The sequence below is a fragment of the Cavia porcellus genome, unplaced genomic scaffold (genome assembly GCF_034190915.1).
Source record: "Cavia porcellus strain 051 isolate PalLab524CR breed Dunkin Hartley unplaced genomic scaffold, mCavPor4.1 scaffold_12, whole genome shotgun sequence".
NCBI classification, from domain to species: Eukaryota; Metazoa; Chordata; class Mammalia; order Rodentia; family Caviidae; genus Cavia; species Cavia porcellus.
Genome location: NW_026947495.1, coordinates 3,129,786 through 3,273,964, shown reverse-complemented (window position 1 = coordinate 3,273,964; position 144,179 = coordinate 3,129,786). Strand labels below are relative to the sequence as shown.

The 144,179-nt window shown below is 43.0% G+C and overlaps 1 protein-coding gene and 1 long non-coding RNA gene across 2 annotated transcripts; one reads left to right on the top strand and one right to left on the bottom strand.

Annotated features, from left to right (window-relative positions):
- Nucleotides 1–49,228: 49,228 nt before the first annotated feature.
- Nucleotides 49,229–134,543, bottom strand: LOC111754126 (uncharacterized). The gene is made up of 5 exons (XR_002788830.2): nucleotides 134,511–134,543; nucleotides 54,777–54,995; nucleotides 53,279–53,458; nucleotides 52,697–52,780; nucleotides 49,229–50,786 (listed from the first exon to the last, which is right to left on the bottom strand). It is a non-coding gene; the product is annotated as an uncharacterized LOC111754126 (long non-coding RNA).
- A 212-nt stretch (nucleotides 134,544–134,755) lies between these two features.
- On the top strand, nucleotides 134,756–140,122 carry Sox9 (SRY-box transcription factor 9). The gene is made up of 3 exons (XM_063258752.1): nucleotides 134,756–135,586; nucleotides 136,336–136,589; nucleotides 137,154–140,122. The coding sequence occupies exons 1-3, from the start codon at nucleotides 135,156–135,158 to the stop codon at nucleotides 137,996–137,998; spliced, it is 1,530 nt and encodes a 509-aa protein (XP_063114822.1). The 5' UTR covers nucleotides 134,756–135,155; the 3' UTR covers nucleotides 137,999–140,122.
- Nucleotides 140,123–144,179: the final 4,057 nt, after the last annotated feature.

The following is a 144,179-nucleotide window of genomic DNA, read 5'->3' as shown; positions in this document are numbered from 1 at the left end:
TCCAGAAGACAAGGGCATTGCCTTCTGGAGGTACAGGTGGTTCCTTCAAGATTGTCCTCTTTCCTCTGAAAGGAAGGACCCAGATTGGAGAGACCCTCAAAAAATGTCTCCAGTGGAACAGAAACAGACTGTTGTGATTTGAGTATGGTTTACTCTTTCTGAAACTCGTGGTGAAATTTAAAGCTGCCTTTGTGGCAATGCTGAGAGGTCAAGTCTGTATTAATCAGCTTTTTGTGTCTATGACAAAATAGATGGGAAGGGGGGCGGTTATTTTGGCCCATGGTTGAAGAGATTGCAGTCCATGTCCTGCTGGCTCCACTGCCTTGGGCTGTGGTAAGGCAGAATCATTATGGCATGGTAGGGGAAAGATTTTTATCTCATAGCAGTAAACACAAAGCGGTGGAGGAGAAAGAGGGAGAGGAAAAAGAGAGATTGAAAGAAGGGGGGGGACAGAGACAGACAGACAGTGAGACAGAGAGAGATAGAAAGAGCAAGCCAGAAAGAAAGAGGATGACACCCAGATGTGGTCATACCACCAAGATTGTCTCCTACCTTCTGTTTCCATCCACTCCCAATAAAGCCATCGTATTCTGAACTCATCAGTAGATTAACTCACTGATGAAGTTGGGGATCCTCATGTACCAATCACTTCCCCAAATCCCATCAACTCTGATCATTGTTACATTAGAAACCAAGCCCCAAACACACGTTCTTGTGAGATGAGACATATCATTTCCAAAGGTCATTCAGAGGGATGGGATTCACACCCCTCACCATGGCCTGGTTTCATGATGAAGGCTGTGAGTTCCCGATCTCCTGGACTGGACTAGATATCACAAGAGTGAGATGTGATGGAGCAAGAGAGCCACTCCTGGTTTACCCCTTTACGTGCCCACCTGCCCTTTGGCAGTCTCACAGGAGTTGGTGCAGAATGAAGCCTTGATCAGAAGCACAATAGATGCCACAATAGATGCTCAGAATTCCCAGTCACTAGGATTATAAAGCCAAGTAAATCCCTATTTTTCATGAACCACCCAGGCTGGGATTTGCTGTTTTAGCCTTTGAAGACAGATTCAGACATGGAACTCACTAAACATTCAGTGAGTGACAACTGTTGTCCGCCTTCCCGCACAGAGTTACTTGGTATTAAATATGTAAACCAAATGTGTGCCAAACAAGTTCTATAACAGCAGAGAAACCCGCAGCCTAGGAAAAGGAGTAAGTGGGGTGGGTTGTGGATGTTGCTTGGTGAGTGGGCACGGGCTGCTCTTCTACCTATCATAGTGAAGTCACAGAAACTGCTTGAATAAACAACAACATCCTTTTAAAAACTCTTTCCTATTATCTCATTTTCAGTCTCAATTGTCCTGGAAGACCGGAGCAGGGGAATTGTTCTCATTAATAAAGGTGCATAAACTATGACCTGTAGCTTACTTGCCTTTTTATATTCAAAGATGTAGTTATCAATAGAAAAAGAACTTTAGGATTTAGAGTTACCATTCAATGATTCCAGCCATTACACCAGGCAGGTATCTATAGTTCCAGAAAAGAATGCTTATTTTTCTTCCTCTAATGAAAAATGAGTTCAGTGGGTGGATTCTATGAAGTCCATATCTTAACGTTGCCTGCATTAAAAGCCAGAAAGATGAGAAAAACAGGCTGGCTCACTGTTGAAGGTTTTAAAGCAAGATGCAGCTTCATGGGCGCATAAATACAGCCAGCTCCAGAATGTGGGAAAATGCCCCAAAACAGATTCTCCTCAGAGCATCTAAAAAGGAACACAGACTCACCAACATCTTGATTTTAGCCTAGAGAGATCTGTAGCATATGTTTGATTTCCAGAACTGTAAGACAATAAAATTGTTTTTCTAAACCTTTAAATTTGTTACAACATCCATGTAAAATTAATACAAATGGGTAGTCTTCAGTCTCCGTAACCTGGCTAAGCTGGCCACTGGACACCTCCCCTTCAGGTAGATTTCTGGGTTTTTGCTTTGTGTATGTGAATCCCCATATAAGAAAAAGCATACAAGAGCTTTGAGACTTTTTCACCCCAGCTAATTTCCTAAGGCCACTTATAGGTTCTCCCTTAATCAAGACCATAGCACCATCAGTGAATAGTGGCTTCTAAGGAGATCAATGAGTTTAGAGGGGTCACCTGTGAGGTGCATAGCATGAGAGCTGTACAGCTCCAATTGACCTTATGGCTTGTGTTCATAGAGGAAAGGCAGGTTTAACCACTCACTGCAAGTAAAAGATACACAGAGCCCTGCATTCCTCAAGGAGATCAGGACAGGGACAAGCATAGGAAAATTCAGGTGGACCTGCACAACCACCTTATGCCCACGTGTCTTTGTGGATGTAGAAAATGTCAGGGTTCTCACCTGGTAGATCACTGAAGCACCCATGAGACAGAACCATGGAAATGCACCTGTGCTTGGCAGAGAAACCATAAACTAGAAGATGCCCATGTGGTTACTTTTTTCCCTTCAGGAGAATGTATAATCTGTGACACAATTTCACTGAGTAAACATTTGAGAGGCATAATTCTCATATAAGGAAAGAGTTCAAAGTCTCAAGTCAACATGCCTTCTTTCCCTCTCCCATTCCTCAGTTGGTCCCCTTAGCTTCCTGGGTCCCAGCTTCTTCCTTTGAAAAGGGAAGCTACTAAGAGAAAATGCATGGGGTGTTTAGAAGATGAAATAAATCAATGATTGGAAAATGGTTATGCAGTCAATAAATATTAATGTCCTTGTTTCATCCCTTTCTATCTGAATTATAGTAAGATAAACTTTCCATAATGGTCCTGATGCCTTATCTGGGGATCTAGTCCTCTGCCTTCGAAAATGACCATAATTAGTTACTCAAATGGCAGAAACTAATATGTTTTTAAAATCTACACAGATGTTCAAAGAGCTTCTATGGCCTCCCTTGGCCCCCTCTTTCCTCCTGAGCTTCTCAAGCCCACTTGTTTTTGTTCTGTTCCCAACAACACTGATACAAACACATTCTCACCTCCTGCTCAAGCATAATGTGACTCTTTGTACTGCCTTGAGACTGCTCCCTCTGTGTCACATTGATGGCATTTTAGAAGCAGTCTATTGAAGATACGTGTTTACTAAAATGTTGTGAGCGTTCAGGCATTCAGATCCTCATGTCCAACATCATGGGCTAAAAAGAGTCATTCATGGAGTTCCGGTAACACATTCCTTCTCTCTCCACTTAACAGTCAGAAAGATACTATGGTGGTTTAATCAGGGAAGTATGTCCCAGAGACCTTCACTTCGGGCTGCTGGTTCTCAACTGTGGCCCAGAGTTGGGATGACTCATTAACCTTCCCCAGTTGAAAACTGGTGTGTTAGTTTAGAAGGGAGAAAACCCCAGCTCCTTGGCCAGGCCTTCAGCAAGGTTCCCCTTCTGTTGTGTTTACTTGGCCTTTAAACCTTGTGATGAGGGGTAGAGATGACCCTTGCTGGATCCTGTATCTCCAGAACAGGAAGTGAATCCTCTTTAACGATATCTTCTGTAAATTTCTCAGATGGAGAGACTTCCTCCAGGCTCCTAATCTGCATCAGCTTTTGGGGTCACCGTCATATGAGCTGGGCTTAGAAACTATCTCTGCTCAACTATCTGCAGAGCCTGTTCCGAGCCTCAGTTTCTTCTGTGAAGTGACATGAGCAGGATCAAATAATTTCTGGGTTCACTCTAGCTGTTTGGACTTTCTATTTGCCAGTTCTCCCATTTTCATTATTATGGTGAAGCCTTTTTATCTACAGCCAAGAATAGTACCTCAGAAGTTTCTGGAAGAACATTACTAATGTGCTATTGCGTGTGTTTATTTTCTGGCTGTTATCCTGTGTGTATGGAAGTACTTTATGGTGAGGTGAACAGCAATAATCACTACTCAGAAGTCAGCCAGTGACCATCTAAATGGTACCCTGGGGTGGGTCCTGGGACACAGGAAAAAGACAGATAGAGCCTCTTCTTCCAGGGCTTGCATTCTAATGAGAGGAGACAGGAAATAAACCAGGAAAGTAGAGCATGATGGATGCTCTGGGGAAGAGAACAATTCATGAAGAGAGAACTTGAGTGGGGTGGAGAGGACCAGGGTAAGTGCCCCTAAAGGAGAGCCATATGCAAATAGAGAAAAGGAACAAGTGATCCAAGTACTAGGGATGAAAATGCACAGGGTGGTTATGTTTAAAAGGCCAAAGGCAAACCAGAAAGACAAGCAAGGGCCAGAGCACCAAAGCCTTACTGGCCATACTTAAGAAATTCATTTTAACTTGACCAATTCTATGACCAGACCTCTGTGGAGTAAACTGAGCTCAGCATAGGTAAAGTAAAACACTTTATCATCACAAAAGCTGTCATTCATGGAGGGAGTGTAGCTGGCAATGTCCCAGAGAGCAGCCTTATTCTCAGTTAATTTGGCAAGTTTGATTTGGAGGGGCTGAGAGCTGAGGAGACCCTAATGATGGAAGAGGGGGAGGCTGGTGAGCCAGAGAAGAGGACGCACTGTCCCAAAACGTGCTTGGGAGAAGGAGTGGGATAAAGGAGCACAGTTTACTTTGGGAGGATCCTGGAAGAATGGTGAGGCTGGGGTGGAGACCAAGAGGGGAAAGTCTAAGTGTATATGGATAAAGCATGAGGAATTTGTAACATAAGAATACTGATGCAGAGCCAGGCGTGGTGGCTCACGCCTATAATCCCAGCACTCGGGAGGCTGAGGCAGGAGGAACCATCCTGGGCTACAAAAGAGAGCTCAAGGCCAGTCTGAATGGCATAGCGAGACCCTATCTCAAAAGGACAGAAAAAAAAAAAAAAAAGAATTCTGATGCCCTCGGACCTTCCAAACCCCACCCCATCCTCTTCACTCCTCATGCAGAATTTACACTTAGGAGACTGATCTTAAGGTAGACAAGAGATAAATTTCCTCTAATGGGCCCAACCTTGCTTCTCCCACTAACCTGCTTCTAGTTAAGATAGTCAACATATACTTGAATCCTTTTCTTGTCTCAATATTTTTAATTTGGTAGTTATTTCCTACTCATTAAATTAGTGAAAAAAATTTTAGGTTTTTTATTGTTGTTGATTATGAAATTTACTATATAGGATTATTTAAAAATACAAGCAAAAAAGAAAGCCAAACTTAGTTTTGCCAGTCAAAATGATTCCTAATATTTTGATATATTTATTTCCATTACTTTTACATGGATAGACATGCACTTACAGATTTTCTATTCACCATTGAAATAATATCAGTTTTATAGCCAGATTTATTTATGCTTCGGATAGTTTCCACATCATTACCATGCTTTCAACACATTAATTTAGTAACTGACAATACTTCTTTATAAGGAGATTCTGGGATTTACTGATTTCCTTATTATTTCATTATTTAAGAGTGATGGCACTTAACATTATTTGCTGTTATGTGTATTAGTCACTTTTCTGTTAAAGTACTGAGATACCTGAAGCTGGTATGAGGAAAAGAGGTTTACCAACCTCAGAGATCTTCAGGTTCCAAGGTATCAGCTTGGCTCTGCAGAAGGCTTCAGGGCTGAGGGCATCCCAGCAATGGGGCACATAGGGAGGGAGAGATCACAGCAAGACAGCAGGAAGCCAGAGGGGGATCCAGGGATCGGAGTCCCCCTTTCATATCAAGGTGATCTCACACAAATAACTCAGGGCCTCCTGAGAACTAACTTGACCTCTTCCAAAGGGACCCGCAGGACCCAACCTGCTCCAATAGACCCCATCTCACACTCCACCAGCTCTCAACACTGCCATGCTGAGGACAAGGCTACTGACCTTTAAGCCTCTGGGGAACAAGCTTCATCCAGACTACAATACTACATAACAGATTTCCTTCAGAAAAGGCTGTGCCTGCCACCATACTTTACATGCACACTGACCAGACAATGAAGCTTTATTTTTAATTCTCATTTAACAAAAGAGTGAACCAAGGCTTGGTGAGGTTTGGTAACTTCCCCAAAGGCATGTAACCCAGGAAGAGATGGATCCAGGACTACCATTACTTCAGGGAGAAGCCTCACCTTTATATATTTCTATCTCTGTAAGTATTTTCTCAAGACAGCTTCTTAGAACAGACATTTCCAGATCAAAGCTTACAACCATGCTTTTACCTTGCAAAGTTCTGATGTGTGTAGCCAAATAGCTTTGGTGCCTCATGCCTGCCAGCAGGACAGCGAGCTGTCTATGTCATCCCAGTGCCACCAAACCTGCCCTGCTACTGCGGCGTCTTTCGCTGTTCCTTCACTGCCAACTAACGCAGCTGAACGGCTGCTTGCTCAGAGGTGGACACCTCTGTCCCATCTTCTTTCTGCCCCTTGTCAACCAGGAGTTATTCAATATTTTTGTAAGTGTGGTTTATGTAACTAGAATACTATTCTCTCTGCCTTGGTATCTTTGGGTCAAACATCTTATTTTGTTTCTGAGTTTACTGTTTGCTTCTAAATTATCTTATGACCTTTTTCTTTAATGAAGAGTTAAAGTTAGTAATATGTTTTGTTTTGTATTTTGTTTTTAGATAGTATGTAACTATGTAGTTCAGGCTGGTTTTGAACTCCCTATGTAACCCAGGCTGGCCTTGAACTTGCAGGGATCCTCCTACCTCAACATCCTGAGTACTGGGGTTACAGGCTTGTGCCACCACACCCAGCACAGACTTTTTTATACACAAAGAATCAGATGCTAAATATTTCAGACTTCTGTATGCTCTCTCTTGCAACTACTCAACACTACTATTACAGCCAAGGAGTAGGAACAGATAATACATGAACCATAAGACACCCAGATTTAACCCACCAGTTGTAGTTTGAAGACTCCCAATATAAAATATTTCTAATTCTTATATATGAAAATTCACAAATTGCTCCCCTTTGACATTTTCTCAGCTGACTTTATACTCCTGTAACTCGGGTACTTGATAACCACTTCTACCCCCAGAGGTAGATTCAGTCCACTCCAAACTCTAGTGTGGTAGTTGATGACGTTGGAGTCACTTCCTCCTCCTGGTCATTTCTTCCACTTCTCCTTTTCACACCTTGCTTTCAAATGCCTTTATTTTACTTCCTTTTGCTTCTTCTTCTTTTTCTTCCCCTCTCTATAGGAATAACAGCACATTCTTTTCTTTCTCTTCAGCAGGACAATATTTACTGCTGGGCATTCTTCAGGAACTTTCTCTGACAAATGAGTTCCATTCTCCAGTGGGAATGGAACTGTGGTGAGTAAAGTTTGCCCATCTCATTACATCCAGGCAAACTAATCCAAGCTAAGTCCAGAGATGTCTCCATCTCTATTTTGGTTTTCTTTTGTGCACTGCAGTATTTGGTCCTTTCAGTCTTTATATTGTGGTGTATGCTTTGAGAAAAGATGCCAACTTTATTTCAATAGTTAACCACTTATCCCAAAAATAGATTTTAGTGTATGTAAAAGAATGAGTTTGTGATTAAATTTGGCATTCAAAATTAGAGGAGAAGGAATTGTGAAATAATGCCCGGACATCTTCTCCACGCATTTCTCTGTCTATCGTTTGTCCCATACCACCATACTGTTTTGATTAAACTCTATCATTATAGCTCTAAAAAATGTCTTGGCTACTCTCACTGCTTCTGTTTCCTGATAAACATTAGATTCACTTTTTAAAAGTCCTCTCTGGCTTATGTCACTAGTGTTTGTATTAAAATTAGTTAGATCTTAGCAAAATAGAGGAAATACATATATATTTACACTGCCTCATCTTCAGATCTAGCAATAGCTATGTCAACTTGCTTCACTTTTAATAAAACTGCTTGGTATACAGCATAATTTTCTCAAAAAAAATTTTAATTTCCTATTTGAATTGAGAACGTCAAAATTTATTAGTGGCTGCTGCTTTGAGCCATAATTTTCTGGCCTTATTATGTGTGACTTTTGCATCAATGCTCATTAACGAAAGAACTTTCAGGCTTCTAAAAATTATCCATAGCTCTTTCAGTGTATGTGTGTTTTTTTTCCTTTCATTGTGTCTTATTTTGTCTCCTCCACATTGGCCATTTTCTTTTTCTGTTTTTCTCATTCCAACATTTCTCTGCACTTCAAGAGTTTCCTGACTTTGCTCAGTGTCACGGACTCCATTTTCTATGGCTGCAGTTGTATTCTTTACATTTCCAAGGTAGAAGTGATTTCTCACACTGCAAGCTCTGTTTCTTCCCAGTTATTCTGTTTCTCTTCAATCTCAGGATGCAAGAAGGACTTAGGCTCTATGAAAAAAAAAAAAAAGAAAGAAAGAAAACAATAAAAGGAGGGGACAAGTTAAACTGTGATGATTGAGGAACAAAGAAGTTTTTGGTGCTTGTATACCCTTTTGTTTGGCAAGGGACAGGCCTGGGGATTAAACTCCATGTTTCTCATATGCTAAGCGAGCACTGGACCTCTGAACCATATCGCCAGTCTTTAAATTATGATACTTCCTAGAGGAAATCATTTTCAAAAGTAAGCGCTTTTTTATTTTTCAGGACAACTCTGTTTACTTTGTGTTGGACCTTTCTCCTCGTGGATGCCTTGTGGATCTCCCTCTTCACCTCCCTCTCTCCATTAGTAGTATTTACACACAGTTCCTGTGTTTGAACTTCCCTTTCTTGTCTTATTTTCATTTATGTATTTTATCTGAAGGGTAATTTGAAAAAGTAAGAAATACATGAACACATTAACAAACAGATTCCCCAACTTCCCTTTCCCAAAACATAATGGAGATTCCTGGCGAGAAACTCATAGCTGAGACTTCCACCATAAAGACTGACATACCCCCTCACCTATGGATTGTAACATTTGTTCAGCCCTGCTCTGAGATGTGACAGATATGCTCCATACAGCTCGATGCACAGAGCCATGAGAATCTGCCAGAAGTGTAGGAGGCAGAGACACTCTGCCCTACAAATCTCTTTTCCAGGCACAAAAGATGCAAGTAGCAACTCAGCCTGTGACTCAGTGATTCCCAGCTGTGTGGGTGTTGATCACATGAGTCTCAGAGGTTAAACATGGGCCACAGGGCACTGAGTGTTGGTCTGGGATACAGAGGAGCTAGCTGGAACCCAGAAGAACCCTGGAGAACAGATGCCAGCTGTGCCTCAATGGCACCCAGGAGAAGTATTGTAGCATTAAGCTAGATGGAGGAGAAAGAATTGTGAAGCTTCACATAGCCCTTTTGGACTTCTAATCCAGCAACAAATCATTCTTCAAGGCAGTATTCCACAGGAGGGAGCCGCTCAGAGCTGACCTCTGATGAAGTCACTTCCACTTGTTAGCCATTTCCTTAAGGTGAAGGAGGAGGAGCAGCTCACCAGCCTGATGTTAGCTGACTAGTTTGGGTCTGGATACTGCAAAGAAGCAGCGGTGTCATTGCCAGAGTTGAACCGCAAGGGAGAGACTGTAGCAATCGCTTTCCCACCATGGCAAGCAGGAGGCTGTGCTCACAGTGCGTGAAAAATGAGTATGATTCTGTTGCTTTAAACCATAGAATTTTAAGGTTATTGGTGGTCTTCACTGTCCATAGTATAAATTTGTTTATTCACAGAAATACAATGTCTGATTACAGTAACTTTCTAAATGCTGAAATTTGGCTTCTTCACTGGAAAAAGGGAAAAAATTGTACCATTTGCTCCACAAAAGGAATAAAACATACATGACTTGGAGAGTACTTACCAGTGGGTCTAGCTCATAGTATGCCTTGCAAACTCTACTCATGAGCCTTACTGGAGTATCCAGGAGATGGAAAGCAAAGTGAGAGTTTCCCTGCTAAATGATATCAACTTATGCCTAAAAACAGAATGGACCAGGAGAGAGACAGAAAAAGACTGACCTATAAGAATACATCTCTATTACCGAGCAATGAATAGAGTCTCATCAAATCTACCAACTCTTGGGGCATGGGTATAACTCAGTGGCTTAAGTGCCTGCCTGGCAAGTGCAAGGTCCTCAGTTTGATTCCCCGTACAAAAAAAGAAACATATATTCAACACATTATTGCCTAAGAATAAATGCCAATGTTTTCAAGATCCATAAGGTCTGAACACAGCTAGCAGTTTTTATTTTCAAGTAACTACTGAGGACAAACATGTGCTCCAACTCCCAGAGCAGCACTCCCACACGGCACACTTACTCTCTTTAATAAGTCACAGAATGCTGATGGCAAACTGGGAAGCCAAGGTTGGTTTCTGGAAGCTTTTCCTATTTTCTCACAGCAGGGAGGGAAGCAGATTCAGGGTGTGGTATCACTGCTGGCTGTGCTCACACACACACACATTCTCCTCAGGCTGTCTCTGCATACCAGAGGTGTGGCTGAGTATCACTCCACCCATGGGTTGTCTTCTGGCCAAGCTTTATGTGACCCAGACTTCTGGGAGGAGCAACAGCAGCAGAACTCACGGAGATAGAATTAGTGTCTTCCACTGCCCTCCCAGTAGGTCATCAGCTGTGTCCTCCAAGAACAATCTGCCCTTCATAAAACCACCTTTCTCTAAATAGTTCCTTGAAACTCTCATGTTTAAGTAGGCCTGATACTACCACAGCCCAGATGTGGTGATGAAGGACCACAGTAGTCCAGCACAGATATAGCAAGGCCTAGAGCATATAATTACCAGTATTTCAGTAGAGCACACAACTGGCTTCTTGATAGTGTTGCTCAAACTTGTCAGTCAGTGGAGTCACCAACGTTCCAGGGAATTAGGCAGTCCCAAGTCAATAGTGATGAAGAGTTTAGCTCAGAACCCAAGATCCTTTTCTGGTGGAAATAGTATCATAAGACAAGTATTGCCCCAAAGTCTTATGCAGTCTTCTGAAATAATAGGTGAGTTTCCAGTTTATATCCACGTTAGATTTCTACCCCCCCCCCAATCCTACATCCAAGAAGGATTCACATCAAAGGTCAAAGATGATAGAGCCTACCTGGGAAGCTGGTAGCAGAGTGATTTATTGAGATGTGGTACAAATCCTGTCCTTATGGCCAAAAATGGGATAGTTAGACCCCAAACCAAGTATATTTCAATCTTATTTCAAAAGAAGCAACATCAATTTTATGCTTTCATTAGAATGTAATAAGTGGGCCTATCATCCTGATTCTCTAAATGTTGATATTAGAGGATAACATGTACACATTGTTCCCTACTGCACTTCATCTTTGATTCTTTGATTCTTGCAGATTTGTGGCCATCTACTTCCATCTCCATTAGCAAGGGTCAAGAGAAGATGATGACCTTTCCTAGTAATTGTAGACCAAGTCAGAAAAGTTCATCAGACATAGTAGGAATCTCCGGTCATGGGGCCCTCTAAATTCACAAGCCCACTCCATTTGTACATTAGACTGAGTGGCACTGAAGCAAAAGACAGGAGGATTCATTGAATACTTGTGAGTTGTTAATGCTCTCTGTGCCTCGTAGTTGTTTTTCTTCCTCCACTGGAAGAAGAATTAATCCTACATTAATGCTGCAACATCTAAAAAGGCAAACTCTGCTCAACTAGCCTCACAAAAAAGTCCAGGGGAAAAGAGACATGAGGAAAATCTTCTTCCCTACCCTGCCCAATCTCCACTTTCTTTTCTGACCTCTAATGCTTCCAAGAAGCTATGTAATTTATAATATTGGAGAGGCTGTGATTTATTTTCCAGTTCTAAAATTCCATAAGCCAAATCTATTTGAGCTATATTAAGATGAACTGAAACAAATCAGCAAACTAGTGATTAGTCAGTTGGCATTTGTTAGTGACCCTCTGTTTTATGGCTCAAAGACAAACAGAGCATCATTCTTCCTTGTTAGTATTGTTGATCCAGAGTAAATCCAAGATACAACTTGCAGAACTTGCAGAACTTTATAGAACTCACTGGAAACTACCAAGTAACTAGCCTCAATTGACCCAAATCTTTCCGCAATAGGCTGCCCCTATTGTCTGATGGAGCAATAATTGAATTCCATTGCTTTCCTGAACTCTCTTGATCTTGTTCATAGATGCATTCCCATTGTGCCATTTAAAGCTAAGAAGTGGCAGTTTCCCACCGCAAACTTTTAACTACATGAAACTCTATGACAAATTGCAAACTTAAGAGGAACATGCACTCATTCTAATTATTCTCATTCATATTCAAATCCCCATCATATAAATAATGAACATTGAGTCCCCATTATTTACAAAAAATTATTTGCATGTTCTTCCCACTATTTTTTCCTGCCTGTCTTTTATCCCAAAAAGCCATTATCCTGAAACTGTTTTAAAGCCAGCCAGAGGTAAGCTTCCTACTCTTCACACACACCTAAAGGTTGCTGGGAGTTGTTTCACCACCACCACCACCATTTCCAAGAGATGATAAATCTTTTATTTCTACACTGAAACTGAAATTGGCAACAAATGAGAGTATCTGCCAGAGGGTGTGTCTTAGCCAAAGGCAGTTAGAGTCCCTACAGGAATACAGTTGTCTGACGAGGACCTGAGATGCCACTGGAATTTGCCCAAATGCCAGAATCAATAACAGCCCTTCCTCCACCCTGCTTCCTTAAGCTGCTGTATAACACATGCTTCTTAGAGAAAGGTACTTCTTAGAGAAAGGTGCTTCTTAGAGAAAGATATGCGCCTGTAACTCAAGAGCCATGAGAAAAGCTCTATCTGCCACCAGCCAGGATCTGCCACTACCCACAAAGGCAGTATGCTTCTATTATTTCTCTCACTTTTTTAAGATGGGAAAAATCCATACTCTTCATTCATAATATGCTATTGTGAAATAGTTGCTTTTCGTATATATCTGCCTTTATTAAAGGCCATTATTTGTTGACATCATGCTTTATTTTACTTGGTATTCTAACTTCAAGAAAATACATGGAAACCCAAAATAACATCATTGCCAGTTTTTTGCAAGGAAAGCTTGATTTTAGTTGGTGTGTTACATCAATTTAGTGAATGAGAAGCATGTTCTTTAGATAGAATGACATCAATTAGAGAATTGATGGAAAAACCAGATTGCTTTCAGGTTTTTTCCAAGTGGTGCAGTCAGAATGTGGCTTTGTTGTTTACTTAGACAAACTCCTACTGTATCAGCAGAAAGCTATATGACAGGATGGTCGGTACTAAATAGAACTTTTTGTTTGCTTGCATGTGCACACGCACACGTTCATGCGTGTGTATATGTGTGTGTGTGTTTCCTTGTATTGGGGAATCAAACTCACTACCTTGCTCTTGCCAGGCAGGTGCTGTACCACTGAACTATATCCCTGATTCTTAAATAGAACATTTTAATAATGTATAATTGTTTTATGATATAAAAATTTTAGGGGCTGGGGATTTAGCTCAGCGGCATAAGTGCCTGCCTTGCAAGCAGGCAGTCGTGAGTTCGATCCCTGGTACCGATAAAAATGAAAATGAAAAAGACAAAAAAAAAAAAAAAATTTTAATTACCTAATTTGGAAGAATTTTGATAATTTGTATGGATATATACAAGAAGAGCCATATCATGGTACAAACAAGGCATCAGTATTCCAGAGACATGAAATATTGGAGATAAATAAAATGGCTTTCCTGAAGTTGATTAACTTTGCGAAAGTCTTAAAAGAGGAGAAACATTTGTAATTGAACTAAATTCTCAGTACTGAATGCCCAAGAACTCTTCCTGCAGCTTTCATGTTCATACATTGGCCACCTTCCTTGCTCACCGTATGATAGTAGATTTGACAAGGTAAGATAAAGTAACCAATGCCAATTATTTTAGTAAAACAGTACAACACAATAGATTCTGGAGTCTATGGGCATCTTAGTTGTTCCCGTTATAGTTATCTTGCTTATCCTGAGGAGTCTAAAACATTTTCTTCAAGATCTCATTTTCAATCTTTCTCTCTTCCTCAGCACTAAACTGGCTACAGAGGAGTACATATTTCTTTTTACTGTAGAGAGCAACTAGTAAAACTAAAGTTGCCAACCAAGGAGAATATACCAGCTTGCAATGCCTTTAGCACTAAAATGTGCCTGCCTTCACAGTGTACAGAGGAGGCAGCTAGCTTGACACTCTGCTACTCCACATTTATACCAGGAAAACGTGTCCACGCTCTCAACTTGAACTTTCAGCTCTATTCTGTTGGCAGATAACTATCAAACTCATTCTTTTAGTTTTGGATCTCTGCAGCATTCCAGAATTACATTTGACCACCTGGTGCCATCTCCGCTTAGGTGCCTGACAAACACCTCAAACTCGGTTATCTCTAAAGCCAGAATGAGGGCTGCTCTGCAACAAGAAGAATGCAGGCACTGGGACACGCATGTTAAGGAAGAGTCTAGAATTCACGTAACTCTTAAACCTCAGGCTCTCATAGTGTACCCTGCCAAATCCATGTTCATCTTCTACCCTGCCTCACACATTCTGCCTGGGGCCCAGGGGACTGTCACTATTTTGAATTAACTCAGTTCATTGCAACCACAAGGACTTTGCATATGCTGCTCACTTTTTTCAAAATGCTTCTATAATTTTTGCATAACTCAGTGAAAATGGAAGAAACTACAAGAGGATTCTGCTGTCCTGAAGGGCTGCTCCGAGCCTTCCTGGAATTCTCTATTGTCCACCGTGGCCTGCGTTGTTACCTCCGCATCTAAAATTCTTATGCACTGACAAAGATTTTTATTGCCCCGATGCATGCAGCAGCTTTGTCTGTCTTAGTCACCACTTTCCTAGTGCAACATTTGGCACCTTGTAGGCATTCCCTGGATTTTTGTTGAATAAATGAATGAATGACTAACGGATTCTATAAATCATCGCTCCTGATAGAACTGTTCTCATCTTTTCCCTTACTTAGCTAATGTCTCTGCCACTCACTCGAGCACTCAAACCCAGGAGCAGTGTTCATTCTAGATAATTGTTTTCTATCTAAACTTCACAGAAAATCAACCCCTCCTCCCACAAATTACTTCCTGAAATGTTTCTCAAGTCTCACTCTTGGTCACAATCTCAGACATGTTGCTCTAGGGGGAAGGTCCCTCTTTTCATACCACCACTTTACTCCTTTTGATTAAAATTCCCTGCCGACCCAACTGACCCTTCCTGAGATCTTTCTGAAATCAAGGTTATTTCACTGCTGTTCTCAACAGTGCTCAGCGGTTTCTCACTGAGGAAAGATCCCACATATGAAGCCCCTGTGGTGGCCAGTCTGCTCTTTCCTGGGTCGGGTCTTATGTGTCAGTTTTACCTCTTTTCTACCAAGTTTTGCTCATTAGCTTTGAGCACACAACACACACATTCTCCTTTCACCACCTAACTGTGCCTGCTCCAGTGCTCGGCTCTGACTGAAGTGCCCATACACACCCAGGGACCTGCGATGCAAGAAATTGCTCCTAGTTGATAAAGGCTTAGCATGGTCTTCTCCAGTGTGTCTGGCTATATCCAGGTGCACATCACTGAATCCCACCCTACTGTAGAATTTTTTCATGATATCGTAACACTTACTTTACATGTCTGGTTTTTCTTCTTAGACTATGTGACGTTCAAGGGTCTGTGTCTTCTTTGCCTTACTATTTGTAGCATCCAGCATGGGAACCAGAACCTACAGTGTGCCTGAAATTTTATTCTTATGCAACTAGTGGGCAGAGAGGGGCCATTACATATAGAACAGATAAGGTTTGTGGTGAGTATTAATCAAGTCTAATCCTCTGGAATTTCTTGTTGACGTACTGGCTTCTGACTAGGAGCCATCATCCAAATGCTGAAAAGATTACAACTCCCAGAAGAACATCTGTGTTTGGCTAGAGATGGACAAAGGGCTCCAGTAATCACTGCAGAATGTGACAGAAAGACCACACCCAAGCTCTGCTGGCTCCAAGCCTGTCTCCCTTTAACCATTTAAAACACCACTGAAGTGTATTTAGTCTGTCTAAGACTTCACAGTCATCTGCTTTTCACTGCCAAACAACCAGAGGAGATCTCTGCTTCAAGGTCTGATGGATCCTTGGTATTGAAAACACTCTTCTCTGGAAAAGATTGTAGGATTGGACGAAGCATAAAAGATACCTGTATTTAGGAATTACAGACATCCCTGGATTGAGACGTGGGTGAGGTAAACCCATGATCATGTGACTCTTTCTGGGGACACTTCCCTGGATATGGCTCTGGTAAGTGGAACTCAAAGAGCATGGCAGTCCTACTGAACTAAGAGAGTACAGATTATGTTACATTAATATCAACACAAAATAAAATTTCAGAGTAAGATACTAGAAAAAGAGGCAGTGCAGTGTTCAGAAGAAATGAAGAGTAGTGTGAAACGTTTTCTGTAAGACCTCTGCCAAGGACTGGGCTGTAAATGTGCTGGCCCAGCCCTCTAATCCCATGTAGAGAGGCACTGCTTCACATTGGAGAATGAAATGGAGACTTCAAAGACCGCGGAGTCCTGGGAGGTGCTGATCTTTGTCTCATCCAAAGAGGGATATTGCTACTCTCTGAGGCCTGCAGCTGAACACCAGAGAAACCATTCTAAGGAATACGATCCATGACCCAGCACAAGGATCAGCCAACTATGGACTATAATCTGACCATCTGTTTCTGTAAATAAAATTTTACTGGAACACAAGCATGCCTATTTGCTTACACATTTTATGGCTGCCTTCAAGTTACAATGGTAGAGTTGATAGTTGCAACATAGACAATATCATCCATGAACCTAAAATATTTATCATCGTGCCATCAAAGAACAGTTTGCAACCCCTGAACTAGAGTGAGAAGTGCCCCAGACCATCTGACCAAGCCTCAAGCCATGCTACAATAGGCACAAGAAGAACTTCTAGGATGTTTTTTTCCTACAATATAATTTAACACCGTTTGAGGGGAGACAATACACTCTAGCCTCCTTGGAATGTGTTATTCACAATATCAATCAGATAACCAAAATAGTAAACATGCAAAGAAGTTGGGAGAAGGAAGAAAGCTGTAATCACAGCATTCTGGGAGGCTGCGGCAGGAAGATCGAAGTTTGAACCCAGTCTGGGGAACTTAGCAAGATCTGTCTGTAAATAAACAATAAAAAGTCTTTTTAAAATATAAGAGAAAGAGGTGGGAATGTAGCTCGCTGTAAAGGCCCTGAGTTCAATCCTGAGAGAGAGAAGAAGGGAGAGAGAGAAAGGGAAAAAAGAAAAGGAAGAGGGGGAAACGGAGAAAGGAGACGCTGGAGGAGAAAGAAGAAATGAACGAATGAAGGAAGGATAAGTACATGGGACAGAGAAACAACTGAAAATTTTTTTTCTGATTTGATGAAAAACACCAGTCTTCATATTGAAGAAGGTGAGTGAACTCCAAGCAAATTGAATACTAAAAAAATCACACCCAGGTTCATTTTCAAGTTAGAATTTTAAATGAGCAGAAAAGCAAGACCCAGGTATCTTGCTAGGCAGACTGTTAAAAATCAAAACGTGAAAATTATGAAAGCGTCCAGAGGAAAATGGCACCTCACATAGAGGTGACCAACAGAAGTTTGCTAATATGTCATCAAAACAGTAGAGACCAGAAGACAATGGACTGACATTAAGATGATGCAAGAGATAAAGAGGACTTTCCATAACTCTCTCCCTAAAAAATACTCTTCAAAATTCAGGGTGAAACACCAGAACATAACTCCGTGGCACAGCACCTGCCTGGCAAGCACAAGATTCTGAGTTTGATTCCTGATACAAAGAACACAAAAAGAGAGGGTGAAATAGAGATGCCATCAATCAAATTTCTTCAAGCTACAGTGAAATGATAAAAAATAGAAATGTGTGTCTACAGGAAAATAAGAAATACACAAAAATGGTGAATATACAGATGTATAGCAAAATATTAAGAATTTTTTATCTTCCTTTGATTTCATAAAAAACCAAAATAATGTACACACTCTAAAGTTTATAGTCCATGTTCAGATAAAATATGTGACAAGAGAGTGGTGTGGCAAACGAATCATTCTGCTACAAGTTTCGCAGTTTTACAATGTGTAAGAAGTGAAGCGAGGCATTACTTCTAAGTAGATAAAATTTAAGGTAAGATATTGTAATCCCCCACCACTGAAAGAGTCATGCGTGCAGCCAAAATGCCTACAGAGGAAATAAAATAAAAATGAGTAAAAGGCTCCATTAATCACCACAATTAGAAGGCACAGAAAGCAACAGCAGATGGGACAAATAACAATACGGCTGTCTTTTAAATAATCAGACAAATCATGATGTTAAACATAAATGCGCTGAACACACAAATTAAAATTTTAAGTTGCACAGAAAAGCAAGACCCGGCTGTCTGCCAACAGTTTCCCATCCACAAAGGTTCCCTAAATACAGCTTGCATTTTAAATAAAAACAGCATTAGTGAACAATGACAATAAATATATTCCACATTTTTATTCCATATACAGAATATAAATAAATATATTCCTCATTTATATCCCTTGTATTCTGTAAACATTTATTTAACAACTAACGTATTTGGCTTATTTATGACTTATTAATAGAAATAAAGTGTGCTACCTCAATAATCAGATAGATAGATCAGCAGACAGATGACAGATAAACAGACCTACAGAAACTATTTTCCAAAACATGAACCAGCATGAAGTTTGAAGCTCTCTTGATCAATTGGAAGCATGTTGTTTGTTTGCTTGTTTGCACGTCTTAATCTTCTTCCCAGGCCAGGGCTCAAACACTGACTAAATGTTTACGAAGTACTTATTACTCAATAAACACATCAGGCACTGACAATTCCACTGGGCTAAGTTTCACCAAAAGGCTACAAACTAGTGAAGGACCAAACAAGTTAGCAGGTAAGTATAATAAAATGATTATAGATAAGATAAATATTTGGCAGACTCATAGAGGAGAGCAATGCGTCCATTCAGTATTTCAGTGATTTTAACCTCTCAGTGCAAACCCACCCTGCATGCTCCCAAGGCATCTCCGCGCAGTGGCAGGTAGTAGAGAAGAAAACCAAACATGAGACAGGAACTAAAAGCCCTGCATCGGATCTGCCCCGGAAACCTGGCGTCTCATAAAGCAACAAAGCCCAGGCATTCTGTACTCTATTCCAGGCAAGCACAAACAGTATCTTTCAAATGCACCACATGAACGATAAGGTCTTTGTCATTCTTTAGCTTTAATTTAATTGTAAAAAAAATGTGAAATTGTGTTTTATTCCACAAAGAGAAAAATAATCCATGTATCATTCCATCCAATAAAAACAACTCAATATGAGGCCTAAACCGAGTATCTGCATTTCCTCATTTCTACTTTTTTTCTTTTAGGAGCAGCCTTGGCATTCAGTCAAATTTGAATCCTTTTGCAAGTTTTATGCATTATGGTTGCTTCTGTTAGAGACAGGTCTCCAGCAAAAACTTGCAAAAGCCTTTAGCCACACCACTACCAGTTTGGCCTTGGTCAAAGTGGAACAATTCAGTATCATCTCCTGCAGCCCTGCCTGAAAAGCCAGGGTTATAGAGTTAGAAGGAGAAACAGTTGCAAACAAAAATATGGAATTTGGAGCATTTGTCTAAATACCAAGTGCCGAGTGTTTCAGGAATCACACTTTGCTGGCTTTTCAGTAGGCAACCTCTGTCATTTTTTACTTCTTTGGTTCCGTTGCTCCTTCCCACACCCACCGACCTGTATGCAGGCACTGTCCTTGTTCATTGGCTGCACTGCCACCTCTCCCTAGGCTGGCCCGCCCTTGTTTTCTTCAGCTATGTCTTCCTATATGTGACCCCGAAGTAATAGATAATATGGAGGTGAACTCAATCATATTAATCCTTCACTCTTAGAAATGGAATGGTTGTATAAAAGACATGCAACCACTTCCTACCGATGAAAGATAAGGGAGTCTGAAGAGGAAAAGTTTCAAGGACAGCTCTTCTTCCTATCAGAAAAAGCCAGAAAGGAAAGACCCTTTTCTGTTACACAGTCTGTCCATGTTCTGAACCTGCAGTGCTGTCTTGCAACATCAAGACAATGGCATAAAGGCAGAATCATTATGTTAACAATAACAAAGTGGTCAGAAGGAACCTGAATCATCTCTGAGTCGAATTGAACAAAATGGCATTTCCCTGACTCAGGATTTTCCTTATGCAATTTAATAAATCCTTCTTACCAAGACAGTTGTGCCAGGGATTTCTGGTTCCCAATCCTAAGAGAATCCTGATACAATTCTCTTCCCTGGGGCATTTCTAAGGTGATTCAAGATGACAGAGGATGGGGCTGGGGATTCAGCTCAGTGGCATAGCCTGGCAAGCATGAGGTCATGAGTTTGATCCCCAGTACCACAAAAAAGAAAAAAAAAAAAAAAAAGATGACAGAGGACTTCAATAAGGAGCAGTATGCAGAAGGAAAATGAGCTTAACAAAGTCAAATGAAATCCACATGGAAAATCACTCCAAAAATGTTTAGCTCTAGTAGAGACACTCTATCAGATTAACACCATCCCAATTAGCATAACACCCTGTAGACTACTAGGCAATAATACAGCACAAGAATTACTCCTAAAGCTTCTTTATTACTCTGAAAATTAGTAGACCAGAAGCCAAGCAGAAAAGGTACCAGATACAGCTTCTTCAAGAAGCCAAACTCCAGGTCAAAAGCAAGTCAATCGAGAACTAACACCTTGCTGAGCTTCATATATAACAATAGCAACTTATAACCAATGTGATCTTTGCAATCTTGTAGTCTACTAAAGTAAGCAATGAAACTAGAAAACATATGAGGAACTCAACCCAGATTAGCTAATCTCTGTCCCCCACCTTCTAATAAATGTTTCCTGTCCAGATAGAGTTGTAATAATTCAGTTCTTTGAATGACTGTACAAAAATATATTGAAATAACCTCAGAAGACACCCAATCCCAGAAAACTGAATGCACAATTAAGACAAAATCACAGAGAAGCCTCTCATCGAAAGGATTTGTTTTGCTGGAGTAAAGACATATGATGGAACAAACTGGGGTCATATAAGAGTGGAGATATATGTTTTCTATCAAATTTTGTATTTTTTAAATTTATTTTTCTTTGGGAGCAGAGCTTCCTTGGTCTAATGCACAGGGTGGTCTGGAATTCCTGAACTCAAATGATTGTCCGGCCTCAGCCTCTGATACTGGGACTGCAAGTACTACACGTGTGGGAGTCCTTATGCCTGGTTACCCTATACTTTCAATAGTTTTCAATTTCACTCTCAGCGAACCCTCTACAGAGTATGGCTGCCCCCATTTTATAGTTGCAAAAATAAGTGTCAGAGAGTATGTAAGTACCAATTATTTATGCCAGGTCGGTAACCTAAATTGATCTAATCTCTAAGACCTCAAAGCATCAAGGAAAGCACCTTCTAGAGTAAGTAAATATTTAGAAGATACTTTTCCTTCCTATTGCATTTCCTAGAAGAATTAGTATCTGAATTCACCAAAGTACTCTTTAAAATATGATACTGCATCACAATAGAATGTTATCTTCACTTTCATCTTCTTTAAGATCTATTATTTTTTGGTTTGGAGCTGAAAATGGGGCTCAGAAAACACCAGAGATATCTAGTCAGTCATTCCCTCCAAACTGGTTGAACCAACCGTATAGTAAAATGAAAAAGAGAGGGTTTGAGATTTTGAGGAATAAGACCTCTGAATCCATTGCAAAGGCGACAAAACCAATATTTTCATACAGTTATCATCAAAGGGATAAATGGCACAAAGTAGCAACGTGCTTTGAGTACTGTGAGTAGAACACACAGTTCTGCTCTACGGTTGCATCAATTTACCATGCATAGACCTAAGAAAACCTTTTCCAGAAAGCTGCAAATTTCAAATCAAACTCCAGAAGCAATCAGGAAGACAGCAAAAGGAAGCATTCACTTTGCAGGAAGCAGTTTCTGATTCGTCCCATTTGCAAATGCAGAGAACTGATGGGGACAGGGCAGGGAGGGGGGCAGTCTGGGTATGAGACCCCCTGCAGTTGGTCAGATTCGATTGCAAAGTCTCAGGAAACCCTGAACTATTTCCCCTGGAAATTAAACTGAGATTCGAAACTAATGAGGGGCTGAAGTAAAGAAGAGTGTTGGATACCATGTGCAGCTAATTATTTCATGCACAGGGGCCAAAGAGACCTTGGGACATTTCCATACAGCCTGTAAAGGAGGAAAACTAATCCAAAAAGCTTGGAGGGAAAAAAAAAATTTGGATACTGTTATAAAAGTGCAGAAATTAAATCTGCTGATAATTTCTCCTCACCTCCCCATGAGGCTGTATTAAGGCCAGGTAGGAATATTCAGTGTTAATTAATGTCAATCTGCCTCTTTTATAAAAATTTAGCTGGGGACAAAGGATTGCTGTAACCTGAGCCAGTCCCAGACTGCTTTAAATGTTTTCATCTAAGAATTCAGTGCTCTATGGGTACAACTGGGTTTTTTTGTTTTGTTTTGTTTTGTTTCTTTGTGCCGGGGATCGAACTCATGCCCTCAAGCTTATGCCACTGAGCTAAATCCCCAGCCCCTATAATTTTATTTTCATAGGAAAATTATTCTGTAAGGAGAGCAATTACATCAGCACATGCTGTCAGATAGGGTGCTAGCTAGTGGGTCACATAACCCGACGATGACACCGTCTATGTGCAAAGCCCTATTCTGCTGCTTTGATATGAGGTGAGGGTGGGGAACTTCGGGGGTTAGAAGGTTACATACAGATTAAAACAAAGTAAGGAAACCAGTTTCACTCTGAAGGAGCGCCATGAGAGGCAGTATCTACAGTCCACATCTCCCTGACAGGTGTAAATCAGTACAGTTACCTTAGCCAGCTGCTACCAAATCATACTGATTCTGGGCACCACTGGTGGAACTTAAAATCCAAACACACAAAACTTCTAAGTTCCATCTTCAGACTGATTTGTTGTACTCGAAGATATTTCAAGTTCCTTTGACAATAATGGTGATCAATCAGACTCATGAAATATTTATCTAATGTATAAGGCATCAATTATCTAAGAATGTGGAAAAATTTGAATGAATCTGTACAATTCCCTCCCCAATAACCATCTACAAGTAGAAAAGCCTACAATAGAAAAAAAGTAAGTGAAAAATCCCATATACATTTGGCATATACAGTTTTTTGGGTAAAAATTAATATGCTACAGGCCTCATGCAATAGTAAATATGCACACATGTGGTATAAAAATAACAATGATTGCTACCTATTATTATCAATATCATGGTCCCCACGGGTGTCATTGCAAATGGGCTGTCAAGAACAGAGGCTGGAAACTCTTTCAGTAAAAAGTCACATCATGAAAATTTTAGTCCTTGTGGCCCAATAGTCACAGTCAAAACTATTCAATTCTGCCAGTGTAGTACAAGAGTCTCATAGTCAAATGAGCATAGCTGAGTTCTAATGGAACAATTCTGTGTAACTTTTACCTGCCACGAAACACCTTTTTTCTCCAATCACTGAAAATATATTCACTTGCAACGATCCACAATCAGGTTTGGGTCCTGAACTGACCCAAAGACTGTAGTTTAGCAGCAGCTGGTCTAGAGCTGAACTGAACCTTCACCAAGCAATCCACAGTGAAGTGTCCCATCTTGACTGGAACTGGAAGATTTCTGTCCACTGCACTTTTTTGGACATCGGCCTTTTGGACTGCAGACCCGTGGGCCTTTTAACACACAAATGTGAACCCGATCTGTGGGTGGCTGATCCCTTGAGCACCAAGAGTGTGCACTCCAGTCTGCACCTGCTACTGAGCAGGAAAACCTAGACATCTTTAAGGGTTTCCCCAGTCCCTGCTGTAAAGAACATGAGATTTCCAGAAAAATGTAAATCCCAGCTTTCTCTGCCAGTAATTTCATGTACATGATGGTAACATCAGGTTTGTATTAAACATTTACATTAAGGATTGGACTGGAAGATTAAATTGTTTGCATACGTTGCTGCCACAGAAGGAATGGCCCTAGTACTCTTCCTGCTGATAGCACCAGGCGCTGGCAAAATGTTGATCAGAACTGATCAACCAAAAATGGAGGAGATATCCTAATGCATAGTGCACATGGCAGCTGGCAGGTCCAGACCATTCTGCCACAGTCAGACAAGTGTTGAGCTGTACTGCTAGTCCTCGTGAGAGGGGTGTATGCAACTCATGACACCAAAGATAATGTATGCTTCCAGCTCAATACTTAGGATTGGGTTTTTCCCTCCAACCACTAGTATTTTCCTACCAATACAGTCCTTTAGTTTTTTGCTCCGTTGACTCAAATCAGTCATTGCAATGTTAGATGTTCACGGAGTTAGCAGCGACACCTCGTTATGTAGATTAATATTCTGCAGGACATTAGGTGTGACTGGTTCTATGTCAGGTCCCCATAGAGACCTGCTGTCCCATCCCCATAGAGATTCAGATCCAGAGAGAGACTGAAAGGAACTCAGGTCAGCAGGCTTCCCCGGACGGGTGTTCCCTGCCACGAATCTGAAGAATTGCCCAGGACACTGTTAACAAGCAAATGGTCTGCAGAACAAATGTTTTTGTGGGGGAGAAAAAAACTCACCAAGAACGCCAAGTGAAGTGGCTGGAGAAGAGTGATGCTGTTCAAGTGCGTGATTCATTAAGTCTTGTCTGAGTGTCAGATGTTCAGCATTTGGTGCCATTGCCTCCAATTTAAATCATTTTTTAAAGAAGTGGCAGAAAAGGTGCTGAAAGGCACTGCGCTCTGTTCCCTCACTTAAAAACAGTGTCTGCTTGTGCGCTGTGGTGAAACTTTGCATTTTGGCGAGACACCCTGCACGGAGCCGTGTGGCAGCTGGGGCTCCTTTTTTTAAAGTTTGTACAGTCACCCAAAGGCAGGAAGAGAAAATAGGATTTCCACAAGCCAAGGAATGCTTCCTGATGGCACTTGAGAGAGACATGGAGAGACAGAGACGTGGAGACAGAAACAGAGACAGAGCCACAGAGCTGCTGTGATGAGGAGCCCCAACACAGCACAGCTGCTGAGTCTCCACGGAAGGGCAGCCTCCTCCTAAAGCCGAGGGTGTGTCCTCTTCTGATGGAGGTCCTGGAATCAAACAGTTCATTTAGAACCTGGAGCTGCTGGCTGTGGTTTATTGTCACCTGTAGGCAAGAGAGACTGATGGTGCTATCACACCTTGGGTTGTTCCCAGGGTCCAGTGACCTTGCAGACTCCAAACACCTTGGTCTCCCAGCAGTGTCCCGAGGGGCAAATTGGCTATTCCTTCCTCACACAAAAAGAGACGGTGTGTGCCCCAAGGATGAAACTTGAGGACATGGTACTAACTGAAAAGACCTGGTCACAAGAGAAATAGTCTGTGATCCTACTTCTTTCTGTGAGGTCCCCACTGAGGAAGCCTTCATACAAAGAATGATCAGAAATGTGGTGTTAGTTTAAATTTTTTAAAAAAACTATATAATGAAAGGCACATTTGTATGAATCCTTGTCAAAATACCCTAACACACTTATCCTGCTATCTGTGTCACTTTCTGAAGCAGTAGTGGAAGTCCTCTTTCCCAAGTGTCTTAACAAGGTGCACTAAGAAGGTGGCGAGTGTGCTGCCTAACGCCACCCCGCAGTGAGCCAGGCCTGTGAAAACACTGAACAGTCCTCGTGTTCCTTAGTTGGCATATCTGGCACTACGAAACTTCGGGCTCTTCACCAAAATCAAAATAACCGTGAAAGGTAAATGTTTTAAACCGAATCAAGACAACAAAACAACCATGAACCTGCAACTAAAGACAACAAGGTATCTTTTCCCGTAATAATTGTTACACTAAGCATCCACCATATTCTTTGATCACACCTCATAGAAACAATGGTGGTTACCAAGGGTTGGAGGAAGAGAAAACAGGAGGAGTTACTCTTTGGTAGGTACTAAGTTTTGGTTTTGTAAGTTCTGGAGATGGAAAGTGATGGTGGCAGGACAATTTAAATGTATTTTATGTGACTGAACTCCATACTCCAAAAAGATTAGGTGCTCAATGTACCACAACTAAAACAACAGAGACAAAAAATGATGCAGGCCATGAAGCAGGAAAGTCCCAGCTAAGACAGTAAGGACGTCGCCAGGTGAATGTGAACAGCATCCACAGAGGAAAGGTGGTTTTCACAGTATGGAGCTAGGATCTGGAACTACAGACTCTCACATATGCCTTGACAAGGATATTAAGAGTTTTAGTAGAAGCACAATTTATTGCTGATAGAAATTCCTCCAGTGCCTTGAGTTTTTGTTGACCTAGGCCTTAGCAGTGGAGTAGAAGATGTTTAGCTCAGGAAAGGGAATGTAGCACCATGGTAGAGCGCTTGCCTGTGTGAGGCCCTGGGTTCCATCCCCAGCACCGTGAAACACACACACACACACACACACACACACACACACACACGCGCGATCAGATCAAGATGGAGTCCTACAATTAAAGCATTCATCGTGTTAAATGCTAAGACTTTCTTTTTAGTTTAATTTTATCTTTTTTTTTTTCTTTTTATGGTACTGAAAATTGAACCCAGGGCTTTTGCCCTGGGCTGTGTCTTCAGCTATTTTTACTTTTGTTTTGAAACAGAGTCTCACTAAGTTACTAAGTTGCTTGGACCATGCTCACACTATCTATTCTGGCGTCTCAGCTTCCCAGAGTGATAGGATGACAGGCGTGAGCTCTCATGACCTGCCACACTTTTTTTCAGAACAATATACATCTTAAGGAGAAATAAATACAATTAAAAACCAAACAAAACACCAATTATTCTTGCTCCTGATGGCCAGTTACTGTGATGATTAACTCTTTAGGTCAATTGTTGTCTGCCATCATCTGATATGCAAATTTCTAGTTACAGATCAGATACAAAGTGTCCCCCAGAGGCCAATTGATGGGCCTACGTGTTACAGGCAGCTGAGTTAGTTAGAAATATTATAGGCAGTCAGACAGGGCCGGCCCTCAAAGGAGCCAGAGCAGAAGTTCAGATACAGTAGAGTTTTGGAAGAGAAAATCACCTCCTGCTGTGGGCCAGATCTCAAGACAAAAGGCAAAGCAAATACAAGGACATCCTAAGGATCCACAGTTCAAATAGTTCTCTGTCACCCTGAGGAAGTCAGGAGTCAGAATTCCACCCCCCTACAGGAAGAGTCACTGCTGTTAAGCATGGCCACTTACTATGTGACTCGCTCCCCGATTTGCTCCTAATTTAATCAGTTTTACCTGAGCAATTAATCTTATTGGTTGACCACAGTTCTGTCCTGCAGTACGCCCACCTTTCAAATTCCCATTTTCCCCCACCTTTGACCCATTTAACCTCATGATTTTATTCTATATAAGTCCCTAGAAAAGACAGAGTCCCTGGCAACCCACTTGGGACCCCCTTCTGTCTTTCTCACACAAAAGCTTTCTTTCTCTCAATAAACAGATTCTGCTCTTAACCTCCATTGTTCCTAAAATTCATTCTTCAATTTTAGAGAACACAAACTTGTACTGGACATCTAGTAGGTTGGGAGTTTCATTCTCCTATATCCTTTGGAAAGTAATCAGCTTATGAGGGCCCTTACCTCATTAATGATCAAGCCACTGATGAATTCATAGAGTGAATGGCTATTAGATTTGGGGCCTAGTTGAAAGGAGTAGGCTACAAAGGGTTTGAGCATGGCCTTGGGGATGACATCTGGTCCCTGGATCCTTCTCTCTGGCTCTATTCCCCTCTCTTTCTGCTTCCTGACTGCCATGAGAAGAGCAGTTTTCCTCTGCCATGACCTTTGGCAATGGTTCTGCCTCACTGAAAATCTAAAGGCAACGGAGCCAGGTTACTATGGACTCACACATCTGAAATCATGAACCAAAATAAAATATTCCTCCCTTAAATTATTCTGAAATATTTGGTCACAGCAAGAAAAGTCTAGTGTACTTCTTAACACACAGTACCTCCTCTTCTACCCTCAGTACAGATGGCCCCTATTTCTTTCTTACAGTAGCAGCAAGCAGATATCCCTAAATCATAGACTAACTAAGCAAGTGAGCCTGCAGGTATTCTCTTAATCCTTTCCAGACAAATGAGATACGATTTCAGGAGATCTTCAGGAAATGTGAATCTCTCCCTCCTTTGGTGACCTGGTTTGGCGCTTACTTATGCGATCAGAAAACCCTTCACTACATCCCTCTTGAGCTCACTGTACCACAATTTCACCTCCTTAAAAACAAGTAGTGTGTCCAATTGTATGAAAACCCCTGAAGGAAAACAAACAAGAAAAAGGGAAAAAGAAGAAGTATGAAAACTCTTTTAACAATATGTCATCCTAATACACTTAAAATATAATTCTGCATAGGAAAATCTGCGGTACAGAAAACTTTACTATGATAAAATTCCTGAGGAAGATTAAAGACTGTGGCACATCTGAATTTATTTAGACAATTTCATATCAGTTTTGTCTACCCCTTTTCCCACCTACCGGTGTCAGCAAATGAAATTTTCTAGGTAGATCCACGTTTGTGAAAGTTTGTGGTATATACGCATTCACATCTTGTCATTAACGAGTCAATTCCAAGCACTCTGTGTCCGACCATAGGTAGAAAGATATACTTAGGAACTGTGTGATTTGTTCCTGCTTAGGCATAAGGTACTAATCTCCTGATTAAAACCAGACTTGTACGAATTAGGAGGTGACATTGAAACAGTCACTGCTGTGTCCAGGATGTAAAGTGAATAAAATGAATGGGGCATTAACCTTCAACCACTGAATATTAATCAGTTTTTCATAAGAAAGAAAACACAGAGCTTGCCACACTAAATATTTTCAGCGCTTACTGACAGGATATGATTTCTTTTCTCTTTCGGCCCTGTTTCTTCCAGTCAAGGGCATGAACACTGGACAATGGTCAACTTGACACACACCAATGTGTGATTTGAGAAGCCCCAGGTACCAAAGGTGGGTGGGACTCTCTGAAGTGTCAGGCCTGATGAAATGATACACCATTATCAAAAGTAAAGCAGTCTTCCAGTCACTCCTGCAAACACGGGCCAAACTAAGCCCAAAGGGGTTTCACAGAAAGACCGTGGACAGGAAACCTTGATGACCACAAAATGAACATGTAAAGGAATACATTTCCTATTGCTCTGGAAAGGGCTTGCACAAGTGATTCCACATGAATATTTGGATGAGAATACATCCACCCCAGGGGCATAAAAAATTTCAATAACACTTTTTTCTTCAAGAATGAAAAATCCTGTTTATTTATGTCAATAATCATAAGATAGCATCTGTCACACCAATGTTTCCATCCATCCATGTCTATGCATCTGTATCTGTATCAATACCTACACAGTCAGCCTTTCACACCCAAGGGTTACACAGCCATAAATTCAACCAGTGGCCAAAAATAATTGAGAAAAATTATGTTTATAATGAACATGGATAGATTTATTAATTGTAGTTATTTCTTAAGCAATACAGTATAACAACAATCTACATTGTACTTCTGTTGATTAGGTATTAGAACTACTATAGAGATTAAAGAAGGTGTGTAGATTATAAGCAAATCTACATCATTTTGTATAAAAGTCTTGGGCATCTCTGGACTTTGGTATCTACATGGGGTCCCAGAACCAATCTGCCAGGCTATCAAGATATAGATAGAGAGATCGATTGATCGATAGATAGATCTATATATGTAAAATATATATATTATATATATTCATAGCTATATATATGGAAAAATATAAATACACATATAATAATGTACATGTTATGGCACCAAATAAGGAAATAGGTGGTCATTCCCTGAAGATATTTTGAAACAACTTGTAAATATGTAAATATTATTTATCTGTGTCTGTGAAACTACCTCCATAATACTACAAAGACTTCGTCTCATGCGTCTAGGCTTAGTGGCAACTGCATTCAATTTTAAGAACTAAGGAGAGAGTAGAGAGGAAGGTAAGAATTGCTTCCACGCCAAATTCAAGCATATCTCTTCAAATAGTTCCCTCTGTAATTTTGAAAATATTCTAAAGTTGTTTCATTGTATAAAAGCTATACTTCATATCAAAATAATGTGTATTTCTAAGACAGCCTATTATTTATGGGCCAACCTCAAACCTAAACCAGCTGAGTGTTAATTTAAGTAATACCTCCTCCCTCAGGAAGAATCTCTCTTCTAGTTCTGTCTTTTTTGCATTATCTTCCAATTGTGGCCTTTTGTCCTCTATACCACCTTGCCTAGATCCCTTTTGTCCTCATGTGCTCTCTGCCAAAAATGTCTAACCCCCGCTCCCAAAAAGAAGTAACCTCCCACGTTGTAGCATTAAAAAATAACCTACACCCATGATACTGGAAATCCACATTATCCACAGAAATATTAATGATTAATAATATCCTGATGCAAAGAATTGTAAAGGTATCTTTTCCCCATCTATATATTACCTCATCAAATACTAACCTAGGTACCATTAAGGTTACTGATCAGCTGACCTTAACAGGGAGAGCACGCGGACCTACCCGGATAGGCCCAATATAATCATATGCGAAGAAGGAGGCAGCTGGCATGGTAGCACATACCTGTCATTCCAGCACTCTGCAAGGCTGAGGCAGGAGGATCAAAATTTTGAGCCATCCTGGACAGCATTAATTTAGCAAGATCCTGTGTCAAATTTTTTCAAAAACACAAAAGGCTAGAGATGTAGCTTGAGGTGAAGGTCCTGAGTTCAACTCCCCAGTAATGAAAGGAGGAGGAGGAAGAGCAGGGGGAGACAAGACAAGTGATACAGTTCAGCAACAGATTCCTTGCCTTGCATTGGGGAGACAGGGATTCAAGCCCTAGTAATGAAAATAAAAAGGGGAGAAAGCAAAAAAGCCAAAGTCAAGGTCAAAATATGAATTGTGACTTGATTTGCTAACTTTGAAGAAAAAAGAGAGCCCTGAGCCAAGGAATGAAGGTGACCTGCCTGACAGCTAGCCCAGAATGAGGTCGCCATCCTGCAGCTGGAAGGAACTGAATTTGACAAAAGCCCAAATGAACACGAAAACTGACTCTTCCTCCGAGTCCCTAGGAGAAACACAGCCCTGCTCTCACCTTGATTTTAGCTTGGTGAGACGCATGTTTGACATTTTTTCTACAGAAATGATGAGGTCATAATTCACACTGTTGTAACTCACTAGATTTATACTAATTTGTTACAGTAGCACCGGAAGGTAATACAGGCAACCCAAAGACTTTTAAGGAAAAGCTTTATTAATCCAAATGACCAAATCTCCAAGGACACCCAAGAAGCCTGATGCAAGGGTGACACAAAGGTAACAAAAGCCAGTGCATGCTCCCAGGTATTTATTCATGGTTTCTTAGTTAGTCCAACTTTCACGAAACATCTCCAACATTCAGAGCAGTTGGGTGACATTGCCAAGAAGGGCACACAGTTGGCCAGTGGTGAATCGGCAACAGGAGTGTAAACCCCTAAATGCCTTACCCTATTCTTTTTGGATCATTACTTTTATCCCTACTTATCATAAATACTGACTGGAATTCAGAGGTGATGCATTTAACAAATAAAACACAAGAAAGCATGTTGTGATAGTACAGGTAAAAGGAATAGACACATTTATCTGAATCATTTATTGGCCAAATCATGTCATCAACAGGCAATGCTGGTTGCCTGACTCACTGATAATGCAGGGGGAAAAAAGAAATCACCAAAGATAGCCAGAGACTTGAGACAAGGAGGAGTTTGCTTTTTATTACCCAAATGGCTCCTTCAGTAATTCTCAATGCATTTTTCTCAAGGTCTCACAGCCACTCTTCAATGAGGAACCTTGGTATCAACAAGCCTGAGTCTGCCTTTGCAGATAAAATCAATGCATAACCCTGGAAGGCAAATTGAAAAGCCCTGGGAAAAAAATGGGGTGAGTCAGCATGCGTGTTGAGAATGGAATCTAGAAACTCAAGACAGGCAAATGCCCAGTTACATGAACCAAGCTTTATTTGGAGGATGTCGGTTTTACCCCTTCCCCACCTATCTGAATTCCATCAGCATTGCCAGCATCCTGTCTTCAGTGTTTTGGGTTTCCTCTCTCTGTCATTTTCAACCAAAAGTCAAACACCTCAAACCCCAGAATCCCAAGCAACTAACTCATAGACTCTGCTAGGTCACAGGATCAGACTGGATCCATTCCTGTTTCAAGTCACTTCATCAGAATACCCACTCTTTGGAGTTGAAGTAAGACTCAGGGCATTTCTTCTGGAGCAGCTTATGAACATCTGACCATCATGCAAGCAGAAGCCTGAAAGAAAGCCGAATATCTTGGTTTACACAGTATCTTGGTTGACATTATTAAAGAGTGAAATAAAACCCCTCCACTTTTTGAATGAGACCCATTAAAAAATAGGGGAAATGATCTGGAAAGCATTGCCAAAATACATTGAATGCAAAATGCCCACATTCTTCTGCCCATACTTTTTCTGAGCTTAAGATAAATCTTTCAAGGACAATTGAGACTTGTACATATATACACATACAGATCCATTTCTCAAATGCGAGTGGAAACAAATACATTGAAATAATTGAAGTAATTGTAATTCATGAATTTTTAAGAAGGAGTCACTGAAAATATAACATTTAAAAAATCTGATAAAACTTTCACCTTTGTTGTAAAAAATATGAATAAAATGAGACCTCTTTAGGTCTCCCAATTTTACCATAGAAGTCTGGCTAGAACAACTAACGTGTACCTGGAGCCCTACAACCTAACTGGCATCAAATCCTGAGTACTGATTGTGTACTTACCTCACAGTGAGGTCCCCAGGAGTGAGTGATGGGGTGAACTAAGAAGCCGAGAGGACAGCACTAATGTATAGGATCTCATTTACCAGAATAGAGTGTTATTTTACCAATTCTTGAGGACATCTAAACTCTGCTCTTGGGAACTCTGACAATAGATTCCCTCCTTTTGCAGACATTGGCTTTGGTTGATTTCTGGCGAACATTTCCAAAAGTCCTAAATACTGCGCAAAACTAGTGCTGGTAGGTTGGCCTCCTGTTGAGGCCTACACTAAATACGTTATTTATGCAACGCCCACACACTAAAATATGATTAACTTCAGTAGTAGCATAGTAGTAGTCAAGAAAGAATCAAGACCCAACTTTGACTCCAGTAGTAGGTTTAAGTTGTATTGCAAGAAAGTCATTTAACCTCCTTGAACCCTAGTTTACAAAATAATACTTTTTTTTCTTGGTAATGGGAATCGGACTCACAACCTCAGAATTGCCAGGCAGGGGCTGTGTCACTATAACGCCAGCCCCATAATCCTCTTTTATGACTAATCTGGAGAGTAGAGAAGATGTATTCCTTGCTTAGAAGTAGGTGTAACTTCATGAATACCAGACTGGAATGAGAGGACCTGAGATGTCAATGAAGAAAGATAACTCATAAAGAAAAGGCAGCGCTTTTTCCTCCAGCAATTAATCCGTAAAGAAGAGAAATGCTCTTAGTCCAAGAGATAATGGAATGGCTTTGGACACATCTCCAGCTTCCCCCTGCACCTTCCAGTTCCCATCACGTCCCCCATTTTCTATCAGTTGGAAGAGCTGTTAGTGATGAATTAGAAAAGAAGAGAGTATCTTGATATTTACTTATTTGGGGCAGCACCAAGTCTCTGGAGCACCGTAGGAAGCCATCCCTTCATCAGCCTCTTGCTCCTGTCTGCCTTATGGTGTGACAGCCTTTGGAAGCCAATGCTAAGAACAAATCTTCCAGAGATGACACTTGCGAACCTACTTCTTCAACTCTCGCTCTCCACCATACACCACACAAAAGTTATCTCGGGAGCACTGTGACAATTCTTCTCATCGCAAAGATACATGGCTACCCAACTGACACCACTGAACACCTAAGCATAGCCTCTTGTTCCTGTTACTAACTTGTGTGTCACTTTAAGTGTAAAAATATTCAACGATTCTATACGAGTAAAGGGAACTCTTGGCTATGGAAGATACATATTTCATCAAAATGAGAATTTTCTTCCAAATCCAGAAAGAGAATGGCAGTGAGCAGGTTCTATTCTTGGAAACACAAAGCCTTAAGAAGGAGAGGCATCTCATCATCTGCAGTACTGCTTCTTCAAGGGATGGTTAAAATACTGTTTTTGCAGCTGTCACACAAATGCTATTTAAAATTCCCATTCCCTGTCCCAGCACTTAATGCAAATTATCCACATGGTAGAGGGTCAGAATGACAATTTACATGCAATTAGCCAGATGTGTTGGAATGAAATCTCTCTTACCCAGTCCCCCCCAAATTACCTGAATAATTTAAATGCACATAATCACCTTATTCCGATGGGAACATTGTATGCCCTTGTTTATTTCTTCCAAATACCTAGATTTTCCAGTAGTGCTAAGTCAAGAAAATGCTCCATCCAGGGAAGCAAATGAGATAACTCTGAGGTGAAGCTGACCCTTCTTAAAATGCAGACAGAATTAATTTGTTTTCATTACCTCCTTATCGAGTTACCTGACTTTGATTCTCAGCATTAAATGTATTTTAAGAAGGAGTCAGAGGGAGGGAGAGTGCAGGGTTTTCAGGAAATAGCAAGTTCTTTTTCTACTGAGATAAAAATCATTTGGCAATCCAGGATGAAATACTTCTAACTGCAGTAGAAAGAGAGAGAGGGAAAGAAAAAAATTAGAAGACGATAATGAACCACAAAAGGAAAAGAAGGAAGTACTTTTTTAAAAAAAATTTAAATCAGACTTAACTTTTGAAAACATCTCAACTTGCCTTGCAATTTTTGAAGAAATGTCAACATTATCCCTCTGGGAGCAATTTGAGATGAGTACAATAAAGAAGTGAGCAGTTCAGGTGACTGTTGTTAAAGGATTTAAGTCATCCAAACTGCCCTTTCATATCCTGCCTTTTATCTCCCAAAGGGATGAGGCTGGGAAAAGCCAGTGATACGGGCAGAGGGAGGGGACTCCTACAGTGCTAGCCTGTCTCATGGGTAACTGTGACGGCCTGATAGCTAACCCTCCTTGGGGAAGGAGCTTGTTTTGAAAAAAAGAATGATGTCCCCAGGATAGGAGGAAAGAATGGAACCCACAAAAGACTCCAAAGTATCACCTGACCTGAACTGAGAGCCTTTGGAACCTCTTGGTCTTCTAAGATAGCCATGCTCACCCTTTCCTCCAGGATTCAGATGCTAATGTGGAAAAGGATGGTCCACAGGGAGACTGCACTGAGCAGGAACATTCAGACCTATGCTCAGCTCTATGCTTGGAGCCACATTTATTACCAAGAGCAGTGAGCCCCTCGCTCCACTCTGTTCTGAAATGAAAACAATCATATGTTCAAGATAAAACCTTCATGAAGACAGCAGCACTGAATCTTTCAGTGGAACAAGACCGTGAGTCCAGTTTCAGGCAGTGAGAAAAGAAAGCCTCAGTGGCTAGAAGAGAGGCAAGAGGCAGAAGGGGAGGAGCAAGGTCTGAAGGAAGAGGGAAAATTGTAAAATTGAATTGCCCATACTTAGCAGATCTGGGGAGAGGCTACTTGCCTTTTTTCTTCCCTTTCTGGAAAGTATTGAAACATTTGAGAGTCTTGAACCCTGAAAAAAATTGCTTTCCTCATTGCCCCCAGCCTGTCTACCTACCTGCAAAATGATTACTGTCAGGCCGTGCCCCAAAATGCTTTCTCCTTGCATATGCATGGTGATAATTCCGTTTCCAGCCAGTGTCTTTGGTGCTGTAAGATCTGCATTAGCCAATAGAATGTGAGAATACAGGAGATGAGACACAGGCAAATTTTAAGAGCCAATACATTATTCCCCATGTTGCCTCTTCAATGCTACTGAGACCAAGGATGTTTCAACCGGTGGAAGATCTATCATCTTGCTTACCTCTGGGAAGGCAAAGTGGTTCAGAGCCATCCTATCCAGTGGCTCCTACCTGCTCCCACTGGGTGATCCCTAGAGGATATGTAGGAAAATAAAGACTGCTCTTTGTAATGTTTACCTCATGAGATTCTGATGTTGTTTAGTGGAGACACAAAACCATAAAACAGTGAAGAAGTCAAAAAGATTTCTGGGTGCTCTCTTAATAACTACATTGATCATTTACCATTTCCATGAAATAACCAAATTCTTTCAAAAATATCTCTCTTTCTTCTGACGTTAATGCCCATTTGTGGTGCATGAAGCATCCACCTTGTCTGCTTAACAGGAAACCTAGCTCTTTTCAATAAAGAAACTCTACCCTGTTAGGAAAGCAAGGCAGACTACAGAAACTTAAATATTTTATTAATATTCTGCTCTCAGTGACTTACCACATGTCCTTGAAAAATTTACTGAAATTCTACAGCTCTACTTTCTAGGCTATAAAGTTAGCATCATAGCTCTTCTTTCTAAGTTACTGTGCCATGGAGGGAAAAGAAAATATACAGAGCAGAGTCATCCTCCCACTCCGATGCTCTCTACCCTCAGACATATCTGTAAAGCCTCTTTAGGAAGTGTTTCTGGGAAAAAACAATACCAATCTCCCATCTTGGGATCCAGATTCAACAAATCAGTCAATACAGGACTCTTAGTAAATACATGTATGATGTATGCAGAGGTTGATAAAATCACCTTGATCATCATAACATTATTAAATTCCATTGTTCTTTATATACATGCAGCAAATTTCAGTTACCTCTCTCGCCCTTGGAGAAATAGTCCTTCCTGTTAACAAATGGAGTCACTTGGGATAGCATGATCAACAGTTAATCATCAGGGTGGCCAGAAACCAACCCAAAAAGCAAAGTCTTCTAAAATATAGTCTCTCTTGTAAGGTGTGATGTGATGGGGCTACAAGAAGCCAGGTTTTTCCCATTCTGTGAACACATGGCTTCTATTAGCTTACTGGTAGTGACACACTAGAGCCTTCCAAAGTACTCTGGGACTCTGATGAGTGAAAGTTTGCATGCCCAACAGAGAAAAGACAGGTCAACAGGCATAGAAGTGCTTCCAGGGGTGGCGCAGCCGAGGTGCTAATTCTAGGTAGGAGACCAGATTGGGCTCCGTTTCCACTGAGCGTCCTGTCCACACGTGAAAATAAACTAGTCACACCTGGAAAAGTTTCTAATGCCTGTGATGCTCCAACACAGGTGTCAGTGTGCATATATAACCTCCATTAATCACAGCGAGGGCTGTTTGGATGCATGCTGGATAAGGGAAAGTGTATAATTCCCACAGTGGGCACATACCGTCTCTGCTGAGCTTTCTATTCCAAAGCAAACCCAAGCTAGAAGGTTCAGTTCCTTTTATTCATGTTCTAAGGGTATTATTGTTTGGCTGGCTTCTTAAAAATAGGCCTGAATTCTAATTAGTTTGCAGTGGGAGGCTGCATAATGGTAACTCAATTGTTGCATAACCTTGATCATCTATTTCCCAGCTTCTGAGCTGTATGCTCCACTTAGGCTCAAGACCTCATTAGAAGAGGGAGACAAGGAAGGACCATCACTGAACTGAGAAGTTTGGGACAATTCTTTGCTCTAAATTTCATTCCCGAAGGGATAACTTCAGGGCAATATGGCCTTGTGTTCTTGATTACAAAGAGGACCTACTTACTCAGGGCAAACCTATTACCTCTCCAAATGGCTGTAGTTTCAGCCAGTGGGAGCACATCATTGTGATTAAAAGAAGACAAGCTACTCAAAAGCTAACTGTACTTCACATAGCCTCCCCTGGTGGGCAGTGGCTTTAGCCAAATATACCAGTGAGGAAGGCAAGACAAAAACAGATCATCCCACCTTCATCTGTGTGAGGACCACGGCCAATTGACTCTTAAACTATGGGCAAGACTCTTCCAACTTTGAGTCTCACTGTCTGCATCTGTAAGATGCAAAAATGATAGTTGCTACACCACAGTTGCTATTAGGTCTCATATATTAGCACGTGTAAAAGTGCCAATGTACTGAAAATCATTTGTAAGGGGCGAAGTATCACATAGGTGTGGCACATTGTGATAAAGAAAGGTGCAAACTTGAAGGTTTAGAACTTGTGAGCTTTGGGATGGAAAATATTCATAGGAAGAACGGCTGGGCTGAAATGGAATTCCTTTCATCAGAGAACCACAAAATGCCCTCAATCATGGGGCTGATCAATTTCCATCCCATCTACACTCCAAATTCTACCCTAGAATATACTCAGAGGGTCCATTACACAGTGCCCCAAGGCCCTCAGGTTATCAGGAATGTTGTGACCCAGTGTGACAGTAGGTCATGGAAACTGGTGCTTATTCTTTTTTTTCAAAGGCAAATTCAACACCTGTTTGGGGGGTTAGGGCAGACATCCAGTTTCATCACTCCTAATCCATTTTTAAAATGGCTGCAATTAACTGAGCTTTTCATAGGTGCCAGGAACCAGGTCATGTGCATGTCACACATTTTCTCCTATGTTTCTCTTCAGTATTGTCACCAACTGCCTTTATTGGTTTGCTCAGGAAAGTGGGATTACCCTGAGAATGGGGCTTTTAACGCTAAACTACTGGAGTCCCGGACAAGTTGGGATAGCTGGTTACCATCCATAAGCTAGGTATTTTATCCCATTTTGCAGGTGAAAGCCCTAAAGCTGAGGACTCAAGGTCACACAGCTGGCCTGGAAAGACAGTTGAACTCTGGACACTTCTTTGAAAATACATTTTTAAAGGGTACATACATCTTCTCCTTAGATTTTTAAACTTGTGCTTTTAAACTACTATAAGACACTAACTAGAAAGAGCTTCTTCCTATGGAGAAAATTATAGTACATCAGCAAATAAGACAAATCGACTGGTCCTGTCTTTATGAAGGTGATGTGTTTTTCTGTAGTTGATGCCCTGGGCTTTTTTTTAACTTGTCATATTGTTGCTCTGTTTCCAAGGGATTGGAGGCCTATCGGAAATGTTAGCAAATGGATTTTTTTTTTTTTTGAGCTAAGGGATTCTATTGCTAGGGAAGAAAAAGCAATGGTGTTAGCATCAGAAAATTTGACAGAATCAAAGTTTGATTCCCTAAGGAGTTCTCTTAGTAGCTGAACATTCATAAGCTGAAAATACAAAATCCTAACGGCAACAAAATCTAAAACTTTTTGATTCATTGGCACTTGGGCAGTAAGTCTATGCAACATTTGAAAATTAGAAAAACTCCAAAATCTGAAAAACTTTTTTCAGCATTCCAGATAAAGGATTCCAAGCATTCCAGATAAGGATTCTCAACCTGTATGTTGCTTTTTATTTTTTATTTTTTCTAGAAAGAACTCCACCTGGCATTGGATTTCTATGATTATAATTTCAAAAGCTACCATGAACTCTCAAAGGGCATTTTCTTATCACCTGCGTACTTTGCAAATATATTTCAAGCCTACATATCACTAATATACTGGCCCTATGAAACAGGCTCACAGACTTAGGTAATGGAGATACTCAAACCAAAACAGTCATTATGTCCTTAGGGACCCTGGAAGACAGTGTCCATGTAGGATGATTTTCCAGTGTTTCAAATAGGTGTCCATGGATGGATCTACTTAAATAAGAGCCTAAATATGTCTGCAAAGAAATGAATGAATATCACTGCAGGGAGAGAATTATACCAGTTTATGAGGTTCAAGAGGGATGTTCTAATATCTTAAGGCAAAACTGCCCCTTGATTTGATCCAGGTATGGAGCCAGAGTGAGTTTAGGCTGATCCTGGTTTTTGTGCATCATTTTGTCTGTGGATATGCCTCACAAATTAAAACAAACAAAAACCTCTCTAGGTGTGAGATGATTAAAAGTTTTGAATCTGTTCATTTGAAAATTTTCAAGCATTGAATGAAAGCTATGCTGTTTTGCAGTTTTAGTTTTTTCTCTTGAAAATCCTAAGGGTTGCTGAGTTTCAAAAGAGCACTTGATTCAAATGGAAAGAGAAGGCTTTTGGAGAGAACCACCCACTTCAATATCAGATGTATTTTAGTCTATAATTTTCCACTCTGGCTTATGTGGATGTCTAGGCTCGGGTCCATCAACTTGCTTAATCTCTGCTTTCATAAAATACATGTTTTCTGTTTATCTCTGCCCAACTGAATGTACTCTGTGCTTTCTAGCTCTTCTACCAATTGTAGTTTTTGAAATTTCCTATCAGGATGCCTGTGTGGTATGGTAAATCTATACTTGCCTTGACAGTTTAGAAACTGCACATTTATAGTGAGAAAATTGAATTACTATTCCCCAAGATACCCACTTCCCAATCTTAGTTTTAAAACAGATCATCATTTCAATGTACTGTAATTAAGTAAAGGGAGGGAGGGAAGTTAATATGAATCAGTGCTATACTACAAATCAACAAAGCAAATGCAGGGGTACATTTTCCCACAAATATTTAATTTTCATATATAAGCTGGTGGCTGAATTAGAGAAAACTTAGCATTCAGCACAAGCTCACTTGGAATCAAACCAAAACAGAAATTTGAATTAAATTTTTGTTATAGCCTTCTAGTTCTTGACACTAAGAAGACTGGTTATGCTTCAGGAAGAGTGTGGGAAATATTTGGCCACAAATGCTGGACCTGTGTGCGTCTCATGTCAAATCAACAACACAGATGGATGGCCAAGTGGAAGGACCATCTTTTGATGCCACTCATGGTCCTGTTGTTGTTTTTTTAATTCTGCCATGAATTTATAAAGATATATTCTATTCATCGTATCCATTACTACACCAGAGATTTCCAATAAATGAACGAGTGACCTTTTTATGATCACAAGCCTTTGTTTCCTGGATCTATCCTGTTATCACCTGGAAAATTATAGCCTAAAAGAAATGTTAATTCTCTGCCCTCAACACGTGCGCGCGCGCGCACACACACACACACACACACACACACACACACGAACACATTTACAAACATGTGACAGCCAGTTTTGTGGAGAAATAAAGAACAAGTCTACGGCACATCATGGCACAAATTTGCTTAAATTCACTGTTTATGGGAAATCAAGTGCTAAAAAATAAACCAAAAGGCTGAGATTAGAGGCAATACTTTTGGCTATTTACTTGTTTTTATTTCCACCTCCCATCTGTTACACAACTTTGGTTTTTTTATTTAAAAAAGAATTTATTTGTCAACAAGAGTATTGAGTTGGCAATTGAATTCAGATCTGGCCAATACCTGAGTGATGAAAAAATAAATGACAAGAAGCCTGCAAAGACATCTGACTAGCCCTTGGCGAGACTTGTGTTTCCCCGAGAACATCTAATTATAGACTAATACTGGAAGTATTCTTTACTTGCCGATTAATTAGTTGATGCTTAGGGAGCTCTTTGAACATAAAAGGCAACATGTAAATCTAAGTATAATCCTTCATGCTTGAGCTAATGATCAGTTGATTAGTGCTTTCTGCTGGTTTAACAGGCCATAAAAAAGAGCGTAATTTGAGGGAGGGGCTTCGATCACCGCCATAAACTAAGACGTAGAGTGGTAGGTCTAAGTAGAATGAAGACCAGTGTTCCAAATAAAGGTTTTTAAAACTGGAAACAAATTGAAAATTACTTCTCTCCTCTCCTCATCCAAAACAACCATGAAAGAACATATTTTTGGCATCATTTGCATATTACCAGAATTAGGAATTACAGTCTAAACTGAGCTAACCTGACATTTTGTGGCGAAACCCAAAATTTACCAGAGGTAAAGTGTATAGGTCTGAAAAAAGGCAACTTTGAGATATTTGCACATATTATAAAGGTGCTTAACTTGCTGCATTTTTACTAAAAATAGTACAACGAATTCCAAAATAGGAAAGCATGCTCAAGTTAAAAATTATTTGATAAACTGGGGGCCTCGTTCCTCCTTATTTCTCTATTACTTTCCTACTAGATTATATATAACCTTATGCAGCCAAGAACATTCAGTATGTAGACGAAATAGTGAACAAATAACCAGAAATACACAAATAGCCATGATGAGCAAATATGCCTCTACATGTAAGAATTATTCAAATAACTTTTAAAAAAGGACTACAGCAAACATGAGTGGTTCCAATTCCATCCAGAAATCCCCATTCTCATGATGCTTTCTCCACACAAATGTTACCAACAATGAACTGCTCAAAGAACAATCTCAGGTAACCTGGAACTGCCACAGATGTATGGGTCTCTCTGATCGTACACGTATCCAGTGACTTTTTAAAGCCAGTTTTTCTCAACTGTGTAATGGGACAAGTGTGGCCATTCAATAAAGCAGTTCATTTATTTTTTTACAGGAACTTTGAGTCAAAAAAGAAGAACCTTGATGATATGAGTATAGCCTTCTACTCCAAGGACAACTGGTTATTTGAGCAGCACAAAAAACACAGCAGAGATCAGTGCCAGTGAACCATGATTATAAGGGGCATGCATCCACCCCACTCCTAAACATTTGGGTTGGATATTATAAAATTAATCACTCAAGAAGTTTAAAAATAAGAGTATATGGTACTTTAGCTCTTTTTCTTCAAAAGAAAAAAATAAGAACAAAAATAATTTAATAGTGAAATAAACAATAGTATGTTAGTTCATCAGATTTTTGTTGCTGGGATAAAATATTTGACATACATAAGCTAAAAGAGGGAAGGTTCATTTTGGCTTAGGAATTTCAGAGGCTCTGGTTTGTGATCAGCTAGATCCAAGACAAAAGCATCTTGGTAGAAGGATGTGGTAGAAGAAAGTTGCTTGCCTTATGGAAGCCAGGATACAGAAAGTACTGCAGAAAGCCAGAAAAAGCAGAAGGGGCTGGATAGGATACAGCCTTCAAAAGCACGCCACCTACACACTAATCCACTTCTCCAACTTGCTCCTTACCTTTGAGCACCGCATTTCATCAATGGGTTGATGGAGCAGGGCACCAGGGCTCCAGGATCCTGGCGCATCTCTAGGTCCTTCCTCTGAATATGGCTCAATACATAAGTGTTGGGAGGTACTTCGTATCTAAACCATAGAAAATAGTGTAGTTAGGGGAGTATAAGAATAACACTATCTGAAATTTTACTGAAAAGAAACATTTCAAGAAAGTAGTAAATAAGAATCTTAACACACCCAGAAGTCCACCCTGGTTTTTAAAGAGGATATTTTTCATCTGTCTTTTCAAATTCCTAGAATTTCTAAATCCAACTTCCTCAAAAACTTCCTCATCTAAATGTAACACTCAAAAAAGAAAGAAAGAAAGAAAGAAAGAAACCTAACATTCCCAAATTGTCAAGCATTGCTTGCCCAAAAGGCTGGCAATAGGGTGTCACACAGTTGACTATGTCCCAAAATGAGACTTGAAGGTCTCTTATTAGAAAGATTCCTGCAAAAGATAAAACCAAAAGATTTATCCTGTCAACAGACCCTGAGGAAAGGCACAGATCCAAAACAAAATCATGTTGGGCCTGCAGTCTTTTTAAACTTCTTTTGGTTATTGCTATACGTTTGTGGTACATAATAACCACAATTGTCTTGCGAGTAGAAAAAGCACATCTCAAGCCCCACTCAATAAGGACTGTGACTCTTCAAAGTGAGGCAAGAAAAAAGCAGATACAGCTGACACCAGTGAGTAAAAACTCAGACTGAGAAGAAAAGCTTACCTGAGTAAACATATTTCGATAAATCTGAAGAGTTTCACAATTTTCCTTGGCTCCTTTTCTTACTAAGAATGCTTTCTGAAGAACATAATTTTTGTCTTTGACACTTAAGCTTTTCCTCTTTTTATAAAACAGGAAGAATAAAAACAACACAGGACAAGCCATCCAACCTAAACAAGTCATACTAGGTTCTATGACATTTTCTAGTTTGTAGATCCATTGGTAACAGAAGACAAAACGTGAGCATACTCATTTACCGAAGTTGCACACATTATGAAATGCAAAGTAAATGTCCTTTAATATTGTCAGCCAAGTCAAATAAGGTAAAAACCTAATTAGATCATAATAATTAAAATTCAGATACAGTTCATGAAGACTCTGACTCCAGACTACTGGTCTCACTCTCTTCACCCCGCTTTTCTTGGAATCTCTGAAACCATTTTGCTTGGGGGAGAAAGTGGTTTAATATAGTAGGAAAAATGCCAAACATCCATGGCAACTTGAATTTTTCCACTTTCTTTTCATGTTCAATTGAGACCCTCATAAAATTATAAATGAAAGGCCACATTATGAGCACTTTCTTTGAAGGGGAAAAAGGAGGGAGGTCTTGCCTGGAAGTAAAGTTTTGGAGTCTATGTCTTTCTTCTCTGCAGAACACTTGGGGGTGTTCTCTGCCAACAGCAATCTCCTGAGAAAGCTTACCTTTGCCTTCAGAATCAAAAAGTCCAACCACCGGCTGCCCTGAGTGTGAGACATTGATTGCAAGATGGGGCCCATGAAGTATTGGGCTCTGTGTCCCCCTCCCTAGGGACCCAGCTCAACGCTCCTGGCACCCCGCTTTCTACCCACTATAGCATCGTGTCTCCCTACGCCCAGCCCCTCAGCAATTCACCCATTTATATTGGGGAGATTGCAACTTCTCCATCTTGAAACGTCAAAGGCATTTAAAAGTTTAAAATACTCTGAAGATTTCTTGGATACCAATTACCTCTTGCAGAACATTAAACTGATGAGTTAAGTCTAAACTCATGAGGAACCTACATATTGAATTTCCCTTGATATGCACTTCAGTTTTTAAAAATTAATGAATAAAGTGCTTGGGACTCAAAGTTTATGAGGCTTTTTCAAATTCAAAATACTTGAATGCATTGGAGGAATGCATCGGATCAACCTAGTTTGCAAACGCCCCTTTTCTCTACCCCAGAATGCCAAACTTCATGAAAGCATAGTATTTACAGACTGCTGCCTGGGGATGCGCTGTATCCCCAGACATTATGCTTGGGTCTCAGCAAAACTGGTGACCAGTCTGTGCTGTAGAGGTACCTTGCTGCTGTTAACCGAAGATTAGCCGTAAGCACTGTCTTTTTTGCCTTGAAGATATAGAAAACTAAATAAACCAAAGATCATCAATCACTGACAAAGATATTCAGGCTTGAAATTGCCACCAAGAGCAGAATATGCCACAATTATTTGTTCCTCAAAGAGTAACTCAGTTATGTTACATGCGTCCTGTGACTTCTGATAATAAATTACACAAAGTTCAAGATTTGGCCCCCAGTACAGTGTTCTTATTTTGTTTTGAGTCCTAATAATAGGCCCAAGAAAGCACCTATAAATACAGAGGTAACTGAAAATCCTGACACCAGATTTGATCTCTAAAATCATTGTCGTGATTTTTTTAAGTTAATATTTTTTCTCTGTTCTGTTTTGGGAATAGAATTATACCAGGTGAGCATGAGCAATTAGAGGAGTCAGCTTTTAGTTGCTATGAAAAAAACTGAATTAAACCAATTTAAGGAGGAAGGGTTTATTTTCATTTGGCATTTCAAACCACGTTCAGTTGAATCCATTGTTCTTGGCCCTGTGGTGAGGCAGAAAACCACAGCAGGCGGCATGGTGACATGTTTTGGAGCAAAGTCGTCTACTTTATGGTAGCCAAGGAGACAGAGACTGAGAGAGATAGAGAGAGACAGAGACAGAAATAGAGGCTGGTATCTCAATGTCCTTTTCGAAGTCCTTCCTACAATGACTTAACTTCCTCCTGCCACCCACTAAACCCATAAAAGTTCCATCATTCCCAAAGCGGACCATAGGTAGTGACCTAGCCTTTAATACACAGGCCTCGGGAGAACGTACCAGATCTAAGCTTGAGCACCAACAAGAGGGAAAGACTGGGGCAAGGGAACACAATTTCAATGCTGCCTTCCTTCATCATATTAGAACCTGGGCTGATTTGGGACACATGTCACTAAACAATGTGGGATATTTTGGTGAAATATACCAACTCTTTAGGGTTTCAAAAGCAACATCGTGCTCCTAATCTGCTAATCTTAAAGCCAGCACTCATTGTACCAAACATGGAAAGATGCTCAGAGAAAGGTAATGAGTTGTTTGCACATGAGCTGCTTTTATTACTATTTTTAAAATCCATGGCCTTGATTCCCTTTGGGAGACTGCAGCTCCCAGGGCTTTAGAGGAGAGCTATGAGAGAAGGGAGACAATCTTTAGAGAAATGTACTTAGTAAGTGTTTTGAACTTGGAGCATGTGTTAGATATACATTTGCTGAATGAGTGAGTAAATTAGTGAGTATATGCTAATTATTGTACAAGAAAGTAGCATAGATGAATGAAAAATTAAAGGCTGACAGAGGCAGGCATGATGCAAATTCTCTCCACCTCAAATAGCCAATCTCCATTTCCAAACCCTTTCTCTACACTATTAGCACCTTGTAGGAAAAAAGAGAAGTTATGCTGCAATAAAATACCCCAAAAGAGTGAACCAAAAATTTCTTTGCTTGAGTTTTGGTGGCTACCAGCTCTTCAAATCCCCTAAGTGTTCTCTTAGAAAATATAAGGAAGAGAGAACTCTACCACAGTAATAGCTTTGTGAGAATTAGTGGATAGAGTGACTTGGAAAAATCCTGCAAGGTCCATGATGTGTGATAGCAAGTCTGTGTCCTATCAGTGAGTTCTGGAGACTGGAGAAAATGTTTCAGATCAATGCGGGGGATGAGACGGACACCAGAGTTGAAAATGAACAACTTTGACCCATTTCCTCAGACCTTTCAAGGCACACCTCATGAAAATGCAGAAATAGATAGGTATTGCCATCACAGATTCCTTTTCCTCTTCAGTAGTTAAGAGCAAACCATTTTTGTCAGCTGGGCTTCCCTTGCTAGAAATGCAGGATAAGGATGCTTCTCTTTCCTTCAAGTTTGCTTAGGCAGGTGAAAGAAGATGCAAAAAGCAAGCAACCACTGGAATCGTGAGTTGCTCCTTGATTTTGTGCAAATTTGGAGATTCCTTCTTTATCTCCCAATTATTTTAATGCTTTCTCAGGTAATTTTTTCAGCTGCTTTCGCACATCACATTTCCATGCTAGCAAAAAGTCACCCCTTTCATAGGGCTGATCCTATCATAGAGGAAAGGCAAGCAAAACAGAAGTCATAATTCGAGGCCCACAAGATAACCGGAGAGTGAGTACCTCCCAGTTACTCGGCTTCTGACGTACTAATTTTAGGACATGAAGTCTAACTATATTTGTATTTGTCTGCTTTCTCTGAGGGGCCAGAGAAACACAGAAATCCATCTGGAATTGACTGGCATCTTTCAGGACTTGGACCCCTCCTCCTTCTCCATCACTCCTTGACCTGATGTAGTACTGTCACAGATTTGATTCCCAGGTCCTTTGATATAAAACCTGTGCCTTCAGCCAGCTCCCCTGTGAACAGAAACAGCCCGCCCTTGCAGAATCCCACTTCCTCCTGCCCTGGCTGCTGTAAATCTGCAGTGCACCCCACTTCAGAGTCTGGGCTCATGGGGATGACTGGCAGGGGTTCTTTCTTCTCTCTGTTTGATACATCCTTCCTTTCTCTGCCCCTTGCCATCAACCACTAGGGGAAGTTGGGAAGCAGGCAGGAGGCAGAGTGGCAGACTTCCGAATATCTCCTTCCCCGCTTCCCTTCACAGGTTGCCCCAGAATGACCCTGCAGGCTTCCACCTGCTCCGGTGCAGGGATTGGTTACTGTCCCAGCACCCTCCTGGGCATCAGTGCTGTGCTCACTTACTCCCTTCCGGCCCTCAGCCTCTAACCCAGCAGCCTCCTGTGGCTGGCTGCACGGCTCAGCAAGCACAACCTGGAGCTTGTTAACGGTGAGCAGACGACAGCCTTTCCACTGCGAATGCCTTGCCCCAAATGCACAGATGCAAGCACCTTCTTCCTTGGCCTGGTATCCTGCGATGTTTTCAAAGATGTTGCATCTTCTCTCAGCTAATAATATTCAGGTGTGCCACAGTGGAAGTACTTTTTAATGTATATTTTGAAACTCGATTAGCATTGATTTATGTTGATGGACTGTCTCTCACGTCTTCCTCTGGGATCCAACTGCAATGAAAACCCCAAACCTGGAAATTTTGCTGCTTTATCACAGTGGAGAGGGAAATGTACTGCTCCAACTACACATCCCCTCTCTTATTTACAACTAAGTGGTTTTATATATCAGACCTCTTACGAGAACACGGCAGTTTACTTCACCAGCACTAACTTATGAGCTGGTTTCTCCTTCACCAGTCTCTGTAGACCGAAACCCAGAGTTCACACACACTGCTGATCCTCTCTCGAACAAGTTCACAGCCCTGCTTTGGAGCCTGGGTTCAATGGGACCCCACCCAATAGCATTGGTACTGAGACAGTATTTGTTAGTTTTCCTTTTCAATTCAATCATCAGAAGACTTTTTGTGGCCAGGCAACCGGTGGATGCTGTGGCACTTGGGATCATATAGGGGAAGAGTTACCATGCTTATGATTTTCAGGGGGTCAACCCAACTGCTGCCAGCTAATTTCATTCTCTTTCAGGGTGACAGATTATACTCCTAATCCTGGACAGTTAAATCACCCAGTGGGTCATAAGATGCCTGGGGTGCACAAATAGAGATGGCTTTGCACAACTTGGCTTCTGTAGGGTCAAAACAACCTGACGGGCAGGTCCTGAGAAGAGAAGACGCTGCTCAGAGGCAGGCACAATTGTAGTTATGAAATTAGCTGGATCGCTCAGGTAGGGCTAGTCCAAATCAGACTTCACACAGGGTGAGGCCATGAATACAGACAATTGCAATTCAAAAGAAAGGATAAGCATCACCCTAGATTCCCGAAAATTTATCTTTAACATGTCAGGTACTTAGCAATCTTAGATGAGAAGCTGAAAGAGTTTCCGCATATCCACAAGGCTGAGCCCATGCATGCTCCATTTTCCCTTCCTGATATAAGCTGCATGCATCCACCTATGCCAAAACATGGCACATTGCTGCTGCCTAAGATCTGGTTTGTGCAGGGGCCTGTGTCTGATGATACGCCCGACCCCTCAGTGATTGTGCTTGCTGAGTCCACCTTGCCCCTAGCAGCCCCAGATCTTTGATTCTCTGAGATTTGCCAGGATTCATTTTTTCCTAGGCATCTATGTTATCTCTGCCCTGACTCAATTTTTGAAGTTTAATTCCATGAGAAGACAAATCAAACTGGAGATAAAATAAATGTGCTTTTTCAGTGATGGTGTTATGAGTGGAAAGTTTTTTTCAAATGTGAATTCATTTTGCATTCAAAACTGTGCATGCACGTGAGTGTGTGTATGTGTGTGTACGCACACTGCAGTTTCAAAATCCAAAATTCAAGCACTCCAAACTTGGCTTCTTAAACATTTTTATTCTTTTCACAGCAGATAGTCCTGGAGTTACTGGTGCAATTTACCTTTGCATGTGCCCATTGAGTTTTTCAAATCGGAGAGGCCATCACAGACCCCTGGGTTTCTGCAGGTAAAGCCCTACTGTAGCACTTCCAGGAGTGATTTTTGATGGCTGCAGAGGGGACCTATTTGCAGGGCTTCATTTGTTTGTTTGTTAGTCTGGGAACAACTGCCTTGAGAGAATTAGGCCTTTTTTGAGTAGAACATAGTATCCCTTCTAAATGAGGTGTAATGAACTTCCTAAAACTTGGCCAAATATTGACTTTCTCTGAAATTTAGTGCTTTAAAATTTTTGGAGTAAGTGTACTAATCAACAGGACTACGGACAACTTCTGATTACACAGAGAAACCCATCATAATAAGAATTTGCTATGCTAATACAATTTAATGGAGATATTTGGCACAAAACAAGATTCTCTTTGATTACCCATTTGTAACAATGAAGGGACTTAGATCGTTTAGTAGAATGCACCAGTAAAACTCTTTTCCAGTGGAACTCCTCCGTCTCGTTAGTGATGAAATTGTCCTTTTTAGCTAAAATCATCCTTCAGTCACTACCAGGGGGAACTTCTGCAGTGTGCCCAGCACTCTTTCAGTTGCTTAGAAACAAAGGTGGCCAGAGGGGCAAAAGGGGTGATGTCTAGGTAATGCAGCTCCGCCTTCCGTTTTATCTGTGAAACATGCTTTGAAAAATCTGGGTCCCGTTTCACACGGACAAATGCAGTGCCTGGAATCCTCCCAAAGGAATTACTTCTTTGCTGATAATTTTTAAGAGAAGAAAGATCAACAGGATAGAGGGGCTAAAAAAGGATTATGGGTGGGCTGTGGTGTGTGCGTGAGTGTGTGTGTGTGTGTGTATGTGTGTGTGTGTGTTTGCATTTTGCAGAAGAAGAATATACACAATTCTTTCTTTTCTTTTTGATGCATCATATTTCTTGCATCATGTCTTTTTTCCTGAAAGCTTCCACGAGGTGTATTTCTTCCTGTGGAAACACATATGGCTGTCTCCTTCTACCTCTTTAGCCATTTGCTTCTGTTTGTCCATTCCAACAAAGACACATCTTCATCAGACAGGATGAAGGACAAATCACTCTTTCTTCTTCTCATGGACAACACACCAATTTCTGATCCTTTTTCTTCCTTTATGTTGGCTCTCCTTCCCTAGAGAGTAGCCAAAATGGTGCCAATATGACCCAGCTTGAAAACATATATGGACCATTTCTGTCTTCAACTTTCCTCCATGTCGTAAGGTCTTACAGAACGCAGTCTGAAGCTTCTGTAGTGATGGAGAGAACAAAAAGCTGTAGGGTCATCCCATGCTCAGGATCCAGGTCAACTGAAGAAGGAACTGCATAATTTGTTTATATGAATGGTTTACCAGATCTCAGAAAGTCTTGCCATGAACATAATTCTCTTTAGGGCTTCTGATTTACTGTCTTTGTTTAAAAAAAAAAAAAAACAGCTGAGTAAAAGCCCATTGATTCTCCTTCTTTGACCACTGGAAGAAAGAAAAAAAATCCCTGAAATTAACAAAGAGAGGACTTTCCACCTCCTTCTTCTTCCTTTCCCCATCCACAGGCAAAATCTAATAACGATGATTAAATTACAGGTCTTTTCCTCCCATTGAAATCCACTGCATACTATTCAAATATTAGAACTCAGGAAATAAGGCAAGACAAGGTCCCTCATGAAACTTTAGAAGGCAGTCCAGGGTCTGAGCTGGAGGTCTGCCTGGCTGGGCAGCTCTAATTAAGAAATCACCCTGCTGCGCGAGACTTAATCTAAATAAAATACAAAAAAGAATCTGGTGAAAATCATTACCTCCCCACACACCTCCAGTCCAGGCCTCATCATCCCAGCCCAAGGTGACCTTCCTTCCGCTTCCAGGAAGCAGGAAGTTCTCTTTTGCTCTGTGTGCCCACGCTGTGATCCACTATGAAGATTTCAGCTCGTGGAGATGGAGCTGTTTATTGCGCTGGCCTCTCACTGCTTGAGGAGACTCCATGGGGCCAAAGGCAAATTTAGCCAAGGTTATTTTGGTTTGGAGAAAGGAGAAGGATGTGGTTTTGATCAAAGGTTGATAAACTAATCTGGTCAGTTATTCTAACTTTAATACAATGAGCTACAAACAACCCTCTGTGAGCTTGTTGAATTTCTGCCTTCCATGAACTGCTTCTGATGGAATAACAACTGCAAAGCAAAAATCGGAACTTTTGAACTAGATTTTATTCAATATCGTTGTTCTGGTTAGTCCTTTACTCTGTACTGAGATACAGCAGACCTCTGCTTTATTCAGGTTCTGGGCTGTTCCTCCAGTGGTCAAGAGCACTGGCTTAGCCTCTTATCTCTCTATGCCCCATATACAACCCTGTTTTCTGACCTCACTATTGTCAACATTGACCCCTAAAAATGTGTTATTCTCTATCACACCTTTGTGGCTTCCTGTAAGCCACCATGCCAACTCACACTGGCAGTTCTTAAACTGTTAAGAAGCTGTTGAAAGCAATGAACTCTCTCTATGGAGAAAACAAATGTGTACCTAAATGCAATTCTTGCAACAGTGTCAGGGAGTACCTCACCCTCTAAGGAGTCTGAATCATCAGTTTGAAGGCCACTGAAACGTACTCTCCTTTCTCTCTTTATCCCATTCTGAGAAGCCTACTTTATCCCCAGAAGTCCACAAAGCTTGCAAACTCCTGCTCTCAGCCCCTGATTCCTCTTGTCTGTGGGTCTAGAACATGACTCACCACAGGTCAGTAACATTCTTTAGCATGCCCATAATTCTCCAAACTAAACATGGGCACACTTTCTCTAAAAGGCCAGACCATACGTATTTCAAGCTTTGTGAGCTGTAGAGTCTCTGTAGCAATTACTCCACTCTGCTATTTTAACAAAAGCAGCCACAGACATGTCATAGCCCTTGTGGGCTGCTGAAAGAGAATGCCATGGACTGAGTGGCTTAAGAAAAAGAGAAATTGATTGTTCACCGTTCAGGTAGCTAGGAAATCCAGAAAGAGGCGGATTCCACTGCTGGGATGGCCCACTTTCTGTTTCAGAGGTGGCAGCTTTTCTCTCTCAGTGACCTCACATGGCAGAAGGAAAGAGAGCTCTAAAGGCCTCTTTTCCAGGAGCATGAATCCCATTCATGAAGGCTCCAGTCACATGACCTAATCACCTCTCAAAAGCCCCATCTCCAAACACCATCTCATTGGAGATTAGATTTCAGTCACCAAATTCTAGAATAATGCAAGCATTCAGCCTACAGCAGACCATATGTAAGCAAACGGGTGCCGCCTAGCTCCAGCAACACTTTGTAAGAGCTGCAATTTGAATTTTGTACTTTTATGTGCCACAAAAGATGACTCTCGTTTATTTGCCAAACATTTAAAAATGCAAAGAGCTTCTCACCTCTCAAGTTGTACAGAAATGAACTGGTGGGAGCAGATTTGACAACTGCAACCCATTCAACAGGTCACATAGCCCGCTGGTGATCTGGACAGAGGAGAGATATTCAAAGGTCAGCCTCATTTATTTCTAAATTTCATGATCTAATTCCTAAAAAGTAAGTACCTCTTACGTCTCACTATCAAACATTAAAGGATAAATAAAATGAGTGAATGTCTGAACAATTAAATGATCTCTTGACTTCAAAAGTGTCTTGAGACAAAAAAAAATTGTTCTTGAGACAGAGATAGAACAGAAGCATCGGTGATGTGACTTTGGCACACTGCAAGAATTCCATTTTACATCATGATCAGTGGCATATGCCCAAAGTGATTTACCAAAAATTTACTTTAAAGTCAGTAGCAATGGGGATATTCTACAAATCACTGGGTAGGTACCCAAATCTTCTGCCGTACTGCAGCCTCAGATAGTTAAAAATTACTTCTTTCTAAAGGTGAGATTTCTTTACCAACCAAGAGTGACAGTTTCTCCAAGTCCCCACAAGGATTCTAATCTATATGTGGTAGGCGGCTTCTGGTCAAGTACCTAGTGATGCGCTCTCCTGATGTCCAAGCCTTAGAATGACGCAATCTTCTTGAATGTGTACTGGATAACTGACGGGCTGTTCTTCCTAAAATGAGCCTTCATGATGTGGGTAGTAATAAACTGCCCTCTCCACATGCATGGCTGGAGCAAGCTGCAGAGGAGAGAACCTGCAGCCAACACCTGGGAAAGGATGGAGACACAAATCAACAGCCACCAGGGAGCTGAATGCTGCCAGCGGCCACGTGCATGGGGTGAGAAGTGAGTCTTCCCTCAGTGGAGGCTTTAGATGGCACCATGGACCTCAGGCCAACACCTCAACCTCAGTCTCATAAAAAAAAAAAAAAAAAAACCGTAAAACAGAGGATCCAGGGAGGCCACGGTCACATCGCTAACTTACAGAAGCCGTGTTATGTTATGTCATTAAATTTGGGGGTGATTTGTCACACAGGAATAGATAATTAACACATCTCCACACTGTGGCAACCAGAAGACTGTTTGTTCATTCTCCTCTCCAAAATGTTATGTTCCTCCAGGGCAGCAGTGACAACACAGACACTGTGATGCCTCTCACTGTCAGCGATATAGGAGCTGTCTCAAATCACGATTAACAAACATTTGCAAAATTAGTATGTATTTTCAATTTCATCAACTCTGTAAAAGTTTAACTGGTAACAATATTTAATATTTAACAATTATTATTAAATTCAAATATTTAAATATAGCATTTAAAGTTAATATTTAAGTACTTAAATATGCACACACCTGTAATCCAGCAGTTGGGAAGGCAAGAAGAATACATGTGTGAGTGTGTGTTAAATTTAAAAGAAAAAAATCAAAAGCATCATCAGTAAGAAAAGGCAGATGGCTGGCTAAGGCAGATAGCTTTCAAAGCTTGTGATGGGAAAAAATATCTGGACTTGCACCCTGTTGTACAGCTTGTTCCAAAACTTCCAGGGGTTTCATTCATTATAAACATCTTTAAATTTGTTGCCTCCTCACTGCACCAAAGAGGTTTTTGCCCTCATTGACCCAAATACTTCAACTTTCCCAACAGGTAGTCATGACTTAGGGGGACAATTTGCTCTCCTTGTCCCACACCGACATGGCATTTATACACAGCGGAGGACCCCTTTGCTGTAAAGAAAGATTAATTGCAGGCATTTGTAGGTAAATGGATGCAATCTGAGACCAGAATATTAAGTGAGATAAGTCAGAAACGTGAGCTGAAGTGTTGCATGGTTTCTCTTTCATGAGAAGCTCAAAACACATAAGTGATAGATAGCAAAATAGAACCTAGATAAACAAGAAATAGGAATTTTTTTCAGATGAATGGGGGAACAAGGGATGGAGGAGGGGAGAGGCAGGGCCAAGGGATGGAAAAAGAGAATGCAAGGAAAAACGTTAATAGCAAATGGAAAGGAGAACAAGAGCTGGAAGGAACAGGGAGAAAGGAGAGGGGGAGGGGATTTTTAAAAAAGAATTAAGATGTATAATGTACCTGTATCAACTCCTCATGATAAATACGGTCATTATGTACTGCAAACGTGTACTAATAAAAATAAAAGTAACAGTTGTGTTCGCAGCTGCCATTGCTTCTAACGCCAGTAGTCTCTCGCTGGCCGAGCTCCAGTGGAAGGACCGGGGTGAGGAGGAGCTGTGCTGGTGCTTGCGACTGCCCGCAGATCCGCCCGGGGTTAAGCATCTAGGAAACAGCTGGCTGGAAAAAAAAAAAAAAAAAAAAAAAAAAAAAAAAAAAATTCATAAGCGTGCGCCCTCTACTGGAGGGGTGAAGAAACTGCATCGTTACAGACCAGGAACTGTGCCACTGCGAGGAGCTGGCCACCATCAGGAGTCCACTGATGTTCACGGAGTCAGAAGCGTCCTTTCCAGAGTCTTGTGCAAGAAGTTGCTCAGGACAACAAAGCAGATCCGCACTTCCAGGGCGCAGTTGCCGACTCTTTGAGGGAGGCAAGTGAGGCCTCTCTGCCTGGCTTGTTTGAAGATCCCAACCTGTGTTCGGTTCTCGCCAAACGAGTAACAGTGATGCTGAAAGGTACCAAACAGCGCGCCACGAAGTGGGGAGCGTGCTGAGGCCAGCACAGCGGGAAAGTGTTCACTCTGAAAAAAATGTTTCCCTCTTCTTCCTGTTACTGGTACTGAATATTAGATGTTTTTTCCCATGGACTCAAAAGGCACCTAAGTCATTGGCTGTGGGCAGAAAATAGGGGAAGAAATCACATATTGTTCATTTTCCCATTTTCATCTGAGTGTGGAGTTTTAGTATTCATGCCAGGGTATAAAGCACTAATGCGAGTCGGAATGTTTCCATGAGCGAGTCTCAGTAGTTCAGCTTTGAAACAAGTATAAATAAATCTGTTAACGTTCTCTGGATCAAGCCATCATTTAGACATCTTAAAATGGGTAAATGTCTTATTGATGGAAAAATAAATAAATAAAATTAAAAAGAGAAAAGAGAAGATATAAACAGGGAGAACTGTGAAAAAAGTTTTTAAATAGAGAAGGCTACAAAACAGAGCATAAGAAAGAGGAAAGTCGAACATTCAGGCCAGATGCAGAAGAAATGACTCAAAAGAAAAAGTCTGACTCTCTAGGCTGCAGTCATAAATATGTTGACAAGAAACTTGGCATTTATCAAAAAAGAAAAAAGGAAAGAAAAACAGAAGTTGTCTTCCAAAGGACCCCAACTCTTGGAATTTGATGACTTCATGCTGTCTAAGGCTTGCAGTGTAGGGATCCCTTCTGTCTGATTCTCATGCCATCGTGGTGTGTTTTCTCAACAACACACACTACACCACTATCAGAGAGGAGAAATAAAGAACAGAGGATGTGGGAGAACAGTCCAGATACCACAGATAGAAAACTTATTTTTAACTTGGTGTAGATTCTCACTCTCTGTCTTCCTGGTTCCTTATCTTAGCAGTTAAGTCAACTTTTCATCAGTTCCGCAGACATTATATAATTTTTATGTCCCTGTTCCAGCCACCAGCTGTTGGTCAGCATCAACCAGCATGGAATGAGACTTGGGTCAGTTTGGGCTATGTAACTTTTATGCTAACGTGCAAGGAGCCAATTCCCAGCTGCTAAAAAAATCTAAATTTTTGGGTATCATCATAAGAGCAAGAAAGAACCCCAAGAAAGAAAACGGAGTGTTCAAAGGTCAGAATCTTTGGAGTTTCTTTAAGCTGAAGTGTTCTCATCTGTGAAGTGGGCACAATACAAATACATTCCGTACAGTTTTTTTGAAGGTTACTTATGCAGGTCTACTGCAAATTCTATTCAGCTTTATTACTACTGCCATCTTGTGTGGGATACTTCTTGGTGGTCAGTGTGGGGTGGCTCTGTCCTGTGCACTATAGGATACTTAGCAGCATCATTAGCTTACATCCACTGTATTATAGCAGCCCTCACCAAGCAACAGCTACGCTTTCTATCACCACGCTAAAAGGGTGTCAGACACCTCCAGAGGAGCCTGGGAGTAAGTAAAATCACCCTGGTTAAAGCAGCCGTTCTGGAGCTCGGCCTATAGTAACTTCCATGCACATGAGTGGCTGCTATTATTGTGGCTATCACTCGCAGCAGCAGCTGGTAGCTTCTCTGCCTTGTTCAGTACCTGAAATAGTTGCTGGGACTGCTAATCTTGATTGTCCGTTTGACTGCAGTAAGAAACCCCTTGTAGATTAGTAAAACACACTTCTGGAAGAAGCCGGAGGAAGGTTCCAGAGATGACTGACAGGCGAGCCGGCACACCAAGCGGGAGCCCCGCTCTGATTGTGGGCGCCACCATCCGGGAGACGTGCAGCCCAGCCTGACTGAGAGGGGCAGAGGGAGAAAATCAGCTGTGTCTGGCAGGCTCCACTCTGCTCACAGGTACACTTTTGTTCAGCTGTTCCCTTTGGACATTAGACTCCGCTTCTTCGGCCTTTCAACTTGAACTCGTGTCAGGGACTCCCCCCGTCTTGCACTGTGCTGCACCCTTGAATCTTCTTGTACTGTGGCTTCCCGCTTCCCAGGCTAAGCTGCTGGGGAGCTCTCCAGCTTTCCAGTGTTCGACTGTCATTGTGGATTATGCTGCTTCTGACCCTTTGGCATAATTTCACACTTTTTCTATTCATGCAGTTTCTCTAGCAAACCCTAACCCATAGGGTTAATGTTTTCCCCCAATACTTCAAAATTTAGAATTGAGATCTTTGGTTTGCTAATAAATCTTCAGTCTCCCATCCAGTGTCCTTTCACAGAAAAAAAAAGGGGGGGGGGTCCCCCTAGCTTGTTGTATTGCAGGAACCAGGTAGAATCCTTGTCTCAGCTTAAGATACTACAGATTTTCGCCAAGGCCTAATGCTAGCTATAGGGATCACTGGCGTGGCAGACTTACGATCGCCCTGTGAGGTTTCCAGGGGCTTCCAGCACTTACCTGAGGAAGAAGGAAAGAGATACTGGAGCGGGAGCCATTTTCAACAGAAGCTGTTCCCTGTGCTGTTGCTGTGGTTTTGTGCTTATTTGGTTTACAAGTATGTGTTTTGCCCAAATCATCCTCGCATATTCTAGCAGTATTTGTTTTGGGTGTTTTGATACCAGGCTGTTTTGAAGGTACAAATGTTTTTCATGGCATGTCGTGTGTTAAATGTACAAACTGAGAGGTGGGTGCTGGTGACTGAATAGAAAGCAGTTTTTTCTCAAAGCTTTTAGCCAAATACATGCTGAAGAGAAGGGAAATGAGATTTCTGAGGCTGTAGGAGTAGCCAGTGAACAACAGGAAATGTCTTTACAGCCCCAATTTTTGTCTTTAGAATTAGTGTGAATTTTACTCTCAGTGCAAACAGCATGTCCCACTTGTCTTGAGGTATGAACGTGGAAATAGACTCTGTGTGCCCTTCTCTGTTTATTTCGTGGCTTTTCCTGCTGTCCCTTTTAAAGTGTGTGCATTGTGTTTGCAAAGCTCATGGCTGTGGGCCCTAATGAACTGATTCCAATCCTGATTTTACCGCTATGCAAATGAGTGAACTTGAGCATACCACGTAACTCCACAGGACTTTGGTGTCTGCTGTCTAGTAGGACGCAATAAGAAATTACCTGCCCTCAGGCATATTAAAGATCATTTGTGTCAAGTATTCAGCAGATGGACAGGCACATGCTGAGTGCTCTGTGGTCAGGTGATATGATCATTACAAGGGGAACACTTTTGAAGTAACAGCTATATCTTCATGGTAATAAGGTCATTTACTCTCACCTCCCTGCTCGCCACCTACTCCTGTATCTGACCACTTGCCTCTGTGCATGCTGTGCTTAATCCACCACTGAAAGAAGCAGCTAAGCTCTTATGAAGCATTTCAAAAGAAGAATCACCATGGCTCATTAACGCTTTCAAGTGTCTGTCTTACAAGGATCTCCCATCTATCACTTTCCCAGCACTCTAACCTACACCTGCCTCCAACCCCATACCACAATCTGCACACTGCCTTTTCCTACCAACAGTGTCCTAAGGTTTCCTGGTTATAGCTCATGTTGCTTTCAAGCCTTATGAGTTGGTTGGTGTGGGGAGAGAGACAGAGGTTTAATATTTTTAGTAAATCCCCAGGTATTTTCTGTGTTTAGGAAAGTTGGGAACAAACAGTGTTGTCTGCTTCTGATTCCTCTAGAACTAAAACTTACCTCACAAACAAAGATCAGTGGACATAGGTTCTAAAAAGTATTGATCAGGGCAAATTGACATCAGGCTAAATATATGTTGGAATTCAAGTCCACAGTCTCCTCAACCCAGTTCCACTTCTTGGAATCTGTTTTGAAAATATACTTGGAGACATACAAAAATAATCTTTAACAACACTGTTTTTAACAGAAAATTGTTGGGGGATCCCTGATTATCCATCAGTGAGGAATGGAAGTGGTGCAATTGCCATAAGATAGGAGCTGTAAATGACAGCCCTCTGTGGATTGATAAGAAAACAAGCTTGTATTGATGTGGAAGTACAAGTCCTGCATGCAATGATATAAACAGGCCTCCAAGCTGTACCTGGGGTTAAAAAATCATCTCTCTCTCTCTCTCTCTCTCTCTCTCTCTCTCTCTCTCTCTCTGTGTGTGTGTGTGTGTGTGTGTGTGTCTGTGTATGTGTGTTTGTGTGTGTGTGCCTCCTTATCTTTCAATTATAAATGAAGATTCTCTGTGGAAACACACCCAAATCATCTACCCTTGTTGTCTGTAGCAGAGAGAATAGGACGGCTATAACTCAGAGCCAGGAGAAAGCCAACTTTTCACTATATCCCATCTCAGATCTTTTGATTTTGTTTCTTTCACTGGTTTTGCTTCTGTGAAAATTTGTTCTGATTAAAAGCAAAAGATTTGGTGTGGCTCAGCTCCTTCCAAACCTGTGTTTGGATGCTTCCAGCTGCAATGAGCTTCCTCAAAAGGTTTCTACCACCAGGACTGGCCAAGGGGCTCCAATACTAGCAGCCAGATACCAGCCACACAGAATGGAAAAGGCCTGGACACTGGCACCCTCGACATCCTTTACCTCACTGAGAGCTGTCTTTGTTAGATGCTTCCGAATAGTATTCTTGCTGAAACTCCCCACCATTAGTTTATATTACTGTGTCCAGGGACATGAATGCTTATCCATAAGAGCGTTTTTATGTTATGGTGAATGCTAAATTTGGAGGAGAAAGAAAAGATTCTCCTGATGATGAAAAAGAGAAGACAGTGCCAGCAATGTTGAGCCTGTTACTGAGTGGAGACTTGTTCCTTGTGATAAACCAGCATGAGAGGCAGTGTTCACTGCAGGGTGTGAATGCCAAGCCTGGCCTCCAGATGCTGAGATGGAAACTCAGAGGACGAGGATGGAGGGGGGCATGATGTGGAAACACATGGACAAGGACGGGGATGGGGGGGTGGGGGAGCCCCACCTTTTATACCTAGGAAGAAGGGTGATCCCATTTGATAGTAAAGGCAAAAATTACTGGCCAAGTTGGCAGGTACCTAGACAGGAAGTTTTAGGGTAAGTCATAAATTAAAATTGCCCCCTTGCTTAAGCTAATTCACCTTTGCTAATAAAGATCATAGTTCTCTCTGCTAGTGTCAATTTGCTGTCTTCATTTCGTTTATCTTGAGGAAGAACTGGTTTAAATGAGTTTTGGAGGAGAAAAAGACTTTTTTTTTTTTTAGTGGGACGAGGCAGCAAGTTCTCTCCTACAGTCTGAGCAGGATCTTGAAGCAACATAACTCATTTTCAGTGATCAACATGTACATCCTCAAACAGTCCTATCATTGCTGGCTTAGTATCTACATCAGTGCCATCTGCACGATCTTCTCTCGAGTCTCCTGTCTGGTCCTCAGCCCTGTTATACCGGCTGCTCACAGTCTGGGAAGGCTTGCCCTTGTGCTGTCAGATGCTGTCTGGACCTTAGCAGACAAGCGAGAGGGGTGGTACAAATGCACAGGAACCGGGCAGGAATACACAGGCTGAAGTTAAGATGTTTTCTTTGGAAGGGCAGTTCTTTGGGGCCTAGAGATATCCTTAACCCTAAAAGAAAAGGCAGAGGTCTCTGAAGGATCAGTCTGTCATTCTCCACAAGGGCATGAGTCTCACTTAACTGGACCCAGATTAATTCAGACCTCTCTAGGTGGCCTCCTGGGAAGCATCCTAGCTGCAAAAGTCTTACCACTGATATAAGTGCTTCTGGGTAACTTCTGTCCTTCCACCCTGTTTTTCCAGTCTGCTTTTTTATAGCCTCTTAGGTTACATCCTTTAGTTTCTACCTTCTTAGGTTAGCTTTCTATAACAAAGCAAGTGAACTGGGATGAGGTTTGACGTACTCCTGATTATCGTGTTTTTGTCTTTAGAATAGCTTAACAAGTCTAGATTTTCTATTAGCAAATAAAAAAAGAGGTTGTTCCTTAGCTGGTTCTCCCGGGACTATATGTATTCCCTCTCCTGTTCCTCCCTTTCTTTATTCCAGATTTTTCTCTTCCCTTCACATTGAGAATCTTTTGTTGAACTTTTATTCTTTAATTATAAGTTGACAAAGTATAGTTACATATATGTATAGGATATAAAATGATACTCTGAATTACGAATAGAATGTGTAATAATACCATGCCAACTAACATTTAAGTACCTTATTTTTGTGATAAAGACATTTCATACTCAGTCTTACTGATTCTAAAATGTCCATTGTTCTCCACTGTGGTAATCACACCGTGAAATATGTCTCAAAGTATCAAAAATAAAAAATAAAAAACCCAAAAAACTTGAAGCTTTGCACACTTTACCATCATCTCTTTATTTCTCTGTGGTTAGATTACAGAACCAACCAAAGTGTCCATCAACAAATGAATGGATAAAGGAAATATAATAAACCCTCAATGGAAGATTTGCCGTTTGTGACAAGATGGGATTGTGGAGCACTGTACTATGAGAATCTTTTTTCTACTCTCTGTTTCCACACTTGCGCCAACTTTCTGGGTCCCATCTCTACTCTGCTCAGCTCTCTTCCTTCCCAAGAGCCTCTGACCTTCAAGTTCCACAAAAGCTTCTGCAAATCTAACCCATCCCAGAGGGTTTGGCTGACAACAGCCACTCAGTGCAGGTCCTTGCTGTGCGGTCAGTCCCACCTTGTCAACTGAAAGCCTTCTTCAGAGAAACGCTTTACAAATAATTCACTTTAATGTTTTCCCTTTTAAATTTCTATAATTTTTCAATGTAAGGATAGCAAAGAAAGAATCATCTATTTGAATTTGCCAAGTATATTTGAAGATAACAATACATAATGTACTATTGTTATTCTATTATTTTGTTATAAAATTTTGCTATATTTTTTCCATGAAATTAAAAAATCATAAATTTCCTATGCCCTGTTTACACTATATGGTAACAATATTAGCAACAGCTACTTCTAGTCTCTCCTAATCACCTACTTATAAGCATACTGGAGGGCAAGACTCCTATCTTCTTGCATTCTGCTTTCCTCTTAGTGCTTAGTCCACAGCTTGGACATTAGAAACCTTCCAACAGTCACGTGAATGAGAGTCCGAATGAACAATTGAATGTACTTTTCTGATTCATATGCTTGAGCGTTAGTTGACCTGCACACTTCATCAAAACACATGGTTGGTGACAGACATCCAGTGTGCCCCTTGTCTGGAACTGCCGGCTTTCCCAGATGTGTTCAGCAAGTCTTCTGGTGTGCTTGACCTCAGCCATATCCTTGACCCTCACCATAACCATGTCAACCCAAGCACTGGGTTTTCCCTGTAACACATACTTTAGGAGTGTTACAAAGTAAAGGTTCCTTGCTGTGCAATATAAAAAGCAATCAGAGTTTGGAAAACAATTAGGCAGTATGCATTCATTTGCCTCCCATATATATGTACAAGGTTAGATACTGTTTTTTGAAGCTTGGGAATGCATGTGATGAAGAGTGGCAGGCAGGTCTTCTCTTTTTACATTCTATGGTGTTGGGTTTGTGTCTTCTGAAGCAAGAACTGGAGTATAACACACTTTTTCTAAATATTTTTATTTTGTTAAATTCCCAGATAGTGGGAAGACCTGCTTATTATAAAGAGGTTGTAGTCTTCTGAGCTATCCAGAACTCAGTCCCAAATCATAGCTTGTATTAGTAATGAAAGTCTTTGCCACAAGCCAAAGACTATGATTTCTTTATACTGATGGGTACTTTGAGGACACAAAAATGAAGACCTGCCAGCAGTTACCACCGTGAGGGAGGACAACACCCATTGAGGACAGAGAAAAGCCAAGCGGGCACTGATATCACCACGGGGAGCACGTAATCAGACAGTGGGTCATCTAAAGCTCATTGCCACCATCCTTACACTTAGTCCAATGCCAAGATCCTGGAGCACTTGTCAAGGGGTCTCTGCCATTAAGGCATTGTCCACACTGGGTATGAACACACTGGAAATACTCATGGCAACCAAAGTTCTCATGGGACACCTCAGGGACTTGTGGGCCCAGGTAGTTTGCCTATGACATTCTGATACCCAACTTGACTCTCTGGAGATCACGTTTCCCTGTCTCTGTCTTCTGAAAGTGACCCTCAGTCAACCAACTCCACTCAGATAGGACAGAAAACCAACCACAGTGGGTGAGGCATGAACCACTCACTTAATGTGACTGAAGTCATACAAGCACCTGCAGCTGAACAGAGCTGGACAAACACAAAGGACTGAGGAGTCTTCAAGTGCTTCTCTCTACTTGAGAAAAGGAACTTCAAACAGAAGAATAAATCAATGTTTAGTGGAAAATTTATCCTCCTGTGGAAGCTCAGTGTAAAAGAAGATACAGTCCATGAGGTATTTCCGAACCGACCTTGTGTGGCACTAGAGTCAAGCTACCTTGTTGGGCATCCGCAGGGCGCTTCCAATGTCCCAATCACATGGTGTCGTGAAGGATGAGTGTCATAATGTATGCAAAGTAATTGTCCCAAAACCTTGTATGCAGTAAGCACTTAATAAATGCTTTGTCTATGGGGAAAACCAATACCCAACCACGTTTCCAGCATCAGAGCCATATAAAGATTCACTTTCACTGAAGGCTCTAATGGATCCGTGTTACTAAAAGGGCCAAGTCTGCTGATGGTCAATGGGGTACTTTCCTGCAAAGCCTGTCATGGAAAGTGACCAACTCAGTTTCCACCACGCAAATCCAAGTGACACAGGGAATGTTCCCTATGGATTTGCCCACTGCATAATTTTCAGGACCAACGCCACCTCCTTACCTTATAATAACTGGTCACTTGGTAACTGCAGCCAATGGACTGAGAAACAGAAGGTGATTGGAGCCAGCCTCCCATGCTGCCAAGTGGAGCTATTTCTCCCCAAGATTTTGTGTGACTTTTTAAGCCAACACCCTTGAGAGGGAAGCAGAACTTTCAGGCCACAGGCATGCGGGACACAAGGCCGCCACAGTATTTTTGAGAAGTCAGTATCACTCACTGACGATAAAGGGGCATTCACAGTGGGCAAAACCACTGCCCAGGGAAGGGGTGGAGCCGGCTGAACAGGCAGGCCCAGGAACGCCTTGCAGACAGGTTTCTTTTTCCACCATTCCTGGAGTTGAGCAGGTGCCAGCACGCCTCGGAGCTTCAGGAGACCCAGATAGCGAGAGCCCCCGTCTTTTCCATGGAATTTCGCAGCAACTACTAGGGGCGTCATCCCACAGCATTAATTTTTTCCCTTGCTTGGTTTCCCACATTCTGTGACCACCTCGACGCGTGCCAGGGAAAATATTGAAAGCCTAGGTAAACAAAGGGGAACCCAACATTCACCAGTCTGGCCTTAAAATAGCCAGCAGAATGCCCCCAGAGTACACAGGCTGTGACTGCAGCTAGTATATTCCAGGCACCCCACCCCAACGGCTCACCCCGTTCTCTGAAAGCCCATTTCAGAACGAGGACAAAGAGGGAACCCAGCTCCCTCTCCACTGCCTCCTTCCCACTGAGTCCAGAGCATCAGTGAAGTCCACTTAATCAAGAAACTTGACGCAGACCAGCACGCGCCACTGGGCAGGGTGGGGACGTTGGCAGTGTGTCCGGGTGGAGGGTTGGGCAGAGCAAATGGGAGTGCCGGGAGTACAGTGTTGCTGGAGGGGAGAGGAGACCTCAGAGTGACAGGGTGCACCCAGGACTGAATGCCAGGCAGAAGGCAAATATCTCCACACTGCTGCTGCCTGGAGGCCTGGGATTGGGCTCTGAAAAATGCTACTGGCTGTGTGTTGCTGGCTGTGATTTCTGGATGAACTGTGCACAGTGGGGACAGGACGAGGGAAGGAAGAGGAAGAGAGACCATAACAGCTCAGGCACAGGGAGAGTATACAATGTGTCAGCTTTTCAAGACATTCTAAGTGGTCACCATGGGAAGATGCCTGATTTGACAAGTAACTGCACAGTGTCCCAGTGAAATCTGAATCTGAGATCAGTACTGAAATGCATTTTTCAGATAAGTTTGGCCCATGTGGTATTAAATACATTTTTGAGGATGAATATGCTCCATGCAATATTCTCAAACTTCACAAAAAAATCAGAAATTTATCATTCAAATTGGAGGTTAGAACACAAAAGAAAAATAGAAAGAAATGTCCTTATAAGTATATTCCATGCAATATTTGCAAATGTTTATACTAAAAAAATACATTCTGAGGTTCTCTGTAATGCAAGGATCAGTGAGGGTTCTGTATTTTACTGGCAAAGCTGTCCCCACCCCTTGCCCGCTCCACTAGAATGAAAACTCAAAGGCCAAGCCTGGCTCTGTGCTGGCTCTGATCCCATGTACTGCTTTGCTCTGTAATGTGGCCAGGGAGGGCACAGAAGCCAAAGTGTGTGTGTGTGTGCACCTCAGCCTCTCTGTCCCAGCTCCGGCTGTCATTGCATGTGGGCTCTCAGGCAAGCAGTGTCATCACTGTCTCCTCACTAGTCTCATCTACTAGATGGGGAAAATGAGAGTTGCCTGACTTGGAAAGGTGAGACAAGGAAACAAGGCAGTAAATAAAGCATTCACAGTATGGTAAGGTTAATGGAAAGTACCCCATAAACATTAGCTATTGTTTTTTATTGTTGTTGCTACTGTTATTGAATTATTGATAAATAAGAGAGAATGAAAGAGAGAAACTAACTCATAGCTGTTGAGACTGACTCAACCCTGGAGACTTCTACAACCAGATTTGTGACCTCATGAGACATTTTTCTTTAGGATTCTTCCCAACATTCCTTCCAGTTCTAAAGGCCCATAGTTTAAATTATTCATATGGATGAGAACTAAATGGAATAAAAGCATGTGGACAGAAATGGAGGTTGCTAAAAAAAGATTAAAAAGGGGAAAGGCAAGAGAGAATGTTTCACTACACCAAAAATGTCTGTCCTCCAAGTACAGGATGCCTGGGCTGGCCCCTGACCTGTGTGTTCTGAGGAACGGCTACTAAGTCTGTACAGAGAGCTCTACCGGAAGTCAGGTTGGCACCAAAAGGAGCCTGATGCTATGGCCCGACTGTGTGATCTTCAAGGCAGCAGTCTTAAAAGGTGAGATTGGGAAGTGATCAGGGCACAGAATGAAGCTGTTATTAATGGAATTCGTGCTCTCGTAGAAGTGACTCAAGAGACCCCTCACCCTCCTACCAGGAGAGGACACAGAGAGAAGACACCATCTATGAGACACCGGTGTACCAGCAACTGGCTCTTGAGTAGAGTCTCCAGACACTGGAACTGGAGAACTCAGTTTCCACTCCCTATGGGCTACTCAGTCTATGGTATTTTGTTACCTCTGCCCAAACAGACTAAAACTCCTAGTGTAATAACTGAAGAGCCAAACACAGCCAGGTAGGATGATATAGACCTGCAATCCCGGGAGGCTTGGGAGGCTGAAACAGGTGAATTGAAAGTTTAGGCCCAACCTGGGCAATGTAATGACTTAATACGACCCTGTCTCGAGAGCCAGGGATATAGCACAGTGGCACAGCACCTACCTGGCAAGCATGAGATCATAAATTCAACTCCAAGTACCAAAACAAACAATCAAATGAACAAAAAAATTAAATAGGGTGAGGAAATTGGAGTCATAGCTCAGTGTAAATGCCCTGGGTTAAATTTCCAGGTCCGGGGAAGAGGGGAAAGAGCCGACCCAGCTGCCCTGCTGCACTAAATAATAACTAAATTCATAACATTCAAGTTCAAAAATCAAGGAAGACATGGTCCCATCTATCCACAGTGTCTCTTATGACCTGAAATTACTCTGTTATGATCTAGAGCAGTTCCAAATAATTTCTTCTCTTTCAAGCTTTTCTTGCATCCTGTTTGTGGTACCTAATGATTACATTCAACATGGGATTCTGATGCATGCACAGAGCACACCTAAATTCTCTTCCCATCCCCTTTTCCTCTCCCCCTTCCTCCCTCCCTCCATCCACTGGTTCTCTGGTTCTTCTTTAAAAGATCTAGAACAGATCAAATCTCTCTAGTGACATTTATGGCTATTTCTCATGACCCCTGAGACATTATCACTTAGCCACAAAGAAAATATCTGTATCTGACAGATATTATTATTGTTATTATTAACATGTTATTCTGAGGAAAGAAATGTGAACAACAAGAAATCAGAGATTACACAGATATCTCCCCAGCAATGGTTTCCTCCCGGGCAACTCTTTCTTGCAGCAGGTGATGAATGGGGAAGAGAGGAGGAGAACGGCAGTCAATAGCTCTACAATAACTGCACTCACTTCACTTGGGCTCAGGAGGCTTTGAGATGGTACAAAACCAGAAGACACAGTCTCTTACCTACGAATATTCACCACACGCTTGGAATACCAAATCAGTCTTCAGCATAGCAATGGCATAAGACACTGAGTATACTAATACACAGATGCAAACTGATACAAAGTGATGGAGAGCATTTGTGCTAAACTGGCAAAGTGCAAGGCAAGATAAGAATGTCAATACACACATGATAGCTGTGGAAGAAGGTAAGAGTCTTGAAAAAGTAATGTTACTTGCAAAGAAAGGTTTCAAAAGCATGTCAGGAAATAGGCAGATGCAGACACTGAATGAAGAACGTAAGAGTGAAAATTCACCATGAATATTCTTCTAGAATTCATTAAATGAGCTCAAAGACTGAGTTCCACCCAAATAACTGGATTTTATACAGTTGTTCCTGTTGTATCAGGATTTAAGATCTACAAAACCAGTATATGGACTCTCAATTTAAAAACACTTCCTAAGACAGGGATGTACCTCAGCTGCACAGCACCTGCCTGGCAAGTTCAAGGCTCTGAGTTTGAATCCTGCTAGCACAAAAGAAAATAGAAAGAAAAATTCCTTCACCAACCTGAAATTCCATCAAAAGAATTGTTCTGATTGATTCCACATAGCTGGGGAAGTATAAATTGGCTCACTGTCTATGAAAATCAATATGGCAATATCTCATGAAATTACGAATAACTTTCTCATCAGGTAACAATTCAGCATTGAGGAATCTAGCTTGTACATACCCTTGGATGTGTACCTGGTTGTTTTAGCATTGTTTACAAAGCTAAGCAGTAGAGCAATCTAAGTATCCATCACAAAGAAGTTTAGTTATAATATTAGTACATCTAGAAAATAAGTACAAATTAATGAAGAACATGAAAGTTCTTGACACTGATATAATCTCCAAACATACAGACATCGTGGTTTATAGGTGACATGGGACAACCTCTGAAATAGGTTGTTTTTTATGAAGGCAAAGTCTTTAAAAGGTAAAGGCATGAAACATAACTCCCCACTCACTGTGTTGCATTTAATAACTTTCTTCCAAACATTACAGTAAGGAGGGAGAAATAACTGCACAGTGGAGAAATTATCAGATCACCTTTACCAGGCAATCAAAGAGACCATCATGAATGGAACCTTGACATTGTGACATACTTCATCTCTGAAATTGCCCTTTCAAAACCCACAACCCTAACTCAACCAGGAGAAAAACATCAAGCTCAAACTGAGGAACAGCATACAAAATAGTTGACCTGCCACGCTCAAAACCTTCAGGATCAGCAAAAGAAAGCCTGAGAAGCTGTCACAAGCCAGGATACATAACAACTAAATTTAAGGAAATATCCTGGATGGAGTTCCAGAATGGAAAAGAGACCTGAAGTAAAACGAGTAACCTTTGATAAGCTGTGAAACTGATTGCTTCATTGTAGTGAACCAATCAACATTAGCTGGCTCCCTAAAGGTCACACGTGCACCATGAAGGCATAAGATGCTGACAAAGAGAGAAGCTGGATTATAGCATATATAGGGACTTTACAATGTCTTTTAAATTTTTCTTTAAACATAGAACTAATATATTCTAAAAGAAAACACCTATTAAAAATTAAAAAGAGGTGGAGATTATGATTGCTTACATGTACATAAAATGTCTCTGGAAGGATCAGAATCGAAGTAGTCATTTCAGTTACCTCTAGAGAAGAGCATAAGCTGCAGGCGAACAAGACACATCTCCGCTGTCTCTCTGTCTCTGATTCTCTCTCAGTCTGTCTCTGTCTCTCTGTCACCCTTCCCTCTGTTTCTTTCATTCTCTCTATTTGATGATGCTTGGGATTGAATCAAGGACCTCTGTATTGAGCTATATACCCAAATCTTTGATTTTTTTTTTTTTTTTTTGAGACAGGGTCCCACTAATTCACTAAGTGGCTCAGGCTGCCTTTGCTTCCCAGAGCCCTGGAACTCAAGATGTGCACCACCACACCCAACTACTACTATATGCATTTTTATGCTGATATACTACCTCTTTATATGTAAGATAATTTGCATTTTACAGAAATGAGACAGATTTTAATCCAAGTGAAGCTTGTTCCCAAAAGACTCATTGTTTTGAAATGTCTCCTTTAAGATTTGTTAGTATACGTTTATAATACACACATTCATCACGGGAAATCGATGCATACACATATTGCACCTTAAGCCTTTTACTTCCTCTTCATTTTCTCCTCCTCATTCTGCCATCGCCAGAAATAACCTGTAGCTTCTGAGGAGCTCATTAACTTGAGATACTGCCTCTACTCATCCATTGGATGCTGGAAAAGCACGAAGGGTCCAAGGTGAATGGGATTGGAGGTATGTAAATTCGGAGGGGAAAGAGAGCCCTGGGCGACATTCTGAAGACATAGTATTGCCCAAGAAGATTCTAAACACCCAGGGACAAAAGACCCATGTGTAGTACCCAAGGTCTCATAGGAAAACAAGAGGCAGAATGCCCAAAAAGTGTGTCAGGGTCCCTCAAAAGACCGCTTTTGTTGGCATAAAATATACAGTAGAATTACAGCTCTCTCTGCTTCCCACTAGGCAGTCTTCTATATCATCTCAGTTCTAGAATAAGCGTCTCTCTGGCTTTTGGACCCTAACCAAAAGAAACAGACTGAGGACACCCAGTAACCCTCCAGAGCTAGTTCTGTAGTCAGTCTTTCCTGTCCTCCTGCCCTTACCTACCACCTTCCTGCTTCAACCACTCCGTGGCAAAACCCACTGGGAGATGACTGTGCAGTGAATTCAGATTTGTCTCCTTGGTTTTGAGGAAACCAAGCTCTTCAGACAGAGCCCTGAGCCCAAGAAAGAGCACAGGATTAGCAGGTCACTGAGCCCTCTCCTGGGTGGGGATCAGAAGGACACCCACTGAGACAGGTAGGGAAACAGTTAATAATTCAAGGTGACAAATTAAACCAGCTACTCAGGGGCACTAGTCTAGCTAATGGTGGAGTCAAAACAGAACTGTTGTAAACTGGGAAGGTGGTGTCACTGGTACCGTATTTTTCCACACATATTTTTATTTTATTTTTATAATTTGGAAATATGCATGAGGAGCTGGAAAATGCAAACTGGAGAACTACCGGGGACTGAAGGGAGAAACCACTGTGTCTTTGCTGAAATCTCTTTCTAATTCAGATCCAGCAGCTCCCCAAGAGTTTCAACCACCCAGAGTCTGACTTCCCACCCTCCCCATCCTCTACCCGCTGTCCTGTGGGGCCCCAGCACCCCCTCCTGCCTTCACTGGCCTTCTGTGCCAGCCAGTGAGCAGTCTCCTGCCAAAGGACACGGACAGCATGCTCTGTCGGCAGCCGCCCCAACCTCCCTGTGGCTGGACCTGGCAACTGCTTAGGAGGGAGCAGATGGAGAGAAATGGAGCTTAGGGTACCAGGAGAAGAGAAGCAAGGAACAACAGTGCTCTGCACCTTTACCAGCAGTTCATTCCAAAGGTCTAGCCATCTCCACGGAGTACTGGAACAGGGAACTTGTAGAAACCTAGGTAAAGGGCATGGAGGGTTTAGGGTGCTTAAAGTGATTAGATGCCCCATTTCCAAGAAGGTGTAAGAAATTAGCCAAGTGGGACAGACATTATGATGTTTTCTCGCCCTTGAGATCATACAGCTCTTAAATGTTTAGGCATTAATGTTTACTGAGCACTTACTCTCTAAATTGGAGGGTGGACTCTCATCGTAATTTAAGTAACACTTGGGGCATTAGAACTTACAGGCATCCCTTGGTACCTGCTGAGCCCCAGTAGATGCCAATGTCTCTGGATACTCAAGTCCCGTATATGAAATGTCATAGTGTTTGCACAATACACGTCCTCCTCCTCCACTTCAAATCATCCCTACTTCCTAATATACCTTTACAATGCAAATGCTGCAAAGTAGTTATTGTACTGTATTATTTAGCGGGGAGCCATAAGAAAAAGGTCTTCCAGGTTCAGTATGTATGCAATTGTTTTCTCAAATATTTTTCATCCATGGTTCACTGAATCATTGAATGAAGAACCTCTGCATAAAACAGACCAATTATAAAACCTCATTATGGACCAATCTTGCTGATTTAATAATTCCTCCTGGTAGTAAGGCTGATGACTTGACCTTAATGTTCAAGATAAATATATTTTACCTATACATATGCTCAAGGTTTATTCTGCAAAGATCACTCATGACCATTTCTACTCCAAATTTTAGTTTAACCTCTTCCATTCTCAAAAAAGCAAAATTGTTTTACTGGGTAAATTGTAGACAGATGAAAAAAATGTATAGAACACAGTACCCAAGTGTGCAGAGATGCACATATACACAAGCTTTCATGTGTGATCACAAACACACATGTATAAGCATACACACCTACTTCTTTTCAAGCAAATATTGAGCTTGCTTTTGAGGTCCTCCAATGGTCACTGGATCTGATAGCGCAAGAACAGCTGCTGTTTAAATGGCTCAGCTACTGAGCTATATTCCTTTCATTTTGCCAAATCTGTCATGCAGAGGTCTCTGGGATCATAATGACGGCTCGAGACTATGCCCAGTGGATCATCCACTGAAGACCTTATCTATCCTGTGGCAGACCCTGAAATAGTCTCATGGAACAGTACAGGCACACAATTCCCATTTTTCCCTGATTTGGGGACTGAGGGAAGAGCAAAGTGCACTCACAGAAAGATTAGTACAATTATTAGCCAACAGCAGTGACGAGGAGCCAATTTGCTTTCAAATTGTCCCAAGCACCAAGTCATGGAAGTCTCTAAAAGCCCCAAACACAAGAATACATTCTCCCGAATTTTGCCATGTCGTTCTCAAAGGTCAGGAAGCCAGCAGTTAGTCCTGCTCTGACCCACGAGATGAATAATCAGAGACAGCAACAGTGAATAACGCATGTGTCTGAGCGTTAGGCCTCCACACTCCCCTAAGGGTGTCCGGGACCAGACACCATTGGCACCTGCTTCCCCCAGCAATGTCTGGGAAATCATTTCTCAGGATGCGGCCACAAACCATGACTAGCAGTTTGTGTAAAGTGTAAAACTCTTGGATCAGGAGATGCTTTCTCTTCTTTCACTTACGAGAATAATAATTTTTTGACTCCTGTGCTCCCACTAGCTCACTGGCCATTCTGGGTCTCCCATGGCCAGTTTTTTAAAAAATGGATTAAGCTGTGTTCCAGGACTGGGTGTGTATGTACATATGCATACACATGTCACCTGCAGCCGCAGGGACAATGGAATCTTCTCCCAGACTACTCCGTGTATATTGAAACAACAGGATGATCACAGGGTATATGCAAAGGAGAGCTGGAGGCTGTTGATATATTTACATAATATCAAATTATTAATCATAATAATTAATCATATTATTTACCCAATATCATAATCTTAGTTGATCAATCATATATAAGTCTGGTAAGGTGAATGAGTCTTTCAGAATTTATCAGTTGAGTTGAAAACTGAACACACCACTCAAAACAGCGAATATGTATATAAATAGAAAGGTACACATTACCAGAAATCAATACCTATGATCCAAGAAATTATTCACTCATACCCTCAGTATTCAACAATATACGAATTCCTACTCTCTCTGTTCCTAGCATGGGTCAAAATCAGCTGTTGTAAGTTTCCCCTAGGTCACCATACAGCAGCCCCTATCATTTTTGGAGAATGCAGAGTTGCTTAGAAAATACAGGCACAGAAAAAAATATTCAAGGCTGAACAAATAAAGAGGCAATTTTCTATGAGTCGGAAAATTAAGAAAGCTTTCAAGCATCTATTGTTCACTATTCAAAAAACTTATTTTAGGTAAGCTCTGTACATGTCTACGAAATAGATTTGCCAAGTGTTAAGCAAAACCCCGTTCCTACAAACTAACGCCGTCATTGTAGCATTTAGGCTCCTACCTCACAGCATTTAGGTCTCTGCTGAAGGACCTAAAGATTGAGTCTGTCACCAAGTGACAGTGACTCAGTATTTACCAGGATGAATATTTTATACTCATATACACACCTGGACAGAACAAGCCATGTGCCATTGCATTTATATACAGCATTCGTATTGCATATTTGGGTACACTACACAACACAAAATACACAACACACACACACACACACACACACACACACACACACACCACAGTATCTGTTTCCTCACCTTGAAGCTCCAAGGTATAAGGTAAGCCCAGACTTTCTTTGTAACAACTGGAAATATGCAAAATCCCTGACATCTCAGTTTCCCTGCTCACAAAGTACACGCTAATAAATGCTGTTTAGAAGTACTGAAAATTCTAAGGCTAAATGAATAGTGCAGATTTTAGGATACTTAGTTTCATTTAAAAAAATATATGTAGAAGCTCTTTTTAAGGATGCTTGACCAAAACATCGACGCAAATACATAGCTATAAAAACCGTTTTTCCTCTGGACCACTAGAACCAAGTATAGTATATAATTATACTTTCCATAAGAAAGACAAGCATTGTCAAAGTTTTATCAGAAAAATCTGTGAAATATGCATATGGCATTTAGCTGGACAATTCTGCTCAAACAAAAGCCCAGACACAACACAAATCAATATAAACCCCGTATTCCTCTCTATGAAGCCAGGCTTCCTTCACTCAAGTTTATTACTACATGGTGTTTCCAGTAATGTTGCTTGTGATTCGGGAAAAGGAGAATAATGAGGCTATGATGCACAACCTAAAACCCTGAGGTTCCCCTTTTTGTCTTTGGAGGCCCAGCCTGTGGGAGCCTTGTTCATCACACCTGAACATGGATGAACTTTCTAGATGAGGGCACTTGCTACCAACACACTGTAAGAAACCAGATTCGTGACTGATGTCCACTGTGTGCTGGTTTAACTTTCTTCTCTTTGCAAGCAGGTAGAGCACTTCACACCCTCCACCAGTTCCCTTGTGTGCTTATGGGAAACTGTGCAGATTGACATCAAAGAAGAGTTATGAATTAAAACAAAGGAGAACTGCAGACAAAGGCAGAAAAGAGAGGCTCAGCTGGGAGCAAGATTCGTGGCAAAGAAGCTTGCCTGTTGAGAAAAGAATCCTACACACTTCTCTCCATCCGCCCGTTAGTGATTACTGCCCTGAACTCAGATGAGCTCACCTAACCCTCCACTGTGCTTCATTCCTACCTATCGATAGGATTCCTTTGCAGAGACTGGAGCAGGCAGAGGGACCACGCTCTGCTGAGAGATTTTATGTAACCCACAGTGTCTGAACCAAGACCAAAAGAGAAGAAATAAGGCTCACAACTGAATCTTCTGTCCGAGCTGAGAGGTAAAGTCAGCGTCAACTGACAGGCAGCCTCTGTCCCTCCCTGCACAGCTACTCACCTGTGTCTGGCACGAGGCTTGACAAAGAAAGTCAGGTAAAGATCCACGATCCACGGGACAAATCCAAGGCTCTCTACCTGCCATCTTTTCCTCTGCCCCTTGGCCATCAGGTGTGGCCTGGCAGACCAGGGATGTGGTTCTTTTGAATTCGGCAAGATTGCAGAAGTGAAAAGAGGGGTCTTCTCTAATCCTACCACTATCTCTTCGGGTCTGAGCAGCTTTGGAGGCAGAAAGTGCCAGCGGTGAACACAGAGTGCTTGCTCCAGACATTGAATGAGCCCACAGAATACCTCAATCTGATCTTTTATAGTGCTTTGTTTATTACCTGTGTGCCCTTATTTCATAAGGGAACTGAGAAAGAGAGAGAGAGAGAGCAGGCATGATGAAGATGACTATTAGTAGCAATCCAAAGACACCTTTTCTTAAGCCTCATTCATAGCAGCAAATGAGGCCAAACAACCTAGCAATTGTTCTCTCAAATGTCACCTTTCTGTTTGGGCCACTGTGTCGATTAAACTCAGCTCTCTGGCTCTTGCTCTCCCCACTGCCCCACCTCCTAAAAATTACAGTGTTATCCTCCAAATATCTCCAGAGAAACTGACCCGACAAGGGAAGCTTTTCTTCTTCTCCCTCCCCGCTCCCTCCTGATTTTTCTTTCTTCTTCATGCAGCCTGAACAATTTGGCTCTGTTCTGGGTGCATTCCTGCAGCCCCTTCTCTCTGGGTCCCCTGTGCAGGACGGTGGGCCCCAAGAACACAGGCTCACATTCAGACCCAGGATGGTGCTCCGGGGTTGGGGGTGGGGTGGAGAAAAGTGAACCAAATGTACCTATGATTGTTGCGCCACCAACTTAATATCTGAGCTGAAAGACAAAGGCTCTTTAGAGAAAGCTCCAGTTTTCAGGTAAACCCTCCCCCCAGCCCCAGGAGTTCAAAAGATAACAGGAGCTGAAAACAAGGCACTAACATAATTAAAGTTTTCCAAGTCATTTCAGGAGATATTACATACGATGACAGAGAAGTCCCTGCTAAGCCTTTTTGATGAGTAATCTGTGCTAAGACAGGAAGAGACAGTTTCTTTGTGCTTACTTGGGTGCCCCTGTGTGCAGACGTGGGCACACACACACACACACACACACACAGGTACATCCACATCTAGACAAAATAATCAATAATCTCTGAGTCCTACCTCTTTTCACATAAACAGAGTTGCACACAGAGCTTGGAAAATCCCTGATTCGGGGAGAACCTACAAAAGGAGGAAGTTTCTCTCTGTGAACTCTACTCTAAACAAAAAGTGAGTGGGCATTTCAGATAGTTTATGCCCATATTTACTTTTTCTTGGAATCTAGAATTGGCATTTGCCCACATAAGGGAGTGGGAGTCTCGGGAATGAATTCTGACCCGAGAGAAGCAGGGATTATTAGAGTCTGCAGGACGTTGCCCACCTGAGCGGGTGCCACACCTGCTGGTGCAGTCATGTTTCAGAAGCCAGCTTCAAGGTAACAGTTCGTGGCCTTAGCTAAGCCCCAAGGATTTTAGTCAAAGTTCTTCATTAAGAAACAGAATCTTAGCCTGAAAACTGGAATGGCGTGACACCAACAGCCAGGTTTAAGACGCAACTGGGAAATAACAGCAGGGCAAATAGAAGTATTGACCACTCAACAGACGTTAGCAGTGTCATAAATAGAAAACAAATACACACTTAAAAATGAACTGAATCGCTATTTTTTTTCCAAGAAGACTGGAAGCTCCAGGAGACAGGGACAATATTTGAATCTTCAGTATCTAGCACTGTACCTATGTAATAATATTCAGTAACTCATTGAATGTTGAAAAATTCCAGATCCTGAGGAAGAGAAAAACAAACACACAGGGGTGTGCTGAAGTAGATGGTACTCACGCAGAGGAACAGACTGTGAAGTTTACAAGAGTTGTGCAAGCCAATTGTTAAGCATAACCACTATTAAAAAGTTAAATTTTGGACTGAGGATTTAGCTCAGTGGCACAATGGCTGCCTGGCAAGTGGGAGGTCCTAAGTTCAATTCCTGGTATCCTCACCTCACAAAAAGTTAAATTCTATAAACTTACAATTAGATAAACTTTATTGAAAACAAAGTGATAGTAGGCTTATCACTACCCTGTTTTTCTATAATGTTTTACTCTGATTTATTCTCTTGAGATTATTTGCAGTTTTTGTGCTTCTATGGTAGAAGTACTGTGTGTCGTGACGGCTACATCTCTTTCTTCCACTCCGTGTTGGTGTCACATTTCAGTATAGAAAATTCAATACTGGGAACACCATGAGATAGTGAGAAAGGCCATGAGAATGCAAAACTGCAAAAAAATTCATTTTTCACTGCTTGATTCACAGTTTTGTAATCATCTAGAGACTAAGAGGGAGATGAAGAAAATGTTAATATGCAGTTAAACACAAAATATTTTGTGTCTAGGTTTTTATGTTGTAATATAATATTGGAAGACTTGAGAAAATATTCCTCCAGGATCAAAAACTATTCCCTGAGTAAGAGACTAAATCACCTGCAGCACTGATTAAGAAATGAAATGTTGGTATTTTTCTTATTCTTCACCAAAAGTGAATGACACTTTTATATATACTAAAAAAGAAAAACCAACAAAATGCTTTTTGTGAGGAAAACATTAACTCGCTGGGATGTACATAAACACTATAATGTACTTTGTAATTATTTGCAAAATTGTGTTACATATCTTTATATCAATAAAATTTATAATAAACTTATGTACATATAAGTGTTTATGTACATATACATGAATATATTTTCTTCAGAGTGCTGATTTTAAACATTTACCGTCACACCACTGCCCAATAACGTGATACACGTGAAGAAAGTGGGTAATTCAAATGACATGTGGGTTGTGTGTAGGTAAACACATAAGCATGTGTGTGTGTTTGGTTCATCATTTAACTTTGCTGAATGGAGGTAAATCACAAATGTGAAGGAAGACAACGGATAGAAAAATAATGTGACAAATCAGTGGCACAATGTGCCCTGCTATTTGGTCAGGGCTTCCTAGAACAAGCCTCATTCAAAAATAGGTGAAAGAGAAGAGCTTAGGGTTCACTCATTCCTACTCTGCACGGAGGCTCATGGTTCCTTAAAGGCCTCCTACAGAGGGGCTATCATGTGAGGCTCACTGAAGCCTGGTCAGAAAGACAAAGGAGAGAGCAGCCCCACTTTAGGGATGAGCACATGAGGCTCAAACAGCTTTCATAGTTTCCCCAAGGTTGTGCAACTGGGGACAGCTAGGATAAGAACTGAACAGAGACCTGGTGCGTCTCAGCCCAGTGTTTCCCAAGGATAAGTCAGATCTTCCCTTTGGTGCAGCTCTTCTGGGAGACTCCATCCTTCTTCGTCCTGAGTACAAGCAAAGAGGCAGTTCAGGGTCTGAAAGTTATGCTGTCAACCCCAGCCAAGCCTACCAGCTGTATCTCCTTAGGTGAGGGCCAGCTAGCATCAGAAGCCAGGTTTGGATCCATCCATTGGCCCACTACAGCCCCTGCATTCTGCTCAGGAGTCTCCTGCTGACAGTCACCAAACTCAGCAACAAATAACTACGGTAGAGTCCAGGTTTCCTGCTCCATCATTGTGGAGCTCATCTCTCTCCTCACTGCTGCTGCTGCTGCTGTTGCTGGAGTACAAATTGCTGCCCTTGCTATTTCTTAAGCAAAATTTTTATGGACTGGCAAAATAGAGTGAAGCACAAAAGGCAAGTTTCTGTGCATGAAGATCATGGGAGGAAATGGCTGGTCACTCTCACTGTCCATTCATGGCCACCTTAAAGAACAATTGAAGAGCCTTAGTCTACTTGAAGCCCTTTTTCAGTAGTTCACACTATCACGGCTTTGCTATGTGTGCCACATGTGCTGAGGGGCAGAGGGTCCCCGCATTCTACACGGTGGGTCTCCTCCAAAACCTGGGAGTTACTTTGGGATCTCCTGCACATGGTCACGAGAAAACAAAATGAAAGAGCAGAGCCCTCTTTCAAAGCAGAACTTGGTGGGGGATAAACAAAGCCGGAAGCATATCTCACACCACAGAAAAGCAAGCAAGCGGCTCTCTAGTCTTGCTAACATTAACGGTGTCCCTTCAAGGGCAGCTCTGCTCCGTGTACTTTGAATGTGTTATCACTTTTCTACCATGTCCCTTTAGCACAGTTACTTCCACTATCATAACAATGAGACAAAAGAGTGGATGAAGGAAAAGGTTAAGTATCATTCTTAAGCTTCCTGCTGCTTCTGACTCCTAAAATGAAGACCTGAACCAGCTTCCCAAAGTAGCAACCAGTGCAAATGCCCAGGGCAGGCTGGGGGCTGTGGCTTAGGTCCTTCGCTTGGGAGTTAGTTCCTAGTGGCTACAGTTTTAAAATTTCTAGGAGAGTTTTCTGAATTTGTGTCTTGTAAAAGCCAGATAAAGCACGTGAAAGGGCTCAGGCAGGTGAGCCTCTATTCAGGAGCATTCCTGTCTCGCTCTCTCCTCACTTCCCTGGAGTGGATTGACAGCAACCTATTCCTCAGCCCCAGCTCCCTGGGTGTGCCCGTCCTCTCCTGCGACCTGTGATAACTGCCACTAGCCATCTAGAAAAGCACCTGGTCCTGGAGTCAAGGAAAGGTCCTGTTCTGTCATTGCCATCAGTGTATTCCAGGGGCCTGCGCTCACTACACAGAAGCTGGGACAGGAGCACATCCGGGGCTTTTGGGGTCGGGAAAGGCAGCAGCCAGTCCTGACTTTAGGGCAGCCACTCAGCCACCCCAGCACAAGTGTGAGCATAGTCTAGAAAGGACGTTGCAGTCTTGGGGGGTCATGAGTCCTACAAGAGTTGGAGCTCTGGGCTCACAGGACACATCAGCCCTTTTGGCAATGAGCCTCACAAATTATATACCTGGCCCTGGCTGGGCAGAAACCCTGCAGCTGCAGTTCAGAGACTGAACTACTGAATGCTATGCAGGACGCCACACTTATCTGTCCCTTGCAGTTGTCACTGTCCCTTTTGCTGCTCACTAGCCTTCTTGCTCCAGCACAGGTGGATTCTGCCTGTGTCAGAGCCCATGTAACAAGAGGGAGAGTGTGCCGCTGACCTCCACAGGCAGGTGGGTTTGTCCTGAACTCATCCCACAAAAAGAGGGACTTTTCACTCTCCCGGACTGTGTGATACTCACTTTGTACTCTGTTTCATTTCTGCTGACCGTTATTCTAGGAGCACTAATTCAGGTAAAATTTCCCTGAAGAATAAAGGGCCAGGTTCTCTGGTTAGTAAAATAGCCTATACTGTTGAAATTCCCTCCAGTGAAAAAAAATGTCAGGCAAAGAGCCACGAGCAGTTCCTTGAGGAATTCCTTTGCCTCAAAGTTCTCAGCTTCCTAGAATCATGAGAGATGTTCCAGTATTTTCTTGGGATGACTAACATAATGTCCAAATAGTAGGAGCCCAGCCCAGCTTGCTTGCTGGGACCACAGCGCATGGCCCTGCAGACAATGAATGCTGAAAAAAATATTGAAAGCATCAGTGCTTTTGAATGAATCCAAGCTAGATGCAGATATTATATGCCTGAACTCTGTCACTGGTTGTTTGTGTCACCTTTAGCAATAAATCTATAGTTAGGAGAGAAAAAGGAAATGTTCATCCTTTCTCTGGTTACTTCCTCCCCCTCCCCTTGTATGTTCTTTGCAATAACCAACAGCAAACAGGCCAGGGGCCCTTGGCTCCTTAACAAAGCCAAACAGGTGTGAGAGATTAGCTCCCTGGACAGAGCCTCTGTCTAACAAAACAATGTCAAATTCTCTCCTAATAAAGTCCAGAGCTGTAAGCAATTCCCCCTTGTTATTAAGCAGGAAAGAAAACACAGCCAGGCTCCTTCCCAATTAGCTCCGAGGACCCTCTGATGAGTCGAATTTAAACCAGAGACCTGCCATGATCTGGCTTCCACTACAGACAGGCCCTGCCTTCTCCCCAGAATGGAAACTCACTGGCCCAAGTCCCCAGCCATCTTGGCGCAAGGGTGCAGACAGCCCCCAACCCCCTACTCCGATATCCAGAGGCTGTGTCTGCTTCTGATTCAAACCATCTTTGCAGCTCCCTGCCAGAGCCCTTACTTTGATTTTCCATATGGAGGCTTGGTCTCATTTGCCAGGCTAGTGTTTATAGGGATGGGCTTTTTGACAGTTTTCCTGTCAGTGAGACAAGAGATGGGATCCCACCTCTCAAACATGAATCACTTTCTTGTCATCCAAAAAAAGGGGAAAGATCAACATCCTGAAGCAATACCAACAACAAAACAAGAACTTCAAAGTTATGGAGCAATGAGGATGTCTCACCTTTCCTTTCCTTCTATCCCTCCACAACCTTCCTCAACTTAATAGACTAAGGAGTGGGACATGCAAAGACCCCAAGATGCTCCAAAAGATGGTTCCTCACTCCCTTACCTTGTGCTCACACAGCGGGTTAGAGAAGCTCGAACCTTGTGAGGCATGCTGCCCCACCCTATCCAGCTCTGCACTCAATCCTGAACACCTTTCTTGAAAATGGAATGTCTCAACCTTCTTCATAATAGTAAGCCTTCAGGCACTGCCCTAAGCCTTTGAAGCATTATTAATTCATTTAAATCTTACAAGGACCCTGTGAATTTTCCTTTTATAATTTTATAAACAAAAAGAAACTTACTTATTTATCCAAAGCACACGGCTACCCACTCATAGAACTAACATTTAAACCCGGAATTCAGTTTGAATTACGGTAGACTTCAGTTCTGTTAGCCAAATCTTCCCAATCCATCCTCATCTCCCTCTTCAGGGCACCTTGTGGGACTACACTTCTTGGACTTTTGTGTGGCCTTATGACCCGTACTGACCAATGAATTGTTAATCAGCAAGATGCATGTGCTTCCCCAGAAGGCACTGTTCCTTGTGCCATGTTAACTGGAAATGTTCCAGAAAGTTCTATCAGCTTAGATGCCAGAATAAGGACAGCAACAAGACACAAAGAACTTCTGGTGACCGATACATGATGAAAGAAATATATTCTCATTGTTTTAATCCCTTAAGACATGGAGGCTAGCACTATAAAAGAGACAGAAGTGAATAATCTTAGAAGGAAAGAGAAAGGACAGAAAATATAGAGATGCACAGAGGCTGCCTAAGTCCTATTTTTTGATCTGAGTCCTGGTTAAAAGAATGTTAGCTCTATAATAATGATAATATGATTAATATTTATTTTGTGTGAGTAACATGGTTGTTTATATTAAATGGTAAAAAATATCTCAGGGTTGCTTATCACTACACCACAACCCAGCCAACCCTGACTGGTGCATCTTTATGAGCCCAATAAGAAGTACTTTCTTAATTCTTAACTATCTTCTTCCTACTGGGATAACAATATCTTTCTAACTTCTGAGAGAGAACTAGAACCATTGTTTGTTTGTTTGTTTGTTTGTTTTTAGGTAGATCTAAATCTCTCTATAGAAAATGTAAAATAGAAACATGAAATGCATTAGCCAGGGAAGAAAATCTTCGAAGATTTCTCATCTGGAAATTTCTTAAAGATTTTGGGAGACTTTGGGTATTGGACATCTCCTCGCCCCTCTCTGACTCTTACTTCACTCTCTTCCAGCTCCTCCCTTATGCTTACTGTATTGTTTGTACTGTATTGTGCTCTTAATAGCTGTACACATGGTGAGAAGCTAGTATAATAGCCTTATGGGGTATTTAGCCAAAAGGATCCACCCAAGAGACAAGAAGGTTCAGATAGCTTTTAACTTGTCCTTATTGTCAAATGCCTAAGGCACAGTCAGAAAACCTCTAAATCATAGAGAGAAAAGCCCAGGCACAAAGGGCAGAGGGAAACTATAATGCCTTCTGCCCTGATCCTAGCTCAAGCAATTAAGGAAGACTTGCAACACTCAGCCACTTGGAATGATAGGGAGTCATTAACTCTTATAACAAAACAACTCCCTGCACCTCAACCAGTGTTACTTATGGAAAGTTCCAATGCTGTCCCCTAGAGGTTATCTACCACTGTGATATCTACAGTCCAATTCCTGTCTATGCACCCACTTCCCAAATGGAATTAACATTGCACGGGAAAGTAATAAGGACTGCCAGTTCTTAAAAACAAAAAAAAACTTCATTTTACATTTGGTTTTCTTTCCTTTTTCTTCTTCTTCTTCTTCTTCTTCTTCTTCTTCTTCTTCTTCTTCTTCTTCTTCTTCTTCTTCTTCTTCTTCTCTTCCCCCTCCTCTTCCTCCTCCTCCTCCTTCTTCTCCTTCCTCTTCCTCTTCTTCTTCTCCTTCTTCTCCTCCTTCTTCTTCCTCTTCCTCCTCCTCTTCTTCTTTTGTTTTATTTAGCTACTCATTTACAAATCTGAAAAAGTTCTCTGCAGCTTCAACTGCATTCCTAAACTCTTGCCTTCTTGAAAACCAGCTCCAAATCCAACAGCCCAGATTTTTACCACCCGCTTGCAGGCAGACTGCTGAGTGTTCTCTCCAGTTCAGTCTTCCAAGGATTGTCTGTCAGCACTTGGAGCCTGTTGACCAACAACTGTTTCCCAAGCCTTGTGCTTGCTGATCTAACCTCATTAAGCCAACACAAGAAGGCTGTGTGATTGATTTATCCTGTATAATAAAAACAGGCTATTATTCACAGGGCAATCTGGCACATTATCTGTACCTTCTGTAAGAAGTAACAAACCAGTAACATCATAAACCACCCTACCATTTGCAGAGAGATAAGTTACTAATCTACGGTTGTCATAACATAGATGAATTTTCATTATAGTCTGAAACTAAACTTCAAGGTCCTGTAATTATAGTTCATTGATTTTTTATTGTCACCTGCTAAAAGCAAAAGCATGAAACATTATCATCTTAATACCAAGGTCTAGTTGAGTGTGAACCTGCCTGCTGTAACTTACAGGTGGTAGCCAACAGATTAAACCAGTTATTCTCTGCTCCCTCATACCCGGAATCAAGCCCACACCAGGGATGAATCATTTACAAGGGAGATGTACTTCCTCTCTCTTGGTAGTTCTAATTTTTCACTTTATAACTAGATTACATAGCCAACTAGCAAAGGCTGCAAACTTGGGAGACAAAAGGCTTAATTTTCAATTCTGTTTCCCCTTATCTTAATTTCACTCCTCTAGAAAATGAAAGTGTTAGTAAGAGCACTTTCTACTCCTCAGTACTTATATGAGGAAGAAATGAATTCACTCATGTCAAGGACCTAAATAATACCTGCACAGTGAGAATGTTCAATGCATGTTGGGCATCATTATTATGACTGTTAATACTGTAACGTGAATGAAAGTGTGATTGATTGCTATTTCTGTGTTTGCCTTTGTAATAGGAAACTGTTTTAAATATCTTTTTATATATTTAAATATATTTTTTACATTTGAATATTTAGATTATTTAAAAGCAAATTACAGGATATCTCAAATTTTATATTCATGGGGGTAGGGTACACTTGAACCCAAGGTAAGGGTGTGTCACACCCAACTGGATCTTGGTATGTAAGTGATGATGTTTATTTTTATTTTTAATAACATACACTAAATAAATATGGAGGTCCTTTGGAGGGAGAAGATAATATCATTATGAGACAAAGCCTAAAGCCGCCTAAAGCCTAAATGCTGAAGACAGGTATAGAGACCTGGGTACTATGGGGAAGGGTTTCACGCTCAGTAGAAATCAGAGGTTCTCTAAGAGTCTCTATCAGTATAGACTGAGGTTTAATAATGCTGTGGCATTTCCAACTCCAGCTCCTGATTTGAGTTACTTCACTGAAAAAAGAAACACAAAGAAACCTAGGACCCAGGCTTATAACCTCACAGTGGCATTTCTCCATGAAATGGAGAGTTTTCCCATGTGAAAACTAAGACAAGAGTTAAAATAATAAGGAGAACCAGTTAGAAGCAGGTATAACCTAAAATGTCTAGGGCTTTTCTTCAAAAAGATCCAAAGCAATGCATTTGCTTCCTGAATATTTAAAAGTGCCTTTGCACCCTATATTCTCATAACTAGAAGGAGTAGACAACAGGAGGGCACAAAAAAAGATCACCTTCCAGATGTGTCAGGATTGTGATAAGTACTGTTTAAACTTTACCCAAAGTGAAATAAAGTGTCAACAGAAACTCCTACACGAACTCTCTGATCAGGTCAGGCAAACAACCAATCAAAAAAATCAATCAAATGTAAACGGTGGCCCAAAGGGGTGGGAATGCTTAACTCCGTGATTCCCACAGGAGCCAGGGCTTCTTTAACTTGTTTCTTGCCAGCTGCTGCTTTTCCTGATGACCACAAAATAGCCCAAAGCACACAAGAATCATTTTGGGAGAAGACTGAAAATCTGGCACTGGCCGATGCCATAAACAGTGGAGAATTCTGAGTAAGTTTGGTTCAAAACAGATACTAAGTCAACCCCAGGGCCAGTGCTTCGGGAAGAGAGATATAGAGGTAGTCAATGCTCTAAAGAGCAATGGAAAATTCAGTCTTGGTATGGAACTACATAAATGTTCAAGGAAGTTAGTTAGCTTATGTGGGTGGAAGAAAAGGGTGAAAATGTCCCAAGAGGTATGACAGACTGGCAGCAATCTGACTTAACAGGACCATCCATTTGGAAAGGGACTACATTTCCCAATAGATAAAGCATCAGCAAGAACCAGACAAGACGAGATGTCACGCTCAGTCAAGTGGATTAGTGTTTAGGACAAGATTTCAGTCACAAAGAGGAGGGGAAGTATAACGCTGAAATGGGAGTGTGGTCTGAGCTTATGGAACCAATATGGCAGAATTAAATGGGTTTGATGAACACGGAGGTATTTGGGTTTTACTTCCCATGACAAATCTAGTTTTAGACCTCTAGGGCAGATAGGACTTCTAATTTACAGTCATTCTGTCTGGATTGGTTCATGATCCAGCCAGGGCGATCCTCGGATGGCTTCAGCTGGATAAGGGTAGAAACCAGCCAGGAGATGTCACAGCAACCTGCTCACTGTCAAGGATAATTAACTTGAGAGCGATACCCTCATTCCCGCCCTCTTATTTTTTAACATGAACTGAGTCAGTGGGTAATGCATCACAAGCCAATCATGCGCTGGACCAAATGACACAATGCAGAAGTAAACATTGCTACAAGGTCACTGTAAAGTAACTTTGTGACCTGAGCTATGCTCTTAAAAAATGTATGCATGCTTTGACTAAGTAGCAGATCTGGTCTCCATCTCCTGTATCTCCTCTGTCTCTTTTCTCCCTCCTCTTCTTATTCTTCTTCCTCTTTTTCTCCTCCTTCTTCTTCTCCTTCCTCCTCTTTTTCTTCCTCTTCTTCTTCTCCTCTCTCTCTCTCCCCCATCTCTCTTTGCTGAGAATTAAGTCCAAGACTGAGTTACATCCCTAGTCCTTTTTTATTTTTTAAAGACCTGTCTCCCTAAGTCAATGAATTGTCCAGATTGTTCTTTAACTTGTGGTTCTCTTACCTCACCCTCGCAGAGTGCCAGAATTCCGGGCATGAACTCCTATGCCCAGACAAGGTATTATTCTTAAGGTGAATAAAAAGCATTAAAGATAAAAGAAAAAAAAAAAAACGTGGAGGGAGAGAAAGAGCTAGAAAGGAAGACCCTTTGATCATTTATCACTATTATAAGAGGAGCTTTGCAGGGGTCATTTTATTACAGCCCCACAAAAGCTGTAAGATTGGGATAACAGTGCTCTTTACAGTATAGTTAATAATAGTGCAAAGTGGAAACCAGCCTTGTGTGACAGCTGAGAAGAGTCTGCACCGTGCTGTGCCTTCATGAAGCCTCACCACCAGGCCCTTAAAAACCACCTATAATGATTCTGCTTTGATATTTAATAATGATAGAAGTGCTCAAAGGTGTATACATAACAGAATTACCATGACATTTCTACATTTTGCCTGTTTATATATATGGGCATAAGTATATATTAACATATCCACCCAGATATGTTAGATTTTTACATCCACCTGGATGTAAAAATTTAACAGTATTAAAATGGGCGATGAGACCATGAATATTTATTTTCTTCTTTATGCTTTCCTATGTTTCCCAAAATTTTTTACAATGAACATGATAACTTTTATAACCAGATGATATAAATACTTAATACAAATAGGTTGTTTGTTATATGCTTCTGATATACTGTAACCCTCTGCGAAAATACTATCACCAAAAAGATCACAGTGGCCACCTTTGACAAACAATGGCAAGGTACAAGCCTAAACTGTGCTTGTGAGTGCTGCTATTAGCTAAAGAAATTTTAGATATTCTCAGAACAAAACACATCAAAAGAAATGTGCCCCAAATATCACAATTATATATTTCTAGTATGAAAAAAACTAATATTCATTATTGCTGCTGAGCATATTTTGAGACTAGCCTAGAAAATGGACAAAAGGATATATGTATTATTCCCATATTTTTAAAAAATCTAAATTTTAAACTGTAATTACCACGTTTTATTAATCACTAGCAATCCTCACTGAGTAATCCTAAGATAAAGCGTGTCATAAATTTTTTAATAAGAACATATGGTGGGGGAAATTGATAGAATTAATCCTTTGAAGCGTGATTTTCTTTCCCTAAAACAGTCATAAAAGGTCTTGGGATAGGAAAGTAGATTAGACAGATGCAGGGCTTTGCACTGAGCAGTCCATTCCTCACTTCTCAGTAGGGTCATGAGTTCCTTCCTTCTGTTAAACTCTGCGACCAGAGGGACAGTGCCTCGTGTCCTCCTCACCTGTGGCCCAGGACCTAAGTCAGAGAGGTTGAAGAAGTGTCAGCATGACAAACACGAAGGGAGATATATTTAATGGCTTAAATTTGGTTTGCGACTGTAAATACGCATATTTCAAGACGGGGGTAGTTTTCATTATAGTCCAGAGTTTAGATGTAGGCAGAGAGGATCTATATTATCTAAAGTATTTCATCCTGTTAAATATTTGTGTGTGTTCTCAAAGAGGACTGTATAATAAAATACCTTCCTTGGAATACTACCATTATGAGTAGCTATCAAGCATAGATGATTGTCTACACACAATAATCTGAAGAAGTCTGAAAAGCCCACACCCGAAAATGCTTTTTTCTTTAACGTATGACACTACATAGGAATGTTCCGTCATCTGAAAATGGAGATAGGCACTGTTTTCCCCCTCAGAAATCCATTTTAAAAGACTGAGTTACTGGTGATAAAACAGTGAGTTGCCGACATTCAACCATAGACTGTGTTTTTCTGAGCCTATGGAGACCTCCTGTAGTCAGAACATTGCTCAGAGTAGGTTCATTTGTCCATAAGAAAAGATATCACTGAAAAGTATACAAGTTGGGCTGGGAATGTGACTCAGTGGTAGAACATTTGCCTAGTTTTTTTGAGACCCTGGGTTCCATCCCCAGCACTGAAAAAACATGGTGTATATGAAGGAGAAGAAGTTAACCATGGGAAATAACTGGGGAAACTGCCTGAGTCACACTCCTACGTTGGGTGACCCACGGACTTGGAACTCCAAAGCAAAAGGTGGATGAAAAGATCGGTAAGGTTCCTTCGGTTCTACAGTTTCCTCCTCACATACATCCTTGTAGAGTCTCTTGATAGTATTCTATCCATTTCCGAATGGACAAAAGACCCTCTAGAATAGAGAGATATACATCTTATGCAGTCAGTTGGGATAAAAAGATATTTCCTTTGACTCACTAGCCAGCCATGTTTGTTGACCTTAAACAAAGATCAGTAGCAGAAGAAGAACAGAACCATACTTAATTGTTGAATTTGAGTCTTTTCATCAAGCAACAAGAAAGCTTTAGAACAACCATCCTACCACTCTGGAAACTGTGATCCCTAAATCAAAATGTCTCAACTGCAGTACTGTTGCCAAACCAGGTCATTATTGTTATGGGACATGGAATGAGATCTTTCCTTTACATTGTGGGGGGATCAGTGGTATCCCTGGCCTCTGTTTGCTAGATTGCCCCTAGACAATGACCAATGCACTAAAATGGACAGAAATCTTCACTTTACCATTTAACCATTTACTATGCCATTTAACCAAGTGTGCCAAAACCCTTCAGTAGACTTTCAACATGACTGAAAACCCACTGGTCACAGAAGTGGGTATCTCTTCAGGTCTATGCAAAAGATTAAACAATAGGAAAACAATACCTATGGCAGAGAGGGGTCTTTCCAAGAAGATCATTGAGACATGTGATCAAGAGTTACTGGGGTCTCTGCATCTTTGGCCCTGTTTTGGAGATCTAAGTAGCATTTGTAATCAATACATCTTTAGCTTTATCTAACAGCTTGGTAGCGTGAAGAGTTATTGTCTCCCTAAGGAGCATCTCGACCAATCTATGGCAGAATCATTATAAAGAACTCTCCGATTCTCTATGGTATCTTGCCACTTTGATCCCTGGTTGAATATGGAAAGAGTAGCAAAAAGAGTCTTTACCCAATCCTGGTATGTTTCTAAATAGCTCCTCTGCAGTTAGAACCAGCTTCTGTCTATTCTGCAGACGGAATCAAGTACCTCAGAGTTAAAGATCACAAAAATCAAAGCTAATTGGGCACAGAGGCATATTCTTATAATCCCAACACTCTGGGAAGGTGAAGCAGGAGGATCACAAGTTCCAGCCTTGCCTGGCCAATAAGTGACTTTGACAGATTTTGTCTCAAAATAAAAATGAAAAAGTAAAGGCCAGGAGGTGTAACTCTGTGCAAAGTGTTGAAAGGAAAGCAAATGACAGCTCAAACATCTCCTCTCATTTTGCAACAAGTTAGGCAGAGCTGCTTAACAGCAAAGCAAAAATAGAACCCAGGTCAGAGAAGAATGGATTTTCATTACTAAAAATGGACTGATTAGGTTCACAGCTACTAAGGGGAAAAAATATCAAAGTAATGAGAAACTTCAATCCAGTAATGATCAGTCCTGCTTGGGTGGCACCAACTGAGTAAACAAAAACACTTTCCAAAAGTGTTACTTCAGATATTTTTAACTTGAAAAAATAAACACGGCCTATAGAACATAATTTTGAAATTCTGGTATTCACAACGACAAGCTTTAGTTCACACTGAAATCACTAGACAGACTGGTGAAACAAGGAGAGGCAAAGGAGGATTATTTCTAAGCCATTCAGTTATCTCCACTTCCGCTGATCCCTTCTCCCTCCCCACACCATCCCCTGCTGTCATTTATCAGGACCGGTCTGATCCTGCGGCATTCCACTCATTTTTCATCAGGGCATTGACCTCCACCAGCCAAACAAGCAAGGTACATTCTGACAGTGGGCTCCTGCCAAGCATGGGGGTGAGGAGAAGGAAACAATCAATGCTCTAGGACTTTCCCACACCTAGAGAATCAATTTTATCAGTGTTTGGACACTGAGTATCAAGGCTGGTCAGATGCAAGCCAAAGGTTCTGTGGGGGAGATGACAGCCTGCTGCCTGGTTATGATTGTGAGACGGCTTCCTGGAAGTGGAGGTGGGGGGACTGCAGTGACCACCTCACTCAGGGAGACCTGCCTGCTGCATGGAGTGTGCCCAAAGCCCGAGGGTCCATGCATCTTTCTCAAGTGCGAGAAAGACCCTCAGCCAGGTTCTCAGCATGCCTTCTTTACATCTGGAAAAGTGAAGGAAATATGGATTGAGTTCAGAAAAAGGCAGATCCCTAGGCCTTCAAAAGTATATCAGGATTAAGGGACAAAGAGTCCCTGCAAAATCTGTGGGTTTGTCCCAGTGATGTCCAAATCTACATTTCTTCATCTTCTGCTGTCTCTTGCAAGGTGATGGTTATGGTTTCCTTCAGCGAGGAGAAGAAGATGAAACCCTGACTGACCAGGCTGCTCCATGGTTGTTTGCAGAAGAAGAGGAAGAGATGGAAGCTGCTGCCTTTAAGGAGACCAGAAGCTCCTTGAGGGGTTCCTCCCACTCTCTCAAATGCACTGGGGCACTCTACACATCCAGGCTTTGTTCCTGTTCCTCTTTTCATAGCCCTGCAGCTCACCCTCTTGGTGTCTCCTGAGCATCCTCCTTACAGCAGGATTCAGCTCATCTTCCCTCTGTGAGGGTGTCCTTGCTCTGCCCTGTACCTCTTCCTCTATTCAGCTCCCAGTCTGTCAAAAACAAAGCGGGTATAATGCTTTGCCAATGTGTGAGTTTCCCTGGAAGAAGATTCATCTTTATCCAATTCGTTTTCATAACCCCACACCCAGCATGGTAAATAGCGTATATTACACACATCATAATTATTTGATGAGCCTGTAAATTCTTAGATTTTTATGATCAAGACACTTTTGACTCCTTAGAATTCCAGAAACTCAGGCTGTAATGTGTGCAGGTGCTTCTGTACATGAAGGCACTAGTTGTATTACATGCAAATAATGTTGGTGTGAGCCTAGAGGTTGTCAGTTTTCCTTCCTTGCTGACCTCTGAAGGATGCCTCAGCCTAACTGCTCTGGAGTTTCTAGTACCTGCTTGGCTGGACAAAGGACACTGGCATCATCTCCTATAACTCTGCAATGCTGCAATCTTCTCCTTCCCACACAAACCCACTCTCTCTGCCCCAAGCAAGAGCACTATGCAAACAAGAGAAGTCCTAGGAAACTCTAATCCCGGTGACTCAAATCTCAACTTTAGGTCATTCCTCCATGACCTGTGGGCTTCTGATTAAATCAGCTTCTTCCCGATACCAAGTGTCACTGTGGATGACAGATGCATACTCTGGTGAGCCACAAGTGTCCTGTATGTCTGTGTGTGGGAGTAAGTTATTAATTCCCAGCTCTAAAACCTCCCAGACCCCTGCTCTGGGGTGTTAAGAGGGATATTGAGCATCGTTATTTCCCCTTTGCTGACTACTTCCTGAAGGTTTCCAACAATGGGGAGTCTAGAAGGAAGGTGAAACAGGAGAGGAGAGAATGCATTCCCTTCTCCCCTTTTCTTTGCTGTTCCCACCAATATCCCTATCAGTGTAATGTGTCCAAATAGTAGTCGGGTGAAGCCTCCATCCCCTAATTCCATCTGCACAATGATTTCTAAGAGATGCAAGCCAGTGAACACCAGGTTTCCTGCTCCAAGATCTAAACTCCACCTCCTTGAAGCTTCTTCTCCAAGCTCCTGAGATGCCATCTGCAGCCATATAGACCCTCCTCTGCAGAGGTTGGGACCCAAGTTTTTAAGGACCTTCCTCTGGTCTTTTAGGTTCCAATGGCCTTAATCTCTTCCTTTCTTCCTTAGCCCAGCTTTGGAGTAGCTTCTCCCTACCGTTAAATCTCTGTTCCCCATTCTAGGTTTTCAGCTCTCCGTCTTTATATGACCAATGCTCACACTATTAAACTCCTTGTGTTAAAGTATCTAGTGTGGTTTTTGTTTTCTGTTTTCCTTCCTGCACCCTGACTAACAGTATCCCAAAGTACTTCTTGGTTGTTACTTAGTGGAGAATTCTGGTTTTTTGTTTGTTTGTTTTTATAGAGAGAGAAAGAAAAACAGAAAAAAGGGTAGATATAATACAGAATTTCAAAAAATAATTGTAAGAAATCACTAGTTGATAAATTGCATATTGTTATTTCAGAAGTAGTTGTTCAAGTTACAAAATCAAAGCATAAAACTGAACAATCAAACAATGACAGCACAAACTATTCTTTGATGAACTACTAATAACTTAGTAATTAATACAGTTATCTATCTTATTCTGAGAAACAACAGCTCAACATAGTTTTAATTTACAATAGTAACCACCCAATATAAACATTTCACCAAAGGATTTGATAAAAGTTGTCTAAATAGCTTTAGATAAATCACATGACCTTCTTGAGTCTTAACTTTGAAGCAACGAACGGGACCAAATACTTTGAGTTCCTTGCTATGTCCTAAAGCTGCAGCAAAAACACGGCTGTGCAAAATAGCTCTAAAGTCTCTATGAAAAAGCTTCAATCATTAATATAAGAAGCGTGACCAAAAATATGATTATTCATCAACTTTAAAATTATTACAGGGCTGGGGATATAGCTCAGCAGCATGGCGCCTGCCTGGCAAGTGTGAGATCTTGAGTTCAATTCCAGGTTCCAATAAATAAATAAATTCAGTAAAAAGCAGATTGCCGTTAACCTCCTTCAGAGTAGTCTCCCTTGCTTTGAGCACATGTATCCCATTATTCTTGTCCATCTCCTAATTCCATCTGCACAGTGATTTCTAAGAGATGCAAGCCAGTGAACACCAGGTTCACTGAAAGCAGTTCTGGAAGTCCTCTTTCATCAAGGTTGTTTTTTGCTACGGGTCGGGGGATTGAACTCATGACCTCACACTTGCCAGTCAAGCGCTTATGCAGCTGAGCTAAATCTCCAGCCCTCATGAAGGTCTTTATGAGGTGTGATTAAAAAAACAAAACTCAGTGAATGCTGCTGCCAATGCCATCTGATAGAAAAGCAGGCTTGTTACAAGCATTACAGTGTGTCTCACTTATCTTACTCTTGTGTGACTTCCGGCTCTTCCCCAAAGGCAAAAAGCATATGAAATACTGAGGACATCAGAGCAGCCATGACACCACAAATGAAGACACTCACAAAAGAGGACTTCCAGAACTGCTTCAGAAAGTGGCGAAAGCAATGGGATAAATATGTTCAAAGAAAAGGGAAGCATTTTTCCAGGGAGAATAGTGCTAATGTATCTTTTATTGTAATAATTTTTTAAATTTAAACATTCACCATGTTTTTCAATCCCATTGTGTAAGAATATTTTGACTATCAAGAGGCTGTGAAAACACTTCTGAGTTTTGATTCCATTAACCTGTGTTAAGAGAGTTCTTCCCACCTGCACCAACTACACGGGAAACGCTCCAGGTAGGCTGCTTTGTGAAACACATCTTGACAGGAAGAGGATTAAACCTACCATTTCCTGTAGGTATAATACCCTGGTCACCCCTTTTCATAATAACGTTCCTTCTTAATGTCACAATGACAGATTGGCCAGTCTCTGTTAGGGCTGTCAGTGTGAGAAAAGGTTGGAAGCGGTGGCAAGGGGTTCAGTGGGAAGAGGAGAGGAAGAATACATTGCTTTGATGTTTGAGACCATGTCAAGGTGTCATATTTCTATTTAGAACAGCTAAGGAGGGAAGAAACTTGATGGATTAGTGGCAAGTGGGAGTGGGGAAAGAGGCGACACCATCAATTGCTAAAATTGGCCCCAAACAGGTTTCCTCATTGTTCTGCCAACTGGTTTTGCAATGAATTGGAGGAAATTTGGCGAGATATTCAACCAGGGCATGAACAGTATATTGGTACCAAAATAAACAAATGTGAAGGACTTGGCAGTTCCTCATTGGCTAGTTGAAAAGTGAGCTCTGATACACTTAAATCATGAGCTACTTCTTTAAAGTTTATATAATGAAAATTAAAATAAGACCTCAGAGCAAAAGTTTTGCCCCTAAACTTTGAGAAATAACTATCGAATAGGAAATTCACTTATGAAACACAAGGCACTAGAGAGTACAATATAGAATACAGTCAAACATTTCAGATGATGTAGCGTACAATCATATCGAACTCAGGTGATTGATCCCCCATCCCTGGGTAGCCTTCTAATAAGTAGAAATATTTTTTCTAGGAAAAAAAGTCCCTGAGACCCAGGCATTGTTATATTTTCTTGAATGAGTATATATGAATGAACAGAGATTCTAACAATTTCTGTACTGTGATACTATCAGGAACTTGAATAAAGCCTAGAACTCTTCAGGATAATATACAGAAAGATACCATTTGAAATACACGGGGTTACAAAAATAAATTATCCTGAAATACAGTTTTATAAATATTTAGAAAATGGAGTTGTGAGATATATATATATATATATATATATATATATATATATATAATTTCTTTATTAACACAGAAAATAAGATTCTTCCTATAAATTACAATCATGTAAAACATGAAAACAAAAACATATCAGCTGCACATAACTTCAGTGGGAGCCAGAAGCTTAGACCAACCAATTTCTAAGGACTGAATAATATCTAAGAGGACAGGAGACCAGAGAAATAAAAGGAGACCTAGAAAGTTATGAACTCTTTTACGCCATGTCTTAGCGGCCTAAGAATCATTTCACATTATTGATATATTCTTTCATTTCTCTGATACAATCTGTCTAACGAACACTCTTGTGAAAATTTTTAGGTGGCCTTGGTCTGGAGAACAAAATAAAAGTCCTCTTAAGTGTGTACTGCTAAGTGAAAGAAGCCCATCTAAGGAGGCTACAAACTGTATGATTCCAAACACACAATGTCTGAGAAAAGGTGAAACTATGGTGACAGTAGAACAGTGGTCACAGGGCTCTCAGTGTGGGCATTCGGAAGACAAGGAGCAGAGATGAACCGTGAGTCTACTCTGTACAACAGTGCAATTTCAAATAAAGGTTCTCATACATTTGCCCAAACCAACAGAATATACAGAGGTCAAGTGTGGTACTGGGTGAGGATGATATCCTCAAGGGAACTCGATGATCGGCAGAAACACACAACTCTGGGGCCAGGGAAGGTGAATGTTGACAGTGGGGAGGTTGTGCATGGATAGGGACGAGCTGTGTGGAAACTTTATACTTTGTCCTCAGTTTACATTCCCCAGTCCTAAAAGGTCAGGGGAGCAGAATTCTCTAGACTATAGATGAGTACCCCAGCAGTGGGAAGTTGCAGGGCTTTCACTCTGCATCTCTTCCATGCTAAGGGAGCATCCACTGAATGCTTTTCAATTTGTCCAGAGTCAGTGAGGAGTAGTTTGTGTTGCTCCTCATCCTACAGCGGTATCACCCCCAGGATATGCTCAACCCCTAGGTAGCAAGTGTCTAAATCACTTTGATTTCTGGGTGACCCAATATTTCATGTATACCTTTGTCCTTTGGAGAATCATTTGTGATAATCAGATTAAAAATGCATGCAGCAATTTCTGGGTGCCTCTGGGTGAATGCTATGAATATTGTGCCTTCATGGCTGGAAAGTTAGGAGCGGGTTTTAAATCAGAGGTGACTGGCTGGAAGTGAGCTCCTAGAACAACCTGGAAGTCTGGCATTCAGACCTGTCACACATGCTTAAGATCTCCATCAGCGGCCAGTCTGGTGTTGCAACAGCCCTAAAAATGACCCATCTGACCTCTCTTTCTAAGCTACAAAGTCAATTCATCTCTTATAAATCCAGTTCCCAACACTTGCCTATTGGGGCCTGAGCAATCCAGATGGCTGAGTTAATTAAAATGAAAACCACTTTTCCTGCAACCAACTCATTGTTTTAAATCTAGGAGTGCCAGGAGTGGCTTAACCTCTTTCTACTCGAGCTCACAAAAAGGCAACAGACCTTCTGAGATTTGAATATACCTATATTTTCAGCAGAGGAGATAAAAATAAAATAGGTAAAGTGAAGTAATGAAAATCTTTTGGGAGTCTTGGGAATTCGGATTGTTTTGTTTTATGTATAGGTCCTGACCTATCAGTATCTTGAATTGTTTAACTGTAAAGCACACGAAGCAAATTTGATTTCTAAATGTGTGAAGTGTTCTGGCTACAGAAGTCTTCACAAAGTTATTTCTCACCCTCTGTGATTACCCAATGAGGTTGCCCCCCTGCATTTTTTTTCCCTTCCCTGCCCATTTCTGTACTAACAAATTATCACTCTTGCATAAAGGGAGCTCTGGAAACCTTGATTCTCCATCTCTGTAACCCTTAACAATTTGGGGGACATAGAAATGGTGAAACAATCCCATGCATGGGTTGTTTCACCATTTCTATGTCCCCCAGAAACTCCAGTACATCAGCCTCAAGAACAAATGAGGGTATGCGTCTGGGTGCATATGTGTGCATGCATGGATCCATGTGTGATCAGAATTGTTTTATTCTTAGGTAATAGTTTTATAAAAAGCATAATCAACTTTTGTTCATTATGTTACCCTTTACTGAGGACCAAAAAGAAATGAAGACCAAGTCTTACTTGTGTTTATTTTTTTCTCTCAAATAATATTGCAAAATACATCAATAGAACGTTTTTGTCTACAAGTAACAAAACACCCGACGGTGGTTTGAACAAGACACATCCATAAAGCAGGAAGTAAGAGAGTATGGGGAGGATTAATTTGGTGGTTCAGTGGTTGGCCTCAGAGTCTCCTGGCTTTCCCTAATAGTTGCAATTTGTCTGCGTCAGCGTAAAGCATTTCTTCTTACATGGCAGCGTCCAAGGCAGAAAGGACAGGCTGGTTCCGGTGAGCTTTCTGCGCCAGGGTTGCTGAGAGTTAGCAGCTTCCCATCATGTTTCATCTGCTGAATTTAAGCCCACTTTGGGCTACTCACAAACCACCAGAAGGCAGAGTATCATGACTGGCTCAGATCAACCAAGTTGCCTCCAGTAGAATCTTTCAGTCCAAGCTTCCTGATACTTTGTGGCCTCAAAATTGAACCAGGTAAGGTTTCTACAGGGAAAGAACAGCAGAGGCTAGAAACCAGGAAATAATCAGCATCACCCTGGTTACAATATTTTTTCTCATTGCTTAAATTTATTTATCTGAACACAAACTATATAAACATTGTGAATTGACTAACAGATTACATAGTTATCTGTAACTGGAAGAGAAATCTCCTCTCCCCACAACAGGAATCTAGAAGTGTTTTTTTTGTTAAAGCAAATTTTCTAACTTCTAATATTTAAAAACTATATCTGAGATATTTAAAAACTATATCTGAGATTCTAATGTGTGTATGTGTTTCTGTGTGTCTGTGTTAATTTGTACATGTTTTTCAGCAAAAATTCACTAGAGAAGATAGAGAAGCTCTGTTTAAAAAAAAATAAAGAACAGAGTTGGCAAACTGAGGAATGCAGTCACAAAGTGAAAATGTGCTCTGAAAGACAAAAGAGAGGGGTTGGCTTACAGGGAAAGTTTCTGCCCACATTCTGCTTAGTCCAGCCCACTTATGTAAATGAGAAAAGCTAAGCAGGTAGGCAGCACTCTGTCCTGATTGGCTGATTACAGGTTACCGCTCATTGATTAGGTCCAGGTGACAAAATAGGACTTTCTGGAGCCTGTTTATCTTGGAAGTTGAAACAGGAACATGCTTGGACCAGGGCCCTAAAGTTTAATTTGTGGTTTTTCCAGGAACAGTGCACACGTGTGACACCCTCCTACACACACTCCCGTCAGCAAAAGGCTACCAGGTTCCATTTTGGATGTAGGCTCAGTTAGTGCCTTGGAACTCTTCTTGGAGAGTCAGCTTTTCTTAAAGTTCAGAACATTTCCTGCTTTTGACCAGCTAGCACTGATGATGTATTAAAGCAATTATGTCCCTTCCTAAACTGGAATGGTAAGTTATCTGCTTGAGTCCATGCAGTCCCGGGTCAGGACTCTGATGACTGGGTGGATGGTGACCAATTTGAGCAACTACAATCCTTTCCTAATGAAAGCTCCCTGATACCTGTTAGATATAAATCACAGTCTCTTGGGTTAAATTGGTTCCAGTCTCTGGTTAGAGTGCAGAGTCTTGCACTGTTGAATTAATATGATTCTGATGCCTATCTCTTACAAACACCTATTACGGCAGATTATAATGAGCCTGAAGAGAAGCCTAATGTTTACTTCCAGGATGAAGAGCACAGTGAGAAGCTGCAAGGCAGAATACAACAGGAACCAGTATCACAGTGTAGTCAGCTGAAAATGAGAACTGGGAATTTAACCAGCCAAGAGGACCCTTCTTTTATTCACTTAACGGATTTTAAGATTTTCTAAGTTTCCAGTTCAAACCAACTAGAACTGGTTATCTGAGTGCAAAATACAGTATGCGCATAGCTACTGTCCTGCAGGCCAGGAGATGATCTAATGCAACGTGGTCTTCCAGGACTACGCAGGCAAGGGGACCCAAAGCAAGGGTTCTAATGGCCTCTGCGGTAGATTGGGAGATTTCTTTAACTTTGGGAGAAGTTTCTTATCTGTAGGCCTTCCAGGCTGTACCAGTTCCCAGACAAGACATGATATTCTTCGAGATCTAGCTTAGCACGCAGGACTGACCCAGCTCTGTAAATCCCATCACTGGGAACGCCCCCAGCAGCTGTTCTCATCATTGGGTGGCTGTCATCAGGGTACTCATTTATCAAAACCCTTTTTTCTGATGAGCATGAGGATTGTGATGGAGCAGCATTCAGATTATGAGGTGGGGAATAAAAGAGGGGATGTTGACACTGTTACCCTATTTACAGGGAGTTTAGACCATCTTGTACTTATGCAGCCACAGCCAAGGACATAACAGAGTGGGTACATGCTATTTCAGGCACACTCTGAAGGTTTTGACTTAATTTGGGGAAGAAAATTTTAGTGCCTTTGTAAAATCAATGACTAGTACTAGGGAGAGCTCAGAGGGGTGGGATAAAATTAGTCTGACAACTGAACCTGAAGGAATGCAGAAAGGTAGGGGTAGAAGACCACTGGTGAGCTGCACACACAGGAGTCCGTATGAGAAGTCTTCTGTGAGAATTCAGTGGAACTGGGAGCTGACTGGCAGGTAGTGCCAAGCAGGCAGTTGTTGGCATTCCAGCTCTTATTTAATCTTTAAATATCTTTAGCTGTAAGGATATGAGGCTATTACATTTAGAACCAGAAATCACTTCAGGTGATTCTTCATATGGGTTAAACAAGAATCGAGGCATGGTAGATCCAGGAAATTGTAGACGTACCCTCTCAAGGTTTTTCATATAGGTTATATAAAAAGAGAGATAATGTCTTAGTTACTGCCTTGTCACTCAGACACAATACCCCATGTCCACAATTTAAAGGAGGAAAATTTTATTATGGCTCACGGTTGGTAGAGGTTCCAGTCCATAGTCAACTGCATGGCGTAGAAGCTTGCGTGTGGCATGGCAGTCAGGAAACAGAGACAGATGAAGGGAACAGAGAAAAAGAAACTGTACCTGTCCAGGCCACGCTCCAGTGATCCACCTCTTCCCACCAGGCTTTCCTTGAATATCACACTTACCTGTAAACTTATTAGTGAACTAATCCACAGATGAGTATCTACTCCTGCGATCCAATCGCCTAACTAAAACCTCACCTATGAGCACATAAGGCTTTGGGACAAATCTATGTATACAATAAAACCAAAAAAGTTGAGGTAAATAAGCTGTAGTATAATAACTGCATCATTATTCCCTAAGAAGGAATTTACAAGCATGACATGAAAGATCCTGCAATCAGTAAAGTTGCTGGTGGGAGCCAAAGACTGTGATAGTTGGATGATAGAGTTGTCCTTCCATGAATAAGTACAAGCATCAGACAGAACAAAAAGGAGAGAGACAGTCACTTAGTTGTCTTGGTCTGCATCCTTTGGCTTGCAGGCCACCATCATCACTGTCTGCTTCTCATCACCTGATCAATGTCATCTTGAGATTGGTGATGGGATGAGGAGTCCTCTCAGCAGGTAAGTCAGAGCCTCTTTAAAATGAAAACCATGAGCAGAGTAGGAAGGAGTCTGAGCTAGTATTTTTCCAACAAGTTTAGAAGAGTGGTTTTCAGCTTCTGGAAGCACATTGTTGAAAGTATCTTTAACCAAAGTAATCTATGTCTTAGGATATTAATGAACGCCTCATGGTAAGGCAAGAAGTCTCCTTCAGCAAGCATGGGTGGATGAAGGTCTTTGGCCTATCTCACAGGGTGGCCAGTAAGGATCTCAAAAGGGGACCACTTATGTTTTCCTGCAGGGAACTAGGACAAGGTCTTGGGCCCCAGCCCACTAAATGCCACACTAGTTCTTGCTAATTTTTTTCATTATTCCATTAGTTTATTTCACTTCTTCAGAGGACTGGGGGTGATAAGCATAATGGAAATGCTTACAAGCAGAACAGATTTACAAATGTTCTGAATGATGTGTCCTGTACAGAGATGTCCTTGGTCACCATGAAGTTCCCGGGAAACTTTCAGGTTGGCCTAGTTTTTTTCTAGTAAAAACTTAGTTACTGCTATGGCTTTAGCCTCATGGCAGAAGAAAATTTCCACCCAGTGAAAAAACATGTTAAGTAGTAGCCAACATACATTTGTATCCTTGTGAATGGGAAAGTTGAATAAAGTCTAATTGCTAGACTTTAAAAGGACCATCTATTTGACAAGGCAAAGGCCTTGGACCGTGAGTGACTTCCTAAGGTTACATCAAGGACACATTTTACAAAGTTAGTATGCTCGATGACCAATAGTAGGTGAGGCCCTCCAATAATAGTGCACTCCCACCGGGGTCATTGTGTCAGTGTTCCAGTGAATGAAGACATGTATAAAAAAGCCAAATTTCCTGATGCAGGGTACTTGGGTCCACTCAAAAATGTTTCTTTTATCAAACAACCCTGTTTTTCCCATTTGCTTTCAAAATTGGGCGATGTAAATCTAAAATTGAGGAAATAGTGAAAAAGGGAGAGCCTTTAGAGGTCATGACTTGTTGGGCCTCTTTTAAGGTAACCTGTTTAGCAGTGGCGTCAGATATGTCATTTCTCTGGCTTTCTTCTGTTGAGGTAGAGAAGTGACCATGGGCTCCAATGATAACTGAAGCACATAGAGCATGAATAGCACCCAAGATGATAAAAGCATTGTCTTTATTTTTTATCTGCTGTTCTGTGGAAGTTCAATTTTCTCTCTACTTTCATAGTTTGTCAAAGTCATGTGGAACCTTAAAGATATATCTACTCTTTATAGAAGGGCCAGCAGCTTTATCCCTAGCTAGATGACATGCTCTTGGAGGACACTGAGTATAGATCTGGCCTCTGGAAGTTGCCCAGACTCTACAATCTCATTGAATGAGGCTGCTGAACATGCAGCTTGGCCATGACCAGTGGGACCTCTTAGACAAAACCATCTGAAAAAAAATTATAGTTTTATTAGAGAAAGTTGTTTCTTGTAGATCTAGTCAGGGGGTGAAGAGTTAAGGCAATATGTCATGTGAGAATCATTTCATCGGCTGTAATGGGAAAGAGGCTGGCAGCAACTGCCTTTAGACAGGGAAGGAATTCTCAGGCCATGTTGTCTAGTGCTGGCTCCATGACCCTGCTGACCAATCCTGTCCTCTATGGGGTTGAATTAGGACTCCTTGGATTCGTTTCCATTCATGAAAGAAAGAATGAATAGAAAGGAAAATTGTACTTAGGGTATCCCAGAGTAGCAGCGAAGGTCAGTTGGTGCTTATTATCTTTGTTTTCCATTAGAGATTTATTGCATAAGGTCAGGAGAGAGATTTTTTTAGTAGATTGTAAATGGGCTGGGGCATCAAAGAAAAGTTTTGTAGACCATTCTCCACATTCTCAGAATGCTCAGAGTTGGTACTTGGTTTAGGGAAGAAGGAAAGCTAATGGGTCATCAGGAAGGGAAGAATCAAGGATCCGACCCTCAGGTATCAAGGGATGATGCAAAATCTAGAAAGCTTTAACAGAACTGAGATTTCCTTCTTTAAGATCGTAATCCTTTAGAGGACAGACATGAAGTAAGTGGATGCTGCTGGCAGGGTGAATCCCTCGGGAAGGTCACCTATGTAGTGAGGAAGGTTAAACCCATTCAACATCAGTCAGCTCACCCCAAAGAGTCTGAGAAAACAGGCAGGGCTTTCAACACACCCTTGGGGAAGGAGTGTTGCTGGCCCCTCCAGATGAAGGTGAAGAAAGCATACAGAGGTGAACAGCTGGAAAGTGCTGATTCTCGAAGGGAACATGGGACAATGAGCAGTGAGGGTTCCGTGCGGGGGGATAACTATGTTGTAACGATGCTGAGGTCCTGCAGAAATTTTCATCCTCTTCTATTAGATTTGCCGACAGGTAGGATGTAGTATTGTAAGGCTGCTAAGGGGAACAATAAGTTTCTTATGTATAAAGCCATCTATAATGAGTCGTATGCCAGACAAGGTCTTAGGATTTAGGGGTATTGCTTGATACTGGGGAGAGGCTTATTATGATCCACCTGGATTCTATTGGAAAGTGTTGAGTGAATAAGAGCAATGTAAGTGTTAGAATGTGCCCAGAGGCTCTCAGGCAATACTAGGAGGCAAGATGATTGGTTAATAAGGCGGATATTGCAGAAGGCACCCAGGGAGTGGATAGCTTAAGAAGGTCAGTGCCCTCTGGTGAGCTTAACTCTAATATCACTCCTATTTTGCAGAAAGAGATGTGGGTTTAATATGTTTGCAGAAAATTCTTCCCCAACAGATATATGGAGGCCAACTAGACGAGTAAAAACACCGACGATGCAAGGGAGGTTCTAATTGGAATAAAATAGGTACTGCTTTGAAACTGTCATAGGTTGCTTAGCAACCTTGAATATAGGGATAAATTCAGAATTCAGAAGTCTAAGTAGGAGACCCTGAAAGTGTATCAAGTGTTAAGATCAGGTAGAGTGGGCTGGGGATTTAGCTCAGCGGCATAAGCACCTGCCTAGTGAGCAGGCAGTCTTGAGTTCGATCCCCAGTACCAGTTAAAAAAAAGATCAGATAGAGTAATCCTTGTGTCAACCAGAACTGTGCTTATTTCATCCTCAGTTTTAATATGTAATTCCCGTACTTAGTTGTTCCTTGTATATCCCCAGAATACCCCGAGTTTTGTTTGGAGAAGGATAAAGTAGTCTACTTAGGATTTAATTGTATTTGCATTTAAGACAGGTATATTTTTATAAATGCCTCCCACCCCCCACTGCAGTAAAGTCTCCAAGACTTTGAACCTGGAGCTTAGGAGGTATGGATCTGAGAAGACTTCCACAGTACTCCCTGGGGGAGACAACGGGACTCAGGGTCTCTTGCAAGTACCTGCCTTTTGTTCAAGGGTAGTGCTTAAAAGAACAGAGGAAGACTGCTTCAGATCCCGCTACTGACACCAAGGAGTGTCGGAACGAATTCACTCGCAAAGAATCTAAGATGAAAAGGGAGCCCTTATTCCAAAACAGAAAACAATTAGGAAACTTTAGATATAAGCTTTAGGTAAAAAAAAGAAGGAAAGTGTACTTGTGAGGAACAAAGAGAAGGACCCACGTACACAGAGAATACTGCTGTTTCCTTTCAGGTCGGCTATGTAAATGAGGGGCATGACCACGCAGGAAAACGCTTGGTCCTGATTTGTTGGTTCTAGTCCAGGTCATTGGTTAGGTCCATATACCAAAAAAGGACTGGAGCCTGTTTAGCCTGACAACTGAAACAGGAAGACACCTAGACAATGCCTTCAAAACATAGTTTGTGGTTCTTTCAAGAAGACAGAATAAATGTATTACATCTATCCCTACACCTGGTCGACAAATGACAAGCAGATCCCATTCTCTACGTAGGCCCTACACTTGTCACTTCCAGTGTTGGGACAAAACACCTAACATACACAACTTAAAGGAGAAAAGGTTGTTTTGATTCATAATTTCGAAGTGTTAAGTCTATTGTTGGTTGACTCCAAGACTAAAACATCATGGCAGAAGGGCGTGAGGGAAAACTGCTCACCTTGTGACATCTAGAAAGCAGAGAGCAAGGAAAGGAGCCAGAGAAAGCAGTCAAGGATCCTACAAGTCCCCAAGGCCACAGCCCCCATCCAGCTACCCAAGTTTGCTTGATGAATCTCTTAGGCATCTCCTAATCCTTTCAACCTGGCAGTCAAGATTAACCAGCACAGGCCCCATTATATCCACTTTGGATCCTTCTTGGAGAGTCAACTTTTCTTAAAATTCTGTAGTTGTTTTCCCAGTTGGCAGTTTGTATCCCTAACTACTTCCCCTGGAGGCTTACCTGTCCTGTGTCCTCTCCCAGGACAGCCGTGTCTATGGTCTAGGAGCGAGCCCTAAACAGGAAATTGAATGGCAGTGCGTTCATGCACAGTGATGGCTTTTGGAACCCCCTTCTGCAACAGAGCAGCTTCTTACAGGCCACACCTGAAAAGAACCCGCTGGAGGCAGACTGCTGGAGTATCAGCACAGCAGGCTGAGAGCTCTGGATGGGAAAGGTAGGAGATCTGTCTCCCAAATCAGATCAGAATGATGACCTTCAATTCCATTTAAGTTTCTAGCCACTAGAAACTTAAAGTTTGGTGCCATGGCAGTCTTAGGCCCATGTCTCTCTACTTTGAAAATAGCCAAGTCATGCATCCCTCAGAACCTCAAACACACAAGGCTCAGCACGCAGCTCAGACTCCACGATTTACTTTTCCTCCACAAACCAAACAAGGACTAATTTTAAACAAACCACTGCCACCAGGCTTGAAGGAAAGGCCCAGGAAAGCCAAGCGACAGCAGAGGCAGACCCACACACTCCACCCAAGCTGTTGACTCCCCAAGAGCTTTTCAAGGACTAAACACTGGTCTGAGGTTCGGGATGTCGTCCACTTTACCCTGAGACTCCCTTTTCAGGTTAGGATTGGGAAATCCTTCCCACAGCTGTCCCCGCCCAGCCAGAAGCTGCTTCCTCTGTCCTCGTTTTGCTTTTCATTGAGAACCCAGGTCTGGCTTCCTATAATAGATGAGCTGAAAAAAGACTGCTGCTTAAAATCAGGAATAAGCACTGCAGCAGGTAAGGCTCTCCAAAAACACGGGTCCAAGACTAGTAGCATATGAATAAAATAAAAATGCATGTAAAGCTCATAGTCATTTGTATAACATACAATACATACTTTGTTCATATTTTATATGAAATATACAAATGCATACCATATATAGCATAAAATACAAATATTTATTTGGGTTTTTTTCTGAAGTTGTGAGGACCAGAAAGCACAAAATTGTTAAAAACAGACTGGCAGTCTGGGAACTGAGGCTTGAATTGATTTCTTTGGTCTTAAGGCAAAAATCTTCTTTCTGGGAAGCCTTTTATTGCTTCTGAGGTCTTTATCTGATTGGATGAGGACCTTAAGATCAATGATAATTTTTACTTACAGGCAATAGGTGGTAAATGTTAGTCACATCACAAAATACTTGCCCAGAAACATTTATTAACACTTGCTAAAAAGAGTCGCTACTACAGCCTGTCCAGAATGACATTGAAAATTAATCATCACAGCCTCCAAGGGCTTTGCTGGCATGGGAACCTCTATGAAATTCTTGAACCTAACAAAGGTTGGGTTTGCTGTAGTCTTTGTGGACCTGGAAAACCTGGTGGAACTTTACTCTAACTGAGGCAATGTCACATCTGTGACAGATCCGTGAATCTTTACATTCTTCCTTTACAGATGAAGACATTTGGAGGTTCGGAAAAATTGGGTTGCTTATCTATCATCACAAAGTATATTTGGGGGCTTGGAATATCAATCTAATTATTGTAACTCCTGAGATCTGTACTTTTCCTGTAAAGAATTTTCCCCATATATAGAGCTGGGTTTATTAGGAGTTTTTTTTCTTTTCCATCTTCTCTCTTTTTCCTTTTCTCCCTCTTTTCTTTCTACCTACCTTCTAACAGTTGCAAATGTCTACTGTGCACTCCCCTGAGCTAGGAAGTCAGCAGTGGATGAGATGGCAATAGAGATGGGCAGGGTTGGAGTGCTAAGAGTCGACTAACTACTAATCATGGGAAAGCATGAAGAAATATTTGAGTTGTAAAGCCTGTTTTTGCCAAAACTTAAAATTTGCCTCTACATAGAGTAAAACATTACCTAACCAGATCCTGAGCACATGCACTTTTTCTTATAGTTGCACTTACCCTTATAACATGTTGGGGTAAATCTCTGAATTCCCAGCTGGAAGAAACCAAAAGACACTGTCCAAATCTTCCCATCCTCAAGCAAAAGTGCTTAGGACACCATACATTTTTGCAGAGGCAGGGTCCAGCTTGTCCCACCACATTCGTATACCTGGGAAGTAATATAGGATATTGCCTTGTCGGCTTTGGTCCTGACCCAATCTTGGGTGAGATGGACCAACCCACCACATGGTCACTATAGTGTATTGCAGCTTTACTGGCAGGGACTTCATGGCACGGTCCTGTGGAAAGGCAAGTGGAAATACTGTTTGCAGCAATCAATCAGGCATGCTTGTATTTCACACATACTGAGCAGGTCCTGCCACAGCTTTTCCCTCCAAGGAAATCAACACAAATGAAAACTGCTCAAGGATCTGGTCCACCAGAGGCTGAAGAACAAAACCACAAAATGAAACCTCCTATTCTAATATAATTCAGAAGAACAAACAAGGACTCACTCAGCAGTCCTCAACCCCCGAGTCAGAAGACTATGGCCATGAAGCAAATAGTTTTCTGGACCATGTATCCCACCTACTCCCTCCTGTCACAGCAAGGAGATTAAAATAGCTCAGAATGACTTGGTGACTGACATTCTTGGGAGCACACTGTGGGCTCTGTTGATTTCGTGCTTTTTTAGATATAAAGTCAAATACACAATAGAAAAATTTATTTGTAAAATAGCCTCAGTGCTGCCAAGTGAGCCCTGCATTTGGTCAGTCTCCCTCATGTCACTCAAGACTCTGCTCAAGTGCTCAGTGAGGTCTTCTCAGCCTCCCGCTTAAAATAGCACCTCAACTCGCAGTATCACGTCCTTGGGATCTGCTTGGTTTTTTTCCCTGGGGTCAGTTTGCGTATTTGCTTGTTTACTTACTCCTGATCTGTTTCTCCTAGTAGAATACAAGCTGTAGGAGTGCAAAGACCTCAGCTTCATCCTAACTATGTTGCCCGTATCCAGAACAGGATCTAGCACATGAGAAAGATTTGATAAATACATGTTGAATGAATGAAAGAATCAATCAATGGACTGGTCCAAGAATAGTCACTGCAAAAACCCAGATGAAAGCCAACAGTCTTGAGTCTGATATTTGAAATGTCTCTCTTTGGAGAGCTACTCTGAAAATCTTTGACCACATCCCATGGGTTATGATTACACTGAGAGTAACTGAGCTTGGACGGTTGGCAAACCAGTTGTGGAATTCCTCTTGTCACGTGGACAGAAATGTCCTTGAATAGGTATAGAGTGGAAAGTATGACTCAAGAGCTGAAAATCAGATGGCCTCACTCCAAATCCTGGACTTGGCACTTCTTCCATGAGCAGCCTTGGAATATTTGCTTAACGTCTCTGTTTTAGTTTCTTTGTCTATAAAACAGGGATGACAGCAAGCATACCTGTTTTTATAGGGTTTCATGTGAAGAAAAATAAGCAAATACATGTAAGTCACATGCCCTGACACAGAGGGAGCCCTCGTAGGCACTAATTATTGCTAATAACCTTTTGAAAAATTAAGGAAACATGACTTTACCCCCTGAGATGAGTGAAGCACCTGAAATGCTAAACGAACCAGGTGCTGTCTCTCAGGCACCCATCATGAAATCACCTAACCCTTAGAGTGACTCCTTTTTATGTTCAAGCCATGTCACTCACTTCACCTCAAGAAAGAGACACACAAGAAATAAAGTCAGAGTGGAAACTGCAAATGCAGTTTTCCTCAGGGTTCCATTTGCTTTGTAAATAGTCCAGTCTGTGTTATTTTGTTACAGCAACGGAATACAGAATAAAACACTGTTCTCTGAAGATACAAAGATCCAGGGAGATGGAAAAAATAAATCCTTTTCTTCCCTAGACCTACTCCTACCCCAGGGGAGGAAAAAAATCCCTGTAACTGAAGGCAACTTGTGTGGGTTTCTGTCTGCAGAGCTTGCATAATCCCTAAATGTTTTAATGCACTTTGGTAAAGATACAGCTACCAAACTAAAAATGTAAAAGAAAAAAAAGAAAGTAAGTAAAAGAAAAGGGCAAAATACCAAGAACATACTTGTCTCTCTGTCTTCATATCCTTCCAACCCAAGATTGCTGAGTTTAAGGTGCTAGTGAAAATATTCATAGTAATATTCATGCTGCCTCCACATTTTTAATTATTTCCCCCTTATGCCTACGAGAACGCTGAAGTTCAGAGCTATAAATTGCGGCTGCTCAAAAGGCACACACAAAAGAACTCCATATGTCTGCTTAATCCCAGCGTATTGCTCTAACCCTGTTAATCATGACATCTAACACAGATAAGATTTTAAACCTGAAATAAATTCAAACTGAGAAAATAAGATGAAGCTGAAATTTCTAATGACAAAAATCAATCTTTGAGTGGTCAGCTTTTCAGTTACGATGTTGGAGCTGTTGAGTCATTTTGCTTAAATAAAAGGCTACAGAACCTGCCCTGCCATTAGGCTTTTTCTTTATCCCTTTGTCACTTGGTGCAATGGCTTTCCAAAGTCTGAGGTCAAAATGCTCACTTTCGGGGTGCAGGTGCCCTGACTAGACAGCCAGGAGTGGAATTTGACTCCCATGGAAAGGTTTAAGACATGATTCAGTGGGTGACCTCCAGTGTTTGCACTGCCTTCTTACAAGGGAGTTCGAAGTGGAGCTGTGAAGTTTCCCAAGCTCTGTGCAGGTTACCAAGGCCCACCCTGCAGACAAGACTCTGCCACTCTCTGAAAACCTGTCCCCATGAAGCAGCAGGGAAGGAATTCTCAGGCTCTGCTTCCCACTACATCATTTCCCAGCATCTGCTGACCCGATCGGTTGGCCTTAGCCAATGGAGTTCCACAAAGCTTAAAGTTAGTGAACAGAATAGACTGAAATTTTTAAACAGAAAGAGTTATGAGAACTCCCAGTGTTGCGCAAATCCACTGCTCTCTTTTCTTTATTCCTCTCAAATTGGTCTGCAGCCTCTGGAGTAGACTGGACAAAGAGGTGCTTCCGGGAAAACAAAGTCAACAGAGCTGGTGCATCTTCAGTCCAGTGTGATCAATTCACCTGTCACCTGGCTGTCTGTCCTGCTGTGGAGGCAGAGGCTGCATTTAGGGAGGTGATGCTAGCAAAAGGTGAAGAAACCACATTTCTACTTTATCATTAATTAAAGAGATGCCAGCCTTCACCCTGCTTTTCCTGGCGTACAGGATGACTTACAGCTGAGGTCCCAAGGGCTTGGGGCCTCCGAGCTCTGGCCACTCCCAAGCAGCTTTAGCACAGACTTCTTCACAACACAGCATAAAGGCTAACAGTTGGGGGGCTGAGAATGTCAAGGACTATGGTACACTCAGCTCCCCAACACTCCCAGGAAAAATATCGTCCTTCCAAGAATCCACTAGAACAGTCACAGCAAACCTTTTAGAGCTTCCAATGACACAAACATAGCTATGGCATGTGTGCCGCAGGCTCACCACCACTGGCCGAGTGTGAGGGCAGTACATGAACTGTATATTCAGCTATATTCCGTATATTCAGCTACTCCCACAACTTGCATGGGGAAATGGTAGTGGATCACTGCATGAGCCCACATTCTCATCCTGACTAGAGACTGGATCTGTGTGTCTCCATCTGCACAGGCTACCTTGGTTTTGGATGAATTCCAGCCCTTTATGTTATCCAGCTTACTTGCTCTTCCCACAACCCTTCCTGTTTCTTACTAATGCCTAGATTTTGCACACATTGTTCCCACTCTCTGGGCCATATTTTCTCAACTGACACTTTTGAAGTACACCAATTTTTGTTTCAGTGACAGTCCCAGGGACTCAAATATACATGCCAAGCACAAATGAAGCAATCCCTTATAGGAAATAATTTTTAATGCTAAATTTAAATGTTAAACATAGTTCCCATGTGCTTCCATATAAGTTTGTTAGAAAGGTGAACATCAATTCATCAAATCTTAAAATTCGTCCATTAAAAATGATCCGTGTATAATATCAATAGATTTTCCTCTGCAACATCAGATTATGTGACTTTGGGTTTCAGCCTTCCACTTGCTGGAAATATGATGTCAGGTGAGTTGCCAGTCACTGTGCATTTCAGCCTCCTCATCCCCATCACTTGCCCAATGGAACGCTTATAAGGACTGAGCAAGTTTGTAAGTGTGAACTACCTAGTGCTATGGACCAGGCATTGCCAGCAATCAGATGGGTCCACAATCACGGTAACCATCTTCATCATCAATATGCTAAGAGGCTCCACTGGGCCTTTCTATGGTGACAGCTGGTGATTGAAGCTGATGAGTTGATGGCTCCATGAATACCACACAACTACCAAAGCCTTGGGGGGTTACACTTACCTCCATGGAGTTTGAAGAGCACCTCTCTCCATGACTACTTTAAAAATTAGGAACTACTGATCTCTTCTCCCATAGTTATTCACCGGAGGGTGAAACTTACTAAGACACAGTAAACTTGGAGCCATCACCTACAGCCTCCTGAAAGAGACAGACAGAACCTACTTCTAGCCCCTTGACTGTGAAGTATGGTGCCCTTTCCTGAGGCTACCATACACCCACACGTCCAACTCCAAGGAGCCAGAATAGATTTTCTTCTATTTTGTTTCATTTTTTGAGTCAGAGTCTCACTATGCTGCCTGTACTGACCTCAAACTCCTAGGTTCAAACATTCCCCCTGCCTCAACCACCCTAGTAGCTAGACCTAAGGGCATGTGCCACACACCTGGATACTTTTCTCAACATTTTAAATATGGAGACTGAGGCACTGAAGCGCAAACTACCCAAGCTCAGGCAAGTACAGTGTTCCGCTCTTCCTTTGGTTTGCTTGCCCGATCCCCATGGCTCACATATCCTGAGCAGCAGCCCCTAACCTCAGAATCCTCCCTCCTTACCAGAGGCGCCACTGGCCCCTTCACAGTTTAGTTTTCCCTTCTGCGGACAATGGCCATTTGTAAGAGGCCCCAGGCTCCCAGAGTTTGAAATTGTTTTTTTTCCCTCCCTCCCTGAACACTAGATTATTCCCAAACTCCAGGCTGCGTAGGCAGTGCAGACCTGACTTGCTGGCACCCATGGTCTCTTGTTTTTGCAGCACAGCTCCTGAGCGATGGAGAGCTGGTGGTGGTCTCCCTGCGAGAGGCACACAGCAGTGAGGCATGTGTTTGCAGGGAACTCAACTTCAAGAATAAACAGAAACTACACACACTCCACATCCTGCCAGCCAAGCAGCAGTCTCCCAGTTCTGACAGGTGATCCATCTGACGTCCTGACGGAGACACATATTGGGCCAACTGCAGACCTTGCAGCATAGAGGCAAGCGACAGCACAGGCCTGGATTCTTCACTTTTTGGCAATGTGGACTTGGAAAAACTCTCAGGCTCTTCGACATAGGCTCCACTTCTGAACCCTAAGAAGACCTGTGCTTGTATGATTACTATGTAGGTTCGAATTCATGCTTAGAACTTATCCATTGCAGTCCAGTGAGAGCAGGTACCAAGGCCTGCCAGCATTCTTTTGGTTCCTCCAACATACCTACATCTTCCTACCTCAGGACCTTTGAATATGCTCTTTATGCTCCTGTTGTCCTCTCATTCCCTCCTTGTGAATGGTATCTCCTGTTTCAGATAAAATGCTTTCCTCTCTGTAAGCCTTTCTCCAGCTATTCTATCCCAAGGATCAAATTCCCCACCACTACACCATGACTATTTTCTATATTGTTTGCTTCTTTGAATATGTATTGCAATTTCTAATACCTTTTATTTGCTATAAACAGCTCTTTGAAGGCTGCTCCCTGCTATGGCAGGACAGTGGCTGGAATTTGACAGGGAATCAGTCAATGTCTGTTTAATTAATGAACCAATGTCCTTGTTTTGTGCTGCCTAAGTCGTTCAAGAGAGAAATCAATAATAGCCTCCAAAACCTGGAATCACTGACCCTGGTGGCAATTTTATCTCTAGCTGAGCTCAGGTGAACCATAAATGTCAGCAGCAGAAAGATATACAGCTCAGGAGACCAGGGGGACCACTGGCCTTGCTGCCAAGATGGACACTGCCAAAATCTCAAAATCTTTATCACATGCTTGGTCATTAGGGGTCACCATACTACATCAGTGCTACAAAATTTATGCCCGTACCTCCTTGGGAATCTTTGCTACCCTCGCAAACATGTGAGTGTTTATAAAAATACCTAGAGCATCTAAAAATTTAACAGTAGGCTGGATGGAAAAAAATATTGTGAACGTGAAGACCTAAAATTTCACAATCTATGCTCATGCAATGTGCATTTATTGAGGGCCTTAGAGCATAAGTAAATGATCAACGTGATTCTACATTTGATAGCTAACTTGCTCAGAAGATAAAGTAAACAATGATGAGATGACTCAAATAATTTTAAAAATGCTTAAAATAGCTTGTAGTAACTACCTGATGAAGTGCTTTAGAAGGTCATAGTGGGTTAGAATTAGGAAAAAATTAGAGAGAATTTTGGCTAAGACAGTGACCAGACAGGGATTGGCATCAAAAAATTATAAAGTATTAGAACAGGAAAAGGATTTATTTCCTTTCTAAGGATAACCCTCCTACTTACACATGCAAAAAACAAACCCCGGGCCCCCACCTGGTGTCTACAGGAGAGAGTAAAGGAGTCACTTTCCATTGCATCATCTGGGACATTTTGGAAAGGGGTGGGGCAAAGTCTCAGCCAAGACAGCAGAATGAGTGAGCAGGATGTGGCAGTAGCTAAAGAAACAGGCTAAAGCTGGGAGCACAGAGACGTGACAAGCAGAACAGGGAGGTGGACTGAGGGTGGCCAGTGGCTAGCTGCTTCACAGAACACCCTTATTTTTGGCCTGTTGACTTGCTGAGCAGCACCTGAGTCATCCCCTTCGAGCTACTTACCAACTCAAATAGAGGAGCTCACACATCATTCCATTTACTCTGGACATCGTGGGTGCGCACTAAATATTTGTCGGTTTGCTTTGACTCTGATGCTAGGCTGTAAAGTGTGAGGTCAGGAAGTTTATGTGGGCCTCCACCAAAGACTTGTATTTAAATTAGCAAGGCTCTGAGAAGGAAAAATGAAATCCATCATCTCTTTTACAGATAGCAGGCATTGATTGGTGCTTTTGCATTGCAACGCTCAGTTGACATGGAAACAAGAAACAGTTGGGCTGGAAGAATGTGACAGAGAATGGAGAGATAGCATGGAAGTGCCACTTTCATGCTTACTTAGCAGATTAAAACTACACCCGAGCCTGACACCATAGGTGTGGTCCCGTTTTTCTAGCCTCCCTAGAAAAATTTCTATTCCAGCTCTTCATCTTAATAACTGTATGATCTTGGTCATAACCTGGACCTCTTTGAACCACTGTCTCCTTGCTCTGCTAACATCAAGTAAGCATCAGCATGACGCATGATGAGAAGTGGACATTCAACAAATACCAATCCCCCTTTTTTTCCTGATGGAAACTGGAGGGAGTACGGAAAGCGGGGAAGGAGCCTGAGGTGGTCTGGTGGCAAGAAGAAGGGAATTTTGGAAAGACAGAGCACTGAGGACTTTTCAGATCATGACACAAGAGCAAAAGGCTCAGAGAAAAGGAAGGAGAGAAGCCATGGCTTGAAACTAAAGCAAGGTTCAGACCACATGGATGCAAAGTTCAGTGCTGGAAGATCAATCATCTGTTTGAACTCAGCCTCCTCAAGTGAAAACAAGGGAGTTTAATATGGCTCAGTAGCTTGATGGTTTTGATCACACCAAAGGCAGGAAGGAAGAACCAAAACAAAAGTGCTGTCCTCTGGCTGTCTTTCTCATCATGGACCAGAAGCCAAGCAAGCAGACCTAGCAGGCTTTGTGGTTCTTAGAATAGTAACAAAGGGGTGAGGTGAAGTCCACCTGCTATTTCCTCACTGGGGTCTCTATTTTCCCCCTTGGTTTAGCTGTGTTTTGGGAGAAGTTGGCTTGGGAGGAGTGTAAGATTTCTGAGATTGGAAAATAAAGTTAAGAAAACCCACCGAAAGTGTCTGTAGCCGTGATCATACTGACTCCAGAATAAGCCCCTGTCCTAAGCAGTTTTCCCCTGCTGCTTTTCTGGGTGGACGGAGAGAAGATGGGAGAATGAGCTAGAAACCCTGGGCAGAAGTTCATCCTACCAAGCAGCTTTCTCCACAATACCCTGGCCTCTTCTAGCAATGTGGTTTAAGGCATGTGCATAAGGAATGTAATCTCTTACCCTAAAACTCCTCCAGGCCAGGGCAGGCCTTCTGAGGTTCCAGTGATACCAAGTCATAGATCCTGAGTCCTGCCCACTACCTAACTTGAAAAAAAATCAAAGAATGTGTGTGCTGCAGAGCTTAGGTGAGCTGCCACTGCTGGCCTCTTCAAGAAACCTGAGCCCACTGAAGCCAGATAGGTGAGTTTCCTAAACTGTCTTAACAAATAAGGAGTGGATAAGGACAACACAGATGTATTGTCTTGTAGTTGTGGTGCTGGAAGTCCCAAATCACGGGGCCATCAGAACACTCTCTCTTTGAAGGTTGTAGAGAAGGAACCATTCCATGCCATTCTCCTAGCTGCTGGAAACCTCAGGGATTCCTTGGCTCACTGATTTTTCTGTCCCGTCCTCTAGCTCATGGAGTTCTCCCAGTGCCTTCACATCATCCTCCTCCATAAATAAACTTCCAAATTTTCCCTGTTTATAAAGGCATCAATCCTATTCAATTATGATACATTGCAATATGACTTTGTCTTATCTAACACCATCTGTAATGACTTTGTTTCCAAAGAAAGTTACATTTTAAGGTCCTAGGGTAGGGGAGGTTATTACTTAAACTTCTTTGGGGAGGACATTCTAATTTATGGTCAAGAGGTTAGGATTTGAAATAGACCTTCCCAAAATTTAAATATCACAGATAATCAGTCACCCCTTACACTAGTATGCCCAGAAATGGCCACTGTCTCAGTGGCAGTGGTGCCAATAGTTCCCAGCCAGACACTGGTTGATAATCTCTCTCTCTACGTTATACCCCCTCCTCCATGCATCCAAACACCAAGGAGCTGGCTGCTGGAAGAATCTACACCAAGGCTGTTCATGTGACCAGAGAACCCCAGTTATGTTATGCCCAAGTGGAAGTCACGTTTTATCCTACTCAAAGCAGGAGGGCTTCCTCCGGGAAGGAGCTGCAGAAGGCTGATGATCCACCCAGGCAGCTATAAAAGCCATGTGTATGAACAAATCCCGACATTGAAAACATGTCTCATATCAAGTTTTGGCCCTTATCTCAAAAACCCCCACAAACAGAAATTCAAGCTAGAAGGCTTTCAGGAAGTGAAAGGGGCAGCAATCCCACCATTCCACTTCCTCCTGTCTTTGTTTCATGTACAGAAAGTTGGGAGCAGGGTCAGAGGAGAGAAGGGGGTTCACTAGAAAGTCCCCATCCCTGCCATCTTCAAACATGTTATTCCCGCATTAGTACTATCAGTTTAGCTACCCAAGATGCTGAACAAGAAGCTGATCACGTTTCCCAATCTTATTTGCAAACAAGCATTCATTTCCTGCTTATCAAGGCACAGTGCGGGGACTTTGTCCATTCAAATCATTGTCTTAAGCCAGTGATGCAAACCACTGAGCAAGATTTGCCCCAGCCAGAGGCTGGATGCTCAATGTCATTGAACTCAAAGAGCAGATAATTAGTATTGAAAGGTGTGATTACAGCCCAGTCAGCCAGGTAATCAGCCCCTGATTTCTCTTCAAGACTCTAAACCAACTGGAAATCTTAGCCCAAGAGTAGGCTGGAGGGAATTATCCTGGAAGTGTAGTATCCCTTTTCAAATATAAACACCAGACAATTATCCCAGCCAGTTAGCCTTCCTTGTTCAGCTCACTGCATCTCAGGCAGAATGCAGAGAGGACCCAAGCTCTGCCCAAGCATCTCTCTCCCAGCCCTGGCTCCCCAGGGCTCTTCCACCAGCTCACTCTTCCAGGACTGTCGCAACCTTGGGATGTCATTGCAGACCAAGCCTCTTCATCCTGGTGATTGTTTTGCAAACATTTGGCTGCTTCATGGGAACCTGCCTCAACCTGAGACGTCAGCTCCCTCTTGGCTAGAATGGTGAAGGCTTGCTGAGAAAGGCTGAGCCCCACTCTGAAAAGATGGGACAAAGACACATTCTCAAGTGGGACTTCCACGCCATCAGATCAAAGTTGGGAGGCCAATTCTCTGTTCCCAAAAGTCGAGAGCCAACTAGCCAACTTTGGCATAAAATTGGAATATTTCCATGGCGCTCACATCAAAAAGAGGACTTACAGGCAAACAGCAAAAAATTTAAGGCAGAGCCCCGTCTCGCTTCTGACTGTGGGTGGCCCCTTCTCTCTGAGCAGGTACACCTTCTGACAAGGAAGATATGTGTGGAAATGAAGTCGCTTCTATATCAAAGAGTGTTTTCTCCACTTTCTTTACAGGGCTTTGCTTTAACCAAACTCACAATGGCTAACATCCTGGGTCAGCAAAATAAATACATGTGGCTGTAAAATACCTACTCTTGCTTCTGACAGAGGCTGTGCAGTCAGCTACCTGCCCCGGACTCAGAGGGAGGGCCTGGCCTATAAACAAAGTATGCGTGCAAGACTCCGTGTATTATCAACATATCTGGGCTAGGCTTCTGCCAACCTCGGGCTGTCACAGAATGTACATTATGTAATGTGGAGACCAGCAAGAATTTGAAAAAGAGGCATTTTATTCCTCAGAATATGTCTGCATTCTCTTAGTGACACTGAGCCACTCCTAGGGCCTGGCCTCCAGAAAAGCTGTTCAGAGCATCCGGACCTCACAGCCCCATCTTCTTCTGGGAAATACTGAGCTCTGGGTTTAGATCCCTGCCCAAAGTCCTCTTTCCCTTCCAGCAAAAACTGACCTCCCTTCCATGGCATCATTTTCTCCTTAACATTTTATTAGGAAGTTTTTAAATATCCAGTAAATTCCAGCGGATCACACATTAATCACCATGGATATATTTTCAATATAATTGTCACTCTCTCGTGCATGGTTCTTCAATGCTCCTTTTCTCCAAGATACTTCTCATCATTATCCAAGATACTTCTCATGGGAAACAAGTGGGGTAGGAGGTAGGTGCCACATGGTAGCCCAAACAGCAGCCCAGAGTTTTCCTCAGGATAGTTGCAGGCATAAAGAGGGCTTTGGTTCTATAGAGAAGTGTGTGCAGATCTCAGCTGCTCCACTCTGAGCCCTGCAAGGGCTTTCTACTGCCATAGGTTCAGGATGCTGCCCTACCATACACGATAGGATCCCTGAATCAAGGGTTTACTTGGAGAACAATCTTTTATGTGTCTGTATACAAAGGCACCTCTGAAAAGCACCACCCTAAATCTTCAGATTTTTAACCCAGACCACTAGATGATACAGTCATGACGAGAAAATAGGAAACGTCAAAGTAGCGTAGCTGACTATGTCTACATCACATCGCATGAACAGAATTCAGAAACAAGCCATTGTTAAGGTATACTTTTTATTGGCTGGCTTTATTTTTCAAAAAAAAGCGATGGAAATGTATCAAATCTAAACTCTATCCATATGCTCCACTGTAAACACAGCTATTGACACTGTGGAAATAGTTCCAGGCCACCCCATCCTTTGTCTGTTTAGCTCAGGGATATTTTCCATGGTGGCTGCCACATAATCCTAGACCCTAAAGGTTCTGGTGCCACTGCCCTATAGATGAGTATTTCTGCTCTATTTCCTCAAAAGCTAACAGATTGTCATCTTTCAGCCCAATAAGCTTTTAACTACTTCTAACCCTTCCCATCCTACAGGTCTTTAGATTCACTTAAGCCAGAATTTTCTCCAAAAGAACATGTCCAAGATCTATAAGGCAAGTCTCCCAGTTCTACGGTGTGTCAAAGAGTGAGCAGATGCTGATTTGGGTTGTTTTGTTTTGTTTTGGTTTTTTGTACTTATTTTTGTTCTCATGGTGCAGAAGCTTAAATCCAGAGCCTTCACACTGAGGTATATCATCTATTTGTTGTTGTTTTAATTTGAGAAAGGACATTGCTAAATTGCTAAGTTTCTCAGGTTTGAGTTTGTGATCTTCCTGCCTCAGCTTCCCAAGAGCTGAAATTACAGGCGTGCTTCACCATGCCAAGTTGGACACTAACTTTTGATGAAGAGCTTCCTTCAAGTAAGAGATAGACTGAAGCCCAGAGATGAAATATGGCTTTCCTAAAGTCAAGACTAAGTTGATCAAAACAATGAGAAAACTGAACACAGTTCAGTTGATACGGACTTCAAAATACCTCTAAATTCCACAAGCTGCACTTACTTTAGATCAGGAAACATTTCCATCAGCAAGTCCAGAGAGCTGGGAACTTAAAAAAAATGTCCAATTGTAAAATACATGTTTTGGAGAAAAAATGAAAACATCTTAAAGGCATTGTCTTTATCATGGGGAGAAAGTCTCAAAAATCCAAAGACAGCACACTGGATGAAATCTGATGAGTTCCATATCCAAGATAGGAAAAAAGGAATATATTCTAAATCCTTACCATTAGGAGTTGAAAGAGATAATGGAGAGCTAGAGCTTGTGAAAGAGATCTCACTTTAAGAAACACATAAAGATCTATGAAAGGGATGGATTTGTTCAGAAGGAAATAGACCAAAAAATCCAACAGTGAACTCTCCCAAAAGGAGAGTAACAAACTCTTGTCCTATTCATCCAAACTGGATACAAATCCAACTATATCCATATAAACGATACAAATCTAACCACAGCTATACAAACTGGGTACAGATCTATATCTATACAAACTGGATACAAATCTAACTTTTATCCATACAAACTGGATAAAAGTCTAAAAAAGAGGAAGGAGATGGGAGAGATAAAACAAGACAGCAGGGTCCACCAGGGTCCAGCAGGGTCCAGCATGAGTCCCACGCTTGACTCATGGGAATCACTGACACAGGCTTGTCCTTGGGACAGACAATCCTGCTAAGCCACCTGGTCACAGCCCTCTTCTCGGAGCTGTGCAAGTTCACCACCAGAGGCAGACATTTCATCTTGCAGAGATAATTGAGGGTGGGAAGAGAAAGTGATGCTCTAGGTGTCTGGAAGCATAGCTGTGCAGACTGCCCTGGTTTCTAACTTACCCACAGAGCTACGGGAAGCCAAGTGTTCTCCAGGCCGGGCCAGACTTTCCCACCCCATCTTGGGGGCCTGCCAGTTTTCACTGGCTCTCTCTCCAGTGTCAAGCTGTCTTGTGAAATGACTGGTACTTCCTGCTTCCTGTCGCACCCCAGACCCAGACAGGCCACCTCTCCCTGAGTATCCGCCCTATGCTCCTGGAGAAGAAGCTGTCGGGCCCTTAAGGACACAGAAACCCCTGTTCTGAAAATGAATGAAAGGAATAAAAGCATAGGAACAGCTTCTCCCATTTCCTAGTTTTCTTCCACCTGCCTTTTTCTCCTGCTCCTATCCCATTCCCTACTGTGGTCACTACTCCCTGGCCTTAAATCGAGTCCACATTCCTGGTTCTTTGTGTCCCAGCCTCCCAACTGCAAGGCCCAGAGGATATTCAGAGAGTTAGAGCTTCAAGAAATCCTCATCTCCATAGACCTGTCTACCCACCTCCCACCTGGCCTCCAGAGAAGCAGCCAAATTCCTTTAGTCCCACAGAGAAAGGGTGTGACTCCGATTACTCAACTGAGCCTCCAAGCCAGCATCATGTGCCCCCAAAACAATAGTGTTGTATTTTTCTTGGACTTTGTTCTTTTATTTGGTTTCTCCTTTGATTAGCAAAAAGAACTCTTCTCCCTCCCCCGTTAGTCACCCAACTTTATTTAATCCGCTCTTACAGAAGGCTACAATCCCCAACCTCAGGCCAGTAAAGCCTCCCATCATGAACTTGAGGCCTGGTGAGCTTGAGAAAGGACATCTCCTGGGCCTCTGCACACGTGGGAAGCCTCTCTTGGGAGTCCACATCCCATCTCTGATCTGTTTGTTTTGGATGCTAATCCCAGGACGCTGGGTGAGGTGTGCTGCAGACTGACCTTTCCTGTTTTCTGAGTCAGTGATCTTAGATCACAAAGTCAGGTGTTAAGTGTTGAAAATGAAAATCAATGTGTGGGGCCCATCGAAAGAGCCAGGAGGTGGGAACAAAGGGATGAGAGGGGAAGGTGACAGTTTTGTTTGAAACAAACAAATAAAAATCTACCTACCTGCCATCAAACCCATCCTCATTAGAAAGAGATTCTGTTATTTCCCATGAGGTGTGCATTACAAAGATTATTACAGGACGGGACGCGACCCCTGCTGATGTACTCTTCCTGAAAGAGCCACACCCCATTGTATCCCCTGATGCAGCCTCTAGCCAGCTCCAACCCACCAACTTTCCTGGTATTCGGGAGATTTTTATTTGATTGTCTACCAAGCTCCCATGACATTTCCACCTGAGGGTAATTAAATGGCCCTGCAGGAGCAAGCCAGGCCATTAGAAGGGTACCCACAGATTCCACTCCCAATTTCTCTATCAAGCAAGCAGATCTCATGGAATAACAATGCCAAGTGTTTGGCTTGGATTAACTCTTCAAATCCAGCCCTTTATTTCCCAGAGTAAAATAATCCCCAGCAGGTCTGAACCAATCCAGCCCAAAGATCTATAGAAACCTAGAGGAAAGTTTGCCATTTTTTAATCTGAGAAAGCTAATTTGGAGACAGAATGTGTCACCCATAGTCACACAAAAATATTTATAGGGACTCAGAGGAGGTCATATTTTTGGTCTAAAGAACTCATAATTTTGGATTATTATTACCTGAAAGATATTTGTATTGACAAAAATTAGCTTATAGGTTTTTTCAAACATCTTGATCATCTGCTTATGCTTTGTTGCATTAAAGTTTTCAACTCTGCTGTCTCCCTGAAGCTTAAAACATTTTATTCTCATTTAAATAATTCTAATACACAGGGAAAAACAAAATACTTTACTCCCATTTAAATAACTCCAACATAGAGAGTGTTCTGAGATTCCTTCTACTTAACATAGAAAACTGTAGCAGGTATAATTATTCCAATAAACATTTGTTGAACACTGGCTACCTGTATGGCATCTGACCAGCTCAAATAATTACAAACACTAAAATCACTTGTCAAGCAAATCACCATATCACACTCTCCATACATGTATTTCCATAATTCTACAATTTAGCCTTTTTCTTTCCAAGGATCCTGGCCTTAAGCACCAATAACTTGATTATAAAAGAGGGGAAATGCTCTTATGTTCTCTTCTCTGAGAAAGCATGTATGCACTCTCACATGCGTGCACACACACGCCTTTGTATTGATTTGTTTAGAAAGATTTACACATATGTCACAGATGTAAATACACCAGACCTGTCTCATCTAAACTCCAAAAATGCCTGATCTTTTTTGGGGTCCACCAAAAGAAAAGGAGAAAAGTGAAACTGAACAACACCTTTCAGGAGTGAGCCCCTTTCTACATTGTCCAGTAATTGTTAGCAGAAATCGCCTGTAATAACAAGCCATTTTACTGGAATGCCAGTTCCAGTCTATCCTGCCTAAAGAAGATCCCGAGGCCGCCTTTGTTCCTAGCCTGAGAGGAGCTGAGAAAATAACAATACCTTCTTTCAGAAACTATGAAGAGTCTGGAAGGTAGGACTCTCCTCCCCCAGATAAGCACCATCATGGGGGAGGCAGGTATTAGCCTTCCGGTCAGCGGTCAGCGAGGCACACCACCCTCACTGGAGGGAGGGAGCTAGGTGCCAGGTGACAGGTCAAAAGTGTCTTGCTTTCAGAGACTTGAAAGGACCTCTACTCTTCTGTGTGAAAGCAGCACACACAGTCAAGGCACCTCCAGGGTCTTTGGAATCGGTGCCATCTGTCACCGTGGCAGATTGTCTGCAGTCTGCAATTGGGTTATGTAGGCAGTGCCTTCCAAGAGCTTGTGGTTTAGGGCTTGAGCTTCAATGCTTAGCCTTTCTCCCTCCCTCACCTTTTTATTCACAGTTTCCAATACATGAGGCGCTTTATAATAACCATGGAAACCTTCACAGCCACAGGCTTGGAGCAGGACTATGCCTGAGCGTCAGCCCCGAAAAGGCATCTGAGAGCATCCACAGCGTGGCACCGAGGCGTCACTTTCTCTTCTTCTAACCAGGTCCCCACTGTGGAGGGCCACATGCTGAGGGCTGTAGCTGAACACGGAGCAGCCACTGCCTCACAGGATGGTGGGAGCGGAGCTGCCCGCTGGCTGCTGGGCAGTTGTGGAGCACTGGAGCCAGCTGGCTCTTCAGCACTCCTGAGATGTCTGTGGAATGGATGCTGCTGCACTTTTTAAAAAAATGCTCTCGGTCATCATCAGAGCGCAGGGACACTTCTCAGAAGCAGGAGCCCTAACAACTGAATTTTTCACTATTCTCCCCCAGCCCCCACACCCTCCCTGGCTTTCTGAGAAGGCTCAGAGCTTGGGAAAAGATAATACAATATGCTACTGAAATGTTTTTTTGAGACAGAGTCTCACTCTAGCTCGGGCTGGCCTCAAACTCACAGTGATCCCCATGCCTCAGTCTCCTAAGCACTGGGACTACAGGTGTGTGCCACCACTCCAGGTTAGAAATCTTAAAATCTTCTATCCCCACTCTGAATATAGTTGTCCCTCAGTATCCACAGAGATTTGTCCCAAGATGCACACACACACACACACACACACACACACACAGATGTCAACTCTTCAGATGTTCAGGAACTTAAAATAAATGCATAGAGTTTAACACCCATCTTCCCATATGCATTCAATTATCTCCTTATGACTTAATACTTAGCAATGTAAATAGCTGTTATACTATTTTGTTTCAACAATAATAATGGGGGGGTTGCTATACATGTTCAGTACAGATGTCATTTTTTCCCTAATATTTTAAAACGGTGGTTAGTTGATGGGGACCCTAAAGAGATGGGGAACTGGCTGTATTCTCTGGAACTAGTCTTTAGCAATTACCCTCTTCTTTTCCATTTACAAACAAGTATACAGGAAAAGCTGCCAAAAATTAAAAGAGGGAGCCTTGTTGAATTCTAACTGGTTCTTCATCAAGAGAAGAGTTAAGGATTAGTGACAATGACAGCAACACAGAGACCCTGAGCCTCAAGGGATATGGCCTATCTTTCTGCCCCACGGTTGACAACCAGTCCTATTACACTTCCATCCTTCAGGCGCCTCTTGTCATAAACTAACATAGCAACTTTCTTGCACCTGTTATGCATGATCGAGTTTTAAACACCAATGTTTGCTGTACAAATGAAATGTGTTATCAGTCAAGCCTGGTTCAAACCAGAGAATTCTAATCTCAAAAGAAAAATGTGCACTTCCCCATATGGGACAAATTAGAAGTCCAAAAGATATAAGAGCAAGCAGCTAGAACCAGGGGAGGTACAGAGAGCAGGTAGATCAGTCCTGGTGCCCAGCTGCCATGGCAAGACAGACTCTGACATTCAAAATTCTCAGCAATCACTGCCCCTCCTAACCCATTCTCTTCCATTGACAACTTTGTCTGGGCACTGTTCTCCCTGAAGGTGTCTTAAGAGTGTTCTCTGGAAAACATAGATCTTTGGAATCCCATTAGGAAAGAAGGCAAGGACAGGAACAAACATAGGCCATGGGTAGAAAACAGTTTCTCCAATGTAGAACAGAGGAGGTTATAACAAAGCCCATCAGGTCTTTGTATTTAGTTGAAACTCTAAAGCAAGCATGCAATTTTGGAATCTATTGTTTTCTTGTTTCATTGTTATTGTTAGAGTTGGGTTTTTTTAAAATCCCTTTATACAAAGGGATTTGAAGCCTAAGCCTAAGCTTCAAGGTTTTCATCTGTAAAATAAGGCAAATAACAAGAACTACCATACAGGGTTTTCAGGGGCCCACACAGGTGACATATCCTGGTAGAGTCCTTAGCAATTGCCTAGCACACAGTAAGGGCTCTGCAAACATGTTTATTTTCTTTTTAATAAAGATGCCAAGGAGCACAAAAGGGACAAGGTGATAACAGAGGGGCTTGTACTTCCAAAGACAATGAGGATTGAGATTTAAAACGTTAGGAGCATCTTTTTGCTTTGTTCAAATGATTTTGAACATCTGGAGAAACCCTGGATCATGCCACATAACACAGAGAAGAAGGAGACCTTGATATACACTGAAATAAAATGAATGCTGTGAAATAAAATCGAGCCACACATCATTCCCACAAACCTGCAGAAGTTCTTGTGAGAAGGAAATTTTTTAAAAGGTGGGCACATTAGATGTGCATGGTTCAAATCACACTTTGTTCTCTGCTCCTCCTCATAAAGGCAGCCAACTCCTGATTAGGGAAAAAGGGAGGAGATAAGATCAATGTTGTCCTTCACAAAAGAGCTCAGGCCCGTCTCTCCAGCTGACCCCCTAGAAAAGCTAATGCCCTAGCAGGGCACAGGTGGAACTATAAGAATGAGGAGGAGCGGGCTCCTTGGACACGCTGGTCTGTGTGCCCGGGAGGAAGAGCTCCTTGGTGACAGCAGCCTGCAAAATTCCATGTGTGTGTGGAGATGTGAGGGAGGCAGGCATGGCACCGAGACACTGGGGCCGGGGATCTGCCTCTCCCATTAGCTGCGTGACCTTGAGCAAGCAGCACGCTGTTTTCAGAGCTTCTATTTCTTTGCATGAAAAGCAAAGAGACTGATTTCTTCCCCCTCACAAGCTCCTAGAGCTATCTAGGGAATAGAGTGATGAGTGGATGTAAGGTACTTCAAAAGTGGAAGCAGCAAGCAGAAGCAAGGAATGCTCATTAGCAATGCTATTGCTTCTTCAGCAGCAGGTGAGAAAGCACCAAAGCAAAAGCCTGTGGATGCTCTAGAGTGGTGTGTGTGTGTGTGTGTGTGTGCACGTGTGTATGTGTAAAAGAGTTTCCCTGGGATTGCCCATGTGACTCAGGGGCCCTGAGTGTACAGACGGGGGTGTGTTTAGAGGTAACCGCAAAGGGTTGCAGTGAGTCCAGGCAAAGGCTGTTATAACCAGAGAGGGGCAGAGACCACGGTGGGCTGGAAGGACACAGGTTCCAAGCAGGCTGGGGCCACGCCTTGGGCCTCTCTTCCTCAAGCCAGCACCCACATTTCTTACTTAAAGTGAATCTCATGGACTAGAAGAGAATACCTGCTCTTTCCCCTTACCACATCTTCCCAACCAACCAAGCCACCGAATTCACCCAGCATCCAATATTGCCATCCACTAATGAAATACATGTCTTTTTAAAATGAACTCCTCCCCTGCCACCTTCCCCCAAACCAATACTATCATAATCGTATTTCTCAAGTTAATGGCTCCTCCCTTCTGCTGCCCTTCATTTCCCTCTGCCTTTTCCTCCTATTTTTCCTTAGAAGGAAGTCACCGTGTGGACTGGGGTCTGGAGTAGAGATGGGTGATTGGGAAGGACTGAGGGTGGTGGTGGGTGCAGCCCTGCTGCCAGCCCAGAACTCATCCTGGTGCATTCACTCCATTCGCAAGTTTCCTTTCAATCCCACAGCCCCCTTCCCTAGCAGGGGCTGGGGAGGGTCGTGCGCTTCTGGTGACTAGACCCTGGGGCCATCTGGGAGAGATTAGCCTCCAGATTTCAGGTAGCAGCCAGCACACACGTGCAGCCCACATGACACCCGCTAATTCCATCCCCACAACTCTCCAAACAAACAGCAGTGCCTCTGGGAGAGAGAAGCAAATGACTGGCAAAGAGGAGATGTTGAGAAAGGCTGTTGGGAACGACCACCTCTCCCACCCAGCATTCACTCAGCCATCAGCCGCAGCACTGGGCCTCCGAAGAGAAAACCATGTGCCAGGCTTAGGAAAGCAAGGAGAGAACCAGGAAGAAAAAAAATATTTATGACCATTGTATATTTAAGTAGCAAGTTCTAGGGGGTTTAGAAGTTCTGATGTGTCACTGATGATTTCAGTTTGCGGTTTGGTTGTTTTCTCAGAACCTGTAAATCCAGACCAGAAATGTATAAAGATTGTAATCTGAAAACTCTGCTTCTGTCACTCCAAATATTCTCCTGAAGATTGTCTCCAACACTCCTTCTAATAGAAAGGGGTGAGAGTGGGAAATTCACAAAGCACCAGAACAAAGACAGGTTTGTCAGTGACACAAGCAGCTATGCACAGAACACATTGGAGAGGAACCGTAAGACACACATTAACTGGCCAGGGTGTCCCCCTGTGGTTGGTGGATAAATTCTACTGTTAGAAATTCCCTGCTTTGCCTATATTAGGACACTCTTGTAATCCCCGCACTCTGGAAGGCTGAGGCAGAGAGAGCACAGGTTTGAACCAAGCATAGGCAATGTAGTGAAGGTTTGTTTTGCGGTGAAAGGGCAACAGTTCCATGGAAATTCCCCAGTGCTATCAAGAAAGTATTTTCTTTAAAGTTGGTATCCATTCCCTCATTGAATGTTGTTTCAATAGAACTCAGCACATTGACCAGGGATACAGAGCAGGTAAAAAGAATGCTTGTCCTCAAGGAAGTGAGTGTTGTGGCAAATATGAATATACACAGGACAGATTGCAACAGGGCCTAACAAAGGCATGGCAAGAACACAGACAGAGGAAAGGGGCAACTTCTGGGGAGTCCTCCAGTCATCCGAGAGGGGTTAGCACTGGAACTGCATCCCCTATTAAGGTCCGGCTGCCTCTTGCTGAGAGCACAGCCACCTTTAATAGCCATTTACACCATAATCTGAGTAAGTCCTACATCTTATCCAAGAGGCAGTAAGTAAGAACAGCGTCTACCTGGGAAAGCCAGGCCTCTGTGAGTAGGAGTGTTCAAGGAGAGACTGGAGGGGAGCCTCCCTGTACATAAATAAAATCTTAACGTGGGGCATAAGTCCCTACATCGATCTAGGACTTTTCCAAATTGAAAGAGAAACTAATCATTCTCTGAACCCATTCTTCAGTCTCCAAAGGCAACCCCATTCCCACCTTCCGGGTTGCCTAACTAGGAATCACTGGCAGAAGAGAAGTTGGGGTGCTGAAGCCCAAAGCCGAAGGGAGTCTGGAGGTAAATGCCCCCCCACACACACACACACATGCACACACACCTCCCTGCAGCTCTGCTGCTCATGCTCAAACCAAGCTCCTAGGGCAGAAGCAGGCTCAAGAGAGCGCACAGCATTTTAGGGGGAAAGGAATCCTTGAGCCTCACAAAAGGCCACCTTCCCATGCCTCTTCCGGAACCTCAGCACTCAGCCTGATCAGTGCTTGCCACTGCCAGGCTCTCCTCCCCCAGAAGGTTTCTTTGCTTTTGGAAAATCATCTGGAAACTGTCATCACCACTGTGCTGGTTGGCAGACGTCCCCCAAATAGGGAGGGAAGTGTACCACACACTACAAGGCGTTTCTGGGCTTGGACCAAGAAGGCGTGGGGGTGGGCAGAGGTGGAGAAGATGGCTCAGGACTAGAGGAAGAAAGAGATGAAGGGAGCTCGCCCCGGGCCACGGGCCTGGAGACCACTCCTCATTCAGCCTTGCCAGCTCTTCAGAGGCTGTGTGGGGTCACAAGGACAAGAGGCAGCTCTCTGTGACCTAGGGAAAGAATTCCTGAGACAGGCAGAGAGAGAGTCTCAGCCCAGGGGGAAGTGGGATACAAGTAGATGGAAACCAGACCTAGAGACTATGTCGCAGCAGGGACCAATTGAGATGCACAGGTGCCTAATATGACCTCAAACCAAAGTCACTCGGTTGGCTGATTTGGGAAAGAGAATGAATTCATACTGGGTAAATGGGGAGAGAGATGCTAAAGGAAACAATGACAGGTGGAGATATCTGAGGCGGATTCCTTGTCTCCACTGCCTTGTCTTCCTCTTCTTAAAGCCCTGCTCCTTCATCCAGAGCCTTAGGGTAACACCTTACGTTGCCTGCTCCCAATCCCTGCCCACCTGGTGCCCCAAGTCTCACAAATCTAACAGCCCCAGCAGCAACCCCCCCCCATGACTGGCAATGTTTAATACGGCTGGAGGTCAACTTAAAGCCCTATTCAGGCCTCCCTCAGGAGACCTTGGGTGGGAGTTGGGGAAACCTGAGTGAGTGGTGTTGGTTAGAATGCCTGAGTAGACTACACACCACACACACACACACACACACACACACACACACACACACACGCAGTCTGCCTTTGTTTCCTGTCACAGAGATCAATCCTCAGTCAGTTACCACCTCTTCCCGTTGCGCCATGAAAGTATTAAGGGAAACATTAAGCACCAGAACTTCACGCCATGGTTACCCTTAACTCTGAATTACACCTGTAATGGCTTATCTGCTCTGCTGTGCCAGTGGCTACGAAGGCAGATGCGGTGAAGATACTCCTCTTCTGCCATGGAAGCTGATAGTTGCATGAGCTCTCAGCAGGGTCCCTGCTTTTGTGAGCAGCCCATGCCTTGTGACTGTATCAAGCCTGCCCTGGAGATACAGAGAGCCAAGAAGAGAGTGCAGATTCCAGGCCTAGAGCTCAGTGTGAGAGCAAACCAGCTGCCCCTTCCCATGGGAAGTAGATACATTTCATCCTAAGATAGGACAGGAACACTGAGATTTTTCTGGCGTTAATGAATTGAACAGTGGGTCTGTACACAGCTGGCCCTTTCCTCCCTTTTCCAAATTTCTAGATTCCCTCCAAAGATCATAAAGGCTGGAAGGGATGAGGGAAGAAGGAATTCCAGGCAGTTATTCCTTTTTACATCTGTGACAGGAAAAGGATGGCACCCGGAAAACAAGAAAATGAAAAGAAAACCAAAAATCTCCACTTTCTTCAAAACTCTAATCTGAGTCTGAGGCTGAGCGAAGCCAGGCCCCACTGCCTCGGTTCCAAGGGAGCCCAGAAGTTCGGGTAATAATACAGCCTGCCTTTCCCGCAGCTTTTCACACAGAGAGCGCCAGGAAACGCATTCGAAGTAAGAAGTCGGGAAGCCCAGTGGACAGCGCTCCAGGGGGTGGGGTGGGGGTGGGGTGATGGGGCACCCTGGAAAGCCAGCGCTGCTTAATAAGCCAAATCTGCCTGCCGCGGAGGGCTTAGGGGCATCTCTCGAAATCTGTGGCCCAAGCCCCAAAGGTTATGATGTCGCAATTCCGTATCACCTCAAAAGTTTGGGAGGAGGTGACCTCGTGACCGTGGCCTCCTCCAGGCCCTCTGGATTGAACGCTGCGCTGTTTCCACAACTCTGACCGAGGGCTGAGACCCAGCTTCCCGCTTCTGCCCTGGCGTCTTCCTCACCCTCACGTGGCTCCAAATCTAAGCAGAGCCCAGCACCACGCAGCTGCAAAAAGGCTCAGTTTGGCTCGGGAGAGGCTCTGGGAGCAGGAAAAGCGAGGAACCCCTGCCGGGAGCTTCCTGGGTCCTGCAGAGCAGGAAAAGGGTTTCGGCAGAGATACAAAATAACTCATCTGGACTCGAACAGTTACCTTCGAAAAGGCTATCTTCTGTCTTCAAGGCATGCCTTTCTCTTCTGAGGTTTCAGGGAGACACTGCTTCCTATTCAGGAAGATCAGGAATCACCTACCCGAAAGGAACCCTCAGGAAGCTGTAGAGCCACCTTCCCCTAGCGAAACCACACAGAACTCTGCATTCGTGGTCCGTGCTTTTCTAGAGCCCGGATACCCCTGACCCGAAAGGTGGAGGGAGATGGAGGAGGGGTCGGCCTGAATCTGCGACCTGCGTCGTCAGCACCGAGAGGGCTGACCTGAGACCCCGGCCCGGGTCCCCCACACGCGAGGCGGCGCTGCCACGTGGAGCGCCCCCTTGATTTTTAGTTTTAAATCAGCAAGGCAAGAACACCTTCGGCTAAAAGAGCCAAGGGGAAAGTGGGCAGAGAAGGGAACACTTGGGCTAGGACATTCACCGACGGACATTGAGGGAGTTTCAGGGAGCGCAGCTCCCTAGCACCGCTAAGGACAGATATTTTCGGAAATCTAAAGATTGAACGAAAAAAAATTAAAAAAGAGAGAGAGAGAGAGAGAGAGAGAGAGAGAGAGAGAGAGTACCTGTGGAACTGGGGCCTCCCACCCCCACGCTCCTTTTCCCCTCTGAGGCTCAGCCGCTCCGGACCAGCCAGCCCATCCGGTCTCTGGGTTTGGCTCTGGTCCTCACCCCCAGGGCGCCTCGCTGGGTTCCAGCCACCCGATGTCCCAGGACCTGGCCGGGTCACCCAGGGCCAGGTGGACGGTTCACACCCTCTCACCCAGCATGCCCCATCAGCTCCTATTTCTCTTCGAAAACAGAAAAGGAGAAGACCACTGAGATCTAGTCTGTGGTCTTAGTAGGAGGGCTGCAGTTACACCTATCAACTTCTCCAGGTAGGGCGTCCGTTTGGGAAGAAATTAAGTGTAGGAATCCACAGGCAAAGGTGATTAGGGAACGCGTGTCGGGGTGGGGAGGTGGTCTAGAGATGGGAAATACATACACTTGGGGCAAAACGTCCAAAGGTCACATTTATTCAGATGTTTACTGTGCACCTACAAATCAATCTGGTACTTTCCTTTTTCCTTCTCCGGGTGGTGTTCTGAGAGAGCTACGCCGGTCAAGACTGGGGCTTACCTGCCGCTCCCTTCCCTTCCCAGGGAAACCGGTATCTGGGTGGAGAAGCACAGCGAAAAGTACTGACCACCGAGGAGCGGCTAGGCGGGCGCCCAGGGCGCGGGGCCTCAGTGTCCCACCAGGGAGTGAGGTCCTGCAGGATTCGCTCCAGGGACCCGGGCCGGGCACCGGAGGAGAGCAGGGGTATCCCTGCGGGTGAGCCCTTCCGGAGACAGCGCTGGCCCGAGGCCGGACCCCTGGGGTTCCACAGGTCCTCCTCTCCCAGGATTTGCGTCCCCACTGAAAACCGATTTAGATGTTGTCTCCACTTCTGCTGAGAATTTTTAGGGAGGTTGGGGTCCTTAATCCCCCAGGTAAAGTGAGATTCCGCCTTCATCCCTCACCTCCACCCGGAGCTCGAACCCCCTCCGGCTGAGCTTTATGCGCAGCTCCGCGCCAACTCTGCGCTCTGGCTCCGCTCGCTCACGCGTGTTCGAGGCGGGGAGGTTGGAAGCCCCCGCTGGGCAAATTGAGCCTGGCGCCAGCCGGGGATGCTGCAAGAGGGAGGTAGGGAATAGGAGTGGGGGACCTCAGGCCTCGGCTTCCCAAGACCCTACGACCCCCGGGATCCACTCGCACCTCGGTGTCTCCGCCCCTGGCCGCAGACCTCGTGGCGCGGGCTACGGAGCCGCACCGAGAGCACATCGCAACTGCGAGATGCCTTCAGTCGCCCGCCGCGTGTCGGGACTTTCTCCCTTTCCTTCCCTTACCCCCATCGGCTTGAGAACCCCGGTGCATTTAGCTCCTGGCAGAATGCTCTAGCTAAAACTGGCTCAACAGCCTCAGTTTTCGGATCTGTAACCTGAACGTCGGGAGTAAGTTCTCGCTAAGGTCCCCCAGCGGCCACTGACAGCAAGCGAGCCCGTTGTCGGGCTAAGAAGGAGCGACCTGACGGGGACGACCCAGGAAAATGAAGTCCGAGGAAGCCAAGCTCCCGGACTGGAACGGGGAAAACTCGGGCACCGGAGACCTCTAAAAAAAAAAATGCAGGATCAACCATTTTCTAACTGAAGGCGCCCACGCGCCACACTTGGCCTGATCTTGGCAAGCCAGGCCGCTGCTTGCACCTGGGGACAAGAGGCTTTCTCAGGGCCTCAGTCGCCCAGCTCTGCGCAGCAGAAAAATGTTAGGCATCTCTGTGTCTGTCCCTGTAGACACACTTCCCAAGTTCCCCTAATGATGTTCCCAGGGGTGGCCCGGCACGGGAGAGAATATCTTGTAGGAATTCCTGCAGAGATAAACCTCAGCCCTTAAGCAGTCCGACCCAGTGGAACACACCATCAACGTTTTCCTGCAGTTTCTAGGCTTTTGGCGCCCCCTTTGGATACAGCTGAAAATTGCAGTCCCTTTTGAAGACAATTTTCCAAAAAAAGTACAGGAATACAAAGTGCTTGAATAAAAAAAAAAAAAAACGTATACAGCACCAGATGTTGTTATTTAAAGTGCTTCTATACATTATCTTCCTTATTACATAACTGTGTTAAAGGCATAGTCATTCGTACACTTATAAGCCAACTATTTAGTGAAATATTCCAAAATTTCTTAAAGCTACAGTCGCGTTCACTGTTTTTGTCACTAAACGTGATAATTATAATTTAGAAATTAAGTCTTGGGGAGTTCTTTAGAAGCTCTCCCAAGTAGTTTGTGAGTCTTCTCCCGGATCAGGTGTCTGAATCACACAAATTTGCACCGGAATGGAACCTCTCCAGGGCGCAGAAATGCTTCCATACTACGCGGAACTACTCATTATTCCCAAGTAACGAGCATATTGCTCTTAACTTTTCTGAGCGTAGTAGCCAAAGAGCCTAAAATACAAGACTATTGTTTGCGGGTCTCGTAAACTCTCAAATGAACTATAGGGTGCTAGAGACATCGGAGGCCAGTGAGCTGCATTCGTTTAAAAAGAAAATCCTGTTGACCAAGGATTCTGACTACTTTATCCAGTTTCTTTTCTTATGAGAAACGTCGACTTTGGAAGAAAACGGAAGAAAGTTTTTTAAGAAACACTTCAAATAAAACATTCGTTTAAACCTTATCAGAATGATCGCATTTAGTAAATCGGGGAAGAAAATCTGCCTTTGATAGGATATGGGCCAACTGACAACATCAGTAATTTAACTCAAGGCGAACTTTTGCAAGAGCCAGAAGAACGCAGGAAAAGGGAGAGGGGGTGGAAATGAAGGGTTTTCCTCCGTGGTGCGTTGATTTGTGACTCCAAGGTCTTGTAACCGGCCGGCGACTGAGAGGATTCTGCTGCAGAACAGATAACTCCGCACTTACCCAGCCCGGCTCTGAGTTTCCATAAAGTACAAAGGTTGGGCTCAAATCACACTTGAGATACATCAGAGGCACCTCCGCGGCCTCCCTTACAGGTCCACCTGCATGCGGTTCTGCAGGGACTGACTCAGGTCCCGGCGCTTCCCCGCTCCAGGGGCTCCGGGAACAGCGGGCGCTACGCGGCTCTGCCACAGCAGACCGTTTTGTCTTCAAAGGTGCCCGTCTGTTTGGAGTTTGACAAACCAAGTGACCCTTCCTCGGCCTCTGGGCGCGGGAGGGCCACACTCGCAAAGTTCTGTCCCAAGCTAACGCAGTTTGCAGGCTCTTTCCAGGGCCAACGCTGCTGACGTTTCTGGACTCGGCCAGGAGGCAAAGAGCAGAACGTGAAAGCAGCGGCAACCCTGTCCCCCAGGGGCGTCGGCGGGGTGGGGGACTGCGGGCCGGAGAAGGACTCGTAAAGTTCAAGGTTGAGGTGGCGCGCGGGCCGGCCCCGCACCGCACCGCTGCGCCTGCCTCCGCCGGGGCTCAGCTCTGCTTTTCATTGATTCCCTTCGCGACAGCGCAGCAGAATCCCGACCGGCCGCACCAGCCCCGGCGAACCAGAGCATGTTAATCTATTTATATGGATTATTACGGAGGAACAGCGGGCGTTGAGTCACCAAAACGTTTGCTTCCAAAGATCATTTCTAAGCACTTTTGGAAGCGAGCAGCAGGCTCCAGGCGCAGAAAGGGACTACACATTTAGGAGCGGCTGCTTTTCCAATATTGAAAACTCCAGCGAAGTCCCGGTGCCGCCAAGAGACCAGTGAAAAGAAGTGTCGAGGTGGGGGCAGATCTCAGTCTAGACACACGCCCGCGAGTGCACGCATGCACACACACACACACACACACACACACACACACACACACGTGCGCGCGCTAAGTTTCTTGCGAACACTGTACCAAAATTCTGACATTTGTACGGCAACTTACATATTTGGACGTCCCGGGTCCCCCGCCTTCCCGCAGCACTCCCCCCACCCTCTACCCCCTCCCACCATCCACCCTTGGGCTGCGGTTCCCTCCCCTCTCCTCCCCTCCGGTCTCTTCACCCAGCCCAGAGCCACAATCCTCCTCCCCACTCCAAATCGGGCCCAATGAGCTGCTTGTCAGCCAGGACTGCCGGGCTGTGATTGGCTGGACGTCTCTAAGGTGAGGGGAGTATTTATTGAGAAGACCCCGGGCTGGGAGTCCGCGAGCCGAGAGCGGAGCTCGGAACTGACTGGGAACCTCTGTGGCGCTGCGACTTGCCAGTATCACCCCGGGAACTCTGTGCAAGTAGAGAAAAGAAGGGTGCAAGTGCCCCACTCTTGCTCTTTCTTCCCTTCCTCCTCCTCCTCCTTCTCTCCAATTCGCCTTTCCCACTTGGAGCGGGCAGCTGCGGATCAGCCACCCCAGCGCCAGCCTCCAGCGACGCCAGGTGACGCGCCAGCCTCCCCAGGAGCCGCTCGCTCCGCGCCGCGCCGCGCCCGCGTCAGCGTCCGGGCAGCAGAGGGGAGAGGAGCCCGCGCCTCGAATCCCCGAGCCGCCGCGGCTTCTCGCCTTTCCCGGCCACCCGCCCCCTGCCCCGGGCCGCGTATGAATCTCCTAGACCCCTTCATGAAGATGACCGACGAGCAGGAGAAGGGCCTGTCCGGCGCCCCCAGCCCCACCATGTCCGAGGACTCGGCTGGCTCGCCCTGCCCATCGGGCTCCGGCTCAGACACGGAGAACACACGACCCCAGGAGAACACGTTCCCCAAGGGCGAGCCGGACCTGAAGAAGGAGAGTGAGGAGGACAAGTTCCCCGTGTGCATCCGCGAGGCGGTCAGCCAGGTGCTCAAGGGCTACGACTGGACGCTGGTGCCCATGCCCGTGCGCGTCAACGGCTCCAGCAAGAACAAGCCGCACGTCAAGCGGCCCATGAACGCCTTCATGGTGTGGGCGCAGGCGGCGCGCAGGAAGCTGGCGGACCAGTACCCGCACCTGCACAACGCCGAGCTCAGCAAGACGCTGGGCAAGCTCTGGAGGTGAGGCCCGGAGGGGCGCCGAGCAGTGTGGGCTGCGGGCAGCCAGGGCGCTGGCCCGACCGCCGGTCCCGCCCCGCCTCCCGAGGCAGGAGGTGCGGCTCCGGGAGCCAGAGGCGGGGGCGGGGGCGGGGGCCAGGGGGTCGAGGTGTAATTTTGGCTCTGACTTTGGCTTGAGAGTGCTGCCTAGGAGTGGGAGGGGGCGGCCGGGTTTGGACAGACTTGTAGGAGACGGGAGGGGTGGACGCCAGACCTGTGTAACCTTTAAGTTTATGGGGAGGGAGGTCCCCTTCCATCTTCCGTCGTACGGTGCTACCATGGGGTTCTACATCCAAGGGGGGGGGGTGGAGGAGACCCCAGACAGTAAAGGAGGGAGGCGCCGGGCATAGGTGGGGGGTAGGGGGCATTTCTTCCAGTTTAAGGGGTTTTTCGGAAAGATTTGAAAGGCGGGGGTAACTCAGCAAAGGCGTTTTCGGGTGGCAGCGGCGGGGAGCTATTTTCATCTTCAAGGTTTCCAAAATAGAAGGGGAGGGGACGGGCGGGGAGTGGCGGCTCAGGTCGGAATTCTTGAACTGAGAGTTTTCTTTTGGTTTACTTTTGACTTTTTCTTTCTTTTATTTATTTTTTCCAAGAAAAGTTAGGCGCAGCCGCAGAGGCTGCGGGGTGGGGGGCGTCGTGCGCGGAGGAGAGCGAGCGACCGGCCGCCCGCTGACCCCGCCCTCTTTTCCTCTGCGCCCCCCTCCCACCCCCAGGCTTCTCAACGAGAGCGAGAAGCGGCCTTTCGTGGAGGAAGCCGAGCGGCTGCGCGTGCAGCACAAGAAAGACCACCCGGATTACAAGTACCAGCCGCGACGGAGGAAGTCGGTGAAGAACGGGCAGGCCGAGGCGGAGGAAGCCACGGAGCAGACGCACATCTCCCCCAACGCCATCTTCAAGGCGCTGCAGGCCGACTCCCCGCACTCCTCGTCTGGCATGAGCGAGGTGCACTCCCCCGGCGAGCACTCCGGTGAGTCCCAGCACTGGCCCCGCACCGGGCCAGCCCCAAACCCCCGCTAGGAGCGGTTGGCCCAGGACTTTGCGCTCTTTGGGGACGGCAAGTCCTTCTTCGGAGCCTAATCCTGCTTAGCTCCAGCCCAGGGCCCCAGTATACACCCAATCACACACACACACACACACACACACACACACACACACACACACCCCAGCTGAATCCCAGCACCCTAAGAGTTTTTTTTAATCGCCAGGTAAAAATAATGCCATCACCGCTTTTGTAAAATTTACCCTCCTTGTCTCTATGCTCCTCTGCCCCAAAAGTACACAGAGCCATAGAGCGCTCTTCTGCAAGTAGTAACTTGGTCTTCCGGACTCTGGGGCCCTCAGACCCTCCCCAGGTAGAAGGAGGCTACCCACTGTGTACCCGCGAGTTAATCATTCCGCGATTTACCTCTGGTGTAGCCAGCCTCCTTCGAGGTGCGAGTCCTTATTACACCTGAACAAGGGAGGGCCCAAGAGGGTTCCTAAGATTAGGGCGTTGTTGATTATCCCAGTGCTTCCTTTTTATTATCCGCAGGACAATCCCAGGGCCCACCGACCCCACCCACTACTCCCAAAACCGACGTACAGCCAGGCAAAGCTGACCTGAAGCGAGAGGGGCGCCCCCTGCCCGAGGGGGGCAGACAGCCCCCCATCGACTTCCGCGATGTGGACATCGGCGAGCTGAGCAGCGATGTCATCTCAAACATCGAGACCTTCGATGTGAATGAATTTGATCAGTATCTGCCTCCCAACGGCCACCCGGCGGTGCCGGCCACGCACGGCCAGGTCGCCTACACGGGCAGCTACGGCATCAGCAGTACCGCAGCGACACCAGCAGGCGCGGGCCACGTGTGGATGTCCAAGCAGCAGGCGGCGCCGGCCCCGCAGCAGCCCCCGCAGGCCCCGGCGGCCCCGCAGGCCCCCTCCCAGCAGCAGCAGGCGCCCCCGCAGCCGCAGGCCGCGCCCCCGCAACCCCAGCAGGCGCACACGCTGACCACGCTGAGCAGCGAGCCCGGGCAGTCCCAGCGAACGCACATCAAGACGGAGCAGCTGAGCCCCAGCCACTACAGTGAGCAGCAGCAGCACTCGCCGCAGCAGCAGATCGCCTACAGCCCCTTCAACCTCCCGCACTACAGCCCCTCCTACCCGCCCATCACACGCTCGCAGTACGACTACACCGACCACCAGGGCACCGGCTCCTTCTACAGCCACGCCGCCGGCCAGGGCTCGGGGCTCTACTCCACCTTCACCTACATGAACCCTGCGCAGCGCCCCATGTACACCCCCATCGCCGACACCTCCGGGGTCCCTTCCATCCCGCAGACCCACAGCCCGCAGCAGTGGGAGCAGCCCGTCTACACACAGCTCACCAGACCTTGAGGAGCCACTGAACACAGGGCAGTGATGGCCTGGGAAGGTCCTAAAAAGAACCGAAGAGAGAAAGAACCAGAATTTCCTTTGGACGTTTTTTGTTTGTTTGTTTTGTTTTGTTTTGCTTTGTCCTGTTTCTTAAAGCTAAAGGCGACTCGTACTGAGATTCAAAACAGAAACATTGTCTATCCAAACGCATGACCAACCTGTTGCGTATGAATCAGTGGCCAGGCCACTCCTGGCTAGGTGGCCAGCGGCACCGGAAGCGAACTGGACTTCGACTTCGTCAGAGCAAGTGTGGAGGATGTGGAGAATCACGACCGATTTGCTCAATCTCCCTGCCTGTCTGGACTTTGTAATTATTTTTTAGCAGTAATTAAAGAAAAAAAAAGTCCTCTGTGAGGAATATTCTCTATTTTAAATATTTTTAGTATGTACTGTGTATGATTCATTACCATTTGAGGGGATTTATACATATTTTTAGATTAAAAAACTAAATGCTCTTATTTTTCCAACAGCTAAACTACTCTTAGTTGAACAGTGTGCCCTAGCTTTTCTTGCAGAGTATTTTTGTACAGATTTGCTTTCTCTTACAAAAAAAATGAAAAAAAGCAAAGTATGTGATTTTATTAACATAAAAAAAGACAGAAATGTGTTCTGTGATTAGTTTGGGGGGTAAGCTTTGCTTAATTCCTCAGCGCTTCAGACCTTTGAGGAGGAGCTGCCTTAATATGAAAAGCCTTATTTTGCAAATATGGGAGTAAACAGATAGTCTAGAGACACATTTGGTAAGCTTTATCCATATATGTAGAGATATATATTTTAAACAAGAAGAACACACCTTGAGCCTTAAAAAACCGTGCTGCTGGAAAAATACTTGTGCTTTTTTTTTTTTTTTTTTCATGCAAGGCCTCCTGCCTTTGCTTATTGGTTTCAGTCTTAAGGAAGAAGCAAAAGGCAGCAAAGGAGACTGAAATCTGATTGGGGAATGTTTCAGCAGCCACCAAGCAAGTGCCCCAGAGTACTGTCCCCCTGGTTGCCTGCCCAGGCCCCATGTGGACTGCAGATGCTGAAGTCTCTGTGCTCACAGTGCCACCTGTGTCTCTCTGAACACCAGCAGTTAACTTTCCAGACATTCCACGTGGTACAAAAGATTATTTATTTTGTAAGGAGAAGTTTTAATTGAAAAAGAAATCTTCCTCCTTTTTTCTTTTTTTCTTTTTTTAATTTACCTTCTTTAAAATAGGTTGTTGGAACCTTCCTCAGAGGGTATGATCATCTGTTGTTAAATTATGTTCTTAACTGTAACCAGTTTTTTTATTTATCTCTTTAATCTTTTTTATTATGAAAAGCAAGTTTCTTTGAATTCTTCATGTTAGATTTGTACAAATTTCTTTTTGTCTGTCTTTTTTTTCTTTGTTGTTTTTGTTGAAAACAAACTGGAAACTTGTTTCTCTCTCTCTCTCTCTGTCTCTCTCTCTCTGTCTCTCTCTCTCTCTCTCTCTCTCTCTCTCTCTCTCTCTCTCTGTACAAATGAGAGATTTGCAAATGTAGTATATCACTGAGTCATTTGCAGTGTTTTCTGCCACAGACTTTTGGGCTGCCCAAATTCGTGTGTGTGTGTGTGTGTGTGTGTGTGTGTGTGTGTGTACGTATGTGCTGTGACACAAGACAATGTGAGTAGGTGTCATAGGTAACCCTCCGTATGTTCTCAGAGGGCAGGGACACACCAGGACGGAACAGGCCCACTGACAGACCTTAATCCTTCTTTACTGCTGTGGCTGGAGAGTTTGAGGATTGCTTTTTAAAAAAGACAGCAGACTTTTTTTAATTTAAAGAAAGATATATTAACAGTTTTAGAAGTTGGTAGAATAAAATCTTAAAGCACTCTTATGGCATCTTTCAATTTCTGTATAAAAGCGGATCTTTTAAAAAAAAGTATTTCTGTAACTTAAGAAACCTGGCATTTAAATCATATTTTCTTTTTAGGTAAGGTTTGGTTTGTGTTTGTGTTTTGTTTGTTTTGCTTGTTTTCCCTCCAAACCTTTGTTCTCTCTGTGAACTTACCTTTCTTTTCTTTCTTTTTTTGTATATTATTGTTTACAATAAATATACATTGCATTAAAAAGAAAATGGCCCTATGATTTATTTACTGTGAAAAAAGATTTGGGGAGTAGAGTCACAAAAGAGCGGGTTTAATGCTGACTACTGTGACATCTTCATTGAAATAGACCTTGAGGGAAAAAATGTGAATCCCCAAAACTGTAAAAAGTGCCACCCCATAGGTCACCAGTAGGTCATGCAGAGAATGACATGTCCACAGTCGCCCACACTGGCAAAAATGCTTCTGGTTTTAACAACCTCTTGCTTCAGGGCAAAAGCTGTTCCCTCCTAGAGGTCAGAGAGAATAGGAAATCCTGGACCTGGGATCAGCAGCTTGTCAGGAGACAGAATGCCAAAGCGGGTGACTTCTTTGTCTGAATGCCATATGGCAAACTTTGTGGTATTGTGGACACATACCAAAGAAATGGGGTGCCCACTCTGAAGGCAAAGAGATCCAGCCTAGAAGAGGCTCCACGGGGGACCAGAGAGAAACCAGTGGTATTAACCCATGAAATGATTGAGGTTTTTCCTAATTTCTCCACAGAGACAATGAAAGGAAGTTATCTTATTTTTCTGTTGCCTCCAGTTTAACTCATTCTGAGCAAATGCAAAAGCATCCCTTAAGAAATGGGACCTAACCCTGTTTTCCTTGGCCCGGGTTAGATGGGGAGTTTCCAGGTTCAGTGAAACGTTCAGGTCATTTTTCATTAAACAGATGAAATCACTCCTTCCCTCCTACCCCCTTTAGCCTCCACCCCAGGTGGAGGGGGAGGTGTCCCTGAGAAGGTAAGTCACCTCTGCCACCTCAGGTGGGCTTGTCCACTGGGACCACAGGCCTGACAGGCCTCCTGCCAGTACCTCACATTGTCTGTGTCTGCTTATTGGATTCCTGGCATGCATCCCACATGGGGATCCCGGCAACCAGGAAAATGGTAGTTACCAAATTGAGGCCACATTAGTAATCGGCCTCCCTTGCAAATTCCTGCAACAAACATTGATTGAGGGCCTGTGATCCGCAGGGGCCTCTGCAAATCCCTACCCCTTGCAGACATCAGATTCTGTTCCTTGTTTACTCCACGATCTCCAGGTCACTTAGGCCCACAGTTTATGCACCATTCTTCCAAAACCGCCTCTGCTTCTCTCAGTTTCCCCCTTGCCAATTCTTCACTAAGTCTTTTTAAAGTTTTTGTGGTACTCATTAATTCTTGCCCACCTTATTCATCCTAATCTCTATTAAAATCAATACTCGATGTCCCAACTGTGAACATCCCCTTTCAGATCTAAGCTATCTAGCTTGCTAGACTGTTCTCTCTTTTCCTAAGTAGGAAACTCTTTGCAGGCCTTTTTAGAACCAGAATGTTCTATTCTGACATCAACTTGTTAGATGGCGTAAGGCAGGTTACTTTTCTTTGTACCTTAGTTTCTCCCTTTGGCATGTTTAGCATTATTCCTACTTGTAACACAGTGATTAACAGGGTGATTTTTCATCTAGAAATAGCCAAGGAATTAACCACATTTGACTCTTTTGGTATGTACAGCAGTCCCCTTGTAAAATGAGAATTTCCCAGAGTGACACTCAGGACAAAGAGTTCCATGCAAGATCCCAGAGTGGCTCTGATACACTGAAGAATACAGGAGACCCTGGAGTTCAGAGAAAGAATTCCCCAGACTCTCAGCTACTCTTATCCACCAGAACTAGTCAATACTCCATATCACCAGATTAAAAAATATTTCAGAGGAATTTTTATTCTAAAGCCAGAAACATAGAGCTTATCACCGTGGCAACGAGAACACATTGATTAGAAACCTAGCAAAGAATCCTCCAGAACAGAAAAGAGCTTGTATTTAAACCCAAGGTTATTTGTTTATTTGTACTCACAACTTTTCTCTCTCAACTCTTTTCACAAAAGAGAAGCTTTTTTCTTTCCTTCTAAACCAGAAGGAATAAAAACAAACTCATTTGAAATCAGTCTTTTGGTCTATTATGAAAATAGAATCACACGGGCTGATGTGGGCTATGTGCTTAGTATTCTCACTGTAACACGGCCTCATCCTCTCCCAGGCCCTGATTTCCAAAATGAATACCTTAGAGGCACCACTGCAGCGCTGTTTACCCTAAAGTCCTTGAAGTCATGCAGCCAGACATGGACCTGCTAAGATTCCGATAGAGACTGATCTTCAACACTCTTTATGCACAAGTTTAAGGTTCTTTAATCTCATTGTTTTAAAATTCGTGTTCTTTTTCTTAAAAAAGAGTTCCCTCCAAGTAAATTAAAAAAAGAAAATAGTAGAAGCTCCAGGCTCCACAAAACCTGGATTTGCCCATGATCATAGCTATTAGGCAGTAAAACCATGGCATAGGAACCTGCAAACAAGATAGATTTCAATCTGTTCTCAGCAATGCCTCACACACAGTGGGTGCTTAATTAATACCTACCTTGTAACATATCCGTGAACCCACTTCCATTACGACAGCATCCATTGTTGGGACTTTCTAGCATAGCATTCAACCATGTATCCTTACTCAAGTTTCTTATCACTGGGGCTCAAACGGTGTTATCTCATGGGCATAATTAGGGTTAGGTTAGGTAATGCACACAAGATGTTTTGGTGATACACACATACACTACTTTGCTTCACTTTTGTTACTGATTTCTTCTTATCCTTTCTTACACTGCCTCTCTTCTGCATTTACACAGGGTAGGCCATAGACTCTTGCTGCTAAAATGTTTGCTGGGCCCTAAACAGGCTAATTTCTTTTCCATTCCTCACAGATTAGAAAGTACTCTGGATTCCAGTAGGTTAATCCTTTTCTGACAAAATACAACAAAGTCAATCCCCGATTTTTTTGAAACAACAAGACTAAATTTGGGGTGATGCATTCATTATTGACTGGGACACTATTGTCAGGCACATTGCTTAACTTTTCAGGATTTCGTATTAAGTTTAGTCTAGTCCCATTATTCTGTATTGTCATGTTCCACTTTAAGAGAATTTCTACTTCTCATTCTTTCCACAAGCATTTGTTGATCTGCTTTTGTGAATCAGGATCAAACAGCAAGCAAGAGAGGCTACCTTCATGGAGCTTCTATTTCATCATTCGCATCTTCTTATCTCATGCTGTTAAAACACTGCAACTGATAGTTTCATGTGGGAAGCCAGGCACAGGGAAAGGGGAGGTGGTGACTAATTTGTGTGAGAACTTACTGACCTTTTTTTTCCTTCTCATGTTCTTCATCTATTTTTCAGTAACATGGGATTTACTGTGATCCAATTTACATTTACCTCACTCCCTCCTGCCCTTGGCAACAACCCTAGATGGGTCTCTCTACTCTTGAAGAACCATGAATTCATGTACCTCACCTTCCTAATTTTACTAGAGACTACAAAAGAAGGATTTCAGATCTGGTACCTCGAAGGATCTCTTGGGTCTCCAAAGAATTGTTTAAGGCAGACTGCATACTTATGGAATCAGAGATTAGAACGGTGAAATGAGAAGCCCCTCAGCTTGCGTGTGTTGTAATTGCAGAAATACTTTGTAGAACATCTCAGTTATTCAGTACTTTGCCAGCTTTTCTCAAATGCTTGTCCTGATTGGGAGGTCACTTCCGTTCTGCTATCAGGGAGTTTACCGAATCTCTGCATCTTCAACCCAATAGTCTAAAAAGACACAGGACTATACCAGTATGATGTGAAACTTATCTTTCTATCCAAATGAAAGATAGCCCTTCAATTATTTGTACTATTTTCAGGTTTTTGTTTAGCCTTTTTTTCCCCAAGCTAAACATTTCCAATGTCCTTTATACATGCTTCCAAAAGCCCTTTATATCTTGTAATTCTTCTTTGAATGCACCTTACTTACTAATTTTCTCAAAATAGCGCTCCTAAGATTATCTCCAGGACTGTGTATATGGTTGAATAATGGTTGAATAACATGGAATACAAATATATTTGCCATTATTGTAATGAAAATTGTGCTTCTATTTATATAAATTAAAACTGTATTAGCCCTCATAGCAGGTCAAGTCACCTAGTTATGCTGAATAACTTCTCAGAGCCTATAATTGAGTGACTGATTTTTTGAACC

Excerpts from the sequence above, each read along its gene's own strand:
- Sox9 (XM_063258752.1), top strand. The coding sequence starts at position 135,156 with ATGAATCTCCTAGACCCCTTCATGAAGATGACCGACGAGCAGGAGAAG. Across the intron at positions 135,587-136,335 it reads ACGCTGGGCAAGCTCTGGAG|GCTTCTCAACGAGAGCGAGA; the intron begins GTGAGGCCCGGA and ends TCCCACCCCCAG. Across the intron at positions 136,590-137,153 it reads CTCCCCCGGCGAGCACTCCG|GACAATCCCAGGGCCCACCG; the intron begins GTGAGTCCCAGC and ends TATTATCCGCAG.